This window comes from Nansenia antarctica, assembly GCF_963989245.1.
Source record: "Nansenia antarctica genome assembly, chromosome: 2".
Taxonomy (NCBI): domain Eukaryota; kingdom Metazoa; phylum Chordata; class Actinopteri; order Argentiniformes; family Microstomatidae; genus Nansenia; species Nansenia antarctica.
The window spans coordinates 55,911,332-56,055,510 of NC_137675.1; the positions used below are offsets into that span (position 1 = coordinate 55,911,332).

General features: G+C 46.3%; 8 protein-coding genes across 9 annotated transcripts; 5 read left to right on the forward strand and 3 right to left on the reverse strand.

The window, feature by feature from the left end:
* Positions 1–22,008: 22,008 nt before the first annotated feature.
* Positions 22,009–28,743, reverse strand: jmjd6 (jumonji domain containing 6, arginine demethylase and lysine hydroxylase). Its single transcript, XM_080524517.1, has 6 exons — positions 28,398–28,743; positions 26,843–27,231; positions 26,305–26,591; positions 25,000–25,135; positions 23,281–23,419; positions 22,009–22,177 (listed from the first exon to the last, which is right to left on the reverse strand). The coding sequence occupies exons 1-6, from the start codon at positions 28,524–28,526 to the stop codon at positions 22,046–22,048; spliced, it is 1,212 nt and encodes a 403-aa protein (XP_080380643.1). The 5' UTR covers positions 28,527–28,743; the 3' UTR covers positions 22,009–22,045.
* Positions 28,744–28,961: 218 nt separating this feature from the next.
* mettl23 (methyltransferase 23, arginine) lies at positions 28,962–30,312 on the forward strand. Its single transcript, XM_080524518.1, has 5 exons — positions 28,962–29,164; positions 29,367–29,471; positions 29,621–29,858; positions 29,946–30,030; positions 30,116–30,312. Exons 1-5 carry the CDS (start codon positions 29,063–29,065, stop codon positions 30,279–30,281), a joined length of 696 nt encoding a protein of 231 aa, XP_080380644.1. The 5' UTR covers positions 28,962–29,062; the 3' UTR covers positions 30,282–30,312.
* A 196-nt stretch (positions 30,313–30,508) lies between these two features.
* On the reverse strand, positions 30,509–33,770 carry srsf2b (serine and arginine rich splicing factor 2b). Of its 2 annotated transcripts, XR_013937302.1 has the most exons (4): positions 33,186–33,770; positions 32,551–32,851; positions 31,867–32,011; positions 30,509–31,480 (listed from the first exon to the last, which is right to left on the reverse strand). XR_013937302.1 is itself a non-coding variant. In XM_080524520.1 (3 exons), exons 1-2 carry the CDS (start codon positions 33,551–33,553, stop codon positions 32,566–32,568), a joined length of 654 nt encoding a protein of 217 aa, XP_080380646.1. In that variant the 5' UTR covers positions 33,554–33,770; the 3' UTR covers positions 30,509–31,480; positions 32,551–32,565. The 2 variants fall into 2 exon arrangements, 1 of the variants encoding a protein (XP_080380646.1); XM_080524520.1 differs by lacking the exon at positions 31,867–32,011.
* A 423-nt stretch (positions 33,771–34,193) lies between these two features.
* mfsd11 (major facilitator superfamily domain containing 11) lies at positions 34,194–41,422 on the forward strand. Its single transcript, XM_080524515.1, has 14 exons — positions 34,194–34,289; positions 34,501–34,667; positions 34,780–34,835; positions 35,303–35,410; positions 35,588–35,667; positions 35,794–35,890; positions 36,026–36,084; positions 36,319–36,478; positions 38,342–38,382; positions 38,491–38,556; positions 38,700–38,822; positions 38,975–39,149; positions 39,356–39,491; positions 39,707–41,422. The coding sequence occupies exons 2-14, from the start codon at positions 34,572–34,574 to the stop codon at positions 39,866–39,868; spliced, it is 1,359 nt and encodes a 452-aa protein (XP_080380641.1). The 5' UTR covers positions 34,194–34,289; positions 34,501–34,571; the 3' UTR covers positions 39,869–41,422.
* A 620-nt stretch (positions 41,423–42,042) lies between these two features.
* LOC308150289 (glutamine-rich protein 2) lies at positions 42,043–56,853 on the forward strand (the record flags this gene model as incomplete). The annotated part of the gene is made up of 19 exons (XM_080523137.1): positions 42,043–42,456; positions 45,712–45,816; positions 46,253–46,333; positions 46,564–46,677; positions 47,305–47,758; positions 47,882–47,967; positions 48,265–48,440; positions 48,707–48,812; positions 49,769–50,053; positions 50,349–50,471; positions 50,607–50,681; positions 51,228–51,392; positions 51,687–51,805; positions 52,411–52,473; positions 53,414–53,536; positions 54,232–54,409; positions 54,588–54,699; positions 56,323–56,442; positions 56,681–56,853. 19 exons carry the CDS (start codon positions 42,043–42,045, stop codon positions 56,851–56,853), a joined length of 3,072 nt encoding a protein of 1,023 aa, XP_080379263.1.
* Positions 56,854–62,695: 5,842 nt separating this feature from the next.
* Positions 62,696–71,579, reverse strand: ubald2 (UBA-like domain containing 2; the record flags this gene model as incomplete). The annotated part of the gene is made up of 3 exons (XM_080524521.1): positions 71,359–71,579; positions 67,401–67,457; positions 62,696–63,073 (listed from the first exon to the last, which is right to left on the reverse strand). The coding sequence occupies exons 1-3, from the start codon at positions 71,476–71,478 to the stop codon at positions 62,696–62,698; spliced, it is 555 nt and encodes a 184-aa protein (XP_080380647.1). The 5' UTR covers positions 71,479–71,579.
* A 5,383-nt stretch (positions 71,580–76,962) lies between these two features.
* Positions 76,963–79,660, forward strand: foxj1a (forkhead box J1a; the record flags this gene model as incomplete). The annotated part of the gene is made up of 2 exons (XM_080524514.1): positions 76,963–77,574; positions 78,797–79,660. 2 exons carry the CDS (start codon positions 76,963–76,965, stop codon positions 79,658–79,660), a joined length of 1,476 nt encoding a protein of 491 aa, XP_080380640.1.
* A 12,081-nt stretch (positions 79,661–91,741) lies between these two features.
* tsen54 (TSEN54 tRNA splicing endonuclease subunit) lies at positions 91,742–99,891 on the forward strand (the record flags this gene model as incomplete). Its single annotated transcript, XM_080524512.1, has 11 exons — positions 91,742–91,797; positions 92,048–92,206; positions 92,432–92,495; positions 92,662–92,745; positions 93,065–93,163; positions 93,514–93,566; positions 93,667–93,768; positions 93,937–94,598; positions 96,295–96,355; positions 96,844–96,957; positions 99,682–99,891. 11 exons carry the CDS (start codon positions 91,742–91,744, stop codon positions 99,830–99,832), a joined length of 1,605 nt encoding a protein of 534 aa, XP_080380638.1. The 3' UTR covers positions 99,833–99,891.
* Positions 99,892–144,179: the final 44,288 nt, after the last annotated feature.

Below are 144,179 nucleotides of genomic sequence, written 5' to 3' on the forward strand. Positions count from 1 at the left end.
CTCTATACCTACACGTTACTATAAACCACACGATGCAATGATGCATGCTATGATAAGTATGTGGCAAGACTGGCTCGAGTAATGGGAAGTTATTTTGTATGTATGTTTATGAGGGTTATGACCTCATGAGTTATGAGGGGTATGTTTGCTCCACTCCTTACACAGACCTCCCTACATTACACCCTTTACATTATACCATAGATACCGTATGTGACATTGTGCTGATTATATGTGATTATAAGGTAGAGACGTGAGGAGTAATGGGTGACAACAAGCACACAACTAAAACAAACATTGGTTTAGACAAACTGGCTTTTAATAATCAAGAGTTTACAAAAGCCTCAAAAAACGTAATGTTTAAACAAAAACAATTCAATCTCTCTACAAAAAAAAAGAAAATCACTAGTATATGTTTGTCATACATATATATGCCACGTTTGCCATTCTAGCCAGAGAGCTCCAGTCCCATTGGACAGAAGCCCATTCATTGTCAGTGTGCATTGGTTATGTTTAAAGTGACAGAACCTCCAACCACTGACGGAGGGAGGACAGGAGTGAGATACTCTATTTGGTTTATCAGCTAGAATGGCATCATCAGGCTAGTCCGTCTGGTGACAATGACTGACATGTGTTACGTAACTCTTAATAAAGTGTCTGGGACTGGCACACCATGGACAATGGGCACACAGACAACAGGGATGGGGGTAGGGGGGACCGTCACATGTTTATCACTTGTCTTGGATTACCATCATCACAGCTTCTTCGTTAACAAGGCTAAAGAAAAACGACACACAAACCTACCCCACCCACTCACAACTTAGTGTGTTTTGCAATGGTCATCTTTTTTTTTTTTAAGACCAAGGGATTGTAATCTCTCTACTTTTGCACGTTTCCCAAAGATAATATTCTGTAATAGGCATGTTTTCATTTCGAAATCCCTTTGAGATTATATAATCCGGGGAATCAGATGTGAGAACCTCTGTTCTAGCCAAAGTCAAAACGCCATCAGTAAGCCAACACAGAAAGCAAGGAGCGGGGCATACAGGTTCATGTTAAGCAGGCACTTTTAAGATGTTTGGAGTATTGCAGCTTGCTATTCACAGGCAAAGGTGAGCAGTGGCCTTTAACGTCCGTATCAAAGAAAACAAAATAAAAGGAGAGAAAAAGACAAGAAGCAACATTAAATTTTCCGTATCAACAGCAAAGTCGGCAGACGATCAACAGAAGAGGACGATCTTCTTCTCTTCCAGGTTCCGCTTTCGACGAAACAAAACAGAAAGTAAAAGAAAAAGAAAAGCGTGGGTCGGGTCGCTCCTTTTCAGGATTACTCAGCTGCTCTGAGGAAAAAAAGACAACAACAACAAAAAAGAACATGGCATTTTAACAGTGCATGTCACACTCCTAGTTCATAAGTCACTGCTATTATTACAGGACACATCATTGACAAATTATGAGTAATTTATTATCAGTATTAGCTGATGTGAGCAGCTGTAGTATTATTGCCATTTGGCTGATATCAGAACCATTGACACCAATCAGTGTTTACAGGAATGTCAGACGAGAGAGAGAGAGAGAGAGAGAGAGAGAGAGAGAGAGAGAGAGAGAGAGAGAGAGAGAGAGAGAGAGAGAGAGAGAGCGAGAGAGAGAGAGAGAGAGAGAGAGAGAGAGAGAGAGAGAGAGAGAGAGAGAGAGAGAGAGAGAGAGAGAGAGAGAGAGAGAGAGAGAGAGAGAGAGAAAGCACTCACCATCATCTGTGTTGTTAGATGCCAGCATGCAGGGTTAGGTAAGCAGAGCCCGTCTAAAGTAGACGGTGTTGATCACAATTTGGCACAAAAATAAAAGACCCTGGGAAGCACACCACCACCATAGGACCCCTGCCCCTTCTCCCACCACCACCACCACCACCTCCACCACCACCACAGAGACCCATGCAGCTTCCCAGGAGGATAAGATGGCAGTGTGTGTGAGATGCCTGGCATAATGCAGGGGTTATGTCCTAATGACTGCTACACAACAGTGGCATTAAGTGATTCTCAAGGCTAACAAAGGTATTTGGACAGCTGAACCTCAGAGCAAATAAACATTAGTACAGCCAGAAGCATGTCCCTAGATGTAATAATGTTAGAATTGGAGTAAGGAGGTCAGACACACAGATTACAGACAGAGACACGGACACTGGTTGAACACAGGAAGTTTAGACTTAAGAAAGTGTTGACAAAGCTAATACACGTAATGGAATTCACTAAATAAAAGTTGTTGGAATATCAGGTTAATACTCTTAGGACCAGTTTCACAGACAAGGCTAATCCTAGCCTAAAAAGCATCTTCAATGGAGATTTTACATTGAAAGTAATTTAGTCCAGGACTAGGCGTAAGCCTTGTGAAACCAGCCCGTTGTTTAGTAAGTAGAGCTATAAATGGCTAGGTCAAGCTTTTGCTTTGCTGCCATCTAGTGGCTGTCACCTGACAGTGGTTCAGATATGTTACCAAGTCCAAAGGTCAGACATTATGTCTGATCTCTGACTTAAGTAACATGCAGGGAAGCAATCATGTCTAAACTGGTGCTAATCCTCGTTCTCAAGTCTCTTCACATTAAGAGAGAGCATTAGCTGTCATAGTGGCATTCAAAATGCATTCTTGACAAAAGAAAAACATTTGACTGCCACTGCAATAACATCCCAAATCACTACATCAATACAACCAGCAGGGGGCGCCATGGTACAGCAGCAGAGGTCTGACCGGGGCTCAGAAGACCTCTGCTAAAATTAACCTGTAAACATAGCCACTCCTTCTTAAGGTATAGCCAGATATAGAACTGTATGAGAGCTGCATGTCTGTCAGTCAGGGACATGGGATCTGCATGCAGGAAAAAGGAACAGGACTTTTTGTTCCAGCTCTGTTTACAAAGTGCTAAGCAGCAGCTGAAGAGCCATAGTTCTTACTTTGAAAGAACCAGAGCAGTGTACATGCCATAGACATGTGAGATTTATAAATATTTCCTTCAGGACACATTTTGAAGGCTATTTTCAGAGCACAGTCCTCTGTAAAGAACCTCTCTGGGCCTACAACATTGTAATTCATTCATGATAGCTTCTTCCATGTCCCCTATGAGTAAATGCAATTGCAGCTGTCGGTATAAGATTATTTCAGATTTGGCAGGTGGCTCCTAAAATCGGAGTAGCGGTGATGAAAGTCCCACCCAACTACTAAATGAGAAAATGCTTTAATGGCTGCCACGTTTGGTGTCACAGCAGTATCAGTGTGTGAGAAACTGATTCTCTCCAGTGTGAGGGTTACCGGTACTAGGTTAGGGTTACTAGGTCTCATTATGACCCTAACCATCCCATTCAAAATGGATTCCCTCTGGCACCTATATTATGAGATATAGAATGTTCCTTTGTGAATGATTCCTCACAGATATGCCTTTGTAGTGTCTATATGTCTCCCTCCCTCCCTCCTCAAGCACATATGACCCACATCGGCATCTTTGACATGATCTCAGGGCCTTTTGTGTGTAAGGGGCGGAGAGACAGAGACAGCGTATAGATGACCCTATGTGTTTGTTCAAAGTCTTAAGCTCCAGGATATGAGAGTGTATGAGTTTGCTCTGGTATGGATAAGGTGGGGGGGGGGGGGGGGGGCCTGCTGGGGTCTGCTAGGGATCTAACTGAAAGTATATAATGAAAGGAAAGAGCAGTGATAGTGTATGTATGTATGTATGTATGTATGTACGTGTGTGTGTGTGTGTGTGTGTGTGTGCGCCCCCTGGCCAGTGACAGACTATCATTGAAGCCATGTCACGTTTTAAACAAATAAACAACAAGGACTAATCTACTGGTGGGAAAGCACACTCCTGGTGATGTCATCGCCAAGTGAAGTGAAGCACTGTGAACCCCGTGAATGCTCGCACACAGCTCCTCATCAGAAGAGAAGCGTGTCGGTCATACAGCGTGTCCCAGCCAGGGTTGTGGGTTGAGGGGAGGGGGGAGGGGGGGTGGGGGGGTGAGGTGATGGGGTTGAGTTGTGGGGGAGTTTAGGTTAACTCATGAAAGTTGGGTGAGGGGGAGTTTTCGGAGAGTCTTTTTGGATATGTGGGAGAGGATAAGGGGGGGGGCTCTGAAGGGGGAGGGTGGAGGGGAGTTAAAGTGAAATTGTACCTTACCATATCCTCTCTAACACACACTGCTTGTCAACGTGGTTTATAGAGAGGTAAAATCGGGTGTGAGCTCTATCCTGAAAAGATAAAGGTGAAAGGTGAAAGCTATTATGTAACTGCACAGCACAGATCTCTGCAGAGCACCACATATCCTGGATACAAACAACTTACCACAGCTTTGCTCCGATACATTGGCAGTAACTCGGTTAAAACAAATCCGGTTCACATGCTTGAATATTTTCCTCTCCATAAAAAAAAAAAACGGTATAAGAGCAGTAAAAACATTGCAATTGGATGTATGAAAGCAAAGTTGGGGATAAAGTTGCGGTTGGATTTAATTGAGGCCTGGGGGGTTGGTGTGGAAGCACATGCTGTGCTCACTGCTCACTGCTCACTGTGTGGAAGCAGCAGTGAAAAAGCACAGGGAACGGGGGTACAGGGGTTTAAAGACATACGGTAGGGTTTGGTGGGGGCTGGTGTGCTATGGATTGTTTGCCCTTTCAGAATGTCATGTTTCCATCTGTGATAATTAAAAACACTGAGTCATAACCTGGGCTCCAAATAACATCGGAAGGAAACTCTGGTAAAGACAAAGAGAGAGAAAGGGCTGGTGGACTTGCATGCCTTTCCTCCCTCAACACTCCCCTCAGAACCATGGGAACATAACCGACACTGCCAAGCCTGGCAGATATTTTAAGAGGTTGATTGAATTCCCTGGTCACAGGCCTCCAATCACGAGCAGCATAAGACGTACACTCCCCTCGCTCACAAAGTGGTAAAAAAAAAAAAAAAAAAGTCTAACCAAAACGGTAACTACTGCCCCGAGTCCATACTGGCTTGCCTTGTAACATCCCCTAATCACAGCTCCATCCGCCTCCCGCGGACTCCTTCCTTCCTTCCTTCCTTCCTTCCCTCCCTCCCTCCGTCCCTCCGTCCGTCCATCCGTCTATCCGTCCCTTCCTCCCACCCACCCCCAGTAAACCCAGCAACCCTTGGGCCCCAGGCTTGTACTGTAGCTTCTCCAGCAGAGCACAGGAAAAAAAGATAGGAGTCATGTTGCCTTGTTACAAAACGCTGCCTGCTTCTGCAAGCTACCAGGTGTGGTTCAGGTGAAGAACATACTATACTAGTTAGTGTGTTCCAGATAGATAGATACTATACTAGATAGTATGGTCCAGCTAGATACTATACTAGATTGTATATGTATCTGGAACACACTATCTGGTATAGTATCTATCTGGAATATACTATCTCAAGAGTCTGGGTTACAGGTCGGGAATTACCATCGTAGACCCAGCTGGAAGGTCTGGAAACCCTCCCATTTGTCTTTCTTATCTAAAGGGGAGATGCTATCAGAGATCATGCCTAAATGCCAGGTAAACACACATGGACAAGACAAGGAAGGAGAGGGAGAGAGAGGGGGGGAGGGGGGGGTTGCTTTGATGTGCAGTTGGAGGAGAGGTTAGAGTCATGCAGTAAGGGGGGGGGGGGTCACACTCACCTCTGCTCCTCCTCCATCTCCTCCTTGGTCATCAGCTTCTCAAACTTGCTCCTCTTCTTGCCAGGGGTGAACTTTGGGGACAAGTCATCGTCCTCAGCCGCAGCCACGTCTGAGATAAGAGAAGGACCGTGGTTAAAACACACACACAGGCCTACCAGTGTCCTTCCAGCCAGTAACTGACCCTCCTTAGCCGAGCCACCAACCTGACCCTGTGCTAGTAGTATAAATCAAGTCATCCTGAGACAAGAAGGCTGATCTACTTCTATGTGTTGCCAGTGACACAGATTCATGGGGTGACATTACAGCCCTGTTATTGATGGAACCTGATCCTGGCTCCCCAGAGAGTCTTTCTCCAGAACTCTTTGTCGCCGTTCCAGAGGGGGGAACACTTCACTGATCCGTTACTGACAGCTGTCCAGAGGTGGCCAGTTTTACACGGATGCCTGGCTAGAGACGCTTGGAGAGGTCTCAGTCAGCAGTAAGGCGAGACACACGAGGCCCAATCCTTTTCAAACATTTATTTAGCACCGTGTGCGACATCAAAATACGACACCGAAAACAGCCGGACCTAAGTGATACGATCCAAACTAGTTTTGCGACATTACAGGTGAGTAGAATTACAATCCGTCATGAAACCTTCGGCTCTAAGGAAGCGTTTGACAAGTAGAACCATGTCATACCGTCGTCTTGAACGAGGACATTCCGTCTGGAAGATATTCGCTACTAATCCAGTTTATCCTAACACGAAACTGCCGAAAAGCCATTATCCGTGTCCTTCATTGAAACCAATTACCTGCTATAGTTAGCTGTTGTTGGTGTAAAAGGAGGAAACAGGAGGATACAGTTGGCCCATCTCAAAGGGCGAGCAGACAGGTCTATTTGTTTTTTCTTCCTAGAATCGAATGATCTCCCCTTGCACACCCGGTGACGTTTACCCGCCGGAGACAGCCCGTCTGCTATTCAGAGGATGTGCTGTCGTACAGGAGACAAAGACGGCTTCCAAATGAAACCCAATTAAGGTATGGGCTGATAGTGTAGAATGGCTGCAGGCATAAAGCTCATTTTGTTTCTGTGGCTCTGTAGTCTTGCGTTCAGTGTGTCGTATGGAAGGGAGGACCGACTCTGACTTGTCCCCCTGGGAACACTTAGTGTAAGCAGCCACAACGAGGGCCAGGGGCCTCGAGCTGGCTGAAAGGACCTGACTGAAAAGCAAAATGGTGGCTGGTTTTCAATAGACTCCAGTGTGAAAGGAGGGCAAAGCTTGACTGTATGTGGGTGTGGGTGTGTGTATGTGTATGTTGGCTAAGGCCCACATTACTATGTGAACACCATAGTATCAGAGTTTGAACAGGGATGTCATTGCTACAGAGTAATGAGGAAGTGCTGAGTAAACAGGTCTTGATGTGACTTTTAGATTTACTGTCTAGTCAACTAGGCTCTTTCAGCTTGTTATGGCTATATGACATAATATTATGGAAATCACAATCCAGAGATTGCACCTTTTGCAATGGAACTTCATCTGTAGTATCAACATGCTCCACCAGACAGCCACTGCTACAGAACAGTATCATCTCGCACCATCTGAACAGTTTCTTTCCCTCTGGGACTCACAAACAAGCCCCCTGCCTCTTACTGTCTCTGGGACTTCCACGCCACGCCCCCCCTCCCTCCCGCCACACACACACACACACACACACACACACACACACACACACAAACACTCACAACTGACAGTGTAATTTAGTTTTACATTACTCTAATTTACAGCCTACATAATTATTGTTCTATTGCCCTTCTTGCCATTGTCTTTTCAAACTATTTCCGCGTATATATTGTTGTTTTGCTTACATTAGTTTATGTTTATTGTTGTTTTCTACGCACCAACCTCCCCAAGTCAATTTCCTGTATGTGCAATAAACAAAATTCTGATTCTGAATCTGATGCCCAGGCAGGGACACACGTACCGTTGTGCTCTTCTACCACCTCTGGTGCGGGGGTGGGCTCAGGGGTGGGCTCCCTCTCTGGGACTGGCTCTGGGGCCTCCTCCACCACAGGGACTGGTTCTGGGGCAGACACCTCCTCGGGCTCCACGGATCCGGGGATTAGGTCGGGGACGGGCTCCTCAACGGGCTCGGGGACTGGCTCTGGTTCTGGTGTGGGTGCTCTCTCCACCACTGGTTCTGGTGTGGGTGCTCTCTCCACCACTGGTTCTGGTGTGGGTGCTCTCTCCACCACTGGTTCTGGCTCTGGCACCACCTCTGGTTCTGGTTCTGGTGCGGGTGCTGGTGCGGGTGCAGGTTCTGGCTCTACCACCGGTTCAGGCTCTGGTTCAGGGACATGCTGCAGAGACACAAGGTAAAGAAGGGGGTTACGTCTCATGATAGACGCTGTTCCATGTGTCATCCTACACAATAAAGCTTAATTCATAAGATAAATTAATTACCCCAGTTATACCCCCCAAACAACCAAACGACAGTTCTCCCTGGACTGGTTTAGTCCGGTTTTGTTTTCTAAATGTCATCAATGATCAGTTCATTGGCTGAATGTGGAGGTCAATACGGGATTGGCTTGTTTTCTTAAAATAGCAGTGCTGGATCTAAAAATACAGCAGCAAAATCTAGCAGCCTTTAAATAACCGATTAGGTCCTGTGGCTAGTGAATTGGTTAAACCCTCATTAGTTGAACCTATCCAAAATGGTAAAGACAGAAAAAATCTATCAAATTCTTCTTCTGGAACCATCGCTAAGACTTGTGGGACACGTCCAAAACTCAAACAGATCCAACTCAGAGGCCGTGCCTCTCACCTCAGGATTGCTAAAGCGCAGCTGTGAGACAACCACCTCGACAGAACACTGAGAACACAGGAACCGGTCTCTGTTTATACAGAGTTATTGAAATGTGCGTCGTCATCCAGGTATCTGATAAAACACCACTCATTTGCATGGATACGACTCTTCACAAGCTGATACCCGTAGAATGAGGCCGACAGTGTTTGCGTTTTTTGCCTCCGAGCGAACCTCTTCATCACCACAACTGCTGACTGGCCGGCAAACACACCCACACACACACACGCACACACACACACCCACACAGGCGTTCTCTCTTGACAGACTAACAGCATCTATGAGTGATCACTGTCACTTGCAGCTCCCTCTCCTTTGTTGTAGGGGCTGCATCCTCTCTGGTCCGCCGTCTGCCACTGACAGGCACAAATAAAGCCCCCCTTGAACCAGCATCCACCGCCCCTCCACCGCCCCGGAACATTCCCTGGCCCTGACAGTTCCGGAGATTCTGCTGCCCCACTTACGCAGGAACACACGCGTGCGCACACACATACACACACATACACACACATACACACACACACACACACACACACACACACACACACACACACACACACAGTTCTTCAGCCTCAGGGACGGGGCCTCAATGCGCAAACCTTCAGTCGCCCCACCTGCTCGTCTCCTCATGAATGTAGAATGTAGAAGCACCTGTTCCTGCCCTGGGAGAAGAAGTGCTGAGTGAGCAACACACTCACTCCAGCTCAGGCTCCGGTTTCTACAGCTACACATAAGGGACACGCGTACGCGTACGCGTGCACACACACACACACACACACACACACACACACACACACGCACGCACGCACGCACACAGGGGAGAGGCCACAGCGAGAGCCAAACAGGCCAGAGACCAGAGGCCACAGAGAGACAGACAGCGCTCAGGGCCTGACCCACTGCCAGAGGTTCCCCGTCCTCCCCGATCACAGCGACAGCGAGTCGGCAGAGGAGAAGCAAAGCCCTCGACACGGCGCTCACTCCTGTCAGGGCCTGTTGCTCCCGAGTCTAGTTTGAAAATTATTCATTAAAAGTCACAGAAGCCACTAGGAACAGAAGCTGAAGTAAGCTGACGAAACGTTTCATATTCAGTGTTGTTTTTCAAACACACGCAGAGGCACATTACACTCTCACCCTACCCAACCCTAATCCTACTGACACAGACGTTACAACTCTGGCCATTTTAGAGCATCTCCCGCCCAGCGACACAGGGTGGCACGCTAGCAGCAGAAGCGTTGCGTTCCAGCGGGCACAACAGTGTTAGCCATCCCTGCAGCCTGTGTCTGCTGGCCTAATCCTAGAATAGCCCCCCCCCCCTCCCTCCCTCACACCCAGCCACTGGAATGGCATCCATTTTACAGACCGACCGACCAACTGGCAGTCTCCCTTCTCCCCTGCTAATGAATTCCTCAGCTATTAAACACCGAAATACTCGCCTACACACTTGCCTGACTATCACACTTGAAATGTTCCAGGTTCAGCGTCTCATTACAACCCACTGGAGTTTTGTGAGATGAAGCTCTGCTTGCCTATTTACAGAGTACAAAGGGAAAACTCCCTTTAGACTATTATTGTACATCCCTCTCTCCTAATTTGGCCAAAGAACTTTCGCTCGTGAGTCAGTCATTCATCTGCTGAGCGTCGGTCGTCATCGCATCTCAATTCAATTCAGTACTTCATACTCAGAGTGGGTGGGGGGGGGAAGGGGGATGACTAGGCCAGCCGGACGACAAGCTCAAGCCAAGAGATTTAGAGTAGCATGTCGAGAGGATTCAGAGGCCTGCTGACAACCGTCTGTTGTCAATTAGCTCCTCCTCAGCTCCTACAGCCACGACGACCTCTGACCTTCCGCTGTATCCGCGACGTCCACTGACACGGCCTCCGCCGTTTTGGAATCGACAGGAGGAGCCGTGACCTCCTAGCAGAGGCAGGCTCAATGGAATACCTGACAAGCAACAACAGCAGCAGCAGCATTGGATTGTTTGGTCACGTAAGAGAGAGAGAGAAACAGAGGAGAATGACATCACTCATAGGGTATCTCTCTGCATGTGGAGGCTTGAGGTGGTGAACGGTTTGGCTGTCGACTACAACAATCAACACAACAGGACGGTGTTCGAAAAACGGCGTCGGGCCGATCCACCGCAGATCCTGTTTCAAAGAGGTGCTAGGGGGTAGGGCCCCGAGGGCACGCCATGTGAAAGCCAAGCTGCCCCCCAGTGGAGCTTATCGAGCTGCCAAGCCTTGAGTGGTGGGTGGAGGGGAGGGCAGGGGAGGGGAGGGGCTGAGGGTGGGTAGCGGAGAGGCAGCAGAATGGGAGCAGTGTGCATTCTTAATCCCAGTTGGGTTGCACACACGGGGTGAGAACTCACTTCGCTACCCGGCCCTGGCATTTCCAACTTGACTTCCGTCTTGTTTTTCCTTCACCTCCATCCACAGAGATGCCCACTGAGATGCCGCCCGCCCCCCCCCCCCCCCCCCCACCCTCATACCAGGTGGGTACCAGGCTGTTCGTCATAGGATCCCATGACAAAGACGTCTGAGGTTCAGGGGGGTCAAGGCATCTGTGGGGGTGGAATAGTCTCTGGTTGTCTCAACGACCTCCCCCCCCCACCCCCCTTGGCTCTGTGTCTCTACATACACACACAGACACACACAGACACATTGTTCCCTCAACTCTCTCTGCCTTACGGCTGAGACGACCGCTGACTGCTGAGCTCAGCCAGTGGTTATGAATGGGACCACGTCAGACCGCCACGGTGACGGTGATTGAGGATGATCCTGAACGGCGTTGTGAGGTCGCAGGGTGTCTCGGTGGCGCCAATTTGGATGCATGCAAAAAAGCACTGTGACTGACACACACATACGCACACACACTGACACAAACAACAAACACGGGTATACAGACAGACAGACAAACAACACACAATATCTCTCTATCACACACACACACACACACACACACCGACACAAACACACACGGGTATACAGACAGACACACACACACAAACAACACACAATATCTCTATCACACACACACACACACACACACAGGCTTTTGTGTCCTGGCGTCAATGGTCACAGTGTCCCGCTGGAATGAGATCCCACTCCATTGTGCCGTCGGTGACATCACCAGCGGAGACGGTGGGTGAGGTTTCTCTCCGACGTGTCATTGGCCCAGGCCTCGTACACCTCCTGGCTCAGACACAGCTCTCACTGCTGGCTCTCTTCAGCGCTCGGACGTATCTGCCCAGCGTTGAATTCGCTGGAGAACCGACTTAACAAATCATACATTTGTGTCGTTTTGTCTCCAACTATCGACTACTCCTTCTGTGTACAGTTAGCCAAGAGCATACAGGCCAGATAATGCCTGTGAAGTCAAGTGATGATGATATCATCATCATCCTCCTCATTATCATACTGGATACAGAGTGTATGACAGAGTTTAGGAGTTTAGTGTTTGGACAAGACCACAAAGCTCCACCCCCTGCCTTCCCCCCATACTGCACATACATACAGTACATACTGTACCAGAACTCTCGACAGCATGTGCCTTACAGCGGAGGCAGCACATATTCACTCTGCTTTTAAAGCACCGTACATACGTACATTCCAACAGAGCCTGGCCCAATAGGCTCACAAAGAGCTCCTGTTTGTCAGCCTTCACTGAGGGCTTGTATAACCTTTAAGAGCGGAAAAAAGGTTACTCCTGCATGTCCACCTCCCCCACCCTCTCTCTCTCTCTCTCTCTGTCTCTGGCACCGGGCAGCCCTCCTCCGTTCCTCGGCTCCTGACTCATACGGGTGTGCAGCGCAGACCCAACATGGTCCGAAAAACACCCAAAAAACAACAGGGTTTTTTTTTCGCCCGCAGCCCTGTGTGGTGAGTCATTCTGGGGAAGAGATGGAATCAGTGCCCAGCGGGCCGATGTGTGCCAATGGAAGTGCCAGTCTTTCCCTCACAGGCCAGTGCCTGTGTTGGCCGATGCCAGAGGGGGGAATTAGCTGTTGTGTTGTGATCGGAGGCGGCCATTGTTTTCTCATGAGGCTGAGTACCCTGGCTGGGTGTGATGTCCAGCCAAAAGCCGCAGGGCGCTCAGGGGGGAAAAGGGGGAGGGAGGGAGGGAGGGGATGGATGTGAGGGGGGCGCAAAGCGCCAGACTGTAGTTCCAGCCTGCGGAGGTAGGGAGGCAGGGAGACGGACGTAGGGAGGGAGGGAGGGAGGGAGGGTGGAATACCAAGAGAGGTAGGTCAGCAGAGAGCTTGACCAATCAAGTGTTAGAGCAGCAGCGCATCACAAGCGACTGTGAGGAGTCAGAGGAAAACATCGGGAGAGCAGAGAGCTGCGGAATGTCCCGGAGAGAACACTCCCTCCTCGTCATCTGTCCAGATCTGGGTGCCAACCCTAACCTCATGACCCCCTTAAGATAAACAAAACAACTCTGTTCAGTTCTCTACCACCCACATGGGGCAACAGTTTGGCCTGTGAGAGTATCATACAGTGAGCTCTATAGGCGAAGAATATGTAGTGTATACAGAAATACACTTTTTTTATCCTGACGGAAAACTACTTGGTACATGTACCTGATGGTACATGGTACTTCCCTCTCATGTTCCCTCTCAAAAAAATTAAAAGATACAGAATCTCTCTCTCTCTCCAGCTGTTCGGTGTGTATCTTTCCTCTGTCTCAAAGTGATCTGTGAGTACACATTCCCATATATGGCATGTCTCTCAACACAATGAAAAGACCCAAGAGGTAGGATTGGACAGCAGCTGGAGAAGACATGGGATCAGTGCTGGGGTTGGATCAGGATCAGCGTGCTCTATTGAGGTCACACATTTTCACGGTATAACTCCAAGGATCTATGAAACCAAACGTTAACACATTCTTTCGACATTTTGCATAAATTCAACATTTAGGTCGTTCCACACACGGACCGTGGAAGATGAGTCTTTGGAGGCCCGCGATCACTAGAGAGACAAGCCAACGCCTCCACGGCCACACAATGGTCCAAGCCTGAGGCAGAGAAAGCTATCTCATCTCTTTCTGACTGAAGAAAGAGAGAGGGTAGGCGGTAGGAGTGCTGGAGGCTATGGAACATGTAATCAGAGAGGAGTGTTCCCACAAACATGCCAAGCACACATGTCCAAAGGTCGAGGAGCCGGATCAGGCTCTCCGTGGGAGAGGGGTAGCTTTACCCAGTCACGTGAGGCACAGCTAAAATTATTTTACGACAATAAATCAATCAATTTTTGGCGTTCAGTCACATAGCTCCTTCTGTCTTCGCTACAGAGAGGGCAAGGGCAACCCCCTGCACCACTCACCTAACCCCCCCCACCACCCCTCCACCCCAGGATTCTCACTAGCTAGAAACCTTAAGATGAGTTCAGCTCTGGCCACAGAGACAGAGGACAGACTTTGATCTGCCTAAGCCCTGCTACTACCGAGGGTTAATAAACGATGGCTCTGACTGGTCAGTGAGCACATGCGTCTGGGCACATATGTGTTTCCGTGCGCGTGTGCACTGCCGAGTTGCCTCCACAACTGCTACGTCTTCAGTTATGGGTTACAGCAGGGCCCCCACACCCACCCCTTTTTCAGATTATGAGGATTCATCATTATTGTGGTCCATTGACAGTCATAGAGACCGACAATAGGGCATTGTTAGAACAGTTTGCAGTCCGTGATGCACAAGCTTCTCCCTTCTGGCTTGTTCCCCTCACTCTTAATCGTTAGGTCATGGAACACAGGAGGGGGGGAAAAAGCACCGCGAGTGAGTGTGAAACAACGTTACGTAAGCCTCTAATGGAGAAGATATGGGATAGGCTTTTGATGGAAGTGCTACTATTGACGTTTCGGCAGTGGCCGGTCAGTTTGCAGACAGCTTTTAAGACAGAGCTGGGTTCAGGAAAGTGGAAGGAAAACAAACATTTCGGAGCACCTACTCTCTGCAGTCTTCTCTCTAAAAGCTCATAAAGCCCAAGATAAAGGAACAGAATGTGAGAAAGGAGGAGGGGGTGGCTATGGACGTGACACGGGGCATGCTCCAGCTGCTAAGCACACACAGACACACAGGCGAGACATGAGGAGACTGGGGGAATGAAGGAGAGAAAGAGAGGGGAAGGGAGAGGAGGGGAGGGGGAGAGAGAGAGGGTTGGGGTAACAGGCTAACAGGGAACACTTTCTGCAATGCAAGCAACAGCGCTGGAAGAAGCCCCAAACTCCATAGCTCCCAGAGGGTGGCCCCGCTGCACACAAGCTGATTAATTCTGATGAATTTTAGAGCTCAAACTTTTGTACCTTTTGCAAACAAGTCACACTCCAGTGAAAAACACAAGGCACACAACGGTGCTATGGACTATGTGCAAGTACTGGGTGCAAGGCCCAGCGTGTAGTCATCTACATCACAATGGTCAAGTAGGCCACAGATATGAACCATTCCTCCAGCCTAGTGACAAAACTTCAAGCAGAGGTTATTTCTGTCATTAAGATAAGACGTGGGTTCTCTAAAACGACACGAGGCGCTAGTTTCTCGCCGCGTACGGACGGGGGATGACGGTGAAATGACGTAAAGACAGATCCCGACGGTGTGTGGTGTGGTGTGGTTTCTTTATCGCCAGAGAGGCAGTGATACGCGGTGCGATGGCATTCTTCATCCCACAGTGCGTTGACTGTCCATTGCACTTCCCCAGGCGCCCCCCCCCCACCCCCCGGGGGGGTCTGCAGACCAACGTGGCTGGGCCTCATCCAGCAGGCAGCAGAGGGATGTTACCACGTCTCCCATGACATAGGAGGGTCGGCGGGACAACAGAGACTCTGTTTCAGCAGGGTTTGGAGTAGGGGGCGGGGGGGTGGGGGAGAAGCAGCTATAAAAGTGCACTTTTACGCCAGAACAACGTAGAGCTCCGCAGGGGGCTAATGTCCACAGACCTATACCTCAACTTGGCATGGCGCCATGGACATCGTGTGTGTGTCTAACAAAGTGGGTTATGGAGAAAGCCTTTAAGTAGGCGCTATACAGGCCGGAAAAAGGCCTTCTCATACTGTGTTACGTAATGTATAGGGGACGGGGTGGGCGTGACTACACGTTTGGGTTTCGACTGCAGGCCGGTGACTCTGGTCATGGAAAAGATTAACGTTAGTGGAGGTACGTATCTGGGGAGCCTGGTTTGCACATGTTGGGCTGAGATCCAACGACTGTGTAAACACATGGGTCTCTCTTGGTTGGAAAAAACTGTGAAAATAGCTCTAGCATTACAACATGACCATCATCATCAACTTTCCTCTCACGACAAACTGCAGAAGCTGTCAACAACAGGAACCAGTTTCTATATAAACTCCACACGTTAAACAGAACTCTTCTGGCGCTCACATGGACTCCAGTACTCAAACATCACATGTGCTCGAGTGGAGTGTCACACCCACCTGCGCTCTGGCTAGCCCTCCCAGCTCTCTATGTGGCAACAGCAGGGGGCCAATTGGAGCTATGTCACACTGTACACATGTATAAATATAGTATATGCATGTTTAACACCAAATATAGAGGCTGTATCCATGTGAGGCTCTCATGTGACAGTAATGGTAGGCTTCTCAAGGGCTAATGTAGGCTTGTGGTTGAAAAAAGCAGTGAACTTTAGAGGGTAGATGAGGGGGTCAAAACACTGACTGACCTTTGCTTACTTAGGTACGTTCAGTTCTGCTTGGGTTGACGGGATAGAAGAGGAGTGCTGGTGCAGACAGTATAGTGTAACACTGATAAGTGGAGCCTATTGTGCAGATCAGAGAATTGACTCCATCATGCTTATGTAGCTATTAGACACAGGGACATTAAGCTGTATGATGTGGTAAGAATGACAAAACACAATGGCTGCTCAAAATCGATCTTACTGTTCTACTAAATCCACCTTGAAGTGTAGGGCTACTTGCCGTAGTAGCATTGCCATGTATATTCCAAATCATAAACGTCATACAAACTATTGCTGTGATTTGACGTGAAATAGCCTTTGGGGCCCAGGGACCATTGCATTGCCACTGCAAATTGCGTGCGTAAAGAGTGCGTAAAATTGGCAGACTTTCGCGCAAAATGTTGATGATCGAATACTGGATATGATGGTGATAGCCTACGCTATAAAATGTCTCTGCATGTGATAGGAATGATATAAATTACAATGAATAGAAACTGAATTGAGGGGCAGTGGCGCAGTATCTTTGGCTGGTCACTTTGTACAATACCTCCTTTAGTCAGTATATAAAGTTGTGGACTTCTGTCAACTGATCCCTCCATCTTTAAACCAATTCAGATTAGATAATGCTCTTTATTATTGAGAACAGTATACACAACAAATAAAATGTAGGCTACCAATGTGATCTATTTAGACGTGTCCTTTACAAACATGTGCCAATACGCCTATGCAAAGAGACTACCTAATAAAGCATACTGCATTATTTAACAATATTACCTGAACTTCTGGGATAATTTCGGCCTCTATAAGTGGGGTCTCTTCTACAACTCCAATCTCCTCAACTCCTGGGGCCACTGTAACGGGCTCCTCTTCTTTGGGAGCGGCGAGAACTTCTTCGGCTTTGACTTCAACTTCTTTGGGTGCTATTACCGGTGCTGGTGGTACCTCCACTTTGGGCTGGACTACTACTCCCAACGCTCTGGATGGAGGAATAACGTCTCCATAGCCTACTTGTTGTTTTTTCTTTGGTGCTACTGCCTCTTTTTGGCTGAAGAATTTAGATGCAAAAAAAACGGCAACAGCCGTAAAGAAGAGCGCAGGGATTAGAATAGCCGGGTCAAGATCCATTGTTGTTGCACTGTTATTCAATAGTTTTACTTAGGAAATGTTTGGTTTTGTGTATAGATAAGAATCTGTTTATGTGGGCATGTAAAAATGGTCCCTGTTGTCGTGGAGTGAGGGTGTTGATCAGAGCGTAGTCCCGCACGCACTGTGGAGCATCTCGTCCGCGCCCACTAAACCCAATCAGAGAAACCTGCAGCGCGTTTAAAGCACCACTCACGCTTCAAAAACGGAGCGTCATTTCCTAAAGACCTGCCCAGCGTGTGGAGTCCGTCCTTTTTAAAGAGCCATTTCCCTTGAAATGTATGCAATCAACATACAGGTGCTGGTCATATAATTAGAATATCATCAAAAAGTTGATTTATTTCAGTAATTCCATTCAAAAAGTGAAACTTGTATAATGTATACATTCATTCCACACAGACTGATATATTTCAAGTGTTTATTGCTTTTAATTTTGATGATTATTACTGACAACTAATGAAAACCCCAAATGTAGTATCTCAGAAAATTTGAATATTGTGAAAAGGTTCAATATTGAAGACCCCTGGTGCCACACTCTAATCAGCTAATTAACTAAAAACACCTGCAAACGCCTTTAAATGGTCCCTCAGTCCAGTTCTGTAGGCTACACAATCATGGGGAAGACTGCTGACCTGACAGTTGTCCAAAAGACGACCATTGACACCTTGCACAAGGAGGGCAAGACACAAAAGGTCATTGCTAAAGAGGCTGGCTGTTCACAGAGCTCTGTGTCCAAGCAAATTAATAGAGAGGCGAAGGGAAGGAAAAGATGTGGTAGAAAACAGTGTACAAGCAATAGGGATAACCTGTGAAACAAAGCCGATTCAAAAATGTGGGGGAGATTCACAAAGAGTGGACTGCAGCTGGAGTCAGTGCTTCAAGAACCACCACACACAGACGTATGCAAGACATGGGTTTCAGCTGTCGCATTCCTTGTGTCAAGCCACTCTTGAACAAGAGACAGCGTCAGAAGCGTCTCGCCTGGGCTAAAGACAAAAAGGACTGGACTGCTGCTGAGTGGTCCAAAGTTATGTTCTCTGATGAAAGTACATTTTGCATTTCCTTTGGAAATCAAGGTCCCAGAGTCTGGAGGAAGAGAGGAGAGGCACAGAATCCACGTTGCTTGAAATCCAGTGTAAAGTTTCCACCGTCAGTGATGGTTTGGAGTGCCATGTCATCTGCTGGTGTTGGTCCACTGTGTTTTCTGAGGTCCAGGGTCAACGCAGCCGTCTACCAGGAAGTTTTAGAGCACTTCATGCTTCCTGCTGCTGACCAACTTTATGGAGATGCAGATTTCATTTTCCAACAGGACTTGGCACCTGCACACAGTAACAAAGATACCAGTACCTGGTTTAAGGACCATGGTATCCCTGTTCTTAATTGGCCAGCAAACTCGCCTGACCTTAGCCGGGGTATTGTGAAGAGGAAGATGCGATGCGCCAGACCCAACAATGCAGAAGAGCTGAAGGCCACTATCAGAGCAACCTGGGCTCTCATAACACCTGAGCAGTGCCACAGATTGATGGACTCCATGCCACGCCGCATTGCTGCAGTAATTCAGGCATAAGGAGCCCCAACTAAGTATTGAGTGCTGTACATGCTTGTACTTTCCATGTTCATACTTTTCAGTTGGCCAACATTTTAAAAAAAACTTGTTTTGTATTGGTCTTAAGTAATATTCTAATTTTCTGAGATACTGAATTTGGGGTTTTCATTAGTTGTCAGTAATAATCATCAAAATTAAAAGCAATAAACACTTGAAATATATCAGTCTGTGTGGAATGAATGTATACATTATACAAGTTTCACTTTTTGAATGGAATTACTGAAATAAATCAACTTTTTGATGATATTCTAATTATATGACCAGCACCTAGTATGTGAAGTAGCCACTCTCATTATAATATCCGATTTCCAACACTCACTATTAAAGGAAGCTGTCACAGTGCCGTTCAAGGCTTTCCTAATATGAATCACATGGAGGTTAATATGGAAACTATAGAAGACGTTATTTCAATTAACCTAACCCGGATAAATAAACGTATAGACCTAAATAAATAAAAACACTAACACATTGGAAAAGTGTTCCAACAACTTTCAACAAGTTGAGATGAAAAGCAAGAAACACTTGAATGAAACCCCAACACATGTCAATACATAGAAAAGAATTTATTTGTTTCATCAACAATATTAATTAATTACTTTTGAACTTGTTAACGTCAAGGTATGTCTGGTTGCACATCTGAACGTTCTGAAGTGGCTTCCTCTCCTGATGTCTCCTTGGTCTGCACCGATCTGATAACGGTCCTGTCTTTTCAGGTGGCAGCAGCATGGAAGATCCTTATAGAGAGGGGAGGGGGCTGGGAGGAGGAGATGGAGGCCCATCACTGCTCTGTCAGATTAGTGCTGACGAAGGAAAGGAGAGGAGGCCGCTCCAGGGACACCCAGATGCGCGCGTGTAGGCTTCCTCGTTTTCACACCTTTAACCCTAGCGGATCGAAGGCACCGTGTGACCGACCCCGGGGCCCGTGGTGATAGTGCTAAATGCTTAAATACATGAGGTGAGCACGCAGAGAGATAAAACAGTGCAAACACCGAACACATCGTCGACCGCACGCCGACCAAAAAAGCAACCTCTCATCTGCAGCAGTGGCAGTCAACTCAAACGCCATCCTCTTAGGTCAATGACAGAATTAACTGGTGCTTATAGGCACTTTTTTTTTTGTCTACAGACAGGATGAAAACATACTGCACATAAACAGATACAGCAACTTTTCTCTTGAAAAGTACTTTTTCAATAATTTCAGATGATACGCCACCATTTTTAAAGCACAAGAACCAGCACTCACTTGACTCCATGTTTTGAAACACCACAGAACAAAGTTATACATGTGTTAAATCTGTATCATTCACATCATTAACGTGTAATTGGCTGAACAACAGTAATGTATAAGTTGCTTTAGTGTTAAATCACTGTAAAAGAAACAGACAATGCAGAAAAACAATTGAGTATAGACCACAGAATCTAGACGCCTGTGAAACAATTGTGTATGTGTGTGTTTGTACGATCTACTTAATGAATTTAATTTGTGTGACGTTAGACAAAGCCTCCTTACTTGTAGAGGAATATGCTGAAGCTGTGCAATTACTGTCTACACTTTCCCCTGTGCCAGCCCTCCTTTCCAAAATAACCACGGTAAGGAGAGCTCATGTGTGCTGCAGACCACACACACCCTTGGTGACATGCTAGTGGTAGTGCTCAGGCCATGCTGCCCCCTACTGTACAAGACGGAGAATAACAGGGATGGTAGTGGTGGTGGCTCCACAGAACACCTAGCTAGATGAGTTCTGAGAAAAATCTTTAACCGTTTAATTTTCATTTAAAAGTTATGACTAAAAATAGCAGCATTTGGCACATCGCATACAAGTATATCTAGGAATAACAATCTCCAATTGTTCGTATTGTCAATTTCACGAGTGCCCTGCCAGTGTGACAAACTGGAAAAGATAGTCCCAATAGTCCAATTGTGTTCAGGCCATATCGAAACGTCACGTTGTTGGTAATCTAGCATACACTTCTGGCACCTGAGAATACCTCATTCCTAAACAGACTCCGTCTGAGGGCGTATATAGGCCATTACTCCCCCAATGATCAAGCTACAGTATTGAGGGTCAAGTTGGACCCTTAGATCCCTATTTTATAGTCTCGCATTATGGCGTCTGATATAAATAGTTATGACGAGGGGGGGGGGGTTGCTGCTGTAGGTTGAATAAATCAAATCTTGCTCGCTAGTTTGGTAAATTATGTCTCCCAGCAGAGCATTCTGATGGTTTAATAAGGGGTTTTAACAACTGTAGATCTATATCTATTGACTTGTCCTTAATTGTAACTTTTAACAGTTTTAATGTTAGGTTCGTGGCCGATGTAGCCCAGAGGACGGAAGAAAACCTCAATAGAACGAATTAACCGACAAGAATAGAGTCAAACAATGTCAGTGGCTGTGTTGCAGACCTAAAGCCAACATCATTCCCCCTACCAAAACCTCTAATCCTGTCTTGCAGTGTTTGGTGAACATAACCCTCACACTATGCTTGAATGTTAGAAGACGGTCTACCCTCTGCATTTGATTTCCAACTCAACTTGGCATTCCATTTACTGTCAATTAAAGCCATCCTAAAACCCCACTCAGCCATCCATTCCAAATCATCACAAATCTCACTGCCGGTAGGAAAAGAGCGGCCTAAAACCGCACCGTTTCCCCAGCGACAGATCGTGGCGGCAGTGTAGGAGACGAGTCAATAGGAAACAAACCCCTCGCCCCCCACTCCCCCTCGAAAAATCAACAACAATCGTTCATCTCTCTCTCACTGTCACTTCAACCCCCCCTCCCCCCCTCACCAGCAACAGCCATACAGATAAGACGTCCATCAGAAGCGTAGCGGTGGCAGATCTGGCCTCGCCACGCCTCAGGGGGACGTCCACGTTATCACCGCCCTGTCTGGCTCTCTGTGGCAGCCCTCTTATCTCTCTGACACACAGCCAGACAGAGAGCCACCAGAGTCTACTTAAGGGACAGAAAAAAAAAAAAAAAAAAAAAAAAAAAAAGCTAATTAAAACAATCGTCGATCAGAGAGGGGGGCGTGGTGGGGGAGGCGTGGGGGAGGCATGGCGTCCCCCTGGGCGTGGCCTTCCTGGAGAGGAAGCGGGCGGAGTGCGGAACGTCACCGGGAGGAGCTACGCTCTTTGCTGACGCAGTCGTCCTTGGTGGTGGTGTCCCCGTTGGCCGTCATGCTGCAGGTCTTCCTCTTCTTCCGGCGGTGGGACATGGCGTCTCCCTCGGAGCCAGACTCCGCCTGGCGAGAGAGCAAGTAAGTAAGTAAGTAAAGCTTTATTTATATAGCGCCTTTCGTACATGAAATGCAACTCAAAGAGCACAGAGGAAGGAGAGGAGGTTAATGACGGAGGTTCATGTCTGGACTATCAATCAAGGATGGAGAGGCCGTCACGTACAGTGTGGACTACGTTAGGATTACGCAAGAGGGAGGGTTGCCGCTGCCTCTTGTACGTACACACACACAACGCTGCCAATTCAACATGCTATATACAGACATAGTGTCCTTGATGGCAGTGGTGTTGGGGGACTGCCACAGCACGCTTATCCTCCAGAAAATCCTATCCAGTTAAAGTTAAATTGGACACACACACACACACACACACACACACACACTACACACACTACACACACTACACACACACACATATCAGGTTGTAGCTAGTAAAAGTTTAGCGTGAGTGTGTGTGTAGTGTGTGTGTGTAACACACTACACACACACTCACGCTAAACTTTTACTAGCTACAACCTGATACCTGTAACTGGAGGGGCAGACTGACAGCCAGCAGGGTCCGATACTAAAATGCCAGCAGACTTAACAGCCCTCTGACCAGCCCCTCTGACCAGCCCCAGAAACCCAAGACAGAGACCTCTGCCTCGCTTCAGAGGCTCAGGGCGCCAAGCTAGAGGAAACACTACACTGGTACATTCTAAGAACCAACCTGGGACATACAGCACATGTGTGTGTGTGTGTGTGTGTGGACATCACCTAGAGACTTTGGTTACTTTTGTTGGATGTATGCATGTTTTGTGTGTGCTTGTACGTAGCAGGCGGAGGGGAGGGGGAGATAGAGAGAGAGAGAGAGAGAGAGAGAGAGAGAGATTACCCTTTACATAAGTGTATTTAAGTTTGAGGACATGTGACAGGGCCACACATGCACATATGTCTCCTACCCGTGACAGAGGGACAGGTGCCTGCTGCTCCCATCCATCTTACACTGACATCCTACACCCTTATGGTCCCTACAGTGGGCAGCTAGGATACAGGACACATGTCCGTGTGTGAATACTGCAGACTGTGTCTGTGTGTGTGTGTGTGTGTGTGTGTGTGTGGAGGGGACGTGCCTCTGAGTCAGAGTCGGAGGAGCTGGAGGAGGAGGAGGAAGAGGAGTCGCTGGAGCTGTCGGAGGCGATGCCAGTGGACTCCTGCAGGTCCACCTTGTCTGCCAGGGCAGCCAGGTCAGGCCTCTCCTGCTTCAGGATACTGAGACCAACACAGGAGAGAAAGGGGACAGTTACACAACACACACAACACACACACACACACACACAGGAGAAGGGAAGTGAATCAAGAACCGGTTTCAAATTCATCAGATTCATCAGAATCGTACGCCTCCAAGGTTATCGATTCCTTTTATCGATGCCATAATTTTTCACAATTGCACATTGCAAAAGCTCATGCGTCATGACACCAAACTCTGCGGAGTTGCATCTGAGTGTAAAGGTTTATTTAGACGCAACAACGACAGTATTCAAGCGCTCAGGCTATACCACTACGCCTGGCATCCGTTCGCAAACTTTGTTTGAGAAGGCTGATGCTGAAAAGCATGTTATTGTATGTTTTTGTATGTTCTTGTCTTTGTTGTTCTTGTCTACCAACGAGAACCACATTGGAAACCAGTGTTTCGGTACACTTTTGTGCTATCCTCTAGGATGTACTGTCTGTACATTTTTACCCAAATAAAAATCTAATCAATCAATGAATCAATCAGTGTTTCCTCTATATGCATTTATTCGTGGCGGGCCGCCACGAAAGAATTTCCTCCGCCACTAATTGATTCAGACAGTCCACTTTGATTCAGGCTGCGCAGAAAGGCAGCGAGTTATTATGACCGGAGAACAGAAAAAAAGCAGATTGAAGCTAGATTTAGGCCGCTTCCAGACCAACATTTCGTTACGATTTAGGGCGTAGTTATTTACAATATGTTACAATGTTGCAATTAACCTCGTCGTTTGTGTTCGCACTGCAATCGAGACTGAATCAGATAGCGAGGCGACGCGCTTTCAAAACAGTTTTGTGATTGGTCCGAATGTGTGTGTGTGTGTAATGCGCGTTCCGCATGTTCCGCTGCAGCTGTAGGATATATTGGTATTTGATCACCTTGTAGGAGTGACGGCAATAACAGGACGATGTAGTCGTTTTGCCGGTAGAAAAACAATCATGTGCGCTTTATTCTCACTCTCTGCATGCGTACTGACAACAACAACATTCATTCATCTCCGTCCCACTTATGTCACGTCATATCACCCGCTAAGCAGCATGGGCGATGTAGTAAACAAACATATAACAATGCTTTATACAAGGCAGGAACGCCGTGAATTATGAATACTTTGCTCGCTAACGAGCGGTCACTACAACCTTCTATATAAAATCACCTGCTCGGCTTTAATGACTTAACCGCTATTTAAGAAATTATAATTGTTGCCACCCTGTAGTTTTTGGTGGAACTTCGTCTTTGTTTTGCGACAGATAGCCGCTCCGCCACTAATGTGAAAAATCCTGGAGGAACAATCAACTGAAGTCAAAACTAAGTGAGTGGACGTTACAAACTACTTTGAGACCACTATAGGAAATGTCACTTTGTTGCGATTGCTTATGCATTGAGAAATCAATACACCCACCATAGAGGCACCTACAAGGGAAGACAAGTTTGGATTGGGACATTCAGTCCTCCCCTGCTTACTGTGTTTCAGAACGCCTATATACAGAGCCTGTCAACACCTCCTCCTCCTCCTGGGTCCCTACAGCTGCGGGGCGTTCCGTTGTGACCTGTGCCTACTTACCGATACCACTTCCTGGACAATTTGGGTCGTCCGCGCACGGTCTTGTGCCACACGATGGGGAAGTTGGTGGTGCTGGCAAAGTTCTGGGTGATGGCGATGGTGGTGTCCAGGTTGAGGACCACGTGCCACCAGCCACCTGGGGAGCAAACGGGTGTCCTTTAGTTACGGCCAAATCACAAGAGGACCAAAACACTGTATAACCATAACAGCACATTCAAAAACACAAATATCATCATTTGTTTAGAAACTATGGAATGGACAGTGAAGAATGAGGTGGCTCATGAGGAAGACATGACTAGTACAGTACAATAGATAACGTATGATAGATAGTAGAATAGATAATGTCTCTACCGGAGAGAGAGAGCTTGACCAAGAGTACTGAGGTATTTTTCTAAAGGCAAACTCCCAACGAAATGGATTGGAGACCTTGTTGTCGTGGTGATGATCGGCTTGCGGAGTAAACCGGAAAAGTCCGACCTCTTTACCCAGCGGAGCTGAGAGGTTAATCCAATCTCGTACACTCATTCCACCCAGGGGAGATTTAAGACAAAGTAGGTCAGTGACCAGTGTTTTCAGGACACCAATTATCCCACCCTATGCGTTCAAGTGCATCACTGAGCCTATCTGGGCCATTATGGTTGTGGGCCAAGTCACTATGTTCGATATTCATAGAAACAGCCCTGCACGAACCAGAACAAACCGGCTTGGCCTCGGTGCTGTTTTTAATATAAAACACACCATGGGATGAGATGAGATGTGGTTGGGATCTACCACGTTCAGGCCAAGTAGTAACTCTACACTTTGCGAGCTGTGCTATTTTACGCTTGGCTGTGTTCGCCACACCCCTGTACTGTTTTATTGCCGGCGGTTCGACGAGGCTCTGCCTTTCTGCGTAACAGGACACCTGCTGTGACTGTGAAAGGGCTTTGAGTCAATACAGGACATGGCTATATCCACAGCCTGATGATATGGTAATAGGACTTGACTTGAACCACCAGGCACTTTCACACATTCGATGGGCCCGGTTTCACAGACAAGGCTTTCAAATCACACTTCCCATGTAAAATCTCCATTGAAGGTGCTTAAGTCTAGGAATTAGGCTTACGCCTTTGTCTGTGGTAACCGGTCCATAATCTTCTTTCTACTGGAAGAGACCTTTAGGCTCAGGTTGTAGCTGTGACCTACAATGGCTTCACTCCACTCTCTCTCTCTCTCTCTCTCTCTCAATAGACTTAGATGGTGACATATAAGGGCCAGATGGATTCGTCTGCACGGATGAAAAGGTCATCAATCGACCCAACTGACCAGGGACGAAGACGGTCTCCCCAGGCCCCTGCAGGATCTCCAGGGGTCTGAACTCTGCGGGCCAGGTGGCCTGCTGGGTGCGGGGGTACACCACGCTGAACCAGGTGATGGCCTCGTCCTGCTGGTTGCCCCCGTCGTCCCGGGTCACCTTGATGAGCTCGCGCGGCGTGTGGGTGGGGAACAGGCACCAGCGCTTGTGGCCCTGCACCAGGGCGTTCCAGGCGCTCGTGCCCAGCGGGTCGATGTGGATGCCCGTGCCGGAGCGGCCGGGGCCGAAGACGAACCATCTGGAACGGGAGAGAGGGGCGGGGTATTAGTCCCATTTTTCATACAACCGAGATTCAGTTCTGATGTACTCCTGTATGCAGGGATGCAAACTGGTGATGGCCCCAAAAAGGTGACAACATATTTGAAAATTGTTGACCTATTTTGAGGTAAAAACGGCTAAAACAAGTGACAAGTTTGCACCCCTGGTATGACTGGTCAAACTGTTGGGCCACCGTGAACAAGAGGTGAGCCTTTTCTTCCTTTTTTTTACCTGTAGGGAGGCCTGCGCTTCTCCCCGGCGAACTGGAAGAGGTCATCCCTGAAGTAGACCGGCACCTGGTAGTCCTCCAGAAGCTTCCGGCGCTTGGTGTGCTCCCCGTAGCTGCTGTCGAAGATGTAGAGCGGGCTGTCGTCCCGCGTGGCCTCCAGGTACTCCACGTAGTACTTCATCTTCATCTTCACCGAGTAGCCGTCGTTGTCCTCGCCGCACTTGAACTTCTGGTTGCGGTACTTGCGCTTGAGGCGCTCCAGGGTCCACTTCTCCCGGGCCCCCCAGGTGTCCTGGCAGTTGAGCAGCACCACGGGCTTGTAAGGCCTCTCGAAGCGCTGGATGAACTCCTCGGGGCTGAGCCGCAGGGCGTCCGCGCGCTCAACATTGTCCTGTGGACACAGACGACAGAGAAACAAGAGGTGAAGTCAAGTGGTGGAATGAGGAATGTGCATAAATAATACGGGTGAGTATGAGAGTGAAAGAGAAAGCTGCTTTAATGTGTGGTTTCAAAATCCTTCTTTCAAAGGACATCTTCTGAGCTTTATTTCGATACTATTAGAAACACCACGGTCAAAATGGTTCAAGCAAAGCTATGTATTTTAAATGAGGTAAAATACTATTTTGGAGAAGACCTAAACATGGCATCTTAAGTGTATTCTTAACCTCACAGAGAAGACCTAAGAGGCCTTCTTAAACACTAGAGACACCATCCTTAATTTCCCCTCTGGGATCAATAAAGTACCTATCGTTAATTTCCCTTCTGGGATCAATAAAGTACCCATCAAATCTCCTTCTGAATCACTTGGCAATGCCACAAGTGTCCCACGTGGAGCAAGCAAAATGTACTCTCTTATCAGGCCTAATTCAGGCCTACAGTTTACAATTAGGCTCAGTTCCAAGGTGAAGGCAATACGTGAGTTCCAGCTCTTGTGCTTGTATGAAGATAATATAGTATTCTACATGGAAGCACAGAGGAGAGAAGACTTGGGATCTCATGATCATGAGTTATTATTTATAAGATAGTGTGATGCCTCATTAGGCTACCTGTGAGAAACATCTTATTAGAGACTATTGTAAGCCTACTAGTTACTTGTATGTGAGAATCATCACTGCCCTTTCTGCACTGTGTGTATGCTCTTCATAACCCTCGATCCCATCATAAATATGCCTGGAGTCCAATTCAAAATGTAGGGAAGCTGAGTGAGGGTGACAAGAGGAGGGCAAAGATCTCAGAAATCACAGTCTTGATCAGGGGCTACCTGTTGGTGGTCATTAAATGGTGATCAGCTGGGAAAGCTTTTGTTCTCATTTCATACTACAGCTGCTAGCTTCAACTACATTGTGAGCGATCGAGTGGGTGACATTGATCACAGGTGTATTTCTGCCTACTTGTCCAGCTGACAGAGAGAGAGCTCAGCGCAGAAGGAAACCGCCTGTACACTCTTGGCTCCGACCGCAGCCTACGTGACCATCATCAGCCCTCCTGGTGTGAGATGCGAAACGTGTTGGGAGCTAACACACACGTTAGCTAGCATGCTAGCTGTCACCGTTTTACCTTCACTGTCCGGTGTGACACGTCGAACGTCTCGCAATAGCCATGTCTGGTCCAGTCTTGGGAGTCCTTGAGCTCGGGTCTGGCGTTGCGTTTCGCCTCTTTGATCCGCTTCTTACTCTTATGGTTCATTCCTCCGTCAGAGACACATTAGCTTAGCTTCCCTGTAGCGGAGCTGTGGAGTGGGGCAGCACGACTACAAGGGCTGTTCTCTCGAGTTAAACGGTTCACTTCAAGAATACCCCGTGGCGTTAGCACAACACACACTAATACGTCGGGTCTAATAGCGACTAGGAAGTTGTTCTAGTGCGCACACTTTTAATATTTGCTGAGCAATTTTTTTGTTTGCGATAACAATGCTCTCACAACCCAACTTGACTCGCCTGGCTTAACGAACCCGCCCTAAAAATGCGAACAGAAAGCCGATTGGCCACAGGAAGCAGAGAGTGGAGTCTTATTGGATAACCTTGTAGAATACGCCTTCCCGCCAGACCCGTAAACAGATTTCATTGGCTCATTTCGCCGTGCAAAGAGAGCACACGCACGCAAGCATGGCGATTTCTTGAGAGGGAGAAAGAGAAACTGAATTTGGCAAAATAAGAAGAATTAAACAACACGACGTGAAGGCACAATACTGTGTTGTATCCTAAAGTAATTAGAAATAGGAAATGGACAAGAGTGAAACTGAGATTCCAATTGTAGTCAAGAAAGTATTCACATTCGAAGATAACAAGGACACATGGCAATCACTGACTGTCTCCATCCCTGAGGTTTTTTGCACTTCCTTCTATCACCGATTTCAGTTGCATTATTCAAGGCTTCTATATTCAGAGTTCTGCCCTCTGTGTGACCGTAATAACGTCAGACCTTATTAATTTATAGAACTATACAATGTGTGAATCAGTGGATGTTAGACAAACTCTAAAAATATCATTCTATTCTTCCACCTTGCATTGCTCCCTTATTTTGTAGGTCCTTGATCCACAATATGGGATGTATGTCTGGCCTTCTGCAGTGGTACTGGCACAATATGTGTGGACACAAAGGGAGAAGCTGCTTCACAAGACAATGCTGGAGGTATGACCACCACACCTCAGAGCACAACTTCACAAGCTTGCAGATCCAAGCATGCTTCACGAACATAACTCCACAGCTCACCCAGCTTATTTTGACTACCTCCAAGCATGATTTTTAATGATCTTGTGATGTGTAATGTTTTTTGACAGCTTGGGGCTGGAGTGAGTTTACCTGGTGTGGTGGCAGCAAAGTGTGGAGCACAGGTGATCTTGTCAGACACTGCAGAACTTCCACTCTGTATGAAGAACTGCCAGCGCACCTGTGCAGCAAACGAATTACCAGACGTCCTTGTAGTGGGGCTTACCTGGGGAGAAGTGTCCCCCGAACTGCTGCTACTTCCTCCGTTGGACATTATCTTGGGATCAGATGTTTTCTATGAGCCTGAGGGTGAGTTCATATCAATTTAAGTTAAGAGCATCACCATCTTGATTTGGAATGTCCTGATCTGACTTCTCAACTTGATATCTATTTCAGATTTTGAAAACGTCCTTGTGACTGTCTCCTTCCTCTTGAGGAAAACCCCTCTGGCTCAATTTTGGACAACTTATCAAGAGAGAAGGTAGGCTTTTTAAGTGAAATGATGCTCATCAATTGGCTCATTTAACAGATAAATTGAAATTGATCATCTATTTTCTTCGTTTTAGTGTTGACTGGTCCATAGAGGCATTGCTTCACAAATGGAACTTGAAGTTTGCTGCCATTCCACTGGAGACATTCCATGCCAATAAAGACAAACTAGCTGGGTCAACACTTCCTGGAAGCCACATAATACAAATGATGATAATAACTCTGAAGACAGGACTAATATAACTGATCTGATATTAAATAAAGGGATCTAGATTACCAGTGGTTACATATGTGAGACAGGACAGAAGTGTGGTTTATTAAAAGGATAGTGTTTCAGCTCAAGCTTTTTTTTTTTTACTGGAGTGACATTAATGTGCTGTGGCTTGTTAACTGTTTATGTACAAGTTGTAAACTACATTCATGTGAATATGTACAAAGATTGATACTTGAATAAAGCACTGACATATGCAGACCATTTAAGACAAAACACCAAATCTTTATTAGCATTCACATTGGACTAAATACATGAACGATAGGGACAGGGAAGGAATGCACAATCGGCAAGACAGAATGCATTGGTTCTGTTTGACAGAATTGACTAACGATAAGAAAACCATAACTGGGTGCTCCAAACAGAACATTAATATAAAAAAGGGGGGTGGGGAGGGAAAATATGCATGATTCTACAGAGTGAATTTGTTGCCGCCTTTTTACGTTGGCCACACCACTGCATGGTAGCCACAGGAGCATTCTGGAGAAAACTGGAAACAGCCAAGCACTCTGCACTGCAACACGCCACCTTAACAGCTAACCAGCAATACTCAACTGCTACACAACTGCGCCTAGTGCACAAAAAATACAAGAGAGAAGATTAGAATCACAATGAAATTAAAAAAGAAAAAATACAACCCTAGATAGCATGGTTTACAAGCATGTAAATTAATGCAGGGATTCTGTCATACATTTCCTGAAAGCAAAGCTTTGCATGCCTGCTTAAATTGAGGGGGACATTTTTGCAATGGACTTTCACTGAGACTATACATTACTAAAATGTTCTCTTCACAGAAAACAAATTTACCATCGAAAAGCTTTTCTTTTTCTTATCACAATTGATGTATAGATGAGTCACTTACTTTAGGTAAAGGCATCTGCTAAATGTCTAAAATGTAAATGTAATGTAAGCCAGCAAATGTGAACTGCCTGACTGACTTTAAGGAACTGGAACATGCAGAAAAATGAAGAGAATTGACATCCCAGCAGAATTGTTGAAACATTGATCAATAAAAGCCTATACTAGGCAAATTATAAAGAAAAGAAAAAAAGGACATCAAAAGCCTCCAGAACAAGATACAATAATAACCTTTTACATCAGAAATCATTGTATGGACGGCGTCCTCAGTCTGAAGTCTTTGACCTCAAGGGGCAGTTCGGTGGAGTCTCATCTGAAATGTGGAGAAAGACAATGTTATGAGAAACAATGGTCTGGAAAACTGAATACATCAGCAAATTGAGCCTTTATTCTTAATCTCTGGTAATGTAGTAATGGCTTGAGAACTTCCCCCAGAACCCCACCCACCAGGTAGACATGGAGACACGTCCAGGGAATATGTATGGTGCTACTTCAGCTGGCAGTGTAATACCAACTGTATGATGATGTGCACCATCAAGATAGGAAGCAACATCCTCAGTCACAGAATGGGGGTAAAAATGAGCGAAGAGTTGGACAAACCTTGGTTACCTTCAAAATTACAAGTCTTAGCCCCCAAAAGACCAAGAACATGACCTGGAGGACAATATAATGCTTCTGTCCAATGTCCTGCAGACGTACCTCAACACCAACACCCCAACACTGACTGCACGCGACCTGCTCCATAGCAACACCCAACAGCAGCAGGCGGCCCCAGGGCAGCTCACACACCCTTCTAACTGCTCATACTGCCTCAAACTCCTCTTTTGCAAACAGGATTCCGCAGCTTGGAGGAGAAAATTCCAGATTTGTTGATAAACATTTTGTTTACCGTAATGACCATTTTCAAAGGCTACATAGATGTATACTTCCTAAATAAGAGCGTAATTGCCGCTTACAATGACAGGACCAGGACACTGGGCACGACGGAGGAAAATTACAAGTGGAATCAACTATGTGACACTCCACGGGTCTCGTTGTAGGTTGATGTCATTTATTTTATATGCATCTCTGCCATGCCCAGTGTGATGGTACTCTTCAAAGCAATAATCTGAGGCATTGAAAGGACAGCATTACAGCAGCAAACATTTTAATGCATTTCCTGACTTTGCCTAATACAACACCCCCTCCCCCACAATACATCACCCTGGAAATAGGAAATAAAAGTTATTGTAGTAAAAATATTAAGGGCTGGTGTAGTTAAAAAACAAACAAAATAAAACCACCCTAGATACCCCCTTTATATTCCCCATGTAATTCACTTCATGCAACTTCACCTCACTTATTACAAAAGCATCCTCCCCAGTCCCCTTGCCTTGTACCTACCATTTTGTCACTGATCTATGGGGATTGGGCTCCATTTTCTCCCGGTGACTTGTGTTGGCTCTTGGATCTTGACCGCGACGCTCTGCTGGTGGATTGAGGAGTGCGGCTCCTGGAGCGAGACTTGGACTTATCCTTGGACCTGGAGCGGGACCTGGACGGTGACTTGGTCTTGCTTCTCTGGGGTGTGCGGGACTTTGAGCGGGAGTAGGAACGAGATCTTGATCTGCTGTAGCGGCGGGAGCGGCTGCGGGAGCGGGATCGGCTTCTGCTTCGGGACCGGCTACGTCTCCGGCGCCTTGGGCTGGAGGAAAAAATACAGTACATTAAAATTGGCCGAATTATCATTGCCCGTCCAAAACAGTTGCATACGCACGGTCACACACGAATCCCCCGCCTTTAAAACCGAAACTAGGTCAATGAACCGTGTAAAATGGTGGATTTTGGTGGGTACTTCATAGCGATAATGGATCATTATCCATTATCACAATCTACGGTCAGTTATCCTATAAACAATTAGCTAACGTTGTAAATAAAAATGGGCTAATGTTGTAAATAAAAACTCGAGGCCGAGCTAGAGCAACTACCTAACCATGTGCTCGGCTCTTACCTCCTAATCCGTCGGCCATAACCCTTACCTCCGGGGAGCTCCACGCCGTCCACCGCCATCCCGGCCACCACCGTCCCGACCACCACCACCTCCACCGTGGTGAGAGTCTGGAGGCCGTCCGTAGCGGGCCATCTGGACCCGGAGTTCGCGCCCGTCCAGCACTGCGCCGTCCATGGCGTCCATCGCATCCTCGGCGTCCCGCTTATCGTGGAATCGCACAAAGGCGAACCCCCTGCTCTCCTTCGTGTAACGATCCCGGGGGATGTACACATCACCTACCCTACCATACTTTTCAAAAACACGGCGGAGGGTCTCAGGTGAGGTTCGGTACGTCAGGTTGTCCACTTTCAGAGAAGTCATGCCCTCGACGTCGGGCGGAGGCCTGCCGTAACTCATCCTGATAGCTAATGTTAGCTATGTGGCTAACAAGTGTTTTAGCTATCACAATGGAAAATATTGGTTTAAAATTGCCGCACTAAATATCTTATCTTATAATGTATCGTGTTACCTTAAATAAATGTTATTTAACCAAATCTAATCGAGAAGGATGCCGCCTATTTAAAGACAATAACATTTACTCGCTGCCGTCTGCTGCTGCTCCTCGTTCTGTAGTCCGTCGTCGTGGAATGAGGCCAATGGCCGACGCTGCGTATTTATGTGGTGGAGAAAACTACAACAAAACATAATGTTACACATTTTTTGCCTCATATTTTAATAAAGAAACCCGTTGCTCTATTGTATTTTAATACTTGTGATGAAAAATAAAGGAAAATACTACTAATTTAATAAAATGTGTAAAATTGAACCGGAAGAGACACGAAAAAGAAAGAGAACTCAATTTCCCAGGGGACTTTGCTGTGTCTGTCAGCTGAATGGCTCACATGACACACATTGCCACTTTCGGTCACACCACCGGCAGTCAAAATACATAACTATCATTTTTACACTAGACGGAAAAACAGTTGCAGTTTAGCACATAGCACACGACTAGCAACGGTTATTGTGGGGTTTTCTAAAAAACATATATATTAATCGCATTATAGTAGATCAGCTATCTTCTCAAAAGGTTTATTGTTGTTATCTTACACAAACAAGGGACTCGCCAGATTGTAGCTCCTGCACCCGACAGTTGGTAAGTTGTTTTCTCTGTAAAGCATACAAGGAAAAAGTAACGATCACATACTTAGACATCTGATGTATCCGACAGGGTCGGTGATTTGATCGTCTGGACAGTAGCTCTCATTCACCAATGACAGATGTGTTAGAGTCAATGCATAATATCAGAACAATATCATCCTCCTTCTACAACATCTTATTACACATGTTTGTGTTTCATTTTTCAGATGAGCTGTGGTCAGAGGTGTTTGCATTGACCCATTTCAGCAAGTAGTTTGACCGACTGACAGTTGCAAACATGGGTCCAGAGGGAAAGAGTCTCCTGAACATCATAATCCTGGGTTTAGGATTTATGTTCATGTTCACTGCTTTTCAAACAACCGGCAACATAGAGGTATGGTTGAACTAACATTTAATACCAACAAGTCAAAAACCTGGCCCCCTCGGAAAGACTATTGTTATATATTGTTATTATATTGATTATTGGTACTTTCCTATGTTTTCAGCAAACGGTTATCAAGAGTTTCAACAGCACTGAATTCCATGGGAGTGGATATACAAGGTAATTTAAATAGATTAGACATGTTGGCTGCTCTCAAACATGGTCTTCTAAGGAAGGACTGGAGCCTAATGTAATCTCCTTCTCTCAAATACATTTCCCGGATAATTAAATCAAGCCAGTTTAGGTAACAAAGTTTACTTTCAACTCTCTACATACCAGTGTGCTGAGGTATTACGCAAATAACATGCATATGACTGGGGTTGTCGTGTGTCTACCTTGTTTTTGAGTGGGGTTGGCCTTTATGGACAACATGGGGTGTTTAGTGAAACTATCTTATCTATCTTATTACCCCAAGTAAACATCACTTCTGCCTGTAACCGTGTGATTGAAGATAACAACCTTCATACAACAGGCATATCATAAAATAAACTGACACCATGGCACATTGAATTACTCATTGAATCATTTCACATTCAATCCGAATAATTCAATCTCTAATTAGGCTATCCTTTTCTTGTTTCTTGTAGCATGTCCATTATCTATGGAGTTTTTTCTGCATCCAACCTGATAGCTCCCTCAGTGGTGGCTGTCATAGGATCCCAGCTGTCCATGTTTATTAGTGGACTATTGTACAGGTGAGCTTCATTGACTGCATAGCAGTTCCATGTCTACAGTAAATAGATCTTTAGGTGTTATTACACCAATACCCCCCTCCCCCCACACACACACACACAATGTTGGTTTGTGTCAGCTTTATGTCAGTGTTATTGTTGTTAATGCTACTAATGCCATTCATTATTCCTGGTCCCTAGTGGATACATTGCCATGTTCATCCACCCCTACACCTGGAGCTTCTATACAGCCTCTGTCGTGGTTGGAATAGCCGCTGCAGGTAAGATGACTGATGACTATTATGCCATTGCTGCCTCCTGAGAAATTATTACTGGTTCCCCATCTAATTGTCCTTCTGTCTCTCTCTGTGTGTCTATTTGTTCCTTTCTTCATCCCTGTGGCCTAGTGTTGTGGACAGCTCAGGGGAACTTGCTCACCATCAACTCCACCGATGCCACCATTGGCAGAAACAGTGGCATATTCTGGGCCCTGCTGCAGTTCAGGTAATGTTCTCCTTATCAGCATATTTGTATTGATTTGCAGGGCATTTTAGCTTAGTGTGGCAGTATTGTATTGAATCCATGGGGTTGCATTGCAGAACGGTGACTTATACAGTACATCTGTATTCCTTTTTGCAGCTTATTCTTTGGAAACCTGTATATTTACATTGCTTGGCGTGGACACGATCACATATCAGGTATTTTACTAGCTTTTAACCCTTAACCCTCTAAATGTCTTTTGAAAGCATTGTGCAGAGTCTATTCGTATCATTTAGTCCTCCCTTAGTTGATTGTGTCCCTTTTCCAATGACACAACGAGGAAATCACATTTTGGTATTCGTTGCTGACTAATACTGGTGTGTGTGTGTGTGTGTGTGTGTGTGTGTGCGTGCGTGTGTGTGTGTGTGTGTGTGTGCATGTGTGCGTGTCAGACAAGGACCGTCAGACGGTGTTCATGGTGCTCACGGTCATCAGTCTGGTCGGCAGCTTCCTGTTCTTCCTCCTTCAGAAGCCGGAGTCTGAGGCCCCGCCCCCGGAGGAATCTGACTCACCGCCGCATTCAGACTCCACAGACAGCCTCCCTGTGGTTGTGTGAGTACACCATATACATTCAGACTCCACAGACGGCCTCCCCGTGGTGTATACAGCTGAACTGAGCTGAGCCGAGCTGAGCTGCACTGGCCTGTCCTGGTTACACATCCACCATAGTTTCTGAAACAGTGCTGGAAAGGAAGAAATCCCAGCCAGCAGAGTATGGTTTGGGTCAGCCCTGTAGTGTGTAAAGCTCCAAAGTCTAACTTCAGCGAAACAGCACAAAAAAGGTTGATACTGCCATATAGAATGTGTTATACTGTATAATGTTACACTGAGCTACACCGTGTAGGTGGAAAACATTTAGTCATTACTATAGTATTACTATACTGTTGTGACTATCAGTCAGACTGTCTGGGCAGAATTAACACACTTAACGACCTCAGCCTCTTCTACAATGAAAACCAGTTTCTCTACACATTGGCTTTCAACAGACACATTTAAATGATCACAAAGACCTGATTGCTCTCAGGGCTGGGCCTTTGTGTTTCCCCAGGCCAAACACTCAAAAGACAGATCAGGTCATTTCGTAACCTTTGTGTCTCCAAGAGAAAGTGGGGGTCAACTCCCCCATAATCTCATCACAGCTAGCATCAGGTGAACCCCCTCCTCATTACAGATGTAGACAGGAAATCCCTGTGATTGGCTTGTAAAGTCCAATTTATACTTCTGCGTAAAATCTACGGCGTAGCCTACGCCGTAGGCTCACGCGCACCTCTCAAAAAATGTAACTACGCGGCATACCTACGCAGACCGTAAGAACTGTGATTGGTCCGCTTGGTAGCACATGATTCCGACATGATTCTGACTCTCTCGTAGGCCGAAATGCGGAAGCCATGACAGAAATGTCATTTACTTTTTCTGTAATTACTTATTAATAAATATTTGAATACTTATTATCTTAGTTTAATGTAATTTCAATGCATTATAGACATTTTCTTGTACATATGTCTTCTTTCATTCTTATACATACAGTACATGTACATAAAAAGCTAGGCTCTGTGCCTTGAACTTGGAAGGCTGAAACTCTTCTCCTTTTGCAAAAGACAATTAAAACTCTTTTCTATGCATTTGAAGAAACCGGGCTACCGTCATCTGTTTTGTATTTAGACTACTTGAATAATTCCATTACAACCTGCATCAAATACTCTATAGATACGAATACAGGTTGTATGCTTGCTTGTAAATGTGATTGTATATTGTAAGATATACTCCTCCATAGTCCTGAGTAATGTTCTAATCCTGTTTCAGTCAAGTCACGTATGTTGGTTTAAGATTGTTGAATAAAGAATGAATAATTGGTAGAATGTACTGGTAATACATTAGGTTTGGTGTAATTGGATGGCTCCGCTCTGTATAGCTCCCCCGCCTGAAGTTTAACAACATAAAATACAATCATGTAAGACAGGGAGCCCATACCTTATCAACCCACCCCGTAGGTAGGTCAATACAGAGGGTGGAGGCTGGGGCTGCTGGGTGGGACGACCAACAAGTGATACTCTCATAGCCAGTGGCTTTACACTGTTTAACCATGGTGGAGCGTTGTTTAACTCGGCTCTTTCAAACCTTGTCCCTGAACCCGTTATGTGTTTTGCATACGTGAGAATCAGATGCTGATTTTTAAAGCGTGCTGATATTTAAAGCGTGCTGATATTTAAAGCGTGCTGATTTAAAGTGTGCTGATATTTAAAGCGTGCTGATATTTAAAGCATGCTGATTTTTAAAGTGTGCTGATTTAAAGTGTGCTGATGTTTAAGAAGTACGCCGTTCGACTTCAAAATGTCCTGCCTGAACTTACGTGCACTTCATTTCTGGTATTCCTGGGCTGGCTATGAGTATCCATGTTTTTTTTGTTCCTTACAGAGCTCCTCCAAGTCGTCGCGCCCAAGCTCTAGCTGCTTTCAGTAAGTCATTGATCTATACTGACTCTGCTGAACTGGAGCCGCATTAAAACACATCAGCACCGTAGATAAACCAACCGACTCATTCACACTACCTGTCCTCTCCTACAGAGAAAGCATTGGAGCTGTCAGTCACCAAAGAGATGCTACTGCTGAGTATCTGCATAGCATACACAGGTGGGCATTACTCAGAAAGGTACAGTACTACCCAAGACATCTACTGGTGTATTTGCGGTATGGGGATCTTGTTTGGGTGAATGAATGTTAGAATAGATAGTACAAATGATTTGATTGAACTCTTGTTTCTTCTTTATTACCAGGCCTGGAGCTGACATTTTACAGTGGGGTGTATGGGACGTGTATTGGAGCCATGAACCAATTCGAAGATGCCAAAAGCCTAATTGGCCTGTCGGGTATTTTCATTGGCATTGGAGAGATCTTAGGTAAGTCTGTTGTACCCTTTGATTCTGTTGTTTGGCTTCTGCTGCAGTTTAATGTCACATGAGCACCCAGGAAGTGGTGGTGTTAAAGGGAAATGAATACATTGTGGTTGATATGGAACGCCTTTGTTCGTGCTGTAACTCTGTGTGTCCAGGAGGGGGCGTGTTTGGAATGCTGAACATGGGCAACCGGTTTGGGAGGAACCCAGTGGTGCTGCTGGGGCTCATCACTCACTTACTGGCCTTCTACCTCATCTTCCTCAACATCGCCAGTGACGCGCCCATCGCTCCAGAGGTGGGAACAGACCTACAGGGCTACATCACTCCCAGGTACAGAGCACTCCGTAGAGAGACGGACCGTGAACCACGAGGAAGATTAATCTGTGCGCTTTGTATTATTAGTATTATAATTATTAGTATTATCATTATTATTGGATTATTTTAGTGGAGCTGTCGTGCGGTTTGGCATGTCTACTCTGAGGTTAAGATCACTGACTATAGGTCCTAACTGACTGCTCTGCTTTGTCGTGTGTCAGTGTCCCGGTGGCGCTGCTGTGCAGCTTTCTGCTGGGCCTCGGGGACAGCTGCTTTAACACCCAACTGCTGAGCATTGTGGGATTCATGTTCCGTGAGGACAGCGCCCCGGCCTTCGCTGTCTTCAAGTTTGTTCAGGTGAGTTGTTATCTGGAAGTAAACATGACAAATGCATATTGTGTATAACTATCTGAATGCCCCATGACACATTACACTTTTGGATTGCTAATTATGCCAAACTCAGAAGCGGTTTAGGCTTCTTAGTTCCTACCTACCCTCTGTGGTGTTGTTGGGTGTTTATACATTGTATACGTGGTATAGTGTTATAACATAGTGCCCTTCTCTTCCAACAGTCCATCACGGCAGCCGTGGCTTTCTCCTACAGCAACGTACTCCTCCTGCACTGGCAGCTCCTCATCATGGTGCTGGTGGGCTTCCTGGGGACTCTGACCTTCTTCGTGGCCGAGTGGCTGGTGGTTGCCCGCAGGCTGGACACGGACTACAGCAGCATATGACCTCCAGGGGGACGAGGGGGCCAAAGTGAGTGGAACTATTCACAGCTGGACGACGGGTCGTCGGGGGAAGATTCATTGTGACACACACACACACACACACCTCTCCTCATCATCCCAGCTATCCGTTGAACCCCCGAGCCTTCAACTGACAGCTTCTCTGGCCCACCTCTTTCCCGACAAACGCAGAGACTGTAGTATTGCAGATTCTTTGCAGGGTCATCTGATCTGCAACTCTTTTAGATGTTTTGCCTTTAAGTGCAAGAGACACTTTCTTTTAAAAACTGTCAAGTTTTGTTTACTTGGAGCAAATCGATTGCACAGGATGAGCCTTTATTGTCACATTTAATTGCAGCCACTGTGTGCTTCTGTTTTTGTTATCCTTTAGATGTTCAGCCGGTATCAAGGTTCAGTCATTGAAAAGTAATAAAATGTAAAATATTGTATTGCCAAGAGACTGTTGTATCCCAACCAAAGTTGCCAGTCTCAGCAAGAATTTGACCCATATTCTACAGGACAGGAAAACATAATACAGCCGACTCCTCATGAGTGCAAACTGTTGATGTGTAGTACAGAACACTAGTCCCAATTCAGATACATTTGTTTTACTGACATCAGATATCTTAAGTGCATGTGTTTAGGAAAGTTCCAAGCCATTGCATTTATCAGGAGTCAACCTTATTTAAAAGGGAACATTTGTCAAGAAACATAGCCTTATGCAACTTATGTAACATTTTTTATGAGTGAAAGGCATACAAACAATGCTGGAACAATGCTGTAAATGTGTTTTGGGTTCATATTGTCATTACACTTATAGTAGTATTCCATAGTTTGTCTAAGAGTCAAATGGCCGTTGATAACTACCATGGAGAATGACCTGGGCCCCTGCATAACGTACCTGATGAGAATTTACATTTGCATTTTACATTTTTGGCATTTAGCAGACGCCTTTATCCAAAACGACTTACTTAGTCAAATGTATTTGTTGTAAGTGAATCATCTATCCACCAGTCATAGCAGGTTGTCTTATGGGAACATATTTATAGTACTTCAATGGCCATTACATGATATGCATTAGGAGCAGCAAACAGAGATAAATTATTTTAAAAGAAGGATTGTAACTATGGTTGCATTGAAAAACTGAACACGAGAGGCAAACGTTTCATTAAGATCACTTGGACATTGAAGTAATGACAAGGATATCATTTCTCATACTTTTTTGTGATACGATTCTTTTGATTGAGGCTGCAAAGTCTCCCACATGCTGTATACACATTCTTATTTGTTTGCCAAAATATGTATAATTCATGAACCACGTGTGATAATCGATTGCTGAATGTGGAGACATTTTGCTGCATGGGACATGTAGAACTGGTTGAGTAAATTGCAAGAGGGTCCAGAGCTATTGAATAAGACGCAATCAAAGGGATGTTGAGGGAATAAATAGATACAACTTGTTATGCATTATGAAACTGATTTTATACTTGAATGTATTCAGATGAAATAGCACTAGGCTTTTCATGCTTGTTTGTGTTTTTTTATTATCATTAAATGATTATTTTGGGCCTATATGGACACTTGCTCCTTTTTTGTATGCCTAGAGAGAAAACCTAATGATATTTTGGTTTTGCAATACTTGCATCTCGTGTCATCCCGTCTTAATGAGTATTTGATGCCTGCCTCCATAGCCTGCCTCTGCCTTGATGCTTAGCAACCGGAGACGCTGTGAGTCACAATATGCGATTTCGTAATGGACGGAGACCTCCTCCAATCATAACAGAGAACTGAAGGTCCTGTCATTGTTACGTCCAATAAGGTTCCACGGTAGGCGTGGGAGAGAAGCACCAAACTTTAAACACTAAAGGAAGGTTACTGGTGGCACTGCAATTACACAAACAAGAGATTGAGTAGACACGAATAGGTTTTTAAACAGTATTTTTAGAGATGTTTTTTTATTGACGGACAAGCTCTTTTACTTCGGGGCTGAGGAAGTCAAGCAAGAGAAAACATAGTTTTGCCTTAAAATCGTTCATCTTTCTTTTAATTTATTTCATAGAATTGTTCAAGACAAAATGTGCGGATAATGTTTTTCTACGTGTATGATTCTAGTGTGTTAACCGGACGTCTCAAGTTAATGCCTTCGTACATTATATCTCTAAACTAAAAAAAGAACAGTCATGTCAGCAGACATCAGCTTGTCTGACTTGGTGAACCTGTCCATCGGTACACCTGAAGTCGGAGCTGTCAACTTCAATGCTTTGCACACTCTATTGCACGCGCTCCTGGGACACCTCCAAATCCAACATGTTACCACGAACTGGAGAGAGGAGGATGCCCCACCACAGGAGCGTCCCATCATGCCACTAACTACTATATTCACATCCTCCCCACGGGACAAGAAGTCCAGTCCTTACCATCACATGGAGGACAAACTGCGGCAGATAGAAAGGCAGATCGCCTCTCTGGAGAAGCTTCCCAGCGGCACGGATCTGTTGAGCCGCACCGGCCCCACCACCACACCGGTCAGCGACATGTGGCAGCTGATGCAGCTCCGACGCAAAGCTCAGGCCAATGAGGACGGCGTGTCCAAGGTGAGGCTCCTCCTCAAAATGCCATAATATGAGTTATGACAGTGTAATGAATGAGTTATCATCTTGTGATAAATGGCCAAAAATGTATGACAAGATGACAGGTGAGGAGGACACTACACTGACATTCCGTTGAACATCTGACAAACAGTGCCTGTGATATAATCAATGGCTGATAAAAAAATAAATAATAGAAAATAGAAATAAAAAGGCCTATGACCAATTTCAGGAATCTTGCTCAGTCAAAGCCTGATCTGTAGATTCTTTGACAAAAACCGTTCAAGCATTATAGACTGTTGCTGAGCACCATAGACAGCGATCTGTCTTATTGTGACAGATGTTATGATGAATTGAGGTGATTTGGACCCTGTCATCTTGTAGGCCTATCCAGGTCCTTGAGCTGTTGCTCTTCATCATCAGACCAGTCTGGCAGCTGGGGGCCTGTCTGTGTGGTGAGTGGTGGTGAGCATTTCCGAGCTCTCAGCACCAGATAAGGCCAGTGATGACAGAGCACAGCACAATAGGTGATGTGCACCGAGCTGTCTTCTCAAATGACCTCTCTATCTCTGTTCAGGTTTCCACTGGCCACTCCCTGTAGGAGTGCTATTGTTGTGGGGTTTTTTTTTACATTCTCAATTCATGCAGATCACTCTGAACTAGGCTAATGTAGCCTCATTATCTTTTCCATGTAACCATTATTTAACTGGGATAAGGTGACGGGTCTCATTCAAATAACATAACCTTTTCAAGAGGAACATGCCCTGCTCCTAGAGAGCCGCAGGGGAAAGTAGCCTAATGTTGTTGAGCAGAATCATTATGAGCAACAAGGTTTCACATTCTAAATCCCACCTGTGTTGTTATCTAATGCAAACTAACTTGTTGGTGGTAAAGCAAATTACACAGAGGAGCAGAGGTCTCCGCTATCTTCATTGACATTGCCCAGACTTGCCAGTCTGCCTGTCTGTCTGTTTGTCTGTCTGTCTGTCTGTCCATCTCTCTTTCTCTCTCTCTCTCTCCCTCTCCCTCCCTCCCTCTCTCTCTCTCTCTCTCTCTCTCTCTCTCTCCCTCTCTCTCTCCCTCTCCCTCCCTCTCTCTCTCTCTCTCTCTCTCTCTCTCTCTCTCTCTCTCTCTCTCTCTCTCTCTCTCTCTCTCTCTCTCTCTCTCTCTGGTCTGTCTGTGTAATTAGTCCCCTGCAGAGATGGCTGTGGTTGTCAGGGGAAGAATAGCACTCAGGTGATATAGGGGGTGCAGCCAGCGGGTACAGACACGGTGCCTCTTTGAAAATGCCATCTGAATCATTCATGCTCCCGTGGGCACACATGCCCCGGTGGGTCAACTACAGTATCCACTGCCCCTGAATGTCAGCCTACCTCTGTCTGTCTGCCACATCCCTGGAGAACCCCATTCAGCCTCACCTCATAACTACCTACTGGATGTAGCCTACCTGGGGGAGCATTAGGCTGTCAGCCAGGGTCACGAATCAACCCATTGCAGAGGTTGGCATTGAGGCATTGGCATTGAGGAAAGGCATTGTGATCGTGAGAGGGGGGATATGCCCCCAGGAGTTTTTCCCCAGCTATGAGAGGGGGCAGCGGAAGTCCGCTTGAGTGGCATTCTGCGTTCACTGTGTTCACAGCAGCCTGGAAGCATTCCAGCCCACCGGCCATCTTAGTCAGGCCCGGTTAATGGCTGACTATTCTGAATGAGCTGGCTGGCTAAAGAGTAACAGAGAGGTAGAGCGGATGGTTTTCTTTCCCCTGTTCGCGAAACAACTTCCTCATTGTGGGTGAAGTGAGATGACCGAAAATACTGCTTTAGTATAGGCTACCTGATGTTGGTAATTTTTTTACTCTTTTGCTAGGGGGTTCCTTTGTGCTTTTTGTATTTTTGGGGGGGTCGGTTTGCATTGCGTGCGTGCGTCACTGGGTCACTTGTATTTATATTGGCCCGCTAGTGACCATTGTCAACAGACTCCACGGTGTGATGCTGGTCCAGATGTGGAGGACAGAACCATGGAAGAGGCTGGGCATGAAGCCCAAACACCCTCCAAACAAACAGACAGAGCCAGACAGACAAACAGAGACCCGGGGGCCATTGTATCTGGAGCGGGATGAGAAGGCCCTAGTCCGAGGCGATAAGAGACTTTCTGCATAAAGCTTTCCTCCTGTCGCTGATGTATGATCATCATTTCCTATGTTCCCCACTATATCAGATCAGCCTCAAGAGGGGCTCGTTACAGATAATGTCATGGGACATTAACCCTATCACACATTTTAATTTATCAGGTGTTGGATTAGCGGGTTGCCAAGTTAGAATTCGAGTAGACCTATGTGTTTTCCTATGCTGTTTGCAAGGGTAAAAAGGACCCTTACAGTATGTCTAATTAGAGATGTTCTATAGAGGCATGGGTCTAATTGTCTTTTAGAGACGCTTGAGATGATCGATAGATGGTGGACCTTTCAGGTCTTTCGAAAAAGGCAGGTCATAGATCACTTCCGTTTTCGCTCGCTCACTTATTAACCACCTGTTAGTCATTTAGACATGTCTCTGAAGCTCCGTGGGGTGGCTATGCGTCATTTCATGCCCGGGCACATTTGACAGAAGTTAAACACAACCTCTGACATGCATGAGGACCCAGGTCAATACATTCAAAGCCACCGTAGGAATTTATTTTGCTTCAGTGTTGGTTTGTATAACAAAACAACTCATTTGTAATATGCAAAACCCCAAAGCGAATTCCTCCGTTTACCCTGTCAACAAGGGAAAAACAAATAGCTGTGATAAAGAGAGGGGTAGCAGGGGTTAATGTACGCACTGAACTAGCTGCAGTCTGCTCCTTCTTCCTGTTGAATCCTGGGATACCACACCAGAAAGCTGTGTAACAGCTTGTGTATCTTATCCACGGCATGTGGACTATAGTGGCATGGTAACTTCCTTTAGGGTCAAAGGTTAGAGGGATGAAGCCATAGAGGGGATTTTTTTTAGGATAACTCCTAAATTAAGGGTGTGATCTTCAAAGGTGGTGGCAGCCAGTGGGATCTCTACTTTATTGAGTGTCTGAGAATCTCACTGGGAGATAGGAGCTTAGGAAAAAAGTCAATTTCAAGTGGTTTGTGGGAGAAAATCATCAAAGTTGATGGTCATAGTAGTCATAGTAATGGAACATAGAAACAAACTGAAATCCGAAGGCGTGGTATTGAATTGACAGATTTGCCAACTTATTTCACATGTCAGCCCCCTTCTCTATTGTGTTTCTAGTCCATGGCGCTGATCCAGGACCTGCTGAAGGAGATCCAGGACCTGAAGGAGTCCAGAGACGGCCTGAAGAAGGAGGTCAAGAGCCTCAAGAACCAACTGGACCAGGTGAGATCCACAGTAGTGGAGCAATCAATACTGGCAACCCTGTTTTAATCACTTTGTTTGTCATTGTAAGGGAGGGATTACTGAGGAGGCATGGCAACTTATCTCTCTCATCTAGTATCTGCGGTAGGAGACCCAGTTGTCATCACAGGGAATCCTGCCCCCCCCCCCCACCGCCCCCATCTCTCCCCTACCCCACACAAGGGTGGAATAGAGGGTCATGGACAGTAGTGCTGGCCTCCTCCCTCCCATGGAGGGGCATGGAGTCACACAAGGGCCACCAGCATCAAACGGCTTATAGAGAACCGTTTGACATGGTCTCTCTTTCTCCCTCGCCCGTCACTCAGCCCAGCTCACTAGTGACTAGGACAATAGGGATCATCCTACATATCTGTTTCCATGTGGTACTTTGACGTTGCTTTGTGTGTTTGTGCTCCAGCTCGATGTGGGTGTGCTGGCAGACAGGATCACAGTTGTGGAGGAGTGCTGTCATCGTGTGGACGACCTGGAAACTGCCACGGTGAGTTTAACTAACGGGGCCTTCTTGGTTAATCAATAGCAAACTCAGAAAATGTCATTCAAATGGCGTTGCCACTGACAAGGTTGTTGTTGTTGTTGTTGCTGTTGTTGCTGTTGTTGTTGTTGTTGCTGTTGTTGTTGTGGCGAGCAATAGTAAATAAAGGTTAGTAAAAGTTAGTATCTCTCTTTCCTCCTCTTGTTTGTCTGTTCCTCCTCTCCTCTCTACCACAGAGAGAGCTGCAGAACACCGTGGCGCTGTATCCCCACCCAGACGAGATGAACCAGTGTGTCACATGGGACATCATGCAGTCGGCCTTGGTTAGCGAGCGACAGAAGCTTCAAAAGGCATGTTCTTATATGGCAACTGACATTCTGCCCTTCAAAATGAATCATGCCACTTTTTTTTTTTTTACCTTTATTTATACAGGTAAAAAACACATTGAGCCCCAATAGCTCATTTTCAAGTGTGACCTGTTCACAGGCATACAACATCCACCACAAACAAATACAATACAAAACCTGGCCTACATAGTCTAAAAACTAAACTAAAAACGACATAGTCTAAAACTAAAACTAGTCTAAAATAGTCTAAGATAATCTAAACTTTCCGTCAATATAGACTAAAACTAAACTAAAACTACATAGTCTAAAACTAAAACTAGTCTAACCTAAAACTAGACAGCTAAAGATCTAGGGACAGGGATAATGTTACATTATTACATTACATTTTTGACATTTAGCGCAGACGCCTTTATCCCAAAAATTATTTGTCTAAGTAAGTGAATCATCTAGCCGTCACTCATCATAAGAAAAATACATTTATGCTAGGACCAGGGGCCATTGGCAGTCACGATGCTAGAATGCTAGAATAATTACTTTTTAAAATGTATTTGTATATTTTATTAATGAAGAGGAGCACACTTTCTACCAGTGCTTTGTATTGATGTTAGTGTTTCTCTCTCGTGCGTCTAGGAGCTCAGAGACTCAGTGCCCGTCTCAGTCCCCACTGCAGTAGGCGAGCCTGCCACCCCTCTCCACAGTGCCACTCCCTACATCGCCTCTTCCAACGCCGACACGGTCCCCGCCTCGCCTTTCGCCGCGACTGCCCCAGGTTCCGTAGCCCCTGGTTCCGTAGCCCCTGGTTCCGTAGCCCCTGGTTCCGTAGCCCCTGCCCCTGCCACACCCACCCAGAGCAGGACCGCCCTGCCCCATCTGTCCACCTCTGACGGGGCTCTGGGTGGTGGGCGATCCGTGACCCGCGTGGCCAGCGGAGCGGAGCGCTACCCGGAGGCCGTGGAGGCCCTGAGGGACGTAGGCACGCTCAGGGAGAGGCATGAGACCCTGGAGGCCAGGGTGGAGCTGCTGGAGGCGCGCAAGGCCGACCAGGCCCAGCTGCAGAACCTCAGGGAGCTCATCGCTGATCTAGGTGAGGTGACACGGTCGTCATGGAGGTCAGGGTACGGTTCCTGTACCGAATGGCCTCTTTAGTGAGGGACCTCAATATGTGGTTGTTGTGTTAGCGGGCTGAAGATAGTCTTGTTTTTTTCAGGTGACAAAGATGTGCCTGGCAACCTGCTGGATCAGCTGACTCACCTGAGAACTCTGGTGGACAGCCTAATGAGTGACAGAGAGAAGGTGAAGAGAGGAAGGGATACACACGTACATACACACACACACACACATGCACACACGCACGCACACGCACACTCACACTCACACTCACACTCACACTCACACTCACACTCACACTCACACACACACACACACACACACACACACACACACACACACACACACACACGCGCACACTCCGACTTCATAAACACACACTCGCTTAACAACCCCCCCATACACCAATTCTTCGAGCCTGTCTTCTGAGGCAGTTGTTCCCATGGTGTTGATGATGACACTGTGTCCGTGTCCCTGCTGTAGGTGGGAGAGCTGGAGCAGCTGATTATGAGCGTAGGGACAGAGACAAGGACAGGCAAGGACACAGCGGGAGGCTCCCACTCAGAGGAGGCCAGCGAGTCAGACACAGAGGACCAGGGCAACCTGTCCCCTGACTCATCTCAGAACAGGCCGTTCAAAAGGCAGATAGCATACCTCAGGTAAACAACAAGCAGCGATAAACAGGTCAGCTTTGCCAGCACTGACTGGATCGAAAACAGCTGCTTTTCTACGGTTTCGTATAGAAGCGTGTCGATTCGTGTCAACGTTCGTGCCACTGCGTTTTACATAACAGACATAAGAAAATGTCCACAGTTTGTAATTGTTTGGGCAGCTGAAGTATAGTTGTTTGTAAAGGGGAAGAGTAAAGGTCAAGGTGGTCCACTCCTTATGGTCTCCTGCTCCTGTTCCACCGCGCTGTGCTCAGGAACGCAGTGCAGAAACTGGAGACGGAGGTGCAGCTGCTGAAAAAGGGGGACACCTCAGCCAAGGCTGAGCAGAAGAGCAAGAAAGACACGCATCTACAGGACCAGGTCTGATAGATACTGTAGATAAGACATGGAAACATGTATAGCATCAGCTTAAACAGAGAGTAATATATATATAAACGATATCTTAAAGATCAGGTCAGATAGACTTTGGAATCTAGACAGACTACAGAAAAGTGAGACAGAAAAACAGATCAAGTCAAATCAAACGTTATCGTATTCAGTTAGTCAGACAGACGTTGTGTGATGTCCAGCCAGGTAGATAAACGTGGTGTAACCCTCAAGTGTAGAATACAATCGCAGTTTCAGCCATAGATAATGTAGGGGCCCCTCTGGTGCCAATGGCTGCCCTCACCCTCCCCTCACACTACCCTCCCATTCCCCTCCCACTACCCTCCCACTACCCTCCCACTCCCCTCACCCTCCCCTCACCCTCCCCTCACCCTCCCCTCACCCTCCCCTCACCCTCCCCTCACCCTCCCCTCACCCTCCCCTCACACTACCCTCCCACTCCCCTCACACTCCCCTCACCCTCCCCTCACACTACCCTCCCACTCCCCTCACCCTCCCCTCACACTACCCTCACCCTCCCCTCACACTACCCTCACACTCCCCTCACCCTCCCCTCACCCTCCCCTCACCCTCCCCTCACACTGCCCTCACACTGCCCTCACACTGCCCTCACACTCCCCTCACACTGCCCTCCCCCTCCCCTCACACTGCCCTCCCCCTCCCCTCACACTCCCCTCTCCCTCCCCTCACCCTCCCCTCACACTCCCCTCCCCCTCCCCTCACACTCCCCTCACCCTCCCCTCCCCCTCCCCTCACACTACCCTCACACTGCCCTCCCCCTCCCCTCTCCCTCCCCTCACACTCCCCTCACCCTCCCCTCCCCCTCCCCTCACACTACCCTCACACTACCCTCACACTGCCGTCCCCCTCCCCTCACACTGCCCTCACACTGCCGTCCCCCTCCCTTCACACTGCCCTCTCAACCCCAGCTGGACAACCTGAGAGGCATGCTGGAGGAGATGATGGCGTCCTCGTCCTCCATGCTCTCCCGGAGCCTCCAGCAGGAGCCCCAGGGGCCAGAGGAGCAAGGCCAGGGTCAGGGCCAGGACAGCGACGACACAGGCGGGCAGGAGGGCACGTGCCCCTCCTGTTCTGTGGACGTGAGCAGGAAGGTCAGCCAGCTGTTCCAATGCTACGAGAAGCTGCAGGGCCTGGTGACCAGTGTCGTCACGAAACAGCAGCGAGGAGGAGGAGGAGGAGGCGAGACAAGAGAGGTACAGGACAGGCAGGGCTGGGCTGGGGAGAGAGGACTGACAGAATAGAGAAAGAGCTCAGTCTGTCTACCACTACGAAAGGCCAGTGGGTTGAGGGATCATTATTTAGGCGACATGCAGGGATAAGGTCAATCAGAAACAGCCTCGCAGACGGTGTTGTTAGTTGAGTTGAGTGTGTGTTGTGAGTCAAGCAGCGCGGGACCATGGCTGCGTGTTCTAGATAGAGCAGCCCACACACGTACAGCCCTCCGTCGTTGTTCTCTGACATGTTAGTCGGTGTGTCGTCTCCCTCCAGAGCACCGAGCTGATGAGCGACGTGCAGCGGGCGATCCTGCAGCTGCAGGCCGAGTGTGAGAAGCTCCACAGCACCGCCGACCACCTGATGGAGGAGCACAGCCAGAAGCAGGTTCACATCGACGTGAGTCAGGAAAGGGGAGGCACATGGGGAATGGAGGGGTGGGGGAGGGGATGGGGTTGTTTAGAGCTTTAAGTTGTATATGTACAGTATCTGTTTCAGCCCACATTCCAAAAAGTCAAATAATGTGTTCCACAGAATCTGTACAAGTCTTTGGAGGAACTAGAAGCAAAGAAGGCTGACAAGGAGCTCCTGGAGATGGAGATTGAAATCGTGAGTGTCTTCCCCACTACATGGTGTCATTCCCGTGACATGTTGTCATTCCCGCGACATGTTGTCATTCCCACAACATGGTGCCATTCCCGCAACATGGTGTCACTCCCACAACATGGTGTCACTCCCACAACATGGTGTCATTCCCGCAACATGGTGTCATTCCCACAACATGGTGTCATTCCCGCGACACAGTGTCATCATGCCCAGTGTGTTATGTTCAGCCCAGGTGAACCTTGTCTCACAGCTCCCCATAGGTTCATATAAACCTAGACTAGCTTGTGCAAGTCCATACAAGCCCATAGGGGTTTCCTACATATCCTAACACGCTCAAGTTTAACGTGCGATTTGCCCAGACGAAACCCTACCAACTCCCCTCATGTCTCGACAAGCCCGATACGAGATCGTACACAAGTTCGTACGTCTACGCCTTCATCCCTACAAGCCTGTGCAGGCTGAAGCCATCCCTGGCAGGCCCGTACAAGTACAGTTATAGCGCTGATGCCCTCGCGCCTTGCCTCTCTCTCTCTCTAACCCTCCCTGTAGAAAGCAGACAAGCGGGCCCTGGAGACCAAGGTGAGCCGCATGCAGTTTGACACCATGACAGAGCAGCTCAACACCATGTTCCAGGAGCTGCTCAGCAAGATCACCGGCCAGGAGCAAGGCTGGCACAGAGTTATCGAGAAGATCTCCACCGAGATGGAATGCAAGGTGGGGGCGGAGGTTACCGTAACCCCTCTCTAGATCTCGTATGTTACACTCTCTCTAGAGGTAGAGTCGCTCTAGGAAATATGTTTATTGGTATAAACATACCTTCCGGTTTCGCAATGCTATGCCTCAGTCATCTATTATGTTCGCAAGTGTATTTATTTTTTCCCGTGCCCTTGATGACAGACATCCATTGTTTGAGATCCGTCTATGAAGTGTTCCCGTTTCCTGTGTTGTTCTCTCTCTAGTCCCGTTCTGATCCCTGTTCTAAATCGATCTCTTTTTCCGTGGCTGTAGCTGAACCGGATTGAGCTGGATCCTCTGAAGAAGCAGCTGGAGGACCGTTGGAACAACATCCGTAAACAGCTGCAGGCCCAGCCGGCCCCGGACCAGGACGACGCTGCAGGCATCAGGAAGTGAGTGACAAAGCCCCGCGGTGGCGCAGCGGTCTAAGCATCAGTCTCTGGTGCAAGCTGCCCACCGGGGACAGGGATCGAATCCCGGTCTCGCCAGATCCGGATATGGCCGGGGCCCACAGGGAGCGGCATATTGAGCGGCCGCTTCCAAGGGGGGTATAGGACTATTTCCGGACAAGGATCCGTCGCGCAACACCGCCCCCGGGGTGCCGGAATAACGGTGTTGGGCTCGAGGAGCCAGACAGCTAGTCTGCCTGACTCTCTCCTCTGGGGCTGCCGGCCACGGGGTCGTGCGGCGGATCCTACGCAATAGACAGGGGATAATTGGATACTAGGTTGGGTGCAATTGGATACTAAATTGGGTGAAAAAAAGGGATAAAATCAGAAAAACTAATTTTTAAAAAAAGGAAGTGAGTGACAGAGAGCCAGGAGGGGAGATGATGATTGGCTTATGATGGGTGTGATGTCACAGGGTCACAGCCATGTAATGTTTGGGGGCAGCAGGGTCTCTTTGTGGATCATATGGTACACATCGGTGTCATGTTCATTAACTTCCTGTGTTTATATCTCTCTCCGTGTTCATCCCTCTCTTTGCCCCTTCATAGACAGCTGGTGGCAAGGTTCCACTGCATCTCCTGCGACCGCCCCGTCGACATGCTTACCCCGAGGCCCCCCCGCAAGGTGGCGGTGGGGGCCCTTTCGCAACGGAGGTAAAAAAAAACGTGTGTTTTTTAGAGTCCGACAGTGTTTCCTCTATATGCATTTATTCGTGGCGGGTCGCCACGAATACATTTTCTCCGCCACTAATTGATTCAGTCCACTTTATGACCGGAGAACAGAAAAAAATCAGATTGGAGCTAGTTTAGGCCGCTTTCAGACCTACATTTCGTTCCGATTTAGGATGTAGTAAGTTACAATATGTTACAATGTTGCAATTAACCTCGGCGACGCGCTTGCAAAACAGTTTTGTGATTGGTCCGAATTTAGCGGGACATTTGGATTTCTGGAAATCCCTTCCCTCTCTCTTCGCCCGTCGCCCGTCCCTTTAATCCCGTAAACGTATCCTAATCGAAAATGCAACATCATCAGCGACGACCTTGGGTTCTTGCATTTATTGCTGTTCTCTGGTTCATGTTCTTATACCAGTGCTCACTATAGAGTATTTTAAATGAACATTCGTAATGTAGCCTAGTCTAGTCTCTGATGTTCATGGTCAACTAAATCAGGCTATTTTGTGAAACAAATAATGTTCCCGAGCAGCCTCGCATCTAACGCTAGCTTCGAACTATTGATAGCATAAACGTTGGTAAATGTCACAAACGACACAGTATTGGCAGGGGGAAAAAAGGGGAGTCTAATTTTTATTGACAACGGATTTACATGCTGGAAAAACATGCAGCTGAAATGTTTTGGGCCCGTCCGCTACGCCACTGCCCAGGACCGTAAGTGAAAAGAAATCCCCTCAAAAAATCCCCCAAAATCCTATACTTAGACCGAAACAAATAGTTAAAAATGTAAATATACACGTATTATCATGTATATCTGTCTTTTTCTCCCTCCCTCCCTCTTTCTTTCTTTCTTTCTCTCTCTCCTCTTGTTTTGATACAGTCACCTGGTCACCGTGCCCTCCACCCCTGGAATGCCAAGGCCGTACACAGTGCCCTCCACCCCAATGTCCAACAGGCCGTACACAGTCTATGAGCTGGAGCAGGTTCGCCAGCACTGCAGAGGGTGAGAGCGGTCAAATACCAGATAGTAGGCTACACAGTACAATCTCACTCTCTCAGCTTGATTATGACCAGCACCAGGGGGTGCCAGAGTAACAGAATCTAATGCAGAGTCAACCTTACCATGATCACCCATCACACAAACCCAATCAGTCAGTCAGTGTTGCATGGTTCTCCAGGCATCTGACACTAGTCCGCTCTCCCTCCATGTCAGCCTGACGCCAGGGACCAACCACAGCCACTTTGAGCTGGCCCACTCCGACAGGAAGATGGCACAGGTGCGCAGGATCCACACCATGATGTGCAGGCAGATAGAGAGAGTGCAGTGCCACCTAGGCTTCCCCGAGCGGCCCAACCGCAAGGGAGCCCTGAAGGAGATCAGCCCATCCTGGCCCCGCTGCAGAGGACCAGCCAGAGTGTTCCCAAGCTGTGAGTTAGGGTCAGGGTCAGGGTCAGGGTCAGGGTCAGGGGTCAGGGGTCAGGGACACCGGTGTCACTTCGACGGTACTGAAACCTGGGTAGTGCCCAAAAAGTTGTCTGTATTGTTTTTGGAACGGTTCAGAGAAGCAGGGTCAGTGAGTCACGATGGACATGGTGTAAGCTCCCTTGAAACTGACTGAAAATGTCTCCCAACTGTCTTCCAGTACTTAACTCCCATCCGTTTTTGTCTCCTGCCTTGCCTCTCTCCTGGCTGGATAGTGAGTGTATCCCTGAGATGGCAGACTACAGTTACCTGGCCATGTCCCGGAACTGTGGAGGCAGCCACACACTCACCTTCCCCAACCGCCGCTACTCGCGCCTCCAGCACATCAGCCAGTTCATCCAGGCGGAGGAGGAGACACAGGCGCCGGTCTCCTGCACCACACTGCGCATTCAGGTGACAAGACACTCTTGTCTTGGATTGATCTCTTTTGAGTTACTGCTTTGCACGAGTTATGCGACCCGCTTACTAGCCATGACTAGTCGACGTTCGGCCTACCCAGTGAATGTTGATGTGGAGAGTATGTATTTGGTGGCTATGCTAATGTCTGACTGCTCTTGTCCGTACGGGTTAGCCGGAGGAGGTGGACATCCTAGGATTGGACGGACACATATACAAGGGTCGTCGGAACACGAAAGGGGTCAAGACCGTGGACGCCAAACTACCTAACATCTCTCCCAAAGACGGTATGGGTTTTCTCTGTGATGCTAATAGAATGTACTATTAGCAGTTTAAATGCAGTCTGGGGACTTGATAATAACCCCAAAAATATTTGTATAAATGAATATTCACGTTCATCTGATCATGTTAGTCAATACCAGCAAAAAGCGAAATGCAGAGGGAATGTTCCCACAGGTCTAATTTTACAAAGATAGCCCTCCCTCAGAAAAGCGATCTAACATGGAGTGTGTTAGATGCCTGCATGCTGTGAACAGCTGTCATGTCACAGTGCGGGGTGTGTAATGATAGTGTTCACTGCTGACAGCCCATACAGACTCCTCCTCCTCATGGCCAGTGGAACGCACCTTTTAGGATTGTCTAGAGTCCCCCCCCACCCCTCTCTCTCTCTCTCTGAAATTTTCTTTCAATTTAAATCTTAAAGGGCTTTATTGGCATGGGAAACGTACGTTTACATTGCCAAAGCAAGTGTGAAGAGAAAAACAAAAAAGAGTGTAATGTACGACTAGAATAAAGACATGATTAAACAGAGCTGGGTATATGTATAGTATACAGGTAGATAAAGATAACTTAAAATAGGAATAGAAAAGTACTCTCTCTCTCTCTCACGCCCCTGGGACTTGTTACGCCACACATCTTCAGATAAAAATCACATCTGCGTTCGTCGGTCCCTGCCCTAACTGTCTCTCGGCCCATCCACGGAACTAGGGCTTGTAGTGTGTGTGTGTGTGTGTGGGGGGGGGGGATCAGAGAGGAGTGTGGTGATGGAATGAAGGAGGGAGGCTCTGGAATGGAGTGGGAGTCGGAGGAAGTTCAGGAGAAAGGGAAGTGGTGATTGTAGTTTGGTGTTTGATCAGGGTGGGGTTGGGTCGAGGAAGAATGCGGCATGTGTTTGTTTGGGAGTTTGTGTTTGAGGAGTGTGAGGTGTGCTGAGGAAGGGAAAGTGAGGAGGAGGAGAAGAAGGAGGAGTAGGAGGAGGAGAAGGAGGAGGAGAAGATGTTAGGTGGAAGGAGATAGGAGCAAGGAGCAAGGTTTATGAGAAGGGGTATTTTAGGGTTTAAATAGTGGTGGGGTTTGGGAGTGAGGGAGAGGAAATCAGAATGGTCTGTGTTGGGGGGTGGGGGGAACCAGCTGTTAATGTTCCACACTGGAAAGAACCAAATGTTTCTGGGTTACCTAAGAGAGTAGATCTGGTGTCTATAACCGACTGTATGTAAATTTTACTGAGCTGGGGGAAATGCTGTTTCATTCATCACATAGTTTCAGTCTTTTAATCTTCTTTTCATCTGTTCCTACAAATCAGCCCCTCGTCATAAGAAAGCTTGAACTTTTGTTGAAAAATGTCCAGGCTTGGAAGCGATTTCACGGCTCACCGAATTCTCCATTAAACAACGTTGTTTATCAAGAATGTTTGTTTGTTAAACAACGTTCGGGGCGGATATTTGGTATTGTCAGAATCTCTGGGATTTACGAGGCCTCTCCCGAAAGGGTGTATTTTGGGCAAGAGCTGGGAGAGGAGAGGGAGGGAGGGGGGGGTTGGGTGGTGGTAGGTAGTGCTGGTGTATGTTTGGTATGGGTACTCGTACGAATGTCAGGGGGCCTTGGTTTTTATTGTTGTGCTTTGATGGCAGGCATGTGCAAGAGCAAAGACACGGTCATGCGCTCCCAGTCCCAGAAGTCTGGCAGCACAGACCCGTGCCGCGGGACTCCTGTGAGGCCACAGAGTGCCAAGACCCAGCGGAGCCGCTCAGGTGAGTGACACTGGTGGCGTGACACATTTACCACCCCCAAAATATCTGTATTTCACCAAAAGATACCACAGAACGATACTAAATAAAACAATCCTCCGATTTTACAGGTGAAAAAACCCGACTCCAATGCTTCAGTTTGGCAGTTATATAAAAGTATATAAAGATAGTAGCAGTCACCTGACCCCTGACCTTTCACCCTTGCCCCCCTTCCCTCCCTCTCTGTACCGGTATCTCCCAGCCTCAAGCAGCTCAGTGCGGGACCGGCCCATGTCCTCCCTGGGTTGTCTCTCCCAGGGCACCCTCCTGCCCCAGAGCTCGTCCCACACAGACACCACCAGCGAGCTGCAGCCAGGCCTGGAGCTCCACATGGACCTGAGCCAGTCTGAGGAAGAGCCTGTGACCACCCTGTAGGGGGCACCACAGAGCCCCCTGCACATCACTTTTTTTTTCCTCTATCCTATTTTAATAAACTGTTTACATCAGCAGCAGGCGGGCATCCTGGTGTCCATTTTGTAATGGAGCAGAGTTGGAGGGTATCTAGTCAGATGTTCCTCTTCCCATGTCATTTAAGGTATCACAATTGGAGGACAAATTGACGGGACGTTCATGATATCGATTCACTGTATTCATGCCTGATGTTCTAGAGGAAACTGGAACTGTCTGCAGAGTTGTGCAGTTGTCCTACTGGAAGGTTGATACCCGACCCGAGCCTTAGGACAACCATAACCAGATACATACCAATGTGGCACATGATGTATCTGAAAGATTGCGTCATCGTGCTTCACATAAAGTGGTATTGTACGCTGCCGAAAAGGACTGAGAAGCTTTTTCCCCCTCGCAGACAGACACAGACACCCCTTCCCGATGTATCATGAGTGTTCCAACTTGTTCCATCACACGTTAGAGGAAAGAAATGCATGCCTTCTGTCATTACCACAGCTATGTGGTTTACTTACACCCCCCCAGGTCATGGACTCACAACAAAGATTCCCACCTGCAAACTAAACTAAACCAAAGGGGAAGTAAAGCAGCCAGGGTTGTAAACCTCATCCACATGGCGTTCCCTTCAAATGTCACAGTGCCTGGGTCCAGTTACAGGAATCCCCCCTGGTGGTGATTTAACAAGAGGGGTCAGCCATGCCTGACATCGTAGCATAGCCTAGCGTAGCATTTTTAAACAGAGCATAGCATAGTGTAGCATAGCATACTATAGCGTAGTGCCTTGTCAGCAATCTGCTACACGTGTCCGGGGCTCTGGTTGCTGCATGAGGGGGAGAGTATGCACAAGCGGGGCAGCAGGATGTAGGCCTATGATTTAATATACTTGAAAGGACAAACTGTACTGTTATAAACGAGGGCGAGGATGACAGTTTCCTGGAAATAAGGTCACTGCTTTTTACTGTAATTTCCTATCAAGGAAGAGTAAGGTGTTAATAGATCTGCAGATGTGTGCAATAAAAAGTGGCCTCTTTTTTAGCACTTATTTGACAGTATTCACAATGAAAGATGAAACGTATTTCAGTAGGGTATGACATGTTTGATTTACATGGATAGATTTATCTTTGTTTTTCAAGAGGTAAGGTTTCTGTGACTCATCATGGACGTGTTGTCCTGTATATCTGGCATGTAATGTATGTCCATGACTCTGATTGTGAACTTCTGACTCCTCACTTCTGACTGTCAGCAATGAATGTTTTGGTGTCATTTCTTGTGCTACCTATAAATATAATGATTGTTATGAACTGCTGCTTTGTGAAGATGTACGACGCACCGCACACTCAAATAATGTAGGACATGGAATGTGGGTCACATTTCTAACAGATGTCAGTTTCACACATTTCACACACTGACTGTTCTGAATACTTGCTAACCACATCCTTCCTCAACAAACTGCAATGCTATGTGTGCTTGCTGTTTCCTCGTATTTGACTGGTATGTATTAATAACTATACTATTAACAGTTGTCTTATCAGTAGTGGGAGGTAGGTGGTTTCCTCTACACGTTATTCTTTCAAAGAACGGCAGGGCTTTTCGTGACCTCTGCGAGACAAAAAATAAATAAGTCTGAGCGATCAATAGTAGCAGATCATACCTTGTTTTAATAAACATATAAATACAAATTTCAACAGGGGAAATGAACACAAAGTACAGGAGAGAAATCTATATAAAAGAGCCATGAATTAGAACATTTGTAATGATGACTGGTGAGGTTCCATGAGAAGGTATTTTGTGTTCCTCGAGTGCTCCACCACTTAATGAATTTGACTTTATTTGAAGTGGAAGTTTCTATCAGGAACTCTCGGCACCCGTTGGCTCAAACATTTCACAATTCGTTTTACTGATATCTTTCACAGATATCCCAGGGGGCAATCTGTCGATGGACATCATGTGTCTTACTGCTGACAGAATCAAGAGAGCCTTCTCAAATATTTTTCAGAAATGTCAAAGCTGTGCCAAGGCAATATCTAATCGGGTCACATCGCCACGGGAGACCATAATCACTCCCCACTACTGGGTGTGTTGCCACAATAGTGTTGAGCCATGTAGCCTAATCCACACAGCAGGAAACACTCAGAATGGCTCAGTGCCGGCCAAGAGGAAAAACTTCCACCCCGACCTCGCTCCAATACCAACAAATAAGAACTGGAAAATCACATCACCGATCTCAGAGTTGACCCTTGATAATAATAATAATAATAATAATAATAACAACAAATCAGTTTATGAATGAGGTGGGGTTTAGGAACAACCCAACATGAACCACAGCTTGAAATGTCCATCTCTGAAAACAACCAAAGAACAGTAGAACAACAGTCTGCAGTGCAGAGCGAGGGAGCAGTGCCGTGTCCCTTCAGTCTGTTGACGATGACAAGGGTCCATGTTTGGCCACGAGGCCTCAGTCCAGCGTTGAAACCAGAGCTGCCAAGTCTCACGCAATCACCGTGAGACTCACGCATTTCAACCAGTTCTCACGCTCTCACGCCGCATCTCTATTTCTCACAGCGAGAAATAACAATTGTTTTACGGGACTTTTATTTTTGAAATTCCTTGAAAGAAAGCTACCGGACATGAGTTTCATGGCATCTTTCTGCACGCCCGTTAACTTGAGTCTGCAATGGAAGCGGCAGGCGAGCGCTGCTGGAAGAACCTGTGTTCACACGAGCTGCAAGAATGTAGCAAGCAGGGTTGCCAGATTGGGCTACTTTTGGTCACACTGGACGGGTGGATTCGGCAGCTTTTAGACCGGTTGGGCTGGACATTGTCAATTCCGTCTGGCAACCGTGGTAGCAAAATATGTGCATACATTACAACATCGTATCTGGTAGCCTACTGGACTGGGTTGCACCAATATGGCGTAAGTCATTACTAAATGCAGGCATTTAGTAGTTACTAAACCCCTAGTTGTTACTAGTTAGTTTCAAACTAGTTGTTTACTAATTTCGGTTGCACCACGCCAATCTTTTGCCAATCTTAGCTAGTAAATACTCAGTTTTGGTAACTGTTTTTTGTTTCTCTACTGTAACATAACCAGGTACATTAATAATAATAATAATTAATAATTACAATTTACAATACAAATACAACAATTGGGGGTCCCTCAAAAAAAATTTGACCCAGGAAAAACCCTGGTATGTACTGTATAACATGATAGCCATCTATGAGAAATGCACTGTATATAAGATGATGACCACGGGTCTTTCTGCTGCTGACCAAGGGGCTGAGTCCTGTTGATGGGGCCAATTTTTCTTTTAGAGTCTGTAGGCTACTGTATTTGTTTATTAAGATTTCATAAATATGATATATTGTCTGAATTTTTTTCTTGTTTTATAAAATGTTATTATTTATTATTTATTATTTTCATTTCTTGTGCTGGTTTATTATGAACAACATGTAAAATTACAGGAAACTAGCACAAATAATTGGGTGGGAGAGAGGGGCCGCCGCTGCCAAAACGTGCACAGTTTTGGGTCGCTCCACCGCCAAAAAATCTCACTCCAAACTTTTGGTGAAACTTGGCAGCCCTGGTTGAAACAGCGTCCGTGTTGTACATAATAAAGTCATCCTCACCAGGTCATAATAGCTACACAAAAGGTGAACTTACAAAATATCTTTATCCATCACATTGGAACAGAGGAAATGAAGAGAGGAAATGATTGTGATTGTCTGGATAAAAAAAGAAGAAATAAAACGTGGCAGGCATAATTAGAATAACCATCTTTTTGTTAGGGCGTTAACATGACATTGTGTCCCCTGTGTATTGAACAACTGCAACCTGATCGCACCTTATCTCCCTCTTTACTGTGATCACCATAACACGATAACGATCTCGATGTCTATCCAACCTTTCTATCTCATCATCGTTCAAGGTCACTATAGTATAGATCTGATAAACGATTTGCAAATGCTCTGAGAAGGATGAGCTCAACACCCCCATACGAAGACACACGTCCCTGGGGCTACAGGGCTTCAGGGTCGCCATTGTTAGAGGCCATTTACACAGGCTCTCATATTGTGTAAACTTAAGCACACACTTGCAACCCGTACTCAATTCATATTTCTAACATTTCCAAAAAAGACGCTAATTTCATCAGTCAAATCAAGCAATGTTGTAACTCCTATTATTCCTTCTTCTTCTTTTTTTATTTTTATTTTATTGCACAATGACATTGAGCACCAGGAGAGAGTCTGCTTGTTTAACCCATTCATTCTGTCTGTTTCTGTTGTAGGGAATTACATTCAGAGCACCCGCGGGGGCCTCTCCCATTCAAACAGAGGTAGGAGCAGTTGAGCTTCTGCTAAAGGTTGTGTGGAAATTCACTGAGTTGGCCTCTACCCCGTATAGACAGACAGAGGAGGTCCGGGTGGCTCACCCCCTACGTGTCAAAACATTTGCAAATCAGATTAGCTTGAGTGTCTGAGTCTGTGTGTGTGTTGACAGCATAACTGAGTTCTACATTTTTTTGCACATTGTTTTTGGCAGGCGCCTTTATTTACACCCGAGTCAAGACGTCCCCATAATTGTGAAAACTGGTTTGATCTTTCCAACAAAAAGAACGTTTGACGCAGAGTGATCTCCTTGTTAACGAGACGGCCGTGGAGAGGGGAGACAAAAAAAGTAATCTATGTTCTCACAGAGGCTCCGAGAGATGCCTTTTTGACAAGCCTGCAGGACGTCATTATCCCTGCTCAAAGTCCACTTTCTTTGACATGTTTCAGATAATAACAATTAAAAAGAAAAAAATAAAGTACACTATAAATGTACCAGTGCCAGTGTCTGGTCCGTCAAAATATTGCAGACTTTGGGGGTGTCTGTCTGTCCACCAGAACCGAATCTCGACTTGCACGACTCTCTGTAAAACACCTCTGTAATCTGGTCACCTTTCTGACACCCTCCTAAAGCAAAGCTTACATAGAGCCCCCCTCTCATATACAAGAGCATGCGGTGTAGCCATTGAGTCAAGTTTCAACCTTTAACACTTGGATAAATGGCCGTGGAAGAAACCTGACCCCGATGGCTACAAGTGTACACACTATACACATACTCATCCACAAAATTCTATATGTAGAAACATATTCTTTTTTTCCTCTTTCCATGCCATAAATTCTGCTGAAATCACAAAACCATAACAGTCTTCATCTATGCACATTGCGGTCTCGTCTTTGTTTTCGTCTGCTGGTTATTGCGAGTTCCTGTCACATCGTCGCGGTGTTATTGAACCCTATGGGAGCGAAGAGTTTCTAAAAACAGCCGATGGCCAAGCACTCTAGCAGATCACATGGCTCCTATCCTAATGTAAGTGCTCTGCTGGGTCCAGGGCTTGCTTGCATTGATGCCGAAAAAAAAACTGCATTTCCCAGAGTCCTTCGGGGCTTCGAGAACCCAATATCCCCCCGTTCCACTTCCTCATTGTTATTAGTGGTTCCTCCCAAGGTTCTTCCTCGGCTTTGATGAGTTATGATGAAGAGACAGAGAAAAGGAAGTGGAGGGTCCTCCAAAGGAGACAGATTGTTCGTCGTCATTTTTAGAAATAAGAAAAGGAAAAAAACTAAAGAAAAAAACAACAGTACCTTGTCTCTTCCCCCTGTGGGCCACATTAACCCTTTCATCCTTCTATACCACCCCCCTTTCCCCCACGCAAACCCTCTAATAGATTGATTAGGCTACATTTAGCATCCCTCCCACCCACCCACCCAGCCTGCTCCCTGCACCCCCCCACCCCCCCAACCCCAACCCCAACCCCAGTGTAGAGTCTCATCTCTGGCCGTGCAGGGCCGATACGACGGGGGTCTGCTGGGCTCCGCCGGGCTGGGACGAGGGGGGCCACATGGGGGTCTGGTGCAGGTGGTGGTGGTGCGGGTAGTGGTGGTGGTGCATCATGTGATGGCCCGTGGGCGAGGAGGGGGGCAGCCAGGCGGGCTGGTGGCTGGGGGGGGACGAGGCCCAGAAGGAGCCGAAGCCCGCCGTGGAGGAGGAGGGGGCCGGGGGGGAGCAGGCCATGGACACCTGGGCGGGGCCTCCCACGCCTCCTCCCACGCCGGCCGAGCAGTCGGACGCCCTCAGCTTGGAGAACATGGCGAGGGCGTCGGGGAAGTTGGGCGGCGTGGCGGGGGTGTTTCTGGGGGTGCACATCTGAGGGGGAGAGAACACAAAGGGTGGGGTGGGGGGGAGGGTTAGTGACTTACTTCAGTCCAGTTGCAAACGCAGCACACGGACAAGACAGTTCCCCAGTGTTTCCCGTACATAGACGAGACTGTGGCGGGCCGCCATATTGTCATTTGACCCGCCGTTCAGTCTCATAACCAACCCAAAGTGTATTTTTAGCTCCGTTTCTTTCTTTCTTTATGTTTTTCAGCCGCTGTTCCCACACTGTTGCGGAAAGTGTTCGAGAAGGTTCGCGGGAAACGGCCGACGCTCCCCCCAAACCCCCCCCCCCCCCATCACCAACCATACACACGTTTTTTAATACGTGGTCCACCCGCCACAAGGAATACAGGTTCCCCCAGTATTTTTGAATTGTGTCATAATAATAGGTCGCGTACATTACAATGGCTGCATTGAAATACAACTGGCCAATGATGGTGAGACATGGTTGGTGAATGAAACTGTGTGTGGTGGGTCACACACACACACACACACACACACACACTAGTCCCACAACTCCAATGAATTGAATCTTAGCTTTTATCACTTGCAGCCTCATCTCTGACCATTGACTGAATGAGTCACACAGTGAATACACTGTCCGGTTGTGTGAAGTCCAATGTCTTCAATGAGGTTGTCAATTAGCCTCCAGGTTTTTGGACGTTTTGAAATGTACACTAACCTTCAGTGTGGTGTGTTTCATTACTGGGGATAGCAACACGTAAACAAACAAACATGCAGGCAGGGCGATAGCGAGCACACGCACACACAGATCAGGTAACAGCCATACAAGGAAGGAGAAGCTCTCAGCTGTGCGTTGAGAGGCCTGGAGGAGGGCTGTTTTATTTATAACACACATGGCTCTCCCCTGCCATGGGGGGTACTCATATGGCGTGACACACACAGTCAGACACACACAGGCACACCACACACACACAGGCACACACACCACACACACACACCACACACACCACACACACACACACACACACACACACACCACACACACACCACACACACCACACACACCACACACACACACACACACGCACACACACGCACACACAATTAGAGTAACAGACCAGCACATCGCCAACCATTCCTGGGGAGAGCAAGGCCTGAGGAGGGGGGGGGGGGGGGGGGGTTGTGGGAGTGCTGTCGGAGGGGATGATCTGAGCTGACAGATCTGTCACAGTGAAGCTGTCAGTCCCGAGCTCTCTCTGTCTGTTTGTTTGTCTGTCTGTCTGTTGTCTCTCTGTCTGTCTGTCTGTCTGTCTGTCTGAGCCCTCTCTTGCCAGGCCAGCAGCTGTTCCCTCTCCCAGAGACAGACAAGGAGGCTTTCAGCTGGCCCTGCGTGTGTGATGGTGGTCCACCCAAGGGGGTGGTGGGTGGGTGGTTTCCGTTTTTCCTGGAGTTATGACTTGAAATAGCCAGCCCCCCCCCCCCGCCGCCCAGAGGGCTGATCAAACAAGACTTTTGTTTACAGCGGATATATCGTGAGATACGGTGATGACCTCACTCCAGCCGGGAACACTGAAAAGCTGAAAAACCCACCAGATCAGGCTAAGCTTTAGTAATAGCTAATAAAGCGATCAATTAAGAGACGGAATAGCTCTGGTTTCCAACAGCTGCTTATTGACTGTGCTCATGAGCTGGCTCTGAGGCTGGTCCCTGTGGAGCCGTTGTGAAAGGAGGGGGGGGGGGGGGTAGAGCAGGGTAGAACAATACAAGCCCCTATGCTGTGCTGTGTGTGTGTACTATGTTGTGCTGGGGGAGGGAGGGAGGGGTGGGGCAGGGTGCACCCAGTTCAGCAGGTTCAGCTGAGAGAGCATGCCTGGACCGGCCCCATCTGCCGCCCATATGACCTCCACACCATCACACACACACACACACACACACACACACACACACATACGCTGATACAGAACACACACACGCACACGCACACACGCTGATACAGAACACACACGCACGCGCACACACACGCTGATACAGAACACACACAACATACACACGACTGATAAAGAACATACACACACAACACACACACACACAACACAAACAAAACACACACACACACACACACACACACTATCAGCAGTGTCAATGTAGGTGGAAGTAGGCCTGGTGGTGGTAGAACGTATTAGACGTGACGGTCAAAGTGAATAATGACCCTCCTCCTCCGGGGTCTGACCAGAACCCCCCCCCCCCCTTCCCCAGTCACGTCATGTCACCGGTAGACCAGAGGGGAAAGGCGACTGCGTGGGGGGCGGGGGACCAGGGTCGTCGAAGGGTACTAACGCACGGTTCGCCGCGTGGGTACGGTCCAAACACTAACATCTGCCCGACAGGCAACCAAACCTTTATGTCTAGTGGGCTTAAAAGGGGACACGTGTTTCACATTTAAACGCAAAGCCCTTCGGAATGAATGACTATCTCGCTTGGCTAAAGAGAGAGACCCCCAGATACCCTTGTTGTGGCTGCAGAGAGGAGGATGGTTGATTGTGAGAGCTGTGCTCTTTATTATTGCTGCTACACTGGGAGCTCTTTCTTCCCCCACGCCCACGGTCCCACGCCCCCCCCCCCCCCGCCACCCTCTCCTCTCCCCCATTGGTTCCCCCAGGACCCAAAGAGACTGCAGGATGGAGGGCAGACAGGGGAGAGAAGGATCATCAACACAAGACATAGAGATTGGCTGCTGATGCCCGCGCTTAATGAATCTCTCTCTCCCTCTCTCTCGCTCTCTCTCTTCTAGCTCTGCCTCTTCTCTCTTCTACAACATATAGTGCTCTTTCATCACTTCACGCACGTGTGTGTACATGTACACACATGAATACGCATGCGTGCGGACACACACACACACACACGCGGGCGGACACACACACACACACGCGCGCGGACACACACACACACAGCCCCCAGCGGTATGATGTAATGGCTGCACCCAAAATAATAACAAACCATGGCCACTCACACACACTCAAGACTCTCTCTCACACACACACACACACACACATACAAATACACACACACACACACACTTCCTCTGTGTCTCTCTCTGTCTAAAGCTAAAACACGCTCCTCCCAGTACAGCCGACAAGCACGTACACCCAAAAGGAAGGGAGGAGGAGGGAAAAAAAAGACGAAAAGACGAAAAAAAAGACGAAAAAAATAGAACGAGAGAGAGAAAACAAAAACACAGGCTGGCTGTTCCAGCAGTGCAGACACACAGATGTTAAGGGGTGGGGGGGAGGGGAGGGGGGATGGCAGCGCACACGCCAACACTGCATGCTCACAGGCCCCATGTGTGAGACATTAAGTTCCATTTCCAGCGGTGGGCTCCAGGGGGATGGGTCGACCCGTGGAAGCAGACACAAGCCTCACCGTACAGTGCACACACAGACCACATGATCACAAGGCCTGTTGGGGTGGGTGGGTGGGGGGGGGCAGCATTGAGCATGGACCAAGAAGAGAGAGATAGATCGAGAGAGATCGACAGAGAAAGAGACAGAGAGAGAGAGAGAGACAGAGAGAGAGAGAGAGAGAGATATAGAGAGATCGAGAGAGAGAGAGACAGAGAGAGAGAGAGAAAGATCGAGAGAGAGAGAGACAGAGAGAGAGAGAGAAAGATCGAGAGAGAGAGAGAGAGAGAGAGAGACAGAGAGAGGGAGAGAGAGAGAGAGAGAGAGAGAGGGGTGTTCGCCTCTCTGAGACCATTGTTTTCATATGCTGAAACACATGGAAATGAGATGGAGCTAGTTCTCTGGGCCAGATGTGGCAAGTTGGCAGAACATGGATTTATTCATGTTTTTGGGTCTTCTTCATTCAATGCATGTTAAAGGGAATAAGCGTTCAATATGGTTGTGTGTGTGTGTGTGTGTGTGACACGAATGACGGACCGTATGACGATGACATGAGTCACGAATATAAAAAAGCACAGCACAGCAGCCCTGCCAGCACACGCTGCGTCTCTCGAGAAGGATTAAGGTCTAGCTCTAAAGACTTAACGTCGGTTGTTAACGCTCTGAGAAACCCTACTTTAGCTGGACACAGAGAGGGGGATCGATTGTGTCTGGTGAGTCAGACACAGCTGTAGTACAATGTTACTGTGTCCAGAACCCTAAGTCTCAGTCCCTGGTTGTGCATCTGTCCTCCTGTCCGATGACCAGGCCTGTCTGGCGGCGTGTGTGACAGCCATGTCCTGAATCAGCACTCCAAACACACAGACAGGATGTAATACATGTATGGCTTAAGCCTTCTCTAGTGTTTTTTTTTAGGGAGTATGGTGGGGGGGGGGGGACCAAAATGCACTTACCATCTGGTGGTGGTGACTGGGGATGTTGGCCTCCTGGAAAAAGGAGCTCAAGGCAGTCTGTGAAGAGAAACGGAAAGAGAGAGGGAGAGAGAGAGAGAGAGAGAGAGAGAGAGAGAGAGAGAGAGAGAGAGAGAGAGAGAGAGAGAGAGAGAGAGAGAGAGAGAGAGAGAGAGAGAGGGAGAGAAAAAAAAAAAGAGAGATGGGAGAGAGGAAGTTGTGTGTGAGAACAGCGTGAGCACTTGAACCCCGTATTTTGCAGACCACGCACAATAAAACAGCAATTCATCCTCTTATCCGCCCCATTCGACAACGAGAATCCCCCTCTCCCCCTCCCCCCGCCCCCCCCCCCCTTTCCGTATCAGCCTATGGGTCAGTTGGTTCGAGCTGGTCACATGACTCTGGGGTTAAAACTTTTCTCCTCCACTGTGTGATCTCAAACAGGGTGGGTGAACCATACAGAGAGAGAGAGAGAGAGAGAGAGAGAGAGAGAGAGAGAGAGAGAGAGAGAGAGAGAGAGAGCGAGAGAGAGAGAGAGAGAGAGAGAGAGAGAATCTGTGAAGACAAGCTACCACTGCTGTGTGAGAACACAGAGAGAGTTGAAAATAATAATTAGCGTAGGAAAACACTACCGTACTTTACAACTAGTAGGTATTTCACACACAGTAACTTATAAACGGTTTAGGCTACATAAAGACACTTCTTCTTCTTCTTCTCAGGATAGTCAACACGCCAGTTTGCGACAACAACGCCTTCCTCATGGCAGTTGTACCCTGGCTGTGCTATGAAGGAACGTTACAAATGTAAACAACCAGTTTCAGTTGCTGCTCCCTTACACAAACAAGGAAGTCCATAGGGCTGCTTCCATTGTTTCTCTTTGTTGTGCACACAAAAGGCCTTCGTGAACACGTACCTCGTGGCAACACAACTGGAAGTACACACTGATTCCCAAAACATATCCTTTCACTAGCTGTTTACCTCACGACACGGAAGGTTCAAGACCCATGTTCTGGACCACGACATGACTCACTGTTCTTTTTATTTTATTTTAAAGAGGCTAAAAACATTTGGGTACCCTTGTGTCCCGTCACTCCCTCCCCCGGTCCAAACAAAAAAATCACCTCAGAGATGTGGATAAGGACGTGTTGTAGTAACTGAATTAAAATGACGATGTGTTGGCCTAGGTCTAATAGACTGGCAGCTAGTAGCTAGCCTTACACCTCAGTTGCTTGCCCCCAGCCACCATTTCCCTTCACTGTGAGGCCTCTCGCTGACACTTCAATGAATGTGTGGTTTCCACCGGCCCCCTCCCCCTACACACGCTCGCGTTGTTTGACAACAGCAGCAGTAGTGCAGGAATGTCTGCCTGCCGCTCAACGTGACACACATATCAACATGAATGTGCTTCTCTGCCATTGTCTAACAGGGCCACTAGGTCCACGCTGTTCTTTGTCTAGTGTGGGGAAATGTTAGAATAAGTATAGCATAGCATAGAGTACAGCACAGTGTTTTATTTGTATAGTATAGTATAGTGGATAGTGTACATAGCCTTTATTTATGTAAACCAGCTCTTTTCCCTTCTTGTTTTTAGTTTTTTTTCCTAGCACCAGGGGAGCCCCCCCTCCCAAATTTCGTTGTTTGGTACCTGTACTATATCAATGACAATAAAGACCATTCATTCATTCATAGAGCAGCTTTTCTTTCTTTCTTTTTTTGTGTACATCCATCGACGCCACTTTCACATTTCCTGCCATCTACACGTACACAAATGCGATGTAACCTAACTATAAAGGTGCCGAGGTTAAGGGTTCCAACCAAATCCCTCAGAGCCCTTTGCATATGTAGCAGTCGACACACCAGGAAAAGAGACATGGAATGCCATAGCTTATGTAACGTGTGTGACACGCACGCACACACACACACACACACACACACACACACACACACACACACACCAAAATGAACAGGCAACTCAATAAGGCACGGCATAGAATACATAATGTATAAAACATATGAGTTAATATGTAAAAACACAGAAGACAGACATGAAATATAATCCTGTGTGTAGGAGAAGAGCTGAGTGGAAGGGCTGGGGGGACGGGGGACGGACGGACTGACTGACTGACTGACTGACTGACTGAGTACGGAACATGCCCGTGGACACAACACGCAGCTCGCAGACACCACGAGCCCACGGAGAGAATCAGGTCACCGCTGTGGGAGTGGGACATTATACCCGGCTACCGAGTGAGCCGAGAGAAAGGGAGAAGAACAATCTCAGAGAGCTGTAGATATGCTGAGAGAAATCAGAGTCTTGTTAAAACATCCTCATAAAGAATACAAGGACACATTTCCACATGAAAAAAGGAGGCATTGAAACAATGGGCAGTTTAGGCTAGTGTGTTGTTTCCTTGTGTCATATGTGTGTGTGTGTGTGTGTGTGTGTGTGTGTGTGTGTGTGTGTGTGCTTGTGAATATCTGGACCCTTCCACTCCACTCCAGAGCACCTGGGAGAGCCTGGCACTTTGATCCTGAGCAGGTTGCCTAGAGGAGACCTGTCTCCACAATGCATCCGCTCCAATCAATCAACCTGCTGGCTCTCAGCAGCAAGAGAGGTGGTGACCATCAGCCTCCCCTCCCTCCCTCCCTCCACCTGGCCACTGACGGCACCAACAACAGATTGGTCATTAGGAGAAGGTGTCTGTTTGGGAAACCATCTGGAAGCAGAGGCTTGAGATCAGAGATACTCCGCTCTGTCCAGAGCCCCTGTTTAATATTTAAAACGGTGGCCAGCTCGTCAAATAAGTAAAACAAATATTTGGGGGGGGGGTAAGGGGGAGAAGCATGAACCAGTATTCTGAGGCGGTGCTATATTATAACATAGATGGGATTGTTCTCCATTTGGCCTAATGTCATTAGCGAGAAGAGAATTGAATTAAAGTTATGTCTATGTCTATGTCCACCCCAACAGTGTCTCCAAACTAGCCCCCGTTGTGACCCAAGGGTATTGTGAGAGTAGATCTGCTCATATACACAGTGTGTATCTGAGCTTGGATTTACGTATATGAACAGCTGGAAGGATAAGGCACCTTAATCAGCCTAAATATAGCTCAGTTGAATAGGCTACTCAAATCTGGACAAGACTACAGTCCACCCAGGTTCCAAAACCTAGCTCAAGTTCTGTGTGTGTGTGTGTGTGTGTGTGTGTGTGTGTGTCCTCTTTCCATAACCTTGTTCAACAACAACCACTCACTCGAACACAAGGTTCACCGGAATCCCATGAGATGAACAGAGAGTTGAAGGTGCCAACAATGTGACTGTCCTTGGACTGAACGTTTCTTTACCTGCTAGACATAACAGGCCATACCAGTTAGGCGTGATTGAGAGGATGAATTGGCAACTTCGGAGCTGCATGTTCAGATAGACTAGCTGACTTGACAAACCACTGTCGTATGGACGTTCATGTTTTGGAGACATCACCATCGACTAACAATGGGATCAGAGAGGCGGAAGTAGTGGCTATAAAATGTAATATTGACAAAATGGAGCATAACATCGACACGCATTAGCCTAGTTCACGGTATCTGGTTGTTTTACGCAGCTGTCAAAACAATCAACTGCTTGTCCAATATACTTCATCATAGGTTGTCTAGTAGAAAGAGGCTTTTTTTTAAACTTCATTTTCTATTATTAGTTACTAACATCAATACCACTTCTTCCGGTGATGTGAAAAAAACATTTCTATTTAAAATAGCGTGAAAACGCATTAAACCACATTCTTGACTTTTCACATTCATTATTTCCCATATATATAATTTCTTATTCTTATTTAAACCGCCTTGTAAATCGCTAACACACACAGACGTGTGAACACACACACACACACACACACACACACACACACACACACACACACACACACACACACACACACACACACACACACAATAAACACACTCACCTCAAACTGCCAGTGAGCCGCTTGTAGAAGCTGCTTCGCCTGATCGGCGGCACAACCAGCAGTCAATACAAACTGGTTGATCATGACTTGATGCCTGAGTTCGTCCATATTCACCGACATCACCGTTGTTTTTTTTTACGCCACCACAGTTGAAAACCGAGAAATAACACAAAGCTGTGTTCAGTTTTTTTTTCGAAATCAATCGCTCAAACGAGGCCCTCCCTGCCACTCGCTCGGTCTCTTCGCCTTCCAGCAACAACAAATATCTGATGTCATCACCAACAACAAAGCCGAACTCAGAAGCCGATTGGATAAGCCAATAAGCAACATAGTACACGCCGAAACCCCATTGGCCGTCCCCTGGCTCAGGGAACGGCCAATGGAGTTTCCGCGTGTACTATGTTGCTTACTGGTTTATCCAATCGGCTTCTGAGTTCGGCAGTCCGTTGGAATGACGTAATTGCAGGGCACACAACGTTACGCATTGGATGCTTGGGTATGAATACATCGCGTCCTATTGGTTCCTGTTATTGGAAGGTATATCAAATTCGTTCAATGATTGGTCGTTGCACAGGTCTGGGTATATCATTGGTGTGTGTATTGTAAATATTTACGTCAATGTTTACGTTTTTGAACCTAGTCAGTAATGCACCAAGGTTAGATGAAATTCAGACGTGTTATGCTGTTACAATAATGGAATGTGTTGAAGCTTCATTTGAATACTTTACTCAGTGTTAATACAATAACATAACATAACAACATCTTACAGTAGGCACAGAAAAAAGTACGATTCATACAATGCATGCATTTAAAATGAAAGCTGCATCATCTCTGAACAAGTTGCGGGGTGTCAAGCTCTCTTGCTGCAAGGCTGAATAATGAAGCTTGGGTGCAGGTGAAAGCGTGTAGCAGAGAAGGCTATCTATTATGTATTGAAGCCGGGGTGTTACCTGCATGTTGTTTGATGGTGGCTATTATTAGATTGGAGACTATTGTACAAAGCATATTTCTGGAAGGCTCAGGGGACCTAAATTACACAGAAGCTTCAGAATGGGGTTTTGCTTGGAATGCTCCAGAATAACGTCGCTATGCATTACAGTTTAGTTGCAGCTGTAGATGAATAATTCAAACAAAATGTTTGTGTTAAAAATAAATAAAAGTTGTATCATTAGTCAGAGGCATCTGCTTAGTTATAGTGTTGTAGTTCACCATAATTGTGTGAATGCTGCATTTGTAACTTAATATATATGATATGTTAATTATGGATATGTTAATTATGTTGTTATTTATTGGTCATTTATTGGTCAAGTAAGTATTTGCCTCAGCAAATAAACCATTGCACTAGAAAACCATGGGACTTTAATATCTTTGTCATACATACCTGTTGTACTGATAAGAACAAGGCTGTTGACATTGAACTATGAGAAAGTGGAAAGTTTAATTTTCACTGAAACAATGTCACACAAGGTCTCCTTATGCACATTAAATGTTGACATGACTGTTGGCTGAGGGTCAGATCCAAAGGTCAGATTGAGTGATTATGAAACATTTAGACTAAGGCAATTCCCAAACAAGGACCAGAATCATTATTGTTTTGTGTACGTGTGTGTGTGTGTATAATTATATGTGTGTGTGGGTGTGCTTGTGCATGTGCATGTGCATGTGCGTGTGTGTGTGTGTGTGTGTGTGTGTGTGCGTGTGTGTGTGTGTGGGTGTGTGTGTGTGTGTGTGTGTGTGTGTGTGTGTGTGTGTGTGTGCGTGTGTGTGCGTGTACAATGGTGTATGTTGTGTGTCATAAGAATGGCTACACTGCAGGTCAACATATCCTGACTGACAGAGCAGGTCAATATTATTCCCTGACTGACATGTTGTTGTCTGAGGCAGTTCACCAGCCCTCAGAGACACAGACCCCGCCTGGGGACTCCGCTCCTCCTAAACATAGAGAATAGGGGGTGGAGCCATGAATTCTCCAGGCAATGATTAACAGGATCTTGACAGAGTGGACTTTGTTTTCAGAGATACTGAGGCTGTCTTGCTTGTTTTCGTCCGCATGTGTTGACCTCCATCCTGCCCCCCTTCCTCCCAGACTGTGACTCACGTCACGAGTCAGTCACCATCCTCTGTTTGTGTCTCTGTCAGAGCTGTGAATGCTCGATGAGTGTGTACTATCACATAGCCACGGTTTCCAGTAAAAAGACCCTTCAATATAGCTTTGGGCCCCATTGGAAAGACTGAATGAGCTCTGTCTATAACAGCTTTGAATGTTTTTTGGGGGGGTCTTAGGATCCATGGTGATGCTATGGTACAGTGGTAGTGTTATGATTTGAGATGTGACTGTAACTGGATTGGTCTAGATGAAGTTAGGTGGAACTCATGCTTTTTATTGACTTTTTTCATCTTTATCATTGGTTTTAATACACTGGAGTGCACAACCTAAACCTAATACAACCTAATGTGCTCTTAATAAGTACATAAGTCAAGGTTTTAAAGATTTGAACATAATACAAATTGGAACTATTTCATAATATTGATATGGTAGTATGATATAGATGTTGAGACAACATGTGTTTTCCTCCTTTTTTAAAAACACGTCAAGCTTGCCATGAGACTGCCCTCCTCTCCCCTCGTCAGCACTGTCATTTTGTAGGATTGAGCGCCCTCTGCTGTCAATTGCGTCTCATTGCCACAAACTATTTCTGCGTGAGCAAAGTTTGATGATCGATAGGAATCTCTTATTTAGTGTCTTGTAGATATTTTTTCATGATCATGTTTTGAGTAGTGGAAATGTCAGATCCACATGCCATGAATTCTAAATGCCAGTATGAATTTAAAATAATAAAAAAACTGTAGGGTCCTTTTCATGGCTTTGTGAGTACTTTAATCATTAGTTATAACAATCCGGTTTAATCTCCCAATGTGTTTAATTGTCACTTTTAGTAACAATTCCTCTCTTTTGAGTTCATATGTAAACAAAAACTGACAGAGCTTGTCCTGAGGTTTACTTGGCATTGTCCCATGTTGTCCAGCTGTATGTTGTTCGGCCAAGTCCATTGGTGCCTGATTTTGGTCTGATCTTCCCCATTCTGTCATCCCTCCTCTCCCTGTGAGCATTATTGTGCTTGGCTGCTCTTTGTCTGACCTGTGACCTGTCTTGAAGGTGGGCAGAGGAGGAGTGACGGGGGCCGGTCCAGAGTCTGACATGAACAATCCAGTCTAGTCAGAACACCAGCCATACAGTGCCAGACAATGAGCTGTGTCTTGAGGTGGATTTCGCGGGTGAGTGGCAACAAGGGCCTAGTGGCTCTAAGGGGAAGGTACTCAGGGAATTGGCCCTGTTCCTGTCCTCCATTTCTCTCTCTCTCTTTGTAAGACCGTAGTAGGTTCGCTGATTGGTCTGTTTTTTCTTCATCTTCTTTTTTTTTTTTTGTCCTGTCAAACGTACGAATGGAAGCTTTGTAGAACACACAAGGTATTATGGTCGATTCCTTTACAATATAATTATTTGTCTATGTTTGTTGACATGTTTACCACACGCACCAGGGGATATATTCTGACAATGGAAGACTACACATTGTTCTTAGCTTAGTTTAATCTGCAACACAACAGGGTCTTAAACTTGGATGCACCCGTTGGTCATCCAGGAGGGCGTGTGTGAAGGAATGTACTTTTGTTAATAAGACAGAAAGGGGAAAAAAGACAGAAAAAGAGAAACAAAAAGGTTTGGCCCCTTGGACGCTCTATTAGTGTGGCTGAGTGGTTTCCTGAGGCACTTGACAAAAGCAACTGTAAAGCAATAAAAAGGCCTTCCTCATCTCTTGAGTTGTGTGCCTACTCCAGAGCTGGGTGTAGAACACCATGTGTGCCTTTTCTGACAACTGCCCTCAGAATGGGTCAAACAGTGTAGAATGTCTTATCTTCAATGCCAATGCCACTCACCGTTTACCCACTGCTCCGAGCTGCCATGCTTTACAACATTCGAGAAGGAAAAAAAGCAAAAGACTGTTACTACAAAGTAAGGGAGGATGTCTGTTTTTAATGACGTCTGTTGCTTTCTTATGCTAAAGTAGCATATCGTTTTTGTTCATGAAATAACATGGAAAGCATGTTCAAGGTGTAGGCCTCAGTAGCTATTGGGGAAAAAATCTATAATATTAACTCTCTAGGATGGTTTATTTTCAGATGACATACAGGTGCCGAAAAACAAATTCTGCAAAGTATAATGTTTACTCAACTCATCTGCTTGGATAATCGTGCAGATTAGGAAAAAAAATCTATCATTCCTTCCAGCTCCCTTTTGAGCCGTAGAATGAATTGACTTGCGTGACGAACAAACCTGAGTGACCATGATTAAAAATGAAGCACTATAGCAACCACCAAGCCAATAGAAGAACGGGAAGCTGTTTACAAGGGGGTGTACCGTTTCTATGGTTGCCGGACAAACCTCCTGCACCAGGTATTAAACTGCCCCCCGAGAGATCCTTCAGCCGCTGCCACCGTTATAAAGACCTACTTTTGAGACCTTGGATTGAAGAAGCGCGCACCAGAGCGCCAAAGACATATCATCTTAAGGATTTTTTTCATCTATTTTGATCAGGTGCAAAGTTGGCTAAACCCACAACGCTGAATTGCGATTAAAAATTTAACAGCAATTAATTTGGAATTTAAAGTCTTTTCTCTCAGCATTACAACAGATAAAGGTGAGTTTATTCTGGCAACTTTAAAGTGAAACTTCTAATCTAATTGTCAATTAGCCTAGATTGTAGTGAATGATTATTGCCTCCTTGTGATAAAAAGATCTAGCCGTAATTTGCTAAATTGGATAGTATAATATTGATAAGATAATGCCTATAATAGCCCAGGATAGATTAATTAATCGTATCAATTAACATCAGTTAACCGATTTGGCACATTTAAAGGAAATGTCAGCAGAGCGGATTACATTACTATTCATTTGATTATTTATTTTTTAATTATCATGAATTGTATATAACATAAATGCGTTGAATTACTACCATTTGTGCAGTATAAGTCCCATTGCATGAGGACGATAGCTTATATGCGCACTGCGCTCTGGTCATTTGGAGCGACAAGTGCGTTCGTCAGTTTTTCAGGAAAGTTCTATGACCTCTCATCTCCCCGATGAAAGGAAATAAACATCCATCGTTTGCTCACATATAATCTAGCTTGTTATTTAAGCCATTATGTGACTTTTTGTGATGCATTCTGTGCCTGCACTTCTTTGAAATGAATAGTTTTAACCCACACTGATCATTTTTACACTGCTCATTATATTCAAGTTCATTTGATCTGTAGAGACATGTAGGCCTATATCCCAAACATTCTGCTGATAATTAGTTTCCTTATTTTTTCTGAATGGTAATTGTCATCCCAACATAGAGAAACCAGGCCAATTTCAATTTACACCATGCCAAGCCTCAAAGGGCTCTGTTTTCAAATAGGGCTATCATTGTCCTTTTCAGCTTTGTTAACGCCGGGTGTATATTTCCCCCTTGTCAGGCTGTTGTAGGCGAGGTGAAGGGGGGATAGAGAGAGAGAGAGAGACAGAGAGAAACAGAGAGAGAGAGAGAGAGGCGTCGGAGGACCATGCTGTCTCTGAGCTGTGCAGACCCCTGGCCTGAGGGCTCGGTGGGGCTGGAGGAAGAGGTGGTGACTGCCGCTGCCCAGGCGGAGGAGCTGGACCTGGACGACAGCTCCGCCTCAGTGGGCTGCAGCAGCAGCAGCAGCAGCAGCACCGAGACCTCCATCAACCTGGACGACAGCCTGACCAGCCTGCAGTGGCTCCAGGAGTTCTCCATCGTCAATGCCAACGGGCCGGTGCCCCAGCAGGCTCCACTCTCCACCCACCACCAGCCTCACCTTTTTGGGCATCAGCAGCTGGGGTCTGAGGCTCCCGCGTCCCCCCTGGCCGGGGACCCTGCGTCCATGGGGATGCCCCTCACCCCGGGCAAGCCCACAGCAGCGGCCTACTGCAGGATGCAATCCCTGTCAGCCCTCCCTGGGCTGGTGGCCCACGGCCACTGCCCTGATGAGGTGGACTACAAGACCAACCCCCATATTAAGCCTCCCTACTCCTATGCCACTCTCATCTGTATGGCCATGCAGGCCAGCAAGAAGGCCAAGATCACCCTGTCCTGTATCTACAAATGGATCACTGACAATTTCTGCTACTTCCGCCATGCCGACCCTACTTGGCAGGTAGGTTTTGCAGGACTTCAATATGAATCAGCCATACACGCACACACACACACACACACACACACACACACACACACACACACACACACACACACACAAACACACACACACACACACACACACACACACACACACACACACACACAAACACACACACACACACACACACACACACACACACACACACATTCAAATGCACACACACACACACACACACACACACACACACATACACACAGACACACACACACACACACACACACACACACATGCAAATGCACACACACACACACGCACACACACACACACACACACACACACACACACACACACACACACACACACACACACACACACACATACACACAGACACACATAGAAACCCATGTATGTTAATGAAAAGAACAGAATACACACAAAATACAATGTTTCAGCCAGGTTGGGAGAAAGAGACATCCCTCTTAATCATCTGCCACAGAGGGCTCCATGTGTTTTGGAGAAGGGCCAAGATGCAGCTGGCCACAGGGTTTTTCTTGAACAGGAACCAGTAAGAAGACTGTTCTTGAGAAAGTCGATGTATTGAGAGCTCTAGGCCGGCTGCCACACTCTGAAGAAACATTAGCAGCTAGGCTTTATGGGTAATTAAGTGCACTCGTGGTATGGAGATTTCCAACCCCTTTTTTTAATTCTCTTTCAAAAATAGCCACCAGGTTTTCTGCTTGAGCAAAGAGAGGCAATGGGGGAGTATGGGAAGGAGGGGCAGTATGGCATCAAAAGTGCTTATTCCCTCTTAGAAGGGAAGGAATTTCTCAGGAAAAGTTTAATTTTGCTGGATAAATGATTGATTAGCCCGTTAGCCCGTAGCTACTCCCCAGTTTCAGCGGCGTCTCAGACATTTCCTGGGCAATTTGTTATTGTAAGCCAGTGCATGGGGCAGATAATATTTAACAAAGGTCAGTGGGTCACCCCTCCATTTAGATCTCAGAGAGGGTGGCGGGGGGTGGGGGGAGTGGGGGGCGGCGAACAGAGGAGCAGTGTTTTCCCCTGTTATGGCTGAATGCAAGTGTACACACAATGCATTAATGCGATGTATGGTTTCAGGCATAGATCTGCACTTCCTGCTCTACGGCAGACAACACTGCAATCAATGCTCCTGGTTGATGGAGCAGAACCAAATGTGTACAGTCATATCAACGCTTTCCCCCCGATGCTTTATTTTCAGAACTCCATCCGGCACAACCTGTCACTGAACAAATGTTTCATCAAGGTCCCCCGGCAGAAGGACGAGCCAGGGAAGGGGGGCTTCTGGAAGATCGATCCCCAGTACGCAGAGCGCCTCCTCAACGGTGCTTACAAGAAGAGGCGGATGCCCCCCGTGCAAATCAACCCGGCCCTGCAGAGCAGGCTCAGGGCCAACCCGCAGCCCCTGCCCAGAGGCCTGTGTAACCCCACGGGGGACCAGAGTGGCCTGTGCATCAACACCGAGTCCCAGCAGCTCCTCCGGGAGTTCGAAGAGGCCACCGGGGCTGACCAGAACTGGGACCCCCGCCTGGCCGAGGGCACCATGCTGGGGGCCTGGCCGGTGGTGAGGGGGGGAGGCGGGCACAAGAGGAAACACCTGCTGGGTTACAGGACTGCCATGGCTAAAGCCCCCCGCCGCTCCAGCTCCCCCCTACTGTCCGTGGACGAGCAGAGGGAGCTGGGCTCCCTGAAGGGCAACTTCGACTGGGACGCTCTGCTGGACTCGGCGCTGAGCGGGGAGCTGAGTCTGGACGGAGGGGGTCCGCTGAGCCCCATCCCCCAGGAGGAAGACCTGGCGGTGCGGGGCACCCACATCTGCCCCCTGGAGGCCCCCGCCGGGGCGTCAGACAGCCACGTCCTGGCTGAGACCCAGAGGAGCAGCGGAGCAGACTTTGACGAGGAGACCTTCCTGGCCACGGCGTTCCTGCAGAGCCCCTGGCCGGAGGAGGAGGAGCAGGGGCGCAGCGACTTCCTGTGCGGTTCCACCGTCAACCTGGACCAGCTGTTTGACCTGGGGGACTCCCTCGGGGGGGACCTCAGCAGTAAGATCGACTCTCTCCTGTAGAGAGATTCCCTCAACGCCCCCCCCGTCTCCCCCCTCCCCCCACCCCCTTCCAAGATCCTCTGACCATACTCAGTGGCGTACCGCAAAATCCCGAGGCCCCCCCGCAAGGTGGCGGCGGGGGCCCTTTCGCAACGGAGGTTAAGTCCGTCCGATGCATTATTGACGTTGCGAAATTTCCCAATATGCACTCTACATTCTAAATGCTTGACTTAGCAAAAGGTACAAACAAGTGAGAGCAATGAGAGGGGGTGCTAGCAACCAATGTTAGGGGGCCCCCTAGTGGCTGGGGCCCCCCCGCGGTGCGTCGCTTGCGGGCCCGTCCGCTACGCCACTGACCATACTGTGATGATATTGGATTGCTGTTAAAAAAACGAGAGGCACCTATATGAACTAAATGGAGCCGATTTTCCACACAAGAACAAACCTTCATCATCATCAATGTTGTCCAGGTGCCGTTTTTGAAGACATTTTAGATGATGTTTTAGACTGGTCCAATGATGGCTCACCTCATGAGTAACTTCCTAGATGCCTACTGAGCAAAGATGCCACAGCGAACTGCGACGTTCCAAATGATAACCGGGTGAAGAGTGTATCAAACCTATTGTTGGGACCATGACATTGGATCATAGACATTGTCGATAAGACTTCATGAGAACAAACTAAATATTCCTTTTCGAAAAAAACAGGAAAAAAACACCAAGAAGTCCATGTTTACATTCTGAAAGTACATGTGATCTTATCTGACTGCTATAGCAGGCTAGACTCAGAGAATGGATTGCAGGTTGATCTGAACAGGGGAATTGTCAGTCATTTGCGAACTACTACTTACACATAGAAAGAGGTAGAGGACACATGGTCTGAAAAAAATGCTATTTTTTTCTTTTTCAAAAATCGAAATCACCATTTTATAAGTGATAATTTACAGTACAGTATATGCATTAGAAGAAATCTTATTAATACATAACATTGGATGTATGTGCTCTATGAAAGTTAGGGATTTCGAGGCCAATAGCTAATGATGAGATGTGTGATGCAACGTTTTAGCTGCTTAACAATAGGAGGTTTGGCACATGCTGAATATTTCATATAGAGTCTTTAAGAGCTAAACGTTTAGCTGAATGCACCTCACAGGTAATTCTACTCCTGTTCAGTGTGACGGACGTCATAGAGTGCATAACCTCAGACTTCAGGAATTTTTATTCTACCTACTGTTCCAATGAAGAACTGAACGAAGGGTTCCTAGGACAGCATGTCCCAACAAATTGTAGATGCATTTTGATAATGAAATGATGTCTATTTAATGGCTATATGCAGTGTCTGCAGCTGAAGGTTGTGAATGGAGCACTATGATGATCACTGAAGAGATATTTGCCAAATTATTTCAGTTTTTCAAGAGGATATATTCTAAGTTTTATGTGTGGGGTTTTATGTACTACGTTTTGAATGCATTCTTCAAATAATGAACAGTCCACTAAACAGCGATAGGGAGAATAGAATAATGCAGTCGTAAAAACTAAGTAGGCCGTGCTTTTACTTATCTTAGGATTTGCATATTAGCTACAGAGAAAGTAGATGTAGATTCTCAATAATTGATTCAACTAAAGCAGGACAACACATAGATTGATATCATTGATAACTAGCCTCTTCCATCATGTGACTAAAGCACAGCAGTGGGTCGGGGGGGGTCATAGAGAGCAGTAGAGGACAGAGCTGAGCCTCAAGTCGTAAAGTTCATTCCAATGCAGAATAGCTCAAGGCAAGCTGTTCCTGTTAAAAAAACGGCTAAAGTCCTTAAATGCCCACTTTGGAAAGGCCACGCTGGCTTGTAAATGAATACCCGACCTTCAGGTTTGACGTGCCAAGAACAACACTTGGACCCAGACAGGTTGGCAGTGTTAAAGGCTGTGTTTTCATGAAGTAAAGCTGATTCAGGCCTTTTAGGAGGAGAATGCATAAATGATTACACAAATCTTAGAATGGAATGAAAATGGAAAAATGTTGTGTTATGAAATTCTTTTTTCTTTTCTTTTTTTTTGTTTATTACGTTGAGCCTACCTTCTACTATGAAATTGTTTTGCATCTTCTCTGGACTAACTAAACCAAATCACACTATATTAGGACATAAGTGAGTCATTGGACATTCGAAACTTGGAAATAACCTTGTAAAATCACTCCTCGTTTATTTGGTTTCTAAATCCACAAATGTGTGAAAGTGCAATCAGTGTACAGTGATACTTGCTATATTTTGCATTACATAGAAGTCTAGTAGTGCAGTTTACTTAGAAAGACCCACTTCATCACTTTGTGTATTGTGTGATATGAATTCTAATGGAAGAAACCACCCCATGTATAGACGAAAATTACCAAGATATGTTGTCAATTGTGTGTTACGGTAGCTCTTCCAAGTGATCAAAAAATATTTTGTGTCATCAATGTTGACCATATTATTCATATCATACCTCAAGATTGGTTTTCTAAAGGTGATGTATCATACGGAGATACTGTACGCATTCATGTGTGCATTCTTATTTCCCTCTGTCCATTTTTCTGTTTTTCAGGATTTAAGTTTTATTTTCTTGACAATAAAAAAACTCAAACTGAAATTGAAAGACTTTTATTGGTTGTTTCTTTCCCATCTCTATCTCTCTCTCTCTCTCTCTCTCTCTCTCCCTCTCTATGTGCCTGATTAAATGCCATTAATGTGGTTTCCTGTGTGTGTGTGTGTGTGTGTGTGTGTGTGTGTGTGCGTGTGTGTGTGTGTGTGTGTGTGTGTGTGTGTGTGTGCGTGCCTGTGCATACGTGCTTGTGTGTGTGAGTGTGTGTGTGTGTGTGTGTGTGTGTGTGTGTCCGTGTGTCCGTGTGTGTGTGTATGTGCGTGTGTGTGTGATTTACGCTAGCCTTTTCCTGCTCATCTCTTTTCGGGGGTGACTCTGCTCTGCTCAGGGACTGTCTGTGTGATGTGTGTGTAGTGTGTGTAGTGTGTATAGTGTGTGTAGTGGGGGGTGGGGGGGGTGGAGGAGGGTCTTTCTCAGACCTTTGTCTGTGCTCAGTCAGATTCTCGTCCCCCCCTGGGGCTCAGCTCTGTGGTCCCCTCATCGGGTCTCTGTGGGGTCTAACAGGGACAAGTGTCCCACGCCCCCGTATATCACTCCCTGTCTGGTCCTGGACCACACCACGTCCCCCAGCTCCTGGGGATTAGCTAGGTAGAGCCCATCCAGGGAACTAAATGAACATTCACTCACTGCAGTGGGTGTTTTCAAACGAGGCCGGATAGAACCATCGCATGTCAGAATGTCAGATTAAGGCGGTGACTGTCCTACCGTAATATGACTAGTGATGGAGGAGGAGGAGGAGGAGGAACCATGTGAGTAATGTTATACCACCCCACCCCCCCCCCCCCCCCCGTATGATGGACAAGGACACCTAACCCTCCACCGGAAGAGTATGATTGTCCAACTCCGTGCCCAGCCTAGGTGCTCTCGGCTCGGGGAGAGGAGAGTGGGACAAGCTCCAAAGAGCCCCCCCCCCCCCCCCCGCCCACCCCTGCCCGACCTTCCCCCCCCACCCCCCCCGGACGGCTATTACCGTACATAGCAGGAGCTATCTCTCCAGGTGGAGTGCAGGGCTCATAATTATAATGTGCAGGCCGGTTAGATGAGAGGGCTGAGGTAACATGATGCAGGCATTATTCCCCAAGGCTGCTGACGGCTGCACGTAAGGAGAGCTCCCTGGTGAAATGCTAACCCCCGCCGCCGCCGCGCTCGCTCGCTCGCTTGTCCCAACCCACAGGGACGCCCCCGAACCGAAAGTGGTAAAATGGCAACCCACCGCTACAGCCAGGAAAATGACATATATACGTGACACACCTATTCAACAAGCCGCCTGAACATCCAAGCTGTAGTACAGGAAGGAGAGATGAAAGACATTCCTAGAGTGGATGTTCTAAACTAAAAACGATAGGGAACCAGTATAAACCAAAAATACCTGAAGGAGAAATTGGACATTTTAAAGATGGGATATAAAAGCGTCCATCTAAGTTGAATTCAAAGACACAGGCCCCGCAGGAGGGCCCAGACTGATGAGAACATCAGGCCCTAGGGCCCAGGCGCTGTCGTCAGGATGTCTTTTTCCCCCCGTTGCCCCCCACAACTCCATTGGTATTCCCCGGGGTCTGTGTACTGCAAAAAAGGAGGGAGCAAGCGGGGCCTGGGCAGCTCTCGTGAGTCTCAGCTTATCCGTGGGTTCCCGAAAAAAAAAAGAGGGAAAAAGTGGAAGAAGAAGAAGAGAGAGGGGGGAATACATCTTTTTTATCACACGCCTAATGAAAGGCCAGTCTCCCGGGTAACTGCTGGTGCTATTGTCATGTAGACTGGCCGGAGAATGGGAGAGGGTCTGTTACTGGTCCCACCACGGCCCAGGGGTTGATTAGGGTTGTGGAGGGATGGCGTAGAAAGACAGGGAGGTCGACGGCACCCGAGATTTATTATAGGAACGGTGTAAGTCTTTGTAAAAGTGCATTTACCTTACCAAAGTGAACCTCTACTTACCCCCCTTATATGGGTGGGGAGGGGACAGTTTCACAGGGTCTCCTTTAAAATGGCACACAGTCTTTTTCTTGTTTTTCCTCTTCCTCTGCATTGTACAATGTGTTGCCTCTTATGTTGTCCAGTCGAGCGAATGCCCCAGATAGTCTTGTAAACGAGTAATGGGTATGGGGTAAAATAGATGCACTGTGCCATACACAACCTCCGAAAGATAAGTTGATCCATCAATCAGGGGCGGACATCTTTATTTTGGATGTTGCACAACCGCGCTGGTGAGCCTTCTCAGTGGGCTGGGCTACTGCTGTGGAAGTGCAAATGTGGGTCTTATCTCATTTACACTGTGATACATGTAAAATCAACAAGGATACCACACACACACACACACGTACGCACGCATGCACTCAAGCACGCACACACACACACGCAAGCGCACGCACGCACGCACACACACACACACACACGCACACACACACACACACACACACACACACATGCACACACGCACGCACACACACACACACCCACGCACGCACACACACACACACACATGTGCGCACACACATACACACACGTGCGCGCACTCACACACACACACACACACACACACACACCATAAAAGACATCACAGAAGCCCTTCAGTTTTATGGCGTGCTTTTGTGTTGATTTTACTACGCACTGAAACAAGCTGTGGAAACAGGAAAAGGAACATCACACAATATGTTTTCGATCACACAAGTTCATTACTGTGAAATTTTGTACCAAAAAATACTGGTAAAGAGGAATATGTCAAAGGTCAAATAAAGTGAAAGTAAATATTAAGTCAATGCCATACGGACACTGATGTGTTTGAGATGGGGGGGGGGGGGGCGACTCAGGAGAAAGCTGTGCGGCCCATTGTATGCAAGATCTCTGCCGGTGGGTGTATGTTTGGTGTGACTGTGTGTGTGTGTGTGTGTGTGCGTGTGTGTGTGTTCTCCTCCACCGCAGCAGTGTGGGCTGAGGTCTCTTTGTCAGTGAGACACAGGCAGAGGGTAATCCGACATCCATCACCAGCTTAGTGAGCAATACACACGGTGTGTAACCACAGAGAGACAATACCCAGGGAAACAGAGGGAGGGCCCCTTATTCATTACACAAGGCTGGGGACACTCTTTTGTAGGTGTTAAAGAAGAAGGAATGAGACAGCAAAAGATCACAATGTTACTAGTGTTGAGGTACTAGTAAGTGACTTACTAGTAAACCGTAACCGTTTCCCCCCGTGGATGAGAGAGGAGGCTCCACTCATATGAGTATCTGTGTCTTTCATTGAAGGTTATGAATGAATAAATGAATGAATGAATGAATGGTCTTTATTGTCATTGCTATAGTACAGGTACCAAACAACGAAATTTGGGAGGGGTGGCTCCCCTGGTGCTAGGAAAGAAAAAAAGAGAAAAAAAACAAGAAGGGAAAGGAGCTGGTTTACATAAATAAAGGCTATGTACACTATCCACTATACTATACTGTACAGATAGACGACTAGGGTTGTCATATTGCACATAGTGTTATTGCACATTCATTTAAAGTGTCGCAGTTTGCAGGCTTGAAATGTACATATTTGTGCCTCAGCACTACACCTGATTTTTTCAATCCAGCAGCTGCCATCAATCCGTCCAGACTGTCCAGGGCCCAGAACCTAGGTCTTTGCTGTGTTCAGGGCCTGGATGGCCCTGGGGTAGAAGCTGAGCTTCAGTCTGTTTGTCCTTGCGGCCATGGTCCTGTACCGCCTTTTCGAAGGCAGCCGGGCAAAGTGTTCGTACCCAGGGTGGGTTGGGTCTCTGGAGATCTTGGAGGCCTTCCTGAGACAGCGTGTGTTGTACAGCTCTTCCAGAGAGGGGAGGGGGGCGCCGGTGATCTTCTGGGCTGTTCTCACGACTCTCTGTAGCGCATCACCAGTATCTCCTGCTTGTTGTGTTCCTTCCTGAGGACTCTCAGGGAGTAGAGCCGCTGTTGTGCCTTCTTGATGGTGGCTGCTGTGTTGTTCTTCCAGGACAGGTCATCCTGTATGTGCACCCCCAGGAATCGGAGGGTTGAGAGGGTTATTTGAGAGCTACTTATAAATTAGGACAACCCGGCAGTTAAAATTTGCTAATAGGTCATTAGAGGCATTCAGAGTTGATAGATAAAGGAAGTTGGCGAAGAAATGAGTGAAGCAATTGTATTGTACTGTACAGCTGTGCTCTTGGGTGATCAGCTTTACTCTTTCTTAACCGGTTGTCAAATAGGCTTCCTTATTGGCTCTGGGGCTGTATGGGCTGTGTGTGTGTGTGTGTGTGTGTGTGTGTGTGTGTGTGTGTGTGTGTGTATGTGTGTGTGTGTGCGTGTGTGTGTATGTGTGTGTGTGTGTGTGCGTGTGTGTGTTGACGTTCCTGCGTTCAGTACATAGTGTGTGGGGTGCGCTGCCCAGGTAACAGCCAGGTGAGTCATTCCAGAGAGGGAACAATAGTCCCTGAGATCTCCTCCCCTCTGAAGCAGGCAGAGTCAGTTACTCTACACACTCTCACCTTACAGCCGTGTCAGGGGCCGTTCACACTGTCCCCGTGTACATTGTTTGCCCTCAGCTAAGTAGGAACGCAGCTTAGCATCATATTTGTTTTTCTATCCAAATAGGACGTGTCAAAAAGACAATAATGATAGTGGTGGTGGATTATCAACAATTGGGTGCGTATACTGATGAAAGCTAGGGCTTAACCAGACTTATGTAACCTGTCACTTTTTCACCTAGTAGACATAGCCTTACAGCCTTACTGTACGTAGCCTAACGGCAGCGGTAAAGTACCCTGTTGGTCCTGAGAATGTGACGTGAGGGGTGTGAGGGGTGGGCGGGGTGGGGAGACGGAGGAGCTGTTGTGGAGACAAGACAATTGCAACCGGCAGCGGCGGCAACAACACACAGCACACTGCACACAACCTTGGCCCTGCATACCTCTGGAGGAAGTGGCAGGGTCACCTGATACCTGAGTGTGCCGTGCCGTACCCCTGGAGAGCGCTCCTCAGACTATCCCTGGGGGGGGGGGGGGGGAGGGAAATTTACTGAGAGGAGAAAAGAAACAAACATAAACAATGACCATGGCAGCTGGGGGCAGGCTGAGCCGTGTGCGTTCCTGGCGCCCGTGGTCCGACCTTGGCGCCGGGCAAGCCCAGACCTGCCTCTCAATGCTGGATGGGAGACGCACCAAGCCGCTTGGCCAAGACTTGGCCCGGGCTCAATGAGAAAAGGGAAAATGCCCACTCCGGGCAAACAAGGCCATAGTAAGCTCTTTCCACCTCCAAACTCCAAACTCTTTTTTTTTTTTCTTTCTTTCTTTTTTTTTGTGATTTATTTTTTTCCCTAACACTCGGATTCGGATTCCAACACACGGCTTGGCCGGCTCTTCGCATTGAAACCACAGAAGATAGGTTCTCTTTTCTCCTGCTCTTATTCCCCCCTGTATGTGCTCCTTTCCAGACTTTAATTTGATTTCTTTATTTCTTTGTTTGTTTCACAGTGGAAGGGGAGGCTTTGAAACGTTTGCTGCTTTACATATCTTAGGCTCTGCCCTCAATAGGTGAGCTGCCGTGGCGACAGTGGCCACAAAAGCCACCCCCCCTCCCTCCATCTAGGCCTGGTCCAAGCGTAGGACCCCCTCACTGCACTGCTCAGCCAGAGCTTTCTCTCAGCACCCGTCCAAGGCTCTGAAGTCCTTTCATTCATGGCTGTTGCCTCTCACCCCCAGCAAAGAGCCCTGTGGTTTGCGGCGGGTGCATCCACTAAATGACTTGATCAGAGTAGACGTGGAATGGAGTGAAAGGGAGACCTCCCCGGCCATTTCCCACACAGGCCCAAAGTGTGAATGTCTGGGCCTCCCTCCCTCACCCTCCCTCTCTCTTTCCCTCTCTCCCTCCCTTTCTCTTTCCCTCTCTCTCTCCCTCCTTCTCTCTTTCCCTCACCCTCCCTCTCTCTTTCCCTCTCTCCCTCCCTTTCTCTTTCCCTCTCTCTCTCTCCCTCTCCCTCTCCCGCTCTGCTATCAGTCCGGTGCAGAGTGTGGTGTTAATGGGACTAAGTTGATTTGTGTTTGAGGATTGGGGCATGCTTTATTACCTTATCAGTCAGAGCCTTACACAGAAACATGGAATGATGGGGTTTAGCTCTCTTCCATTCTTGTGTAGGACTAAGGGGTGTATGTGTCCTGCGCAGTGTTCAAAACTGGTCAGATGAAAGAGGAAATGAAATAAACCATACGGTAGGCAAAACTGGGTTTAACTTATGGCCTAAAGCAGTGGTTCAGCACACCTGATTCAACTGATCAAGTATAAAGCAATTATGGTTTGTACTTGATCAGATGAATCAGGTGAGCTGGTGGTGGAACAGATCAAACATGTGGAGCGGCTGGGGGGTCCCCGAGGAGAGGGTTGAGAACCACTGGCCTAAAGGCTATCACTCAAGTGGCTTGACATGTCAGCTGTGTAAAGGAGGCGATCAAACATTTGAACTGTGTGCATGTGTGTGCATGTGTGAGTATGTGTGTGAGTGTGTGTGTGTGTGTGTGTGTGTGTGTGTGTGTCTAAGTCTGTGTGTAATGCGTCAGAATGCGGTTACAACACATGTTTGTGTGTGTGTGTGTGTGTGTGTGTGTGTGTGTGCGCGCGCGTGTGTAATGCGTCAGAATACAGTTACGGCACCTGTCCCCGCTGATGTAGATCGAATCAGAGCAGCCTCCTAGTTATTATCACAGTTAATGGGTGAGCCTGCATGTCTATGAAATTTATGACGCTCATAACTTCCAGCATCACTCTTGCTCTCTTTACAGCCAGGCGAGGGAGGGGAGGGGAGGGGCCAGTCAGTGTGTTTGCGTGGGGTGATCTTTTGCCCCCTGCCAGGGATCAGACAAACACTTATTAACTGAGAGGAATGCAAACAAGCATGAGCTGAGACGACGCAGGACAGCACTGGAGGAAGGGGGTTGGAGGGGAGGAGGGGAAGAAGAAGGGAGGAAGGGGGTTGGAGGGGAGGAGGGGAAGAAGAAGGGAGGAAGGTGTCCCCCCCCCCACCCCAAGAGAGTCTTAAACTACCCATGCAGGGATTCAACCAGAGCATTCTAGAACAATGGAGTAGGTCCTAGAACGTGGTGACCTTCTGTGTAACACGGACTGCTATAGAATACACACAGCACGTTATCCTGATGTCCCATCATGTGTTTGTATTTTCTTTCTCTGTCACTCAGTATCTAAGACGTCTAATTCACACAGACACCTGTGTGGGAAAGAAAGAATGGTTCTTCTAGAATCTTCCCACCGGCATTTACTGGATTTGTGAAGTAAGAATGTTACTTTTCGCTGGTCTCAGGGTGTTGAGAAGACAACAGGTGTGAAAGGTGTGTCTGCCACCTGCCCTTGTCTCTAAATAGCCACACACAGCTTTAACAGTTTAACAGTTTGTGAAAAAGGCCATAGGGGTTTTTGGGATGGGGGGAGCGGGAGGGGAGAGGGGGTGCAGCCCAGGGATTGTCCCCTAATGTCACACAGAGAGGGTGTCAATGAAAGTGCACTGTGACTGAAGACCAATGACAACAGATTGAACAGATTAGCGGCAGAGGACCCCCAGCTTTGAAATGGAGAGCGTGATGCTGAGGATGTGAGGTGTTAGTCTCTGGTGTGGCTCTGTTTGCTAATGGCTTACACTGCTTCAGCTTCTCCAGGGAGCCCTCAAGATCTGTTTGCAAACAATCCAGCTTTCTTAGCATAAGCAGATATCTTCATGTATCTTTTTTTCCTTATTATCCAAGCATTTGACATTTATAAAAAAAAATCGGGGTGGGGGGTAGAGAGTGTGTCAAAAAAATGTTTGTACAATGTGACAAAATGACAAGAATATGTTTGATATGTTGAATAGTCCAGTTGGTTATTTCCAAACATTCTACTCATTATATTTCTCCACTGATTTACATGACTGCTAACCTATGTCGCAAACATCCATGGGGGGGCCAAATCAATGTACCGTACCACGACATACGCTGTAAAGAGTTGTAAATCTTTAATTGAATCTTCTCCGTCTTGGTTTCTGGGCACTATTAACATGCCAGTAGTAAGGATGACCCTTTGGCATGACCTCGTTGGCCGCTAGCCGCCCCCCAGTCTAGCAGTCACTAGGGTCCTTAGGCTGTGTTTTGCAAGTTAACAATCCACACAAAGCAGAAAAAAAAACACCCTGCTCTGGTGGACTGAGAATGCAAAAAGCCTGATTCAGTGAGTTAAACAGCGGATTAAGGAGTCAGGCTGCCTTGAAAAGGCCACCACGCAGCCCCGGACCCAGGAGTTAAGCGTCTATGAATAAGACGTGGAGACTCACACACAAAGGTACCGTGTCACTCAACACACCAGAGAGGGGAATGCTGACGTCACGGTGAAAAACTACGTCAAGGTGTAAAACATGGAATGCCACTGTTCTCTGACTGGGAGGCCAGAATAGTGATTCCAAGTCTCTGCACAAATATGCAAGTGCATTTTGATTGCCCACTTCTTACTTTTTCTCTCCAGAGTAATAAGTGAAATCACTATAAAACAATCAATATGTACATTTTGATTCATATTGGGATATCAGGCCTTTCCGCATGGGTGGCCTAATTTGGCCAGAAGACACAGGACTGTCAACCCTCTTAGTGGTCACCATGGAGATGGGCTAGACTTGGGGAGCTATCCGGCTTACTGGAAGCGTGGTTTATTGTTGACTTTCGGGGAAGGGGAGGGGACAGGCCTGTGGGGTGAGGGGTGGGAGCATGGTCTCCCACTTCCTGGTAGTATGGACGTTTGCTCAGCGGGGCATCCCCTCATTGTCCATGCATCGATCTCACCTCTTAGGTCAGGTGCAATGACTCGTGGCCAGACCTGACAAAGGGCAAGACGTGATCAGACACGGCGCAAACACTCATACACTCACACACACACACACACACACACACACACACACACACACACACACACACACACACAAACATGTGTTGTAACCGTATTCTGACGCATTACACACAGACATAGACACACACACACACACACACACACACACACACACACACACACACACACACACAGACACAGACACAGACACACACACACACACACACACACACACACACACACACACACACACACACACACACACACACACTTGAGAGTCCTTTCACTCACATGTCTCATTTAATGATTAGCAATTAGTTTTAGTAACATTGTTCTGTAATACAGCCTACAGCTCGGGAAAACCACTTGCATGAGAAGAGACAACATTTGTATATGTATGTATTTGTATATATGATACAAGTAAATGGCCTTAATTCAAACGTATCATAGTATGAAATTAATGTAGGCTACTAGAACTTTAGCACAGCAAGCAGTGGAATCCTTGATCTTGTAAATGTTGTGCTCCAGCTCCCCCTTGTGACCATTATGTGAATTGAACATCTCTTAAAACTGAGTTCGGGGCACTAGGACCCTGAGGATGAGAGAAACGATACAACTGTCAAACATGGCTGACCAAAACAAAACATCGGCAAAAGTGGATTTCTCCAGTGAATTGTTGAGGTCAGTAAACTGTTTCCACGTCAGAGATCCAAACACTTACTGAATTAACTTTTTTTTTAAGAGAACTAATCAAGCCAAACCTGCTGCTTTGGTAGCGCTTATCTCTCGAAATCACAACTGTTTACTCGTGCTTACACACGTGTTAGCTAGCCAGACAGACAGATTTGTGAGACCACCAAAACCCCATTATTTACACTTGCTTGCTAATTGTTGTGTAATCAAGCTATATCTAAACATGACTGTGTTTTAGTGCATCTGAGCTGTTCGCCGCCCGGACGCGGGACCACAAGATCCCGGTGAGGGGGCAGAAGGATTTCATCCCCAGTGGTTCAGAACGACAAAGAGCTCATCTCCAGCAGGCTCTGGACGAACACTGGGGACTAGTCTCTGAAGAACGAGTAGTGAAACTGTAAGTAGAAATAACAGGTGGACAACACAACAGGGGGGTGCATTACTGTAGTAGTCTTGTGTGTGACAGCTTGCCCATACACTATCTATGGCATCTTTAGATAGAGTCGGTATGGGCTTCATCTGTGTTCACTAGAGTACTCTAAAGCCTACAATATGTTCAAATAATGTTGCAGCAGTGTGGATATGACGACCCTTTTCCTGTACTTTGTCTGTGTGTTTGCAGCGGGAGCCTAGTGAAGGCCTTGTGGCTTCCCAGTGACAGGATTGTGGAGCTCCAGTCACCAGCTGTGAGTATAGTTGTCACATCCGACAGAGGCGTGACAGCAGCTGTCGTATTAGCCAGGTCTTTTGAGGGCTCCTCTGCTACTGTCACCACCTTTCTTTCATTCAGCCTTATCCGAATGTTTGAATAAAAGGATTTCACAAGAGACTCACAACATCGTTTTACCGTAGGGGAAGTTTTGGCAGACGATGGGTTTTTCCGCCAACGGAAAGCAATGTCTACACCCCGAGGAGGCCCTGTACCTAATGGAGTGTGTAAGTGCCTGTCTCAGTTTATCAGGGAGTGGATACCCGTGCTGCGTTCGTAAATCCCGCTCCGGAATCTGATCAGCACTCATGAAATGCCTCTTGTCTTGTCCAATTCAAACTACTTGGGCTCTTTATGACGTCGAACCCAGTGTGCGCTCCGGGCACTCTCAGAGCGATTTTTTTACAAACGCAGCCCAGGTCAAACCCTTGAGCCCCTAATTATCTCTGATACAGTTTGTGCACCTGCCAGGGAAGTGCAGTTGCAAGTTTAACCTGGATCACAATGACTCTTCTATGTGTCTTACTATCCTATGCTCTTGAACAGGGAAACCTGCAGGTGTTCTACCACGAACTTCCACTGTCCATCCAAGAGGGGTACGAGAGATTCCTGTCCTCAAAGACGGTGGGCCTGAGGCAGTACCAGGTATGAGAGAAGACACAGATCGTTAGCCTCATAGCATATTTTGCTATAAGTCGTGCTTCACTTGTGGTCAGCCGAGCCGTCTTTGTATGTAGTGTCAAAAATGCCTATGTCAAAGAGATGACTTGGGCAGTTAGTGATTTTGGAATGTAACAAGCATTCTGATAGGCTGATGGCATAGAGGCAATAACGCACAGTGAATCAGCAGTGCTAGGAGAGTAGAGTTAGGCAGATATCTCGATTTGGCCAAAATATGACTTAGGCAATTATGCTATGAAGCTAACGATATGATTCAGTAGGATCCTAGCATGCATAAACCTGCCTAACTCGATGACTTTGTCTCCCCCTTGAAGGTATTCGGTCATTTGAGGAGGCTTGGCTATGTGGTGACTAGATTTGATCCCAGGTAAGTGACTCGCTGGTATACAATCTAACACATTCCTTCCCTTTTATTGGTTCAAATTTTTTTGTGTGCAAGTGAATCTGAGGGATTGTTCCCTGTGCAGCTCTGTGCCGTCTCAGTATGAGAGGCAGCTGAACCTGCCCCAGTCACGAGACAGACCGGGAAAGCACCTGAAGAGGAAACGTAGCCACAGCCCCACCTCCAGGTGAGCAGTAGACACACACATCCCCTCTCACCATGAGGCCTCGCAGTCCTTTGAAATGGCAAATGTTGTTTTACCCCATCGAATGTGACATTTTGCGTCGACGAACATGGCGTAATAATCCAACCTCTGTTTTCACCGTGCCTCTCTATCCCTGACGTTGTGTTGCAGACACACAGAACCACAGGAGGGATCTTCTTCCTCAGACAAAACGGTTGGGGACAGAGAGGGTGATAAAGAGGAAGAGGAGGACAAGACCCCGGACCCTCCCCCTGGTCTTACAGCCCCTGAGATTGACGAGGAGAAGATGGCACCGCTGGACGACCCCGCCGCCTCATCGTTAATTGAGACGACTAGCCAGGGTAGGAGCTGGTGGGCGAAGGAAGGTCAGGCTGACCCGGGGCCTGAGGAGCAGCAGAAGCAGCCAGGTGAGCCCCAGAGCTTCGCCTCCAGACGCTGGGACTTCAGCTCCATCCCCTTCCCAGACCTGGGCTCCAGACGACCCCTCCCCAGCAGCCTGGCCTCCCCGGACCCGGCCCTCCTCCCCACGTCCGTGTCCGCGGGGGCCTGCGACGTCACCCCGTGGCTACGGAGGCTCAACCTGCGGGAGGTGAGGATGTCCCGACGGGAGCGGGAGAGGGAGCGGGACAGGGACCGGTACCGGCGGGACGTCAACGAGGACCGGGAGGTGCGGCGCTGCGGGAACTGGGCGGAGTACCGAGAGCTGCTGGAGGAGAGGAGGAGGAGTCGACGTTGCCGCGGAGACAGACCGGCTCACCTGTGGGAGGGGACGGTCACACCGCTACACGACCCCGGACAGTACTCCTCGACCGGTACGATTAATATGCACCCGGCGGTGGTTTAAAGACACACTTGTGATACGTGATTAGATTACAATTTCATATTAATGTGTACTATTCTGTGTTAATCGGACACATGCTCAGCAGCCCCCCCCCCCCCCCCCCGCGTCCTTCTGCTAGCTTGTCTGGGGAAGTTTAGCAGGGTATTCCTCTGTCAATCCTTGGATGGTGGGGACCGATACAGGCTGCTGGAAGTGGTGTCTGGTCTAGGCAAACCCAATGCCCCAGGGTAGTGAATGGGGCACCAGTGAATGGGGCATTGCCTTGCAGAGGTTTCTGTCCTTCGGATGAGACGTAAAACCGAGATCTCGACTTTCGAGTCGTTAAAGATCCCATGGCACTTAGCGTAAGAATAGGAGTATTAACGCCGCTGTCCTGACTGAATTCCCAATCTCTGGCCCCCATGCTGTCATGGCCTCCTAATTATCCACTGCTTTCAAATGGCTCATTCATCCTCTCCCCCCCTCCCCTCTCCCCTCTCCCCTCTCCCCTCTCCCCCCCTCCCCTCTCCCCTCTCCCCCCCTCCCCCCTCCCCTCTCCCCTCTCCCCCCTCCCCTCTCCCCTCTCCCCCCTCTCCCCCCCCTCCCCCCCCTCCCCTCTCCCCTCTCCCCTCTCCCCCCCTCCCCTCTCCCCTCTCCCCTCTCCCCCCCTCCCCTCTCCCCTCTCCCCTCTCCCCCCCCTCCCCTCTCCCCTCTCCCCCCCCTCCCCTCCCTCTCCCCCCCCTCCCCCCCCTCCCCTCTCCCCTCTCCCCCCCTCCCCTCTCCCCTCTCCCCCCCCTCCCCTCTCCCCTCTCTCCCCTCTCCCCTCTCTCCCCCCTCCCCTCTCCCCTCTCTCCCCCCTCCCCTCTCTCCCCTCTCCCCTCTCCCCCCTCCCCTCTCCCCTCTCTCCCCCCTCCCCTCTCCCCTCTCCCCTCTCCCCCCTCCCCTCTCCCCTCTCTCCCCCCTCCCCTCTCCCCTCTCCCCTCTCCCCCCTCCCCTCTCTCCCCTCTCCCCTCTCCCCCCTCCCCTCTCCCCTCTCCCCCCTCTCCCCTCTCCCCTCTCCCCTCTCCCCCCCCTCCCCTCTCCCCTCTCCCCTCTCCCCTCTCCCCTCTCCCCCCCTCCCCTCTCCCCTCTCTCCCCTCTCCCCTCTCTCCCCTCTCCCCTCTCTCCCCCCTCCCCTCTCCCCTCTCTCCCCCCTCCCCTCTCCCCTCTCTCCCCTCTCCCCTCTCCCCTCTCTCCCCTCTCCCCTCTCCCCCCCCTCCCCTCTCCCCTCTCCCCTCCCCCCTCCCCTCTCCCCTCTCTCCCCCCTCCCCTCTCCCCTCTCCCCTCTCCCCCCTCCCCTCTCCCCTCTCCCCTCTCCCCCCTCCCCTCTCCCCTCTCCCCCCTCTCCCCTCTCCCCTCTCCCCCCTCCCCTTTCTCCCCTCTCCCCTCTCCCCTCTCTCCCCCCTCCCCTCTCCCCCCTCCCCTCTCCACTCTCTCCCCTCTCCCCTCTCCCCTCTCCCCCCCTCCCCTCTCCCCTCTCCCCTCTCCCCTCTCCCCCCTCTCATACATTGTTACCGTGACATTAACTGGATGTACTTGTGATATTCCATGACCACCTTATATGAGGATGTCTTGGATAGGCCACGAGTATTTGTACCAGCATATGCTATGGATGTTGACGTCGTTGTTTTTCATCCACTTGCCCCCAGGGGAGCTGCTGGATAGAATCAGGGTGGTCCAATCGTCTCGGATGTCAGATGGAGCCTCCAGGTAGACCTCTCTCTCTCTCTCTCTACCTCTCTCTCTACCTCTCTCTCTCTCTACCTCTCTCTCTCTACCTCTCTCTCTACCTCTCTCTCTACCTCTCTCTCTACCTCTCTCTCTACCTCTCTACCTCTCTTCCTCTCTCTCTCTCTCTCTCTCTCTCTCTCTCTCTCTCTCTCTCTCTCTCTCGGGGCCTTAACCTCATGTGTTCAGTGTGTCAGCTTGTCAGTCGCTTATCTCCACTGGCAGATGTCTCTTTATTCAGTAAAGATGGGCCTAAAAAATCATGAATGTGTTTGGTTTAGGTAGTAGGAAGCATTGTTTGTTCAGTTGGTGGTAATTGGATCAGTGTACATATATAAATATAAATCAGAACGATTGTATTTTTGCAGAGCGTCAAACTTCTTGGTTTGGGGATGGCCAATGGCATTGTTCTCCAGTAACCCAGACTCGACTTACTGTGACCTTGATGACATTGTGCTTTGTCCTCTCAGGTTGAAAGGTTCAGAGGCCTGGAGGATCAGTTTCAACATTTACCAACCTGACACGGTGGCTGAGTTTAAAAAGAGCAGTCCAGGGAAACCTTATTCCCGCATGTGTGTGTGCAGGTAAACACTCATCAAGCGGGCGACCGTTTGTTTTTGTCAAGTAAACATCCACCCTGTGTACTTTTGATTCACTTTGATTACTTTAGAATTATACAATCTTTGGTTGTCATTTTGAACACATGACATGAGATGAAGTTATCTTTAGTGCACTTAACGTATTCATGCTTTTATTGGCATGCCTTAGGGCTTTCTAAATTTATCTAACGATTATTTTTTCAATTAGTATTTTTTTATTGCTTGATTAATATAACAATTACTTTACCCAAAATAAATATCAAAAACTTGTCTCATTAATATTTCAATATTTTATTCAATCATCTTCTCTTAAAAACAAACAAATGTAACAAGAAACAAAGTATGTAGGGCATTATTCCACAACAAAAAATAACCTGGTCTTAACTGGTAATCTCAGTTTTACAGTACAACATAACATCTCTCCAAAATAAAATGAAAGCAAGAGCTTGTTCAATTTAAGTACGGTAAAAGGAATATGGTGCAGCCATCTGGGGTGTGCATGGATTTGGGTTCCTTTTGTGGAAAAAGTCCTCCACACTGCTTTACGCCATCCTGAAAAAGAGACACATGAATTATATTTCCATGTCACTGCTGTGTTATGATATTATTATTATTATTATTATTATTAATAATAATAATCACATCATTATTATTGTTAACAACAATAGTCATAATCATAATTAGAATATAATAATAATAATAACAATAACAATAATAATAAAAAAATGTTTTGTCAGATGCCTGATGCCTGAAAAAATACTGGACCTGAAATTCAAACTCATATGGCCGTTAATATAAAACGACCAAACAATGTTAGATGACGCATGGTGTTAGCAGCGGTGCAGACTGCAAACAGAAACACAAAATGCAACAGGCACTTACTTTTCATCATTGACTCAATACTCAGAATGTCACAAACTGGATCACACATGAAGAAATAAGGATGTTAATCGTCACTAATAGGTGAAACTAAACTATAACAGGCTATCATGCGGTGCACGCTGAACTTGAACGTGACTGATAAGCACCCTGAAATGTCAGCCTTTTCTACAGTAGGAATACTATGTATATGGTAGTCATAGCAGAAACCCCACGTAGGCTATAATTATAATATGTTAATAAGTTAAAAGAACATCAGGTGAAGGGCAGTATTTTTCAGGTGATTTCTCTCAGTCTCTCTCCCTCACTCTCTCTCTACTCAACTTTCACTATCTGTTTCAAATTAAAATTTCAAGTCAAGAGTCAAGAGTCACTTTATTGTCCCATCACTGGGAAATTTGTATTGGGCTTACACCCCACAGCAGCCAACAAAGAGCAACAGACAATACAGGATATTAGCACACAAACAGAAGGCGGACCTGATTAAAACAAGAGTGGAAATAAAATGATAGCAAGATAAGTTACATTCATCTGGTGCAGTTTAAAAGTTTAACAGAAACGGGAATAAAAGAATTTTTAAATCTATTTAATCTAGCGCGAGGGACTCTGAACCTCCTCCCAGAGGGCAGCAGTTCATACTCTGCATGTAGGACATGGGAGGGATTCATGAGAATTCTATTAGCCTGTCTGAGAGTAGCCTGTTCAAAAATAGACTGCAGGGATGAGTGGTCTTTCACCCCTATGAATGGATATTTCTATAGGGACTATTACTATAGTAGGTGTTACTGAGGTAATTAAGTACTCTTGAAAGAGGGCAAACAAAAAAAAGAGGGTAAACAAAAACAATGTGACTGTTTTCTGTAACCTTCTATAACCGTTTCACTTTTCCTGTGAAGGCCCGACATGCACACAGCTTTTTCCCCACAGCCATCCGGCTCCTAAATGCTGCTGGCCCCCCCCCTGACCTGACCCCTATCTATCTACCCTCCCTCCACCCCCACCCAGAGAGCTTTGGACTGTCTGGATATGAACACTTGAACACTTGATCTCTGCACTTTATATTTATACTAATTATGACTCTTGCACTATGATGTTGGTTTGCACTGTCTTGTCCTGTCTTGCACCTGTCCTGCTGTAAACTGTGCTCCACTGTCCCAAACCAAATTCCTAACATGTTTACATGTCATGGCAATAAAGTCTTCTGATTCTGATTCTGATTCCAACCGCTCATTAAGGATAGATGACAGCAGACACTGAACCCAAAACAATTTATAATGAAGTGAAAATAACCATTATATTATTGACAGCCTTTATCAAAGGCAAACGCAATGTACAAAGATAGGGCTGGCAGTAGCAGCTCCGCCGTAGAGCCGTAGCAGAAACGCTTCCTGTATGGAAGCCGCAACAGTGAGAGACGCAGCAGTTCCGCCACGCACACGCGCTGCTGAGATTGACACTTGCCGACTGTTTTCGGCGTTACGGTGCTGACTTGCTGCCATCTTCACAAAGCACTCCGAGATGCTTTGGCTTCAAATGTTTATGCATAGCAGTTGTACTGTTGGGCTATGCCATTTCCAATTTTCAGAGTATATACATTGTTCGGTCTCTGTCTAAAATACTCTCCACACTTTAGATGATCGTGGTACAAGGGGTTTCCATGCTTTGACCGGGCGCAGCCATCTTACTTCCTTGCGATGCACCGAGACACGTTATGCAAATCGACGTATTTCCGTAATCTATGATGCCCCAGCCCTATTTCTCATGATGACATTTTCGATTTCTCAAACCACCTCTAAAGCCACTCTAGTCAAGTCTCCTGTATTGTTTCAGATTTGATGGTCCAGTGCCTGACCTGGGGACATTGAAGCTGCTGGCGTTCCAGAGCGGGGACGTCCCAGTCACCTATGCAGTGGTGGACCATGGGGACATCTCCTTCTACTCCTTCAAGGACTTCCAACTACCCACCGATGTCTCCCATTGACCACAGTCACAGCAACCCTGCAATCTAGCAGGCTAAAGTGGTATTCCAACAATGCAAAAAGAACTTGTGGAAATTAAATAAACAGAATTCTCAGGGCTTCCGTGATGTTGGTCTCTCATCTCTCAAAACAATGACTGATAGTGAGTTATTGCCACTGCCTCCAAAGCTTTGTACTCTGGCCTTGAAGGGCTTGCTGTCTGTTGTCTCAGGACTAATAAAGCCAGTTTAAAACACGAGTGTGTGCAAGCAATGTCAACACGTATCATCAAACAAGGCTTTGTAAAGCTTCAATAGATGCTCATAATTAGAATAGCACCAGAACGTTCTCCACATGTCTGTGCCCATTTGAAAGCAACCACAGAGTCCAGTTTATTTAATCAGAATTGTTCAATGAATCTTTATTTTTAATTTTTTTATGGGGACATGAAAGCATTGAAAGTACATGATAGTATCCACCAACACAAAGGCAAAACTTTGGTTTGGGAAGTAGGGGGGACACAATTAAAGGGTGACCACAGACCCCCTAGGGTGGGCCAGGGGCATGGTCCCCCGGATTTTTTTTTTTTTACATTTGAAAGTAAAATGCATTCATTTGGTGCACTTTGAGGGCAAAATTTAAGAGGCTAGATCTATGAAGAACTACACATCACACAATACATGCATTTTGTAATCCCCTTTTTATGACCCTTCAAGATCTTCTTACCTTTATGTATTCATACTTAGTCATTGTTTACCCTTTAAGATAAAAGATGAATTCAATTAATCAAACTTTTAATATAAAGAACATAATAATGAATATATTAATTATTCTCCTTCATCTCTCCCTTCAAAACATCGCAACCAGGGTCCCGCTGTTTGAGAGGTGATCTTCCAAACACTTCAACTCATGTTTTCATTTCCATTACACACGGCGACTCAGATTCTGTCTCACACACAATCAACAGCTTCCTTTTCTTAAACCTGATGCAGCAGACCCATAACTAACTAAACCCCGGGGGAATCATCTTCTCCGTGTCACCACACCAGATAAATTGTCCGGTTCATCGATGACAACTTGAAATATAGTGGCAATCTTTTGGGGTATAACATATCAGGGGCTTAAAAAATCAGCAACTCGATTCACATTCTCAGCCAGAATATGATGGCTGCCGAAGCAAAAGCAAGATTTTTTGAATCAATGAAGCATGATTTTTTTGAATCAATGAAGTTTACGCAGAATGGGTTTTAAAAAGTGTCCCCCCTGTCCCTAGTGAAGATTTTGCCGATGCACCAACATAAACCACAGACTCACTGAGTCCAAAAAACATGACAAATTGCTACCATCCTTAGCTCTTGATTGTTGGCAGACCCTGTCACGCTGTCAACTTAATCCAATGTATACTGTAGGTCCACACTGGCCTCTCACTCAATAGGTTAAGATGTAGAGCTCTTATGTACAAAGCTGAAACTCTTAATGAAACCATTCATCAATCTTTTCCCCAGACAGAACCAATGAACAAAGTCATTTGGCCTTTTGAGTGGGTGTCATATGAACACGTGATGTATTTTCACACAAATAAAACACATCACCCCTCTGACTAGGACACTGCTCTGCTGGATGTGGATGTACAGCACAACAACATACTCAGGGATGTGCGCTCTGTGGCCTCTGTACTGTCTGGTTCTGATGGGTGAGTTTAAGAGACGTTGAATTGTATTTGTATGATGACTAAAGAACACTGTTTGAAGCCTGACGACTCATGTCAACTCTAGTCTCAGCAAGCTAACACGGTCTTGATTTATGTGGACAATGTGGGGTTTCATTCCTGGTTGGTCTGTCAGTTACATCGGTGCTGTGACTTGGTTACATGGGCTTCTGCAGGGAGCAGGGGGTGAGGTGTAGTGAAGTTGATATAATTATTATTACTGGTTGGTTAAGTAATTATTACTCTTATGCTTGTATGATAATTCACCTTGCCTAAGATCTGAGGACTTGTAAGATCCCAGTGGTTGGGAGGTCGATACTTAATTGATTGCACAAAGACTACTCATCTTTTATACAACTATAGTAATATCAGCATTATGAATCAAATTCTCTGCATTCATCTAATATAGAGCCCATTCCCCTTAGCAGGCGGCGTCTCTAGTACTAAGGACTGTTCCTATCAAAGTCTGATGGATCACCTGCATCTGTCAAAAGAAAACACAACTCTCACAAGAATGCGGCCTGTGTGGAACTGGACTACACCCACAGAAATTCATCTGAATACATATCTGTATGGTATATTGGATGTGGTAAGTGTTCTTAGGTCCCTGTTTAAATCGCACTTCTTTTCTCAGTCCAGTCCTGTTCTACCGGTGAGGTAGTCAGTCAAAGCATAAGGTACTGTAAAAGCATTTTGCCAAAGGCCTACAGTTTGTTTAAGTAGTTTAAAATGTTCAGTGTTCTGTAAAAGGTGAAGTAAATCCATAGTATTTGCCACCACATACACACCAGTACTCTCACTGTAAAATCATTCATGCCTGCAGGATGAGAAGTCCCAAACCTTCACCTGCCATTCCTGGACCTCAATAGTAAGTATGATTACTGATCCTCTGATTGGGCAGTAGAGATTTCTTTCATAACAGTCTATGCATGTCCTCTCATTTCACCCGTTATTAGATTCGTCAATATATCTGACATCATCATAAATTGTAGTTGGTGTATTGGATATGTGCATATGTACTACTGTCAGTCCTGATCTGTCATTGCTTTCATATGACACCTTACACCGATGCCCAATGAATTTCAAAAGAAGTATTGCTAAGTACGGTATATCTAAAGATGTTTTTTTTATGTGTCTGTGCACAGATATTCAAGAACGAGTTCATATTTTGGCAACCAAAGGAATTTTGTGGAATCCAGCAAATATCTGTCCCAAGAGAGATGCTCTGGTTACCTGATATGATCATCGTAGAGGAGTAAGTAGCATTCAGTACAAAACGACAAAGTTAGCATTTAGACAAAACCATAGAAAATGGCTCTCTATGTATGTTTAGCCCACTGTTTCATGGGCCAAATACAAATTACAGGCACTATTGCCTCCTGAAAACTAAGCAAATATGTCCCATTGTCTCCAAGAGTGATGCCTTATTTCCTATTCATGAAAAACTCAATAGACCCTGCTGTCAAAAACTATTGTAAAGCAAATTGAGATCAACATGTTGGTATGTTTTAGTAAAGTATATAAAGTATTGCAGTACACAGTACAAAGGTTCTAGTTAGTACAGAAAAATGGTACTTCAATTGTCCCTTTATGGGCACCCTTTGAAGAACCCTTTGAGTTCCACATTATACCATTTGGATTCTATGTTAAACCCTTTCGACAGAGGGTTCTAAATGGAACCCCAAAAGGTTCTTCAAAGGGTACTACAGAGACAAATTAAGAACCCTTTTTTTAAAAGGAGTGTAGGTCTAATACTCAGATATTCACTACATCACTACCCCCCAGCACTGCGTCTCCTGAGACACCTGCTTTTCCCCTATACTATGCCTCCTATGGGGCATAATTAAGGTATTGCTGGGGACACATGGGAAGGGGAGGGGGAGAGGGTTAGCTGGTGAAGGCAAGCTTGAAGAGGTGGGTTTTGAGGGCCTGTTTAAATGTTGGCAGGGTGTTGGCCTGTCTGATGTGGTTGGGGAGGGCTTCCAGAGGGACGGGGCTGCGGCTGAAAAGGCCATATCACCCCAGGTCCGGAACTTGGTCCTGGTGGTCTTGAGGGTGGTTTGGTCGGCAGACATGAGGCAACGGGAGGGGGTGTGGAGGGGGACGAGGTCGGCAAGGTAGGAGGGGGCCAGATTGTTGATGGCTTTGTAAGTGGTGAGTAGGATTTTTAATTGGATCTTTATCCAATTTGACCGGGAGCCAGTGTAGGTTTTGGAGGACAGGGGTGATGTGGTCATGGCGGCAAACCGTAGAGGATACTGTTGCAGTAGTCGAGTCGGGAAGTTATGAGGGTGTGGATGATTATTTCAGCAGCGGAAAAGGATAGGGAGGGTTGGATGCGGGCAATGTTCCTGAGGTGGAAAAATGCAGATTTAGTGACCTGGTTGGCATGGGGAAGGAACGAGAGGGTGGGATCAAAGATGATGCCTAGGTCGCGGACGTGGTTGGAGGGGGTTACGGTGAAGCCATCGATGTTGAGTGAGAATGTCTGGTTGGAACGGGTGAGGGACTTTGGGCCGATGATGAGGATTTCCGATTTATTGCAGTTGAGTTTCAGAAAATTCAGTTTGTTATGAAGGCCCACAATTTAGAGCCAGTTAGTTTCCCCAAATCAGCCCTATTTAGCCCCTGTTATTTCCTTAATTATTTTCCATACTATTCATGTACGTTTTCATGAAGGTGTATGTATTGTTATTGTAATTGTATAAGTTCTGTCTTGGATTTGTTCAGTGTTGTGCAAGCGCCAGATTAGTGGGCGTGGTTTTGATTGGCGTACGTGACTTGATGTATGTCCGGTTGGTATATATAGCTACGGAAGTGGTCTGTGCGTTAGAGTGACATGAGAAGGAGAAGGAGAAGGAGCCCGAGGTGGAGATAGAGTACATCACAGAGGAACCAGAGATCTTCGACCCCAACTTCATCTTCTTCAAGAGGATCTTCGAGGCCTTCAAGCTGACAGACGACGTGAAGAAGAGTTCGGAGTTTTTAGTGAGTTAACAGCGCTAGCCCAGTTTAGCTGTGTCACCGTTAGCCAGCCTTGCTAGCCGCCGGCTGCTAACGTTGGCGCATAGCGAGACCCAAGCCGGACAGAGCCGTCGCCTCCGAGGTGGATTGCGACCGACCGCTGACACCACCGGAGCTGACCGTGGACCACCGGACCTGAGCCATTCACACCTCGTCGTTTGCTACGAAGACGCCCCTTTCCCTTCAAATTGCAACGTCACTCCCCCCCCTTGTCTGCTGCCTTCCTCGAGTCACATGCGAGCTCCAACCAGGCCTCAACGCGCTCATTTCAGTCCGGGACTCTAAGCCTTTTCAGGCCAGGTACTGTGGGTGAGTGAGTGAGTGTGTGTGTGGCCGGCGGGGAGGGAGTATATTGGGATGTATATATAATTTGTATAAATAAATGTGTTTGTTCATATTCGATACATTGCTGTGTGTTTAGTTGTCTGTTAGCTAATGCTAATGCTAATGCTAATGCTAATGCTAGTAATGCTAGTCTAAAGGGTTGCTGGCGCCCCCTGCCTCTATCCTCCTACACTGCCGATTTAGCTCAGAGTTAGTTAGATAACCAGCCCTTCCTAAAATTCTACAGTCCTTTAGCTACTCCCTGGTTACAATTGGTCCTTCGAGCCGGATAGGTTGTGTAGTGATAGCATGGCTGAGCGCAGCCAACCAGACAAGACAGTTACCCCCCCTTCTCCACCCCCTGAGCCAGAGCCACGACCACAGAGAGTCCCGCGGTTGCCTCAGAGGTTACAAGAGTATGAGCTTGAGCTCGAAAGCTCACTGAGTGGTAGTGAGGAGCGCACTCCACGGGATACAGTGGTCGGAGAGGCCGAGGTGTCCGCCGGCGCGAGGGTGGCTAGCACCGAGACAGCCATCAAAGAGCACCAGCCTGAGGATGAGATGGCAGAACAGCAGGGTTTTGCCGTAGAAACGGAAGAGCAGGAAGGAGAGGCCCGGTCTGACAGCGCCTGCGGGCGGAAGAGGGAGGGCCTCAGCCTTAACGATCTGCCTCCCAGTACGGCGCGCTCGAGACCTAGCTCCTGCCGTTCAGTGGCTTCCTCCCGGTCCAGGGTTTCCGTGGGCAGTTCTGCCTCTGGGGCGGATAGCATGCACTCCAGAGGGAGTAGTGCCGCGCTGTTAGAATGTATGCGCCAACAGGCCGAGATGGCGTTAGAGCGGGAACGCCTCCAGTTCGAGCGCGAGCGCCTCCAGATGGAGGGGGCGGAACGCGCGGCGGAGAGGCAGCGCCAGGAGGCGCTAGAACGTGAACGCCTCCAGATGGAGCGCGACCGCCTCCAGATGGCGAGAGAGCAACTGCACGCGGAGAAGATGGAGGAAGTGATGCAGACCATGCGCAACGTGTGCATCAGCAGAGCTCCGTCGGCCCGTAGCTCCAGAGCATCATCCGCACGGCCCTCTCGAGTGCCATCTCCTGAACCCCCCGCCGATGGCTCCATGACCCCCGCCATGACTGTCCAACTACAGGCCCAGCTGACCACCTTGAAGGAAGAGGACCAGGGACCCGACCGCTACGCGGCCCAGAGGGAGCCAGCGTCGCTGCCCGGGAGGGGAGCCATTCCCCAAGAGCGTAGCACACCCCTAGGTCCTCCAGTGAACCAAAAGGCATGCAGGCCGGACACCCAGACCGTCACTCCAGCCCCGATCATCCACTACAGGATGTTTCCCCAGGTGGAGGGACCCAAGTTCCCCTTCTTCAAGGACGAGGACAGGAGCCAGTATGTGGAACTACGCATCTGCCTAGACACGCTCTTGGACGACTCCTGCTCAGAGTCCTACAAATATGCGATTCTCCTTCAGCATGTGAGGAACCCCAGAGCCCACAACATGGTTCTGGCCCATGCCTCCGCACCGACACCTTACACCAGAGCGCTCGCCGACTTGGATGCCCGCTACGGTCGTCCCTGGAACCACGCCCTTGCTGAACTGCAAGCCCTCGAACAGCAGGCCCCCATCAAGGATGAACGGGCGCTGGATGACTTCGCGCTCCGCGTGCACACCTTGGTTGGAATGCTGAAGACGCAGGGCCCAGCTGGCGCCAGCGAGATCAACAGCACCTCCAACGTAGAGCGGCTGCTCCGCAAGATCCCACGCTTCCGGCAGGAGAGGTTCCGGCGACAGCAGCGCGTTCGTAACCCCGGGAAGTTGGGTCTGAGCATGGCTGCCTTCGCGGAGTTCCTACTGGAGGAAGTGCATGACACCAACGTAGACGCCATGGGTTACGCTGAGCCGAAGAAGGAGAGGGAGAAGGGAGACCGCTGGGACAGGCCGAGCTCGAACAGAGGACGCCCAGTAGGAGTGCTGCACACGGAGGAGGAGCCTCGGAGAGAGAGGAAAGCCCGACCTGAGGGAAAGGATTCCTCTCAACCCCCTCAAAAGGGACGGAGAGGTCCACCGCCATGTCCGTACTGCACCAGCGAGCACTGGTTCAATGAGTGCAGTGACTTCAACAACCTGAGTACCGAGGCCAAGCAGAGGTGGCTCGAGGAGAACAAGAGGTGCTGGAACTGTGGGCGCGACCATCTGGCTAAGAACTGCACCTTGAGGAGAAAGTGCAACCGCTGTGAGGAGGTCCACCTCAACATCCTACACGAGGTCTCCCTCGCCAGGTCCACGGAGGGCACCAGAAGCCCTAGGTCCGGTAGCGCACCGGAAGAGGAAACACCTGTCTACTATCTAGACCCAACCCAGAGCAGCGGCTCCAAGGTCCTACTGAAGGTGGTGAAGGTCCGACTTCACCACAACAACGCTGTGTACGACACGTACGCCGTTCTAGACGACGGGTCGGAACGGACCATCCTTCTCCAGGAGGCAGTGCGCCAGTTGGGGCTCCAAGGGACTGAGGAGAAGCTGACTCTGCGCACGATACGTCGCGACCTTAAAGAGGTCACCGGGGCGAGAATCAACTTCTCTATCTCCCCGGCGGGGCGGCCGTCGGACAGATATCGGCTTCAGAATGTCTTCACCGCAGACCAGCTAGCGCTCTCCCGCTACGACTACCCCCTGGAGAGATTACGCGCAAGATATTCCCACCTACGGCGAGTAGACCTGCATCCGATAGAAGGAGCGGAGCCAACCCTTCTCATCGGCTCGGACAACGCTGCACTGATCGTGTCGCTCCGTCCTCCGCTGAGAGGACCACGAGGCTGCCCGATGGCTGTTAAGACTGCGCTTGGGTGGGCCCTCCAAGGCGCTACCGAGTGGAGAGATAGAGACGGGAGAGCTACGTCATCCCTCCATGTCCGAACCGAAGAAGTGCAGACCATCAACTGCCTTCACACCAGTGTGGACTCCATGAATGCGGCGCTACTAGACCACGTCCAGAAGCTGTGGACGCTAGACGTTGCGCCCTACAAGAATGAGAAGCTCTACGTACGGTCAAAGGAGGACGTCTACGCCATAGACCTCCTTAAAGCAAAGACAGTGCGTATCGAAGTCCAGGGCGTGAAGAGATACGTCACACCACTACTCCGAAGAGAACCCATGCCAGAGTTTCGAGTATCCCCTCGAACCGTCCTACAGTGTCTGACCAGCACTGAGAAGCGTATGAGGAAGGACGAGGTCCTTGCTGCTTCTTACAGAACGGAGATGAAGAAACTGACGGAGTCCGGTCTGGTGAAGAAGCTTGAGCCAGCCGAGGCGAACCAGAGTGCCGAGTCTTGGTACCTCCCGCACCACAATGTTCACCACAACGGGAAGAACCGAGTGGTCTTCAACTGTAGCTACCAGATGGGGAAGCTCAACCTCAACCACTATCTTCTCCCTGGTCCAACCTTGACCCCAGCCCTCTTGGGAGTTCTGGTGCGATTCCGTCAGCAGCCGATCGCAGTCAGTGGTGACATTAAGCGAATGTTTCACCAGGTCAGGATGTTGGAGGAAGACAAGCCACTCATGAGGTTTCTCTGGAGAGAGGACCCGAGCGACCCCGACCCCTCTATCTACCAGTGGGAGGTGCTACCCTTCGGGACAACCTGCAGCCCCTGTTGCGCCACCTATGCGCTACAGACTCACGCCGCGCAGGAGACGGCACCTCCTGGAGTGTTTGACGCCGTCCATAAGAGCTTTTACGTGGACAACTGCCTCCACAGTTCGAAGACAGCCACGGAAGCCCGTCAGCTAGTCCAGGACCTGCGTGCTCATCTCCAGGAGGGTGGATTTGAGATCTGCCAGTGGGCCAGCAACGACCCGCAAGTCATCAGAGACCTCCCGAAGGAGGCCACCTCGACCAGCAGCGAGGCTTGGGTCTCTCACTCACCAGATGATGCTCAGGAGATGACGCTCGGACTTATCTGGCAGTTCCAGACCGACACTCTACGCTATCGCAATAAGCCTGCCAAGCCCCAACGCGTCACGATGAGAACGATATACAGCACTCTAGCGAGCCAGTACGACCCACTGGGATATATCGCTCCCTTCACGACGTGGCCAAGGTGCTTGTCCGGGAGCTGTGGGCCCAAGAACGAGGATGGGACGATCCTCTGCCTCGTCACCTAGAAGAGAAGTGGAAGGCCTGGGAGCAGGAACTTCCCACTCTCCAGCACATCAAGCTGCAGCGGAGCTACTTCCCTCCCTCCACGGACCTAGAGAGGAGTGTCATCACGCTACATGTATTCTGCGACGCCTCGGAGATGGCGTACGGGTCCGTGGCATACGTCAGAGCGGCAGAGCTTGGAGGTGAAGTCCACGTCTCGTTTGTCCTGGCACGTTCCCGAGTGGCGCCGAAAAAGCAACAGTCCATCCCAAGACTGGAGCTGTGTGCTGCCCTGAACGGCGCGCAACTGGGAAGGTTCCTGCTCGACGAGCTCCAGCTACCTCTGATGAGCGTCACCATGTGGTCAGACTCAACTACCGTCCTCCAGTGGTTGAAGTCCAGCTCATGTCGGTATAAGGTGTTCGTGGGCACCCGAGTCGCAGAGATTCTGGAGTTGACTGAGGTGAACTGCTGGCGTTATGTAGACACCAAGAGGAACCCTGCTGACGTCATCACGAGAGGGGCAACTCTCCAGGATCTGGCTGAGCCCCACCTGTATCACACGGGACCAGACTTCCTACAGGAGCGGGAGTCAGAGTGGCCAGCCACGCCGGCGTTAGCAGAAGACAGAGAGGACAAAGAGCTGCGTAAGACGTTGTTCTGCGGAGCCACCCAGGTCGTAGACCCTGAGACTACTCCGGGAGAGGAGTGTGAGACGCTCGAAGAGCTGCAGAAGAGGATGTTCTGCTCCAAGGCCGGTCTACCCCTAGATACTACGCTCAGCGCCGAAGATTACACCGCGGCGGAGCTCCTGGTGCTGCAGAGTGCCCAACAGGATGCCTTCTCCCGAGAGCTGGAGTGTCTCGAGAAAGGGAAGCCGATCCCCTCGGACAGTAGACTCCGCGGCTTAGCTCCAGAGCTCGACGGTGTTCTCATTCGCGTGGGTGGCAGACTGCGCCGCGCTCAAGATCTAGACCTAGACACGAAGCATCCCATCGTGCTTCCCACTAAGCATCAGGTCACCAGATTGGTCATCAAGCACCATGATGACAAAGTGCAGCACGCGGGTGGAGAGCGTGTCTTCGCGGAGGTACGACGGAGATTCTGGATACTCCATGGACGGGAGGCGGTACGGAGATATCAAAGGTCCTGCTCGGACTGCCAGAGGTGGCGAGCCACGCCGCCGCAGCCCATGATGTCCGATCTGCCCGAGGACCGGCTGCGACTGAGACAGGCTCCGTTCCACTCTACTGGGGTCGACTGTTTCGGGCCACTCCTAGTCCGAAACCGGCGAGCCTCCGAAAAGCGGTGGGGCATCATCTACACGTGCCTGACGACGAGAGCAATGCACCTTGAAGTTCTGCACCAGCTCACAAGCGACAGCTTCCTCATGTCCTTCAAGAGGTTCACCTCCAGGCGAGGGACCCCTAAGACCCTCCGGTCGGACAGAGGCACCAACTTCGTCGGTGGTGAGGCCGAGCTGAGGGCGAGCTACGCTGCGATGACTGAGGAGGCCCGTGACAGACTCGCCTCCCAGCAAGTGAAGTTTGAGTTCAACCCCCCAAATGCTCCACACTTCGGGGGAGCCTGGGAGCGGGAGATTCGCTCAGTAAAGAACGTCCTACGTACCATTCTCGGACAGAAGGTGCCTACCGATGAGGTGCTCGAGACTGTACTAGCAGAGATTGAGGGCATCTTGAACTCCCGGCCCCTAGGCTATACCTCCAGTGATGTAGCAGATCTGGATCCCATTACGCCCAACTTCTTGCTGATGGGGCGGCGAGACTCTGCACTGCCTCAGGTAGTCTACGACCCTGCAGAGCTCACCGGAAGAAGATGGTGGAGGCACAGCCAGGTGCTCGCGGACCAGTTTTGGAGGCAGTTCATACTGCACTACCTGCCGACCCTGCAAGTCAGGCAGAAGTGGACGAGGGAGAGAGACAACTTGTCCGAAGGTGCCGTGGTACTGGTGATCGACCAGTCCCTTCCACGCGCCGCCTGGCAGACAGGCAGAGTGACCAAGGTCCTGCCGGGTCCGGATGGAAGGGTGCGGACGGCCATCGTGGACGTTGGTGGTCGCACGTACACCCGACCTGTGGCACGCCTGATTGAGCTCCCTCAAATTACAAAGGACACTATCACCTCATACCTCACGCTGCTAGAGCAGCCTAGCCAGTGTGCCTTCCATAGTTAAATGAAACCGAGGGTTTCATGGGGCGGCTGTTATGAAGGCCCACAATTTAGAGCCAGTTAGTTTCCCCAAATCAGCCCTATTTAGCCCCTGTTATTTCCTTAATTATTTTCCATACTATTCATGTACGTTTTCATGAAGGTGTATGTATTGTTATTGTAATTGTATAAGTTCTGTCTTGGATTTGTTCAGTGTTGTGCAAGCGCCAGATTAGTGGGCGTGGTTTTGATTGGCGTACGTGACTTGATGTATGTCCGGTTGGTATATATAGCTACGGAAGTGGTCTGTGCGTTAGAGTGACATGAGAAGGAGAAGGAGAAGGAGCCCGAGGTGGAGATAGAGTACATCACAGAGGAACCAGAGATCTTCGACCCCAACTTCATCTTCTTCAAGAGGATCTTCGAGGCCTTCAAGCTGACAGACGACGTGAAGAAGAGTTCGGAGTTTTTAGTGAGTTAACAGCGCTAGCCCAGTTTAGCTGTGTCACCGTTAGCCAGCCTTGCTAGCCGCCGGCTGCTAACGTTGGCGCATAGCGAGACCCAAGCCGGACAGAGCCGTCGCCTCCGAGGTGGATTGCGACCGACCGCTGACACCACCGGAGCTGACCGTGGACCACCGGACCTGAGCCATTCACACCTCGTCGTTTGCTACGAAGACGCCCCTTTCCCTTCAAATTGCAACGTCACTCCCCCCCCTTGTCTGCTGCCTTCCTCGAGTCAAATGCGAGCTCCAACCAGGCCTCAACGCGCTCATTTCAGTCCGGGACTCTAAGCCTTTTCAGGCCAGGTACTGTGGGTGAGTGAGTGAGTGTGTGTGTGGCCGGCGGGGAGGGAGTATATTGGGATGTATATATAATTTGTATAAATAAATGTGTTTGTTCATATTCGATACATTGCTGTGTGTTTAGTTGTCTGTTAGCTAATGCTAATGCTAATGCTAATGCTAATGCTAGTAATGCTAGTCTAAAGGGTTGCTGGCGCCCCCTGCCTCTATCCTCCTACACTGCCGATTTAGCTCAGAGTTAGTTAGATAACCAGCCCTTCCTAAAATTCTACAGTCCTTTAGCTACTCCCTGGTTACACAGTTGCATCCATGATTTTATGAACCAGGAGAGGGGGCGGTGCCGGTTATGCCAATGTGTTGGAGACGGGTGAGGAGGATTGAATGGTTGATGGTGTCAAAGGCGGCGTTGAGGTCGAGGAGGATGAGGATGGTGAGGTGGCCAGGATGGTGAGGTGGCCGGCAATGGACCACACTGAACCGTCTACGAACTGGGGTCGGTCGCTTTAAAACATCAATGAAGGCGTGGGGCCTGGCGGACAGTGCGGCATGCGAGTGCGGTGACCCTGAGCAGACCGCCGACCATATAATCACCATCTGCCCCTTACTGTATATAGACCACCCTCGGAAGCCAGCCTCTTCGACTTAGAACCAGAGATGCGGACATGGCTACACGACACCGAGTTGGACCTCTGACGTTACACGAAAGAAGAAGAAGAAGAAGGTGGCCAGAGTCCACCATCTATCTACTGTATCTCACTTTCCAAATATCAAATTATCTATCTATCACACAATCAAACTATCTATCTCGTAAAAAGTGAGAACTAATATTTCCTAAAAGACACTTGAAGTTTTTGACGCACGTATTAGCTAAACCAGCCTGTAAACCTGGTCGCTACCAGGTTTGTTCTGAAGGATTGGTTGCATAGCAACCAAGCGGCAAATTATTTGAGCCACATTGATGGAACGGAACGCGAGCTGAAATTAGCGCTTTGATCTGATTTAAACCCGGATCGGATTTAATCAGCCTTGTAGGAACACCCTCCCGGGGCCCACTCACGACGACTATCACGATGACTGCCAGTGCCAATGGCCCCTGGCCTGAGCTAGATTACTCTTCTTGCTAGAACTGGTAAATTAATGATCCACTTGCTTAGTCAAATGTATTGATTATAACAAGTCGCTTTGGAATAAGGCGTCTGCTAAATGCCACAAATTGAAATGTGAAATGTAAAATATTGATACATGTTTTTCTGCATCTTCAGCGTCTCAGATAGAGGCAGTATTACATTGAGCCCATATGTCCAAGTGTTTGATTCTGGCCTGGTATACTGGTTGAAAGCCCAACGATTGACAGTCGTCTGCAAGATGGATCTTTATTCTTTCCCATTTGACACCCAGAGCTGCAACATCACCTTTATGTCATCCCACGCAGGTACTCCATGCATGCGTGCACACACAGACAAACACACAGTTTTTGTCTCCTCTTATGAAGTAGTACATCTTGGTAAAATAGAATGTGTGATATAGACCTTCTTTCATCTTTTCAGTGGGATCAATGAAGTTGACTTTTTACGACACTCCTATTGCCTTCTTTAAGAAGCTCATGATTACCCAGGGGGAATGGGATCTCCGGGCCATGAATCCGACCCTTAACATTCAGGAATACAATTACAAAGGATCTTATGAACAGCTTGTATATGTGGTAAATCTACATGCAAATTAGATCATGCATATATTTTTCTTGTGATATCATAATTATAAGGAACTTCTTTTTAATGTATTGGTATTTCACTGCATTCCTCCACTTTCCTCAAAACCATCCAGATCACCATTGAGAGGAGACCTCTATTATACATGATGAACCTCCTGATGCCACTCGGCTTTTTCATTGTCCTGGACTTGGCCTCCTTCTTCATCAGTGAGGCCAGGGGTGAAAAACTTGGCTTTAAAGTGACCCTCCTCCTGTCCATCTCTGTCTTACTGCTGATTCTGAATGACATTCTGCCCTCCACGGCAGACCGCCTCCCTGTGATAGGTGAGTGGTTACAAACAGGTTTGACATGTATCAACATTACCATTAAACACTGACAACAGGGATTGGATTAAGACCCTGTGACATACCAGTGTCATGTCCAGGGGATGTACTGGTACATCAAGCCGCCTCAGGCTACGGAAATCTAAATGTACGGAAAGGCCTAAGGGCCATTAGGCTTGAGAACCATGGTTGTCTAGGCTTACATACTTACTGACAACAGGAGAGTGTTGAAACAGCAACAATGTCATTTGTACCTCTCCTTTAGGTGTTTATTGCTTTGGGATCTTCACCCTTGTGGGCCTCAGCGTCCTAGAGACTATACTGGTGGGCTTCCTGATTGATATGGACAGCTGGGTTGCTAAGGATGACAAGGATGCCAAGACCTCTGCTAAGGCCTGTGAGGAGACTCCGGAAGAAGCCAGCTGCAAAAGAGGTGAGACCTAAATGATGACATCACGTTGATTCTAGGAGGGGAGGAAAGGGGACGGTCCATGTGGTTTAATCTCCTCTCTTACTTGTGTCTCAGAGTCTGAGGGAGATGCGGAGAGCAGCCTGGAGAAGGTTGAGGCCACACCAAAGAAGAAGGACCTTAAAGGGGAGTTGCTGAGCGATGTCCGCCTGCTGCAGCTGATGCTAGAGGAGGTCCAGACTGTACGTCAGGAATGGTTCTCTGCTGACGTCGAGCGTGGCAAGAAGAAGCCTGGCTACTGGGGGAGAGTGGCCTTATGGATCGACTCAGTGTACTTCTGCCTCTATCTCATCAGCACTACTGTTTTTCTGGCAGTAATGGTACAGAAGTGGCTTCAGTAATTATATGTACATAATATATGGGTATGTGTACATCATATATGTAGACCATTGTTTTACAATAGATAGTGTCACTCCTTCCACAATGATCATGTGTACATTATCACCTGTATTTCCTCAAATTCAAACTCATATATGGCCGTTAATATAAAACGACCGAATAACAAAGTTAGATGACGCATGTGTAACGTTACGTTAGCAGTGGTGCAGACAGACTACTAGCAGAAACTACTAACAGAAACACAAAATGCATGTTGATAATCCTACTATATCATACTTGGTGGGTGGCGACAAAAAGTAAACAGGACTTACGGCGAAAATAGGCCAATGATGTTGAATATTTTGATCTGAATCCATATTGACTGTCTGTAATGTGTGTTTTTCCAAAAATGTGTCCAGTCTGTTGTTGAAGAGTTTTTCTAATATTTGGGATACTTGTGGAAGTAAAGAGACAGGTCTGTAGTTTGTGATGTGGTGTTTGCTCCCAGTTTTATACAGAGGTATGACATCTGACAATGATCTGGAAATAAACTGGTTTGGAACGATAAGTTACAGATGTATGTTAATGGTTTAGAAATTCCCCCAATAACATTTTTCACTACTGTCATATCAATGTCATTACATTTTTCATTTTTTTACAATACCCAATATGTGACACGTTCTAATGTTTTGGTCCTCATGTCGGTATCCGATGTAATGATCCGACTTTTCTTTCGGAAAATGTGAATACATTTCCGTGTTGTTGAAAATCACATCGCTAGTCAACTAACACAGCTTGTTTTGTGAGCCTGCTAATAATGTAAAGTAGTGTTGTAGTTAACTAGGTAGCAGTGGGGATTACTCACCTAATCCATTGCCTTGCAGTATTTTGGCTTGACTAGCGAGTTTGTGTTGTGATTCTCAACAATGTTGAAATGTAGTTCTGTGTTTCAAAAGAAAAGTCCGAACATTTTGATTGGTTGCCGACATGTGGACCAATTGATCAGACTGTGTCACATATTTCTTTCTCATCCACTGCTGTGAGAAACATTGAGTTGGCATTTCTCTCCACTAATTTATCTAGATTTTCTCTAGCTGTCCCAGGATCAGGGATTTTTCCTGCTAGGTCAGGTCCAACATTTACAAAGAATTGGTTGAAGTTGTTAGCCACGTCCTCCATATTATAGTTTCCCTTATCCTTATCAATACTTGGGATAACTATTTTGTCTAGAGCCATTTCTTATAATACTGTTCATTATACTCCATATTCCTTTGATATTGTTTTTGTTATCATCTAATATTTTCTTATAATATTCTTTCTTGTCCTTATAATGAGTTAACTTATTTGTATATTTGTTGTATTTCTCTTCTGCCTCTTTAGTTGTCTGCCTTATGAAATCTCAGTAAAGTGTATTTCTTTTTACATGCATTTTGTAGTCCCTTGGTCCCATGGACAATTTGTATATTTTAGTTTTCTACTATATGTTTTTATTGAGCAGTGTTTATCATATAATGACCTAAATATTCTTATGAAGGTATTGTATGCACTGTCAATGTCTTTTTCTCTGTATATTATATCCCAGTTCTGTGATATATAACAATTTTTTTGGTGTGTTGATGGATTCCTCTGACCTCACTCGTCTGTATTCTGTTTGCTTGTCTGTCTTATTGAACCTGTAATTACTATCATAGACTGTAAAAACTGGCAGGTGGTCACTGATATCATTTATTAGTAATCCGCTTACTGTGTTGTTTTCAATGTCATTGGTGAATATATTATCAATTAGAGTGGCACAATGGGAAGTCATTCTGCTGGGTCTGGTCATTTTTGGCAATCGACTCATACTGTACATTGTATTGATGAATTCATCTGTCTTTTTATTTTTATTAGGATTTAACATGTCAATATTGAAATCTCCACATATGAAAACAACCCTGCAATCTAGCAGGCTAAAGTGGTATTCCAACAATGCAAAAAGAAATTGTGGAAATTAAATAAACAGAATTCTCAGGGCTTCCGTGATGTTGGTCTCTCATGTCCAAAACAATGACTGATAGTGAGTTATTGCCACTGCCTCCAAAGCTTTGTACTCTGGCCTTGAAGGGCTTGCTGTCTGTTGTCTCAGGACTAATAAAGGCAGTTTAAAACATGAGTGTGTGCAAGCAATGTCAACACGTATCATCAAACAAGGCTTTGTAAAGCTTCAATAGATGCTCATAATTAGAATAGCACCAGAACGTTCTCCATGTCTGTCCATTTGAAAGCAACCACAGAGTCCAGTTCATTTAATGTGAATTTCTCAATAAATCTTTGTTGAAACAGGGACATTAAAGCATTGAAAATACATGATAGTATCCACCAACATAAACCACAGACTCACTGATTCAAGATAACATGACAAATTGCTACCATCCTTAACTCTTGGTTGTTGACAGACCCTGTCGAGCTGTCAACTTAATCCAATGTATACTGTAGGTCCACACTGGTAACTCAATAGGTTAAGACGTAGAGCTCTTAAGCCAAAACTGCAAATGAAACCGTTCATCAAACTTTTCCCCAGACAGAACCAATGAACAAAGTCATTTGGCCTTTTGAGTGGGTGTCATATGAACACGTGATGTATTTTCACACAAATAAAACACAACACCCCTCTGACTAGGACACTGCTCTGCTGGATGTGGATGTACAGCACAACAACATACTCAGGGATGTGCGCTCTGTGGCCTCTGTACTGTCTGGTTCTGATGGGTGAGTTTAAGAGACGTTGAATTGTATTTGTATGATGATTAAGGAACACTGTTTGAAGCCTGACGACTCATGTCAACTCCGGTTAACATATCTGCTGCCTAGGCTTGATCTCAGCAAGCTAACACGGTCTTGATTTACGCGGACAATGTGGGGTTTCATTCCTGGTTAGTCTGTCAGTTACATCGGTGCTGTTACATGGGCTGCTGCAGGGAGCAGGGGGTGAGGTGTAGTGATGTTGATATCATTATTATTACTAGTTGGTTAAGTAATTATTACTCTTATGCTTGTATTATTGTATTATTGTATAATTCACCTTGCCTGAGATCTGAGGACTTGTAAGATCCCAGTGGTTGGGAGGTCAATACTTAATTGTCTTTACTACTCGTCTTTTATACAACTATAGTAATATCAGCATTATGAATCAAATTGTCTGCATTAATCTAATATAGAGCCCATTCCCCTTAGCAGGCGGCGTCTCTAGTACTAAGGACTGTTCCTATCAAAGTCTGATGGATCACCTGCATCTGTCAAAAGAAAACACAACTCTCACAAGAATGCGGCCTGTGTGGAACTGGACTACACCCACAGAGGTTAATCTGAATACATATCTGTATGGTATATTGGATGTGGTAAGTGTTCTTGGGTCCCTGTTTAAATCCCTCTTCTTTTCTCAGTCCAGTCCTGTTCTACCAGTGAAGTAGTCAGTAAAAGCATAAGGTACAGTAAAAGCATTTTGCCAAAGGCCTACAGTTTGTATAAGTAATTTAAAATGTTCAGTGTTCTGTAAAAGGTGAAGTAAATCCATAGTATTTGCCACCACATACACACCAGTACTCTCACTGTAAAATCATTCATGCCTGCAGGATGAGAAGTCCCAAACCTTCACCTGCCATTCCTGGACCTCAATAGTAAGTATGATTACTGATCCTCTGATTGGGCAGTAGAGATGATATTGATATCATTACATTTCCTTCATAACAGTCTATGAATGTCCTCTCATATCACCCGTTATTAGATTCGTCAATATATCTGACATCATAAATTGTAGTTGGTGTATTGGATATGTGCATATTTACTACTGTCAGTCCTGATCTGTCATTGCTTTCATATGACACCTTACACCGATGCCCAACAACACAATTGTGCAATGAACTGCTGTGTTCTTTGGCTTTTTGAGAGAAACACAAATACATTGATTGGTTTTGTTATTAAATTTGTCTATGAATTTCAAAAGAAGTATTGCTAAGTATGGTATATCTAAAGATGTTTTTTTATGTGTCTGTGCACAGATGTTGAAGAACGAGTTCATATTTTGGCAACCAAGGGAATTTTGTGGAATCCAGCAAATATATGTCCCAAGAGAGATGCTCTGGTTACCTGATATAGTCATCCTAGAGGAGTAAGTAACACTCTCAGTACAAAATGATAAAGTTAGCATTTGGACAAAACCATAGAAAATTAGAGGGTCTCTACGTAGTAGTACGCAGTACACAGTACAAAAGTTCTAGTTAGCACCGGAAAATGGTACTTCAATTGTCCCTTTATTGGCCCCCGTTGAAGAACCCTTTGGATTCCATGTTAAACCCTTTCCACAGAAGGTTCTAAATGGAACCCAAAAAGGTTCTTCAAAGGGTACCCTCCAAAGGGTACAACAGGGACAAATTAAGAACCCTTTTTATCAAGGAGAGTAGGTCTAATACTCAGATATTGATACATGTTTTTCTATATCTTCAGCGTTTCAGATAGAGGCAGTATTACATTGAGCCCATATGTCCAAGTGTATAATTCTGGCCTGGTATACTGGTTGCAAGCCCAACGATTGACAGTCGTCTGCCAGATGGACCTTTATTCTTTCCCATTTGACACCCAGAGCTGCAACATCACCTTTATGTCAACCCTGCACACAGGTACTCCACGCATGCGTGCACACACACACACACACACACACACACACACACACACACACACACACACACACACACACACACACTAAGGGTACAAAAAGCAACGCCGTCTCCATATTGAGAGGCTACCGATAATAGCAGATATGGAGCAATACCTTGCTAACTGTTTAGCCTTTCTCTTGGAGATGTGGGCCATCTGAAGGCCCCTAACCACCAGCTTGTGAACATGACCCAGGCTGCTAAAAATGAAAACTAAAAGATGACATTTGTAGCCTGGTTGTGAGATGTTCAGCTTGTGCTGCTGATATTTCAGCAACTTGGTTAAAAAGGCTTCCTCCAGGCTGTGGTCGAAGGTACAGCCAACCTCTAGAATTAACACCTCTCTACTACTCTCATTAACCACTACAACATCAGGGGTGTTGGCTGAGATGTTATTGAACACTGAATCATTATCACACAGGCCAAACATGCTGGGCTTAACAGTACAGTGCTTGTACAGTGATGCAGAGGACCCAAAAGTAGATCCGATATCTTTCGATATCAAGTCCACAATTCTGTCGTGCCTACATATACTGTATGTAAAGCCCTTTGTAAGCATGGCAACCATTTAGGATTTGCGACATGGTTTCGGTGATCTGCACATGGCCATGGTGTATACAGTGAGGGCTATGACTGTCAGGAAGCCAGATGGAAAGATTCAGCTTAGTTGGTAAAACCTGCAGTCTAGCTTTTAGAGTGAAGATGATAATACTCTCATAGAGAGCTACACTCTTAAACACTGCATGTGAGACGGAGTGGTCAGCAGCAGGGAGACAGGCAAGCTTCCCTTGTAATTTCAGCTCAGTCCAGTGTTGACGTTGACATTGCTGCTGTGCCGACATGAGATGACCACGGGCGTTGGTAGGTGGGAGTTCATGCTCTGTTCCACAGATGTTGATGGTTGCCCTCACAGATACGTTAGGGTCAGAGATGATCTCATCAGAGACATACACAGTCTCTGAGTTTGGCCAAACCCACTCCAGGGCCACGTTGGACCAGCTGCATAGGTCATTCAAGTCCGGCCAGTCAGACCACACCCCGAATCCTGGGGAGCGACTGTCCAGCTTCCCACTGGGTTTCTTCTGTAGCCCAGGAAGCTTGGGTCCGACCCCCGCGCCAGCGGGACCTTGCGCCTCTGCAGGTCCAGGAACAGAGAGGCTCTGGCCTGCTCTCTGACGTGCTGGTCGTCACTGTTCAGCATGTTGAGAAGATGGCTGAGCCTTGTGGCAAAATGTAAGTCCATTCAAAGTTGGGAACACCCAGCGCACCCTCCTGCTTGGTGTGAAATAAGATATCCTGTGTGGTACGGGTGTTTAGTTCAGTCCATTGTCTCACCATGCGTACAGTCTTATTATTCATTTCACAAAGAAACTTGCGAGGAATATGTACATTAGGGAACAAGTGCTGAACCTTAACCAGTGCCATCTGTCTGACTGCTTCTAGTTTCATGATGAGTGGCAGGGCCGATGCATTAATTAAATGTAAACTGGTGGAATAATCAGAGATAATTTCATCGACTTGCTGTTTCCATTCACCTGCCACATTAAATGTATGTCCCAGATAAGTATATGTCTCATGACGTGAATAGACTCTCAGTGGCTTGTTATGAACTGTAAACATGGGAATGGTGTCTGGTTTAGCCTGATACCAGCGGTTTCCCCCGCTCCACCTGCACATTTTGGAATCTTTCACCTCTAATCCAGACCACTCCAAAAAGGAGTCAGTTCTGGAGAGCATGGTGTTAATGACATCCTCCTGCCTGGAGGCTATTACTACGTCGTCTGCATACCCCTGGATGTGGTTAGGGGAAATTACATTTAGGGGAGCACAACTACAAAGTCACTTAACCACTGGTTGATAGCGAGTACAAAGTTTACTGCACTCCGTGGACAGCCTGTCTTTATACCAACTTGGAGTGGGATTGAGTTTGTGAGCTGTTTGCCACAAATCACTTGCATGTAAGAACCAGAGTATACATTTCTAACAATGTCAATAAAAACCTGGGGTAGATGTATTTCCTTGAGGGCTTTCCCCATGACATTATGTGCTAGAGTTCCAAATGCATCATGAAAATCCAGAAAAACTAAAAATCATCAATACCTGTTCATTCATGCCTTGCCTGTTAATGTAGGCCTTTTGCTTAGGAGAAAGGATGTTTTCATTTACTAGCCAAGGCAAAACACGGGCAAGAATGCATTTCATAAACACTTTGTAGACACACACACACACAATTCTGTCTTCATGCTTTACACTAGCAGGGTTTTTGTCTCCTCTTTGAAGTACATCTTGGTAAAATAGAATATGTGATATAGATCTTCTATCATCTTTTCAGCGGCAGCATTGAAGTTGAATTATTTCTACACTCCTGATACCATGAGCCATTTCTCTAAGAAGAACATGATTAGCAAGGGGGAATGGAATTTCCTGGGCATGAATGCGACCATTAACATTAAGAACTACACTTTGTACACTATGGACCAAATGGTATATGAGGTAAATCTACATGCAAATTAGATCATGCATATATATTGTGATATCATAATTATAAGGAACTTCTTTTTAATGTATTGGTATTTCACAGCATTTCTCCACTTTCCTCAAAACCATCCAGATCACCATTGAGAGGAGACCACTATTATACATGATGAACCTCCTGATACCACTCTGCTTTTTCATTGTCCTGGACTTGGCCTCCTTCTTCATCAGTGAGGCCAGGGGTGAAAAACTTGGCTTTAAAGTGACCCTCCTCCTGTCCATCTCTGTCTTACTGCTGATTCTGAATGACATTCTGCCCTCCACGGCAGACCGCCTCCCTGTGATAGGTGAGTGGTTACAAACAGGTTTGACATGTATCAACATTACCATTAAACACTGACAACAGGGATTGGATTAAGACCCTGTGACATACCAGTGTCATGTCCAGGGGATGTACTGGTACATCAAGCCGCCTCAGGCTACGGAAATCTAAATGTACGGAAAGGCCTAAGGGCCATTAGGCTGGAGAACCATGGTTGTCTAGGCTTACATACTTACTGATAACAGGAGAGTGTCACCAACAATGTCATTTGTACCTCTCCTTTAGGTGTTTATTGCTTTGGGATCTTCACCCTTGTGGGCCTCAGCGTCCTAGAGACCATACTGGTGGGCTTCCTGATTGATATGGACAGCTGGGTTGATAAGGATGACAAGGATGCCAAGACCTCTGCTAAGGCCTGTGAGGAGACTCTGGAAGAAGCCAGCTGCAAAAGAGGTGAGACCTAAATGATGACATCACGTTGATTCTAGGAGGGGAGGAAAGGGGAGGGTCCATGGGGTTTAATCTCCTCTCTTACTTGTCTCAGAGTCTGAGGGAGATGCTGAGAGCAGCCTGGAGAAGGTTGAGGCCACACCAAACAAGAAGGACCTTAAAGGGGAGTTGCTGAGCGATGTCCGCCTGCTGCAGCTGATGCTAGAGGAGGTCCAGACTGTACGTCAGGAATGGTTCTCTGCTGACGTCGAGCGTGGCAAGAAGAAGCCTGGCTACTGGGGGAGAGTGGCCTTATGGATTGACTCAGTGTACTTCTGCCTCTATCTCATCAGCACTACTGTTTTTCTGGCAGTAACGGTCGAGAAGTGGCTTCAGTAATTATGTATGATATATGGGCATGTGTACATCATGTAGACCAGGGGTCCCCAAACTACGGCCCGCGGGCCGAACACGGCCCACCCCCACACTTGGACCGGCCCTTTGAACAACGTGTAATTTCTAACTGCAATTGCGGCATTGCACCGACGTGGTGGCGGGGGCGCTGTTTCGCAAATAATTGGAAATAAATTTCCACCATAAATTGATGCAGAAAGGGCACAAATTGCATCTAAATTCACCAGAATGCAAGAAATTAAGTGTTTGATGCTCGTTTAAGGACCCCCAGACAGCCCTGCTTCATGGGTCCCCCCGTGTATGATGAGGGTCCTCCCTCAAGTATCAGACTGTAAAACTGATTATATTTCATTGACATATCACTATAGGTATAAATTCCATCCAAATTCAACTGTTTAGACTTTGTTTGCATCCACCAGTGCTCTCCTGCGCACATTTGCTTTGCGCAACCGCCTCCATTCCACTCCGTTCCATATTATTTTATGTTAGAGACCAACCCAGGCCCCCCATCACAGAAAGGAAAAATGATGTGGCCCTCACAGAAAAAAGTTTGGGGACCCCTGATGTAGACCATTGTTTTAGATAGTGTGACGCCTTCCACAATGATCATGTGTACATCATCACCTTTGTGTTTTTTCAACTTTCCATTTTCGTCCAATTAATTTTGGCACCAATACAATAAATTGAATAAGCTCTTTACAGTAAAACCGCACAAGTTCCAAGGGGTGGCCAAAACGGGCAGGAAATCTGAGTCTGTTAACACTCTATTTTACGGTCTCCTAATTCAGGAGAGGGTGTGATTTGTCGAGTGGAAAAGTACGGAAAGGTAATGGAAAGCTACGGGGAGTCAGTGTCCTGATCTTTATGGCAGGTGACCTTTTGTATCTGTTTTATGTGACACAGTCTGTTGAAAAGGTCTGCATGTTGGCAATTTTCAAGTCGAGCAAATGACCCAAAAACTTGTTTTCCATTTTATTATGAAGTGTTGAAATGCCCACTCGATATAACAAACAACAGTTTTACGATCACTAAATACTAGTCAATGTGTTTTTAGCATGTTGGTGTTCTATCAGCATGTTGTATTGTGCTAAATTAAATTAAATATTACATAAATAAATTAAATTAAATTAAATATTAAATTAATTAATTAATTAAATAAAATATTAGATGTTCATAGCGATGTTCCTTTTTAGATGCTAGCTACGAGCAGCTGTTTTGCATGTGTTTTGATTGAGATTTGGTTTTGGTTTACCAACATTCAAATGAGCATATCTTCTTCAACTATTTTCAGATGTCAATGTATGCCACATCATTCGCCTGTGCTAAACTCCCCAGATGGCCAGGTCAGATGTTGTCTCTTATTCCCCCTCCCCTAACTAGAATACCAGAGGGGTGGGCTGGTTTCCTGTCTAAAAGGGCCACTCTTGAGTGTGATAATGAGAGAAGCCTAGCTGCAGAGCTAGTAAGAACATGTATATGTCGACTGTACTGTTTCCTGTCATACTACAATAAAGATCACGACTTCTCTCCCTCATATTCGTGGTCCAGACTGTTAATTAAAAAACTGTGGAATCTTACAAGCATAACTACATAGGCCTAATTCACTGACATCAAATTACCGTGCTTAGCTCTAGACTACTAGGGAAACCCTGTCTGTCCAGCAGTCAACAATTCTTTGATGAAAGGGTGGAGCTCCATCGTCACCTCTCACCCAATGGGAGGGGTTACTCTTTATTCCCCTCTATCAAACTGGTGACTTTAAACAGGTTTCCCCTGACAACTGACATGCATCAATTCACCTTTTGTTTGGGCCTGAACCCGAACATGTTTGTACTAACATACACATAAAACAGTGCCCTGTCACTTAGACACTACCCTTCTGGACCTGAACCTGTGCTAACACATACAGTCATGTACACTCTCTTGCTTCTGTATTCATTGACTCTGATGGGTGAGTTCCCTTTATTTGCTTCTACACTGTACTAATGTAGCATAATATGCCTTTATGAAGATGGAGCCCCTTCTCCTTAGCAGGTGGCGTCTCCAGTACGGAGGACTGTTCTTATTATGGTCTCCTGAATCACCTGAATCTGAGTAATGAGGCTACTAGTGTGCGTCCTGTGTGGAACTGGACAATACCTACAAAGGTTTATATGGACATGTTTCTGACTGGCATCTTGGATGTGGTAAGAGTTATTTATTCCACTGTATACTCCACTGTATAATGTAGATTAGGACCCTTGATTTGGACCTAGTCTTCTAATGTTCTTCTGAACAGTTTTTCCTCAGTTCAAAAAGTCTTTACTTTGTCAGGTTGGACCATCAGTTAATCCTTGTGGCACAAGTGACCAGTGGCGGCTGGTGCTAAAAATGTTGGGTGGGGCAGTGTTTCCTCCAGGATTGTTCACATTAGTGGCGGGGGGGGTCCTCTTTCGCGCGCAGCGCTCAAAACAAAGACGTAATTTCACTTTACCCACGCAATACTCACTTAAACATGTGTGAGGATACGTAACGGCGTTTTGTGACAGAACTTTCACTTTCATTCATGAAATTCACCCCGTCTGTGTTACTGTTTACACAAGTACAATCACAGTGTGACAGTCAGATGGAGCATTCGGTAAACAACAACAGCAAGGTAATGCATCAGTTGAGTTAAAGAAAACAAACTCTTACCTTTGATGACAGAACATGAGCCGTGTTTACCCGTACCTCCGCCGTTCTGTTCGTGGTGAATTTAGAGGCAATAGATTATTTTTGCCCCCACGTTAGGTGCGAGGCTGCTCGGTTAACCCATTAGCGGGAACATTATTAGTTGCACAAAATAGGCTGATTTAATTGACCATGAACATCAGAGACAGACATTACGAATGTTCATTTAAGATACTCCGGAAGCCCGGAAGTCCGGAAAACCGGAAGTCGGAAGTCCTCAGCATAATGCATTGTCTGCAATACAACTGGATATTCAGGACGCACATTTTTGCGTACTGGCCAAGAAATAGAGACAGCCAATTGGAGCGCTGCTACAGCTCACGTGTAAGCGAAAAGTATTCGGCCTGGCATAGACTTGCATTGACCGGCGCCCCGACTCCTCCCCCTATGTATTTTAACAGTGAATTTTACACACACACAGATAAAAATGTTTATTGTATTGGAGGATTTTTAATGAATGCTGATAGGCACCGACAGAATATCAGCCGCATTTTGTGAATAAACAATGTTTATTAAAAAAAAAAACTTTTACAAATCGCAACTAGGAAGTGAAGGTGGGGGCGGCGCCCCAGCGCCCTCTATCGGCCAGCCGCCACTGCAAGTGACTGAATCCTTCAACATCCTCGAAGCTTCACTGTGAAGTAAATGTGTAGTACAGTAAGTTAAAACACAAACTAATGTGAAGTAATTCATTCAATTTGTTTGCAGAGCGAGAAGTCCCAAACCTTGACATGCTTTGTCGATATTGTAACAGTAAGTAGTGTCGCTTATTCTACAACAGCATGTTTGGATACTGGATTCTGATTGGCTAGCAACAGTGGTAAATATCCCAACAACCTTCAGTTCAGACCGCATTTCCAGTATCAATGCGCCTCCCAATCAATCTGATTAAGAACACCTGTGCTGACCTACAATGCAATCGTTGATCTTGTTTATAGGACTATATTCTGTGGCGGAAGGATTATGTATTCTGAAACGATTAATGATTGTAAATAAATGAATTTAATGTTAAAACTGTATTTATTTTTTATATTATGTGGTGGCTGTTGTAGAAAAGCAATTTACCATTCGAGGGCGGGGCTTCACCTTGTGCCACAACCCTGTACCAGTGGTAAATGAGTCCACAACCCCCTTCCTCTCATGGTAAACTGCTTCCTTCTCAGATGTGGTGGGGCAATAGAGATTACACTTCACCTCTACCCATAGTTAATGTTGGACACTTACATTCAACTGATCAATCTCAGTAGGTGTTTATTGTCAGTATGTATAACACCTCCATACAGTAGCCCATCCTTGCCTTTTTGCCAAATGCTGCAGTTTCGTTCCCCTGCCTTTTGGAGAATGTGATGGCTTTTTTGTGACAGTAATGGACATTTTGGGATTTGATTCACTTTAAACCTCTTCACTCCTGTCCATACACAGACCTGGACTCATCACTTCTTATCTTGGAAGCCTGAGGAATTTTGTGGAATTTCAAGGATGCTTGTTCCAAGGGAAAAGCTCTGGGTACCAGATATAGCCATCAAGGAGGAGTGAGTATTATTCTAATCAGACCTATTTCAGCAGTCACATCCCTGTCCCTCTATTTTGCATATAGTAGCTTGGAATTTTGCATTGCTATTTTGCATACAGTAGCTTTGCCAACACACATGAATACAATGGAAAGGCAAAATGAGTTTACCACCCTCTGGAACTCTCTCTCTCTGCGGTGATCCGCAACGTCCGTACCCTGGACGCCTTTAAAACTCAAGTCCCACCTCTTCCAAGGCCTTCGGCCTCTAGTTTAGTTATTGTTTTTGTTTGTAGAACTGTTTTTAGTTTTTTCTTGTATTTCTGCAAAGCGACCTTGAGTCTCCTGAAAGGCGCTATATTCATTTAAGTTATTATTATTATTGTTATTATTATTCGTTTTGTGACTTCATACAAAACGGCTCCTCCTCTAAAAATAATAATATAGCTATAATTTCTCTGCTCTAAAAAAGTGGACAGACTCTACTCACTGCCAAAGTTATAACTCTTTGTCAATCTTAAACACAGATATTAAGCTCTTTGCCAAAGTTCTAGTCTCTCGACTGGAACCACTTTAGTGCATGAGGACCAAACAGGCTTCATTTAAAGTCTCCTTGCCTCAGACAATGTCCGCCGCCTTCTCCATATCATTGATTCTTCGGACACTACTGACTTATTAAATGATGTTCTCTCACTTGATGCTGAGAAAGCCTTTGATTGTCTTGAGTGGCACTTTTTAAGGGTGGTTTTACATCATATGGACTTTGGAGATCACTATTTTGCTATGATAAAGTTACTATATCCCACAGCAATGGTTCTGACAGGGAACACATGTCACATGCTCTAAACAATTCCCAGTATTTCACAGATCTCGCCAGGGTTGCCCTCTCTCTCCTCTGCTGTTTGCCCTATCTCTTGAATCTGTGGCTCAGGCCGTTCGTGAGTCAGTCAACCATGATCCTATTACGGTTAACAATACCAAACATCACATATCTCTGTATGCTGATGATATGCTTCTTTTCAGAATGTCCCTCAGTCGCTTCCCCACCTCCTAAATATCTGTAATAATTTTAGCCAAATTTCGGGTTATAAAATGAACTGGGGGAAAATCTGCACTACTGCCACTGAATGTCTCAGCTAGACAGCTATACCATTAAACATCCCAGTGGTCCAGAATATTAATTATCTAAGTGTCTCAATTCACTGCTCGATCTCAAACACAGAGACAATTAATTATAAGAATGTGCTGCAGGAGGTAGAATCTGATCTACAAAGGTGGAAAACTTCTCCCGTCTCATTTCATTCCCATATTTCAGTTATTAAAATTAATATTCTTCCACGTTTTTTTCAGTTACATGCTCCGTCTAGTACCACCATGTGGCTAGTGGAAGAAATTATATTCTCTTTCTTCAAAATGTACGTATATGGGCGGGGGGCCCACTGAGCCCAGAGCCCAGACTCAAATTCTCAACTCTCCAGAGGAAGAAAAGTGAAGGGGGATTGGGTCTCCCAAACTTAAAATGGTATTATTGGTCTCTTGTGCTGCGTCCTCTCTCCAAATGGTTTGACCCGGCTGCTTGTGTATCCTGGCGCCCTATAGAGGAAAATACTGTTCATCCCCATAGGTTACAAATGTAATATATTCCAATATTTCTATCAAGCAGTCTAAATTGAAATTCGGCTCCATCATCACTGAGTTAATTTCAATTTGCTGTTGTGCAGATATGTTCAGCAAATGTTCACCTAATATAATAATAATAATAATAATAGTAATAATAATAATAATATAACTGGTACCTCCATTCGCCTATATTTCATAATATTGGTCTCCAGTTGGGATGGCGTCCAATCTCATTTCCCTAATGGAGTAACAATGGAGTTCATACACTCTCTTATCTATTTGGGGCTGAGGGTCTCCACTCATTCCAAGACATGCAGAGACACTTTAATTTACTTTTTTTTTTTTTTTCTGTCTTCAATTACGCACAGCAATGCGCACTTACGGGGGTACCCTGAAATAGTTCACTAGGCACGCATGATGCATCCATTTCACTTTGCACTCACCAGATCCAGGGGTCAGGTCTCAACACTTTCCTCCATCGTGGTTAAGGTTTCTTTAAAACCTCTACACATTGACAGAGTGTGGAGAGAGAATATTCCACGCAACAGTCTAAACTGGCAATTAATCTGGCAAAACATGTTGTTATCCTCCAGAAATCCCAACCACCAGATGTAAGGTTTGTGGGAATTTTGTAATTTTACTTCTCTCCTGTGTTTTAAAAAAGAAAAAAAGAAGAAAGAAAAAGAAGAAAGAATTGATCACAAAAAAAGAGAGAACCATATACCAAAGAGTAATAATAACTTTTCCTTTTAGCGCTTTTCCTGCAAACGTTGCAGCTCCAAGTGCTTTAATCATTATATAATCATAATTTAATTATTTAGTCATTTAAAGGCAATATTAAAACGAGGGTTTTTTAGTCTTGACTTGAACATATTTGCTGAGGTTGCATCCCTAATGTAAACTGGCAGTGCATTCCACAATCTGGGTCCATAAAATGAGAATGTGGCCTCACCAAATGTCTTCTTTTGTTCATGTGGTACACAGAGAAAACCAGCATCAGAAGACCTGAGAGCTCTATTGGGCTGATATGCTGGCAAAAGGTCTTTCAAATATTGTGGTGCTATGCCAGTGAGAGCTTTATAAACAAGCAGAAGGATCTTGAAATCTATTCTGAACTTAGCAGGAAGCCAGTGTAGAGTTTCTAAAAAAGGAGTTATATGAGCTTGTCTGCTTGTTTTGGGGTACTTACACAGAGCTCATTAGTTTATTTGACAAAGTATTACATAACACAGCACAGTGTATTAACATGGGAACACCTGCTGTCAACAGCTTCTCTCTTTGAAAGTCAACAATATATATATCTATTACAATATATAACGGTACAGAGCCAATGAATACAGAAGCAACAGAGGCTGCATGGCTGTACTGTATGTGTTGGAACATCTGTGTAGTTCCTTTGTTACATCAAGACCAGGCCCCCAGCTATGATCCCAAAGGGGACATAAACCCCTATCTCTCATAGGCTTGCATTGATACTGCCCGGTTTTCAAATACGTCATTGCTAGTCAATGTTTTATATCCAAATATCCAACTTATGTGATGAAAACATACATTGTAAGTTATACAAAGAAAACAAAATATGAGCAGACTTACTGGCGGATTCCATGTGAGTGTGTGTGCCTTAGCGCTGAGGACCTGGAATTTAAATTCCCCGAAATATATGAAATTTGAAACCTAATCTGTCTGATGATTCGGAATTGCAGTTTCTTATGACCAGCAAATATGAGACACAACATTGTTGAAATGAAGTCACAGTTTTTACGGCTAGCTAGCCAGTTTGTGAGTAAAGTAAACAAAAGTAGTTTAGCTAAACCAAATCGCCCCTTAAAACTAAACAAATGGTAATACATGAAATATCAAGGGTCCTTATGTCTTGAATGATATGAAGTCTAACTAACCACATTTGATACATGTTTGTTTACACTTTCAGCATTTCTGATGGAAGCAGCATCAAACTGAGCCCATATGCCTCAGTGTTTAGTAAGTGGTCCAAGGCTCAAGTTCTGGACCGCCAGCGGTTGACTACCACCTGCAAAATGGATCTGTATAAGTTTCCATATGACACTCAGAGCTGCAGAATCACCTTTCAGTCCATGATGCACACAGGTACTCCGCACACACAGCAACATTGACACACAGACACACAGACACACACACACACAAACTTGTTTTGGTCGGGCCGCAGTGGAGCAAATGCAACCTCACACCCAGTAAATAATACATTTAATAAAACAAACAGTAAACTAATGTCCACTGCTGTCCACACCAGCGCCTCATATTATTACAATATTCAATACAGTCCTATTTCCACAGCTCAATATTGCAGTGTTATTTCCGATTCAAACTCAGATGATGTGCCTAATTTTCAAGATGGGTTTATCTGTGGGCCTCTGAATGTAACTAAAAATATAATTATTAATTAACCAATATACAGTAGTAAATCCATTACAAGCAATACTAAGAAACTACAGATATATACTGTATGTTTTTCATTATCACATGTACCTTACCAAGTACAATAAATAGCTGTAAGTATAACTTTTTTCATGTCCTCCTATCAGGGGAGTGGGTGGGATGGATTAAACAATAAAAAAAAAGACATGAATTCTGGTAGAATTTACTTGCTGTCTTTCCATTTCAAAGCTCATCTGTCAACCCTAAACAAAAACAAAATAAAACATGTGACCACCTGACAGGCCGGTTCCGGGCTGGCCTTATCTTTGACACCCCTGCTATAAGTAGTCTTTCATTTGGATTTATCCTTCTATCATCTTTACTGAAACAATAGAACAAGCGGTTCGTAAATAATATGTCAAATTGATGAAGACATTTTCTCTCCTCTCCTCAGAGACAGAAATAGAGTTGGAGGCACACATCAGCCACACTTACTTGGACAAGTTTACTGAAGGCTCCATGACATCACTGGAGGAATGGGACTTCCTGGGTGTTAACATGACTAAGGACAAGTTCATGTTCGGAAAAACACGTTGGGACCAGCTGGTATACAAGGTATCTGTCAGTGGAGGCAAATCCACTAATGAGTCATTAGTTGTAAATGTGAATCTTTTCTCAAAATATCCCAGTCTTTTTCTCATAGTATGCCAGTCACATCCCCGTCCTTCTATAACATAGCTTGTAAATGTAGATGGCCAATTGCAACCAAATGATCTAACTTACTGAATAGATGAGTGCTTATATTTGGTTAGTTAATCCAGGGTGGCAGATCACAGGGAGAATAGGTAAGCTAACCATTATTAGGCGAAAAGCTAAATAATGTTGCTTATTAATATAAGCTGCTGTTTGGTTTGCCCCTCCCTCTTGTGCTCTCAGCAGATGAGGCAGTATTGAGAGACGAAGTGGTTTCATTAGATTGTATATTGATTCCACAAATTGACAGTCACATGATATAATGTAGGCTATTCCCCTGCAAGGCCAGTCATGGCCCACCGAGAACAGTGGGTTCATTTTTTTATTGCAAAAATCTATTTTTTTTATTTTTTAATGACAAAAAAATAAAAATACCAGTGGAAAATGTAAATCATTATCATAATTATCTTGAACTGTAGGTTTTTTTTCTCCAACGTCATATGGCACCAGTAAGTACTTTGTTTACAACAGGCAACGGTGTTCGAGGCTACACAAGCGAGGAAAATGGATGTGAACAAAGTGCTTCTAGTTCTTTCACTGTTAACTGGACTTTTGACCTGTTTACAGATAAATCCAGTTAATGATCGAGAACATTGAGAGACAGAGGCGTCTGATTGGCCAGCGGGGCTATGGGGTTAAAATGATATTGCCGACTACTGGTGTGGAATGCTCAATGACAGCGTTTATATTGCGTTCATGCGTATGCATGTAGATACAGACATTTTTATAAACATGCTGGTGTGGACGGTAATATTTTTATATACGAAAAACATTTATCAAAAAAACGGTGTGGGCAAGGCCTGATGCTCTAGTCGCAGGGGGGAACTTGGTTGCAATTAGGATAATCTCTTTCACCCCTGATTTAACTAGAAACCATCTTATGGTCATCCGTTCAGAATTATGGTTGCAATTGAGCCTGATACTCTTGATTTTTAATGTTTTTAATCTTTAATGTATCTATTGATTTGCACATCAATTAACAATTTGCCAACCGCCAACCTTCCCCAGTGCACATCTCACATATTCAGATCAGATGTGGCCCATACTGTATGACAGTTCACGTTGACGGCACTCAGTTAATTGTGCCACCGAAAAGATGGATCTGGCCCAGAGTCAATGGTTGTCTGAAATCTCATAATTTTAAAACAACTGTACAAACTAAAGCAATCCAAGTCCCTTTTTTATTCATAATAATAGGCTAAGACTAAAACAAGTTCTCTCTTTTGCATTCTCCTTTACATCCTTTCTTACTTCTGTACAGATAACCTTAAGAAGGAGGCCTCTTTTATACGTAATCAACCTTGTGCTACCAATCACTTACTTCCTTGTGCTGGACTTGGCCTCCTACTTCATCAGTGAGGCCAGGGGTGAAAAACTTTAAAGTGACCCTCGTCCTGTCCATCTCTGTCTTACTACTGATTCTGAATGACATTCTGCCCTCCACGGCAGACCGCCTCCCTGTGATAGGTGAGAGGTTACCAAGCTTTGCATGTCTAAGATCTCACTCTATCTGCCTCGAGAGGGGACAGAGGCAAACATTCAAGATAGCTAAGCAGAAAATGTAAACACTTCACACATCTTATAAATAACCCATGCAGTAGGAGATGAGTTACATTTAACAGATGCAATATGAGATATGAGTATAGGATAACAAGACATCTCAGTTGTTTACAGTTTATTTTATTTTATTATTATGACAATTAGTAACCATCTGTGAAATGTATTCATACAATTTACATGAAAAGGAAATATGAATAGGCCTTCTATATACAGTATATACCACCATCAGTGGAGCCCCATCAGTGTTCTCCTAACATAGGCTAACTTGTGCTCCTTCTCCAGCTCTTCACTGCTTTGTGATCTTCACCCTGGTGGGTCTCAGCCTCCTAGAGACCATACTGGTGGGCTTCCTGATTGATATGGACAGCTGGGTTGATAAGGATGACAAGGATATCAAGACCTCTGCTAAGGCCTGTGTGGAGACTCCGGAAGAAGCCAGCTGCCAAAGAGGTGAGACCTAAATGATGACATCACCTTGATTCTAGGAGGGGAGGAAAGGGGAGGGTCCATGGGGTTTAATCTCCTCTCTTATTTGTGTCTCAGAGTCTGAGGGAGATGCTGAGAGCAGCCTGGAGAAGGTTGAGGCCACACCAAAGAAGACGGACCTTAAAGGGGAGTTGCTGAGCGATGTCCGCCTGCTGCAGCTGATGCTAGAGGAGGTCCAGGCTGTACGTCAGGAATGGTTCTCTGCTGACGTCGAGCGTGGCAAGAAGAAGCCTGGCTACTGGGGGAGAGTGGCCTTATGGATCGACTCAGTGTACTTCTGCCTCTATCTCATCACCACTACTGTTTTTCTGGCAGTAATGGTACAGAAGTGGCTTCAGTAATTATATGTACATAATATATGGGTATGTGTACACCAGGGGTCAGCAATTAGGTTTGGCCTCGGGCCAAATTTTTTTTGAGCCACTAGATGGCGGGCCCGAACATAATCAAAGGCTAATTTCAGTAATTGATTGTTTAAAAATGTGACACGTTCTAATGCTTTGACTTTTCTTTCGACTGTACACATCGCTAGTCAACTAACACAGCTTGTTTTGTGAACCTGCTAACAATGTAAAGTAGTGTTCTAGTTAACTAGGTAGCTGTCCAATCCATTATGTTGCAGTATTTTGGCTTGACTAGCGAGTTTGTGTTGTGATTCTCAACAACGTTGAAACGTAGTTTCACACTTTTCCATATTTTTGAATAATAAATGTGTGGACTGATGATGTAGCGTAGCCTAACTTATTCTAATAATTAGGTAACATAGTTTCATTCTGATAATTATTCCCCCCTCCTCCCAGACAAGGTCACATTATTATTATTGGATTGGTTGTTTGCGTGCCGGGTGAAGTTAGCCAAACATTTAACCTGCTAGCAAGAGAAACATAATGTCACTCTCTAAAGGTCTAAAGAGGAAAGTTGACGGTGGAAACAGGGCATTTAAAGAGGAATGGACAGTGAACTATACGTTCATCCTACCTGGTTTCATCAATGCAAAGCTGTTGTGAGAGACATTTTCCGTGCTCACAATGTTCCCTTTCTATACATGCGAGTCGTCCTTTTCGTCAATGAATGCGATAAAGACGCACGAGAGGAATCGATGGATGCATAAAAACCTTGAGAACTGCCTGTGGATTAAAGTGACGTCAATATCACCAGATATCAAGCAAATACTGACCGATGGGAGATGCTTTTTGTTTTCGCCGATTTTGTTTTCAATGTTTTTCAGAAAATTAAACAGAATTTGCGTTGTTACTGTTCATATGTGTGCAGGGCTGGACTGGGACAACAATTAGGCCCTGGCATTTTTGGCCCAGACAGGCCCACCCCAATCGGTCGGACCACACCCACCAGCACAAAAATACTTGCCTTATATACTCGTCTTATATACTGTGTGCTGTACAGTCATATGACAAACTGTAGTATTCCCCCAAACCACTACAAAGACGACTACATACAGACAGTAAGCAATGGTACCAGTGCAAGTAGACCAGTGTACTCAGTGATCAGATTCCAGAGCGAATTTCCGAACGCAGCCTTGTTGTTCTAGATTTTTTTTCCATTATCAACCTATCATTGCGCTTTAGAGTAAAACAAAGCACGCAACTGTCGCGTCTATCTTTTCATGGCAACTCTACATTGTGATTTACAAGGGATATTAACTAATATTAAGTAATATTATTACTTGGTTACATTTTGCAATTGATCCGCAGTACACATGCGTGCCGAACCGTGGGGGGCGATCCGTTACACCCCTAACAGCTACCTATATTTTCCTTACCGGGTCAACGGTTACAGGCTGACTCGGCCCCGCTTCTTCTGTATCCTCTCTATCCTCTGTATCTGTACCCTGCTCCCGCTCCTCCCTGCCAGCCTCCTCTTCAACCTGTTGCTGTTGCTGCTGTGGTAAACTTGAGGGTGCAGCAAACATGTCCCTAATGTTTACACATTTGGCAGCATCTGCCTCGAGTTTCTTTTAGTTTTTCTCCCTACGTTTTTCCCAGCCTCCCTTCCGTTTTAGTGTGCTTTTGCACTCCATCTCTCTTAGTATCTATCTAGTAACTATCCAGGCTAACTACATTTATTTTGCCTGCCGGCTCGGCCCAAAACTACCGCGAAACTGAGACGGACGTCTGGTGCTGCGTGCGTGCGTGACCCCTGACCCCCCCCCCCTTCTCTCTGTTGATTGGGCCAGCCCAGTGTCTGTATAGAAAATTGACCAATGGGCCGCTGCCCCAGATTTATGGGCCGTTCAATGGCAGCTTTCGATTTATGGGCCGTTCGATGGTAGCTTTCTGCCGGGCCAGCTGTTAAAAAAAAAAAAAAAAAAACTTTTTAAATTTTTTTTTATTTTGCCGGTCGGCTCGGCCCAAAACTACCGCGGCCCACCGGGCAAATGCCCGGTATGCCAGATGGCCAGTCCAGCCCTGTATGTGTGTTGCAGTCACATATACGTAAACATTACGTTTGAATGGCTTACTGAGCTCGTGTTATTTTGTTCAAACCACACACGGTATGTCGGCTATTTCAGCACCGTGACGCGTTGTCCACCTGCTTATGATTCACTCTGAGGGGTTCAGCGTCAGTGCGCTTCGGTGCACCTTGCTGCCTGATTGTCTGTCCCTGTGTCATTCACTCTCAACATGGATAAAAGTACAATAAGCATTATTCAGGTGGAGTTCGATTCTCTATTCGGACATTATAGGCGCTATATGTGGGACTGTCGGTCCGATATTATTATTTATTAAAAAAAATAAAAAAAATAAATGGATTCTCAAAATAATCTGCTGGGCCAAATATTATTGGTGACGGGCCAGCAATGGCCCACGGGCCGCCTATTGCCGACCCCTGGTGTACACCATATATGTAGACCATTGTAGTAAGTGGCTAGATAGATAGTGTGTATAGATAGTGTGACTCCTTCCACAATGATTATGTGTACATCATCACCTTTGTGTTTTTTTTACTTTCCATTTTCGTCCAATTCATTTTGGCACTAATATAATAAATTGATTATACTAAGATGCATGCCCTAGGTCTAGGGGGTGGGCAAAACGGGCAGGAAATCTGAGTGTCTGTTAACACTCTATTTTAAGGTCTCCTAATTCAGGAGAGGGTGTCAATTGTAGAGTGGAAAAGTACGGAAATGTAGTGGAAAGGTACGGGGGGGTCAGGGTCCTGAGCTTTATGGCAGGTGACCTTTTCTTAGGCAACTTACCTAGTTGACCAGACATTTTGTTTACAAATGTCTGTTATATGTGACACGGTCTGGTGGAAAGGTCCGCATGTTTGCCATTCTCAAGTCGCACAAATGACCAAAAAGCTTATAAAAAAAAAAAGAAAAACATGTTTTCAGTTTTTTTGCATATTACGAAAGTTTAAGTATTGAAGTGCCCACTCGATATAACAAACAACAGTTTTAGGATCACTAAATACTTATCATTTGTGAATTGGATTCACCTTATCGTTGGCCGTAGGCTACTGTACTGGGTAAGTGATACATGGCTTGTAAACAAACTTACATTTTAAGACTGGTTCAAAAGCAAGGACTATGTGATCATCTAATTATGTGTAGTTATGTGTTTTTAGCATGTTGATGTTCTATCAGCATGTTGCTATGTGCTAAACATGCAGTTAGATGTTCATGGCGGTGTTCCTTTTTAGATGCTAGCTACGAGCAGCTAGTTTTGCGTGTGTTTCTCCGGTATTTGGTTTGAGGTGTATCAACATTCAAATAAGCTTCAACTATTTGAATAAGCTTCAACATTTTTCAGATTTTAATGTATGACACATCATTTGAAAGTTTACAATCTGCACTTTTATAATCTGGAAACATTGCACATTTTGACCTGTGGCCTGTACTAAACTCCCCAGATGGCCAGGTCAGATGTTGTCTCCCCCTCCCCTAACTAGAATACCAGAGGGGTGGGCTGGTTTCCTGTATAAAAGAGCCACTCTTGAGAGTGATAATGAGAGAAGCCTAGCTGCAGAGCTAGTAAGAACATGTATGTCGACTGTACTGTTTCCTGTCATACTACAATAAAAATCACAACTTCTCTCCCTGATATTCGTGGTCCAGACAGTTAATTAAAAAACTGTGGAATCTTACAAGCATAACTACATAGGCCTACAGTAATTCACTGACATCAAATGATTGTGCTTAGCTCTAGACTACTAGGTAAACCCTCTCTGTCCAGCGGTCAACAATTCTTTGATGAACGGGTTGAGCTCCATCGTCACCTCTCACCCAATGGGAGGGATTACTCTTTATTCACCTAAATTAAACTGGTTTCCCCTTACAACTGATATGGATCAATTAACTTGGCCTTTTGTTTGGACCTCACGAACATGTTTGTACTAACATACACATAAAACACAGTGCTGTGTCAGTCAGACACTACTCTGCTGGATCTGAACACATACAGTCATGTACACTCTCTTGCTTCTATATTCATTGGCTCTGATGGGTGAGTTCTCTTTATTTGCTTCTACACTGTACTAATGGATCACTTAATGGACACATTATACAACGTAACTGGTATCAGCCCAATCTTCTACTATAATTCTCTGGGGGTAACCCATCCTCTATACAACTGCAGTTATATCAGCATATACCTTTATGAAGATGGAGCCCCTTCTCCTTAGCAGGTGGCGTCTCCAGTACGGAGGACTGTTCTTATTATGGTCTCCTGAATCACCTGAATCTGAGTAATGAGGCTACTAGTGTGCGTCCTGTGTGGAACTGGACAATACCTACAAAGGTTTATATGGACATGTTTCTGACTGGCATCTTGGATGTGGTAAGTGTGAGTTATCTACTCCACTGTATACTCCACTGTATAATGTAGATTAGGACCCTTGATTTGGACCTAGTCTTCTAATGTTCTTCGGAACGATTTCTTTACAGAGTTTTTACTTTGTCAGGTTGGACCATCAGTTAATCCTTGTGGCACAAGTGACTGAATCCTTCAACATCCTCTAAGCTTTACTGTGAAGTAAAGGTGTAGTACAGTAAGTTAAAACACAAACTAATGTGAAGTAATTCATTTCTGATTGTTTGCAGAGCGAGAAGTCCCAAACCTTCACATGCTTTGTCGAAATTCTAACAGTAAGTAGTGTCACTTATTCTCAGGTGTGGTCGGGCAATAGAGATTATATGTGACATGTTCTAATGCTTTGGTCCTCATATCGGGATCTGATGTAATGATCTGACTTTTTCTTTCGAAAAATGTGACTACATTTTGAGGTGAATACGCATAGTGTTATAGTTAACTAGGTAGCATTGGGGATTACTCACCAAATCCATTGCGTTGCAGTAATTTGGCTTGACTAGCGAGTTTGTGTTGGGATTCTCAACAACGTTGAAACGTAGTTCCGTGTTTCAGAAGAATAGTCTGAACATTTTTGATTGGTTGCCGATATGAGGACCAAAGCATTAGAACGTGTCACATATACTGTATTTTTCATAAAAGGCTATGAAATATGTTCCACTCATTTCACCTTTACCCATATTTTATGGTGGACACTTAAACTCAACTGATCAATCTCAGTAGGTGTTTATTGTCAGTATGTATAACACCTCCATACAGTAGCCCATCCATGCCTTTTTGCCAAATGCTGCAGTTTCGTTCCCCTGCCTTTTGGTGAATGTGATAGTACAGTGACTAATGGACATTTTGGGATTTGATTCACTTTAAACCTCTTCACTCCTGTCCATACACAGACCTGGACTCATCACTTCTTATCTTGGAAGCCTGAGGAATTTTGTGGAATTTCAAGGATGCTTATTCCAAGGGAAAAGCTCTGGGTACCAGATATAGCCATCAAGGAGGAGTAAGTATTATTCTAATCAGACCTATTTCAGCAGTCACATCCCTGTCCCTCTATTTTGCATATAGTAGCTTGGAATTTTGCATTGCTATTTTGCATACAGTCGCTTTGCCCACACACATGAATACAATGGAAAGGCAAAATGAGTTTACCACCCTCTGGAACTCTCTCTCTCTGCGGTGATCCGCAACGTCCGTACCCTGGACGCCTTTAAAACTCAAGTCCCACCTCTTCCAAGGCCCACTCCTACTACTGACTGCCAAAGTTATCGCCCTTTTTCAGTCTTAAACACAGATATTAAGTTATTTGCCAAAGTTCTAGCCTCTCGACTGGAACCACATATGACCACTTCCTTGCCTCAGACAATGTCCGCCTCCTTCTCCATATCACGGATTCTTCGGACACTACTGACTTATCAAATGGTATTCTTTCATTTGATGCTGAGAAAGCGTTTGATGGTGTGGCACTTTTTATGGGTGGTTTTACGTCATATGGACTTTTTTTTCAGTATTTTGCTATGATAACATTACTATATTCCAACCCGACAGCAATGGTTCTGACAGGAAACACATGCTCTAAACAATTCCCAGTATCTCGCAGCTCTCACCAGGATTGCCCTCTCTCTCCTCTGCTGTTTGCCCTATCTCTTGAACCTGTGGCTCAGGCCGTTTGCCAGTCAGTCAACCATGATCCTATTACGGTTCACAACACCAAACATCACATATCTTTGTATGCTGATGATATCCTTCTTTTTATTCAGAATGTCCCTCAGTCGCTTCCCCACCTCCTAAATATCTTTAATAATATTAGCCAAATTTCGGGTTAGAAGATTAACTGGGGAAAATCTTCACTACTGCTACTGAATGTCTCAGCTAGACAGCTAGATATTCCATTAAACATCCCAGTGATCCAGAATATTAATTATCTAGGGGCTGGGGCAGGGGGGGAGAGTATGGATGGTTTGTGGGAATTTTGTCATTTTACTCTCCTGTGTTTAATAGTTTGTTACCACTCCCTTGTATTATTCCCTGAAAAAAAGAAGAAAGAATTGATCACAAAAAAAGAGAAAACCATATACCAAAGAGTACTTAGAGTGCTAATTGGTTTATTTGACAAGGTATTCAATAACACAGCACAGTGTAGGATAACATGGGAACACCTGCTGTCAACAGCTTCTCTCTTTGATCGTCAACAATACAGTACATATGGTACAGAGACAATGAATACAGAAGCAACGGAGGGTGCACTGTATGTATCGGAACATCTGTGTAGTTCCTTTGTTACATCAAGACCAGGCCCCCACCAATGATCCCAAAGGGGACCTAAACCCCTATCTCTCATAGGCTTGCATTGATTTTTTCAAATACGTCATTGCTAGCCAATGATTTATATCCAAATGCCCAATAGTTGCTATGTTGAACTTTGTACTGTCAGCAGAATGAAAAAAAACAAGACTTTTTATTGTTCTTGATCATTAAAAGGAGATGAGCTGCAGGCAGTTAGGAGAGAGTTAGGCAATTCTACAGTAGCTAACTTATGTGATGAAAACATACATTGTAAGTTACACAAAGAAAACAAAATATGATCAGTCTTACTGGCGGATTTCATGTGAGCTCCGAGGACCAGGAATCTAAATTCCCCCAAAATATATGACATTTGAAACCTAATCTGTCTGATGATTCGGGATTGCAGTTTCTTATGACCAGCAAATATGAAACACAACATTGTTGAGATGAAGTTTTGACGGCTAGCTAGCCGGTTTGTGAGTGAAGTAAACAAAAGTAGTTTAGCTAAACCAAATGCACACAAGAGTGTTGTGTAGTGCAGAGAGAAGACAGAACATGAAGAAAGCACAGAAAGTTAAGTTTGTTAGACAGAAGTACAATGTACAGAGCCCTGCATGTGTTGAAAACAATGGATATGAGAAGACACAACGTATCATGGAAAACAGCCCTGGAAAAGGCAGCAGACCAGAAGGCACAGTCCTTACAACGCACAAGAGCCTAAACAAGCTGTCACTAGCCTCTTCTGAGCAGCCACATTCTGGGGAGGGAAGAGGCACATCCAGCACAGCTTAGGCCAATGTAACAGCATGTTACTGTTGCAAGGACAATCACTCATCTGATACTTGCCACTTCAAGGATGCTGAATGTCACTTTTGCAAAAAAACGAGGCCATATGTGACAGCTGCTGGTGAAAAGTGCAACCAGTAGCCAAACTTTTCAGTTTTGTATATGTGCTTAAACTACAGATTGTAAGCTTTCAAATGATGTGTCACTCATTGAAATCGAGCACGGCAGTAGTATTTGAATGTTGGTACACCTCAAACACTGAATGGTAGAAAAGTGACTCTAAACGCAGCCACAGCTACAAACGCTGCTAACAGCTAGCGGCTAGCAAAGCACATCGCTACGAAGGTCTAAACTGTATTTTAATAACATCACAACATGCTGAGAGAGCATCGACATGCTAAAAACACATAACTACACATAATTAGATGAACACACAGTCCTTGCTTTTGAACACGTCCTAAAACGAAATGTATGTTTACAAGTCAAGTCTCCCTTACCGGCAAACGAGAATAGTGAATCCAATCCACAAATTATAAGTATTTAGTGATCGTTAAACTGTTGTTTATTATATCGAGTGGGTACTTTAAAACTTCAAGTTGGTGTTATGAAAAAAAAGAAAACTAGATATTGTTGACACAATAAGTTTCACTTTCACTTTTTGACCCCTTCGAATCACCTAAAAGTTTAAAAAATGGTTGTACCAATCCCAAATTGCCCCTTACTAAATAAACAAATGGTAATACAAGAAATATGTATCAAGGGTCCTTATGTCTTGAATGATTCCACATTTGATACATGTTTGTTTCCACTTTCAGCATTTCTGATGGAGGCAGCATCAAACTGAGCCCATATGCCTCAGTGTTTCCTAAGTTGTTCGTGGCTCAAGTTCTGGACCGCCAGCGGTTGACTACCACCTGCCAAATGGATCTGTATAAGTTTCCTTATGACACTCAGAGCTGCAGAATCACCTTTCAGTCCATGATGCACACAGGTACTCCGCACACACAGAAACATTGAGACACAGATACACAGATACACACACACACACACACACACACACACACACACACACACACACACAAACTTGTTTTGGTTGGGCCACAGTGGACCAAATGCAACCTCACATCCAGTAAATAATACATTAACAGTAAACTAATTTCCACTGCTGTCCACACCTTGTATTAATACTATGCCTTGTATTATTACAATATTCAATATTACAGTAGCCTAATTTCCAAAGCTCCAAAGTGTTATTTCCGATTCAAACTCAGATGATGTGCCTAATTTTCAAGATGGGTTTATCTGTGGGCCTCTGAATGTAACTAAAAATAGAATTATTAATTAACCAATATAGTAAATCCATTACAAACAATACTAAGAAACTACAGATATATACTGTATGTTTTTCATTAGTCATATCATATGTACCTTACCAAGTACAATACATAGCTGTAAGTATAACTTTTTTTCATGTCCTCCAATCAGGGGATGGGTGGGATGGATTAAACAATGAAAAAAAGAGAAGACATGAATTCTGGTAGAACTTCCTTGCTGTCTTCCCATTTCAAAGCTCATCTGTCAACCCTAAAGAAAAAGAAACGGTTCTTATCTTTGACACCCCTGCTATAAGTAGTCTTTCATTTGGCTTCATCCTTCTATCATCTTTACTGAAACTTAGAATAGAACAAACGGCTGCTAAGTAATATGTCAAATTGATGAAGACATTTTCTCTCCTCTCCTCAGAGACAGAAATAGAGTTGGAGGCACGCGTAAGCAATGCTGACTTGAACAAGTTTACTGAAGGCTCCATGACATCACTGGAGGAATGGGACTTCCTGGGTGTTAACATGACTAAGGACAAGTTCACGTTCGGAAAAATACGTTGGGACCAGCTGGTATACAAGGTATCTGTCAGTGGAGGCAAATCAGAGTCATTAGTTGTAAATGTGAATCTTTTTTTCTCAGAGAATCCCAGTAATGAATGAATGAATGAATGGTCTTTATTGTCATTGATATAGTACAGGTACCAAACAACGAAATTTGGGAGGGGGGGCTCCCCTGGTGCTAGGAAAGAAAAAAAAACAAAAACAAAACTAGAAGGGAA

Coding starts and splice junctions, on each gene's coding strand:
- jmjd6 (XM_080524517.1), bottom strand. CDS start 28,526: ATGAACCATAAGAGTAAGAAGCGGATCAAAGAGGCGAAACGCAACGCC. Junction 26,592..26,842: donor AAGCGCAGGCCTCCCTACAG/GTAAAAAAAAGG, acceptor CTCCCGTTCCAG/ATGGTTCGTCTTCGGCCCCG. Junction 25,136..26,304: donor GGAGACCGTCTTCGTCCCTG/GTCAGTTGGGTC, acceptor TTTGCTCCCCAG/GTGGCTGGTGGCACGTGGTC.
- mettl23 (XM_080524518.1), top strand. CDS start 29,063: ATGGACAAGAGTGAAACTGAGATTCCAATTGTAGTCAAGAAAGTATTC. Junction 29,859..29,945: donor TGTTTTCTATGAGCCTGAGG/GTGAGTTCATAT, acceptor TATCTATTTCAG/ATTTTGAAAACGTCCTTGTG. Junction 30,031..30,115: donor ACAACTTATCAAGAGAGAAG/GTAGGCTTTTTA, acceptor TCTTCGTTTTAG/TGTTGACTGGTCCATAGAGG.
- srsf2b (XM_080524520.1), bottom strand. CDS start 33,553: ATGAGTTACGGCAGGCCTCCGCCCGACGTCGAGGGCATGACTTCTCTG. Junction 32,852..33,185: donor CGGCGTGGAGCTCCCCGGAG/GTAAGGGTTATG, acceptor TTTTTCCTCCAG/CCCAAGGCGCCGGAGACGTA.
- mfsd11 (XM_080524515.1), top strand. CDS start 34,572: ATGGGTCCAGAGGGAAAGAGTCTCCTGAACATCATAATCCTGGGTTTA. Junction 34,668..34,779: donor AAACAACCGGCAACATAGAG/GTATGGTTGAAC, acceptor CTATGTTTTCAG/CAAACGGTTATCAAGAGTTT. Junction 39,150..39,355: donor CAGGGCTACATCACTCCCAG/GTACAGAGCACT, acceptor GTCGTGTGTCAG/TGTCCCGGTGGCGCTGCTGT.